The sequence below is a fragment of the Mytilus edulis genome, chromosome 2, assembly GCF_963676685.1.
Source record: "Mytilus edulis chromosome 2, xbMytEdul2.2, whole genome shotgun sequence".
NCBI lineage: Eukaryota > Metazoa > Mollusca > Bivalvia > Mytilida > Mytilidae > Mytilus > Mytilus edulis.
In genome coordinates, this window is record NC_092345.1 from 79,313,282 (window position 1) to 79,457,460 (window position 144,179).

The 144,179-nt window shown below is 32.6% G+C and overlaps 5 protein-coding genes across 31 annotated transcripts; 3 read left to right on the top strand and 2 right to left on the bottom strand.

Moving 5' to 3' along the window:
• Nucleotides 1–4,308: 4,308 nt before the first annotated feature.
• Nucleotides 4,309–41,238, top strand: LOC139513067 (serine-rich adhesin for platelets-like). 11 transcript variants are annotated; one of them, XM_071301188.1, is made up of 20 exons: nucleotides 4,309–4,515; nucleotides 9,802–9,868; nucleotides 10,219–11,112; nucleotides 13,490–13,558; nucleotides 13,860–13,910; nucleotides 15,545–15,679; nucleotides 16,148–16,246; nucleotides 17,066–17,095; nucleotides 18,650–18,703; nucleotides 23,012–23,452; nucleotides 23,907–23,978; nucleotides 24,672–24,725; nucleotides 28,872–28,922; nucleotides 30,079–30,354; nucleotides 30,805–30,820; nucleotides 31,717–31,754; nucleotides 32,818–32,934; nucleotides 36,552–37,073; nucleotides 39,708–39,743; nucleotides 40,712–41,238. In XM_071301188.1, the coding sequence occupies exons 1-19, from the start codon at nucleotides 4,492–4,494 to the stop codon at nucleotides 39,725–39,727; spliced, it is 3,030 nt and encodes a 1,009-aa protein (XP_071157289.1). In that variant the 5' UTR covers nucleotides 4,309–4,491; the 3' UTR covers nucleotides 39,728–39,743; nucleotides 40,712–41,238. The 11 variants fall into 11 exon arrangements, with proteins under 11 accessions (XP_071157289.1, XP_071157292.1, XP_071157288.1 ...); XM_071301187.1 differs by having other exon boundaries at nucleotides 4,311–4,515; nucleotides 28,869–28,922; XM_071301192.1 differs by having other exon boundaries at nucleotides 4,320–4,515; nucleotides 10,219–10,725; nucleotides 28,869–28,922.
• Nucleotides 41,239–51,871: 10,633 nt separating this feature from the next.
• On the top strand, nucleotides 51,872–53,782 carry LOC139511034 (uncharacterized). Its single transcript, XM_071297602.1, has one exon. The coding sequence runs from the start codon at nucleotides 51,872–51,874 to the stop codon at nucleotides 53,780–53,782; it is 1,911 nt and encodes a 636-aa protein (XP_071153703.1).
• Nucleotides 53,783–55,702: 1,920 nt separating this feature from the next.
• Nucleotides 55,703–63,993, top strand: LOC139513068 (uncharacterized). 3 transcript variants are annotated; one of them, XM_071301195.1, is made up of 4 exons: nucleotides 55,720–55,794; nucleotides 57,654–57,710; nucleotides 61,820–61,936; nucleotides 62,749–63,993. In XM_071301195.1, the coding sequence occupies exon 4, from the start codon at nucleotides 62,767–62,769 to the stop codon at nucleotides 63,883–63,885; it is 1,119 nt and encodes a 372-aa protein (XP_071157296.1). In that variant the 5' UTR covers nucleotides 55,720–55,794; nucleotides 57,654–57,710; nucleotides 61,820–61,936; nucleotides 62,749–62,766; the 3' UTR covers nucleotides 63,886–63,993. The 3 variants fall into 3 exon arrangements, with proteins under 3 accessions (XP_071157295.1, XP_071157296.1, XP_071157298.1); XM_071301194.1 differs by lacking the exon at nucleotides 57,654–57,710 and having other exon boundaries at nucleotides 55,703–55,794; XM_071301197.1 differs by lacking the exons at nucleotides 55,720–55,794; nucleotides 57,654–57,710 and adding an exon at nucleotides 59,914–60,059.
• Nucleotides 63,994–71,654: 7,661 nt separating this feature from the next.
• LOC139513069 (uncharacterized) lies at nucleotides 71,655–100,404 on the bottom strand. 12 transcript variants are annotated; one of them, XM_071301198.1, is made up of 10 exons: nucleotides 100,290–100,404; nucleotides 95,591–95,769; nucleotides 91,225–92,547; nucleotides 90,743–90,820; nucleotides 89,136–89,183; nucleotides 88,607–88,630; nucleotides 87,347–87,385; nucleotides 85,139–85,222; nucleotides 81,718–82,611; nucleotides 76,088–76,681 (listed from the first exon to the last, which is right to left on the bottom strand). In XM_071301198.1, the coding sequence occupies exons 2-10, from the start codon at nucleotides 95,652–95,654 to the stop codon at nucleotides 76,662–76,664; spliced, it is 2,574 nt and encodes an 857-aa protein (XP_071157299.1). In that variant the 5' UTR covers nucleotides 95,655–95,769; nucleotides 100,290–100,404; the 3' UTR covers nucleotides 76,088–76,661. The 12 variants fall into 12 exon arrangements, with proteins under 12 accessions (XP_071157306.1, XP_071157310.1, XP_071157311.1 ...); XM_071301202.1 differs by lacking the exon at nucleotides 100,290–100,404 and having other exon boundaries at nucleotides 81,859–82,611; nucleotides 95,591–95,908; XM_071301205.1 differs by lacking the exons at nucleotides 76,088–76,681; nucleotides 81,718–82,611; nucleotides 85,139–85,222; nucleotides 87,347–87,385; nucleotides 100,290–100,404 and adding exons at nucleotides 71,655–72,245; nucleotides 72,746–72,782; nucleotides 73,848–74,585 and having other exon boundaries at nucleotides 95,591–95,947.
• Nucleotides 100,405–118,369: 17,965 nt separating this feature from the next.
• LOC139513071 (collagen alpha-2(I) chain-like) lies at nucleotides 118,370–141,029 on the bottom strand. 4 transcript variants are annotated; one of them, XM_071301213.1, is made up of 5 exons: nucleotides 140,907–141,029; nucleotides 131,357–131,440; nucleotides 127,779–129,497; nucleotides 119,763–119,821; nucleotides 118,370–118,790 (listed from the first exon to the last, which is right to left on the bottom strand). In XM_071301213.1, exons 2-4 carry the CDS (start codon nucleotides 131,415–131,417, stop codon nucleotides 119,796–119,798), a joined length of 1,806 nt encoding a protein of 601 aa, XP_071157314.1. In that variant the 5' UTR covers nucleotides 131,418–131,440; nucleotides 140,907–141,029; the 3' UTR covers nucleotides 118,370–118,790; nucleotides 119,763–119,795. The 4 variants fall into 4 exon arrangements, with proteins under 4 accessions (XP_071157314.1, XP_071157313.1, XP_071157315.1 ...); XM_071301212.1 differs by lacking the exon at nucleotides 140,907–141,029 and adding an exon at nucleotides 131,539–131,615; XM_071301214.1 differs by lacking the exon at nucleotides 140,907–141,029 and having other exon boundaries at nucleotides 127,851–129,497; nucleotides 131,357–131,532.
• Nucleotides 141,030–144,179: the final 3,150 nt, after the last annotated feature.

Here is a 144,179-nt window from a genome sequence, read left to right on the forward strand (position 1 = left end):
AACAACAACAATTCTGTGGTATTTGTATGGTATGATTTAATTTCATTTTTAGAAACAATAGATTTTTTACATATAATAAACTTTTGTCTTCGAAGTAAATAATTTTGCCTACATAATATCTGATATGATATTTTGGTACTTGGTCAGGCAAGAGCAAGTAAAAGAAGTAAAATCAATCTTTCAAACGGGGCAAATTTGGGAAATAAATTGACTGTTTTTTATGAAATGTCGTGTATAGAAAACACAGTTTTTTTGGTCTCCAAATTTAACTTATTGTACACTTATCTTTTTTCCTTTTATTTGCTTTTATTTCACCGCCTACAATGATGGTCTACCTCAGAGTATCTAACCTGTCGAGAAAACAATAGTCGGTATGGTCTACCTCAGAGTATATAACCTGTCGAGAAAACAAAAGTCGGTAATATGAAAACAGCATATCATGTCATTATGATAAAAAAGAGTATGATTGCAGCCCCCCTGTCTCCCCCTTGAAACGTCTACCTCAGATGGTTTATACCATTTAGGTTTATTTAGATTAGATACTCACTAAAGTTTTTTTTATTTCATATTCAACTTCCAAACGTTTTGTCTAGATTGTGTATTATTCTAGGAACAGGTGAATTGATATTTTCATAATAAGTTTTAAACGTACATATATATTGGTATAATTCTTCAAGATGTCTTTAGCTTTGGTGATAAATACGTAAAAAAAATCGAAATAATAAATTGTATTAATGCGGATGAATATCGTCACGAGTAGTTAAATGCGAATATATTTTGTTTTTATGGTAAAATTCACCAATTTCAATTTTTACTTCTGTGTATCGCTAAAAACTATGTAAATCCTAGTCGATACTTTCACTGTTAACTCAGATATTGGTATAAACAATATGTGAATTATAAAAAAAAACTCTAAAGAGCTTCTTGATTATTTTTATTCTCGATCTTTTTTTTCTTAAATTAGTTCTATCAAAACCCTGTAACCATTGTGAAATTAAAAAAAGTATAAGAAATAATCCATGATGCTTTCAACATAAATATATACAGTCATATATACGCTAAATATCTATCACTTTGGGTTACCATACGGCATATTGTGTTCATAGTGAACAAAAAGATAAAACATGCTACACAGAGGAACAAGTGATCAGTATGCTGGAATTTTTTATTGATAACATATTTGTTGGATTTTGAGTTAACCTTTTTTAACAAATAGTCGGCATTCCTATGTAAACGAACTGTGCGCCTCTACTTGTCGATATCTTCTTCTTTTCATGTGAATAGCTCTTTCATATACTTGTCTTAGACAAGAAGATAAAAGAAGTTAGTTAATTTATTATCAAACGAGTGAATATGACAGTTGTTATCTATTCGTTTGATGTGTTTGAGCTTTTGAATTCGCCACTCGATTTTAATTTTGCCATTTGATTATGGACTTTCCGTTTTGTATTATTCTCTTTGGAGTTCATATAAAAAAGAAAATGTGGTATGATTGCCATTGGGACAACTGTCCACAAGAGACCAAAATGACGCAGACATTAACAACTATAGGTCACCGTACGGCCTTCAACAATGAGCAAAGCACATACCGCATAGTCAGCTATAAAAGGCCCGATATGACAATGTATAACAATTCAAACTAGAACACTAACGGTCTTATTTATATATATAAAAAAAAATGAATGAAAAACAAATATGTAACACACAAACAAACGACAGTATTTTTGTGATTTTTACTTTTTACAACAAAAAACAAAATTACACTACCGTTGATACCTGCATTTCAAACGGTCATTGATTTTGCGCTCTGCAAGAAATTAAGCTGTTTATATTATTCAATAAAATCATTCATCATGACTTTTCGGAATATAATATATATAATAGAATAATAAAAAAAAAAGATTTTTTATTGATAATTCAAAAAGTAGCTAGGTAAATAAACTCATCATAGATACCAGGATAAAAATTTCTTATTAACGCCAGACGCGCGTTTCGTCTACAAAAGACTCATCAGTGACGCTTGAATCAAAAAACGTTGAAAAGGCCAAATAAAGTACGAAACTTTATAATTATGAATGATGTTTCTGGTAATTTGTCCTAAATGAGTCCACTTAATAGTTAATAAAGTCGCTCGCACTCGCAAATTTGGGAGCAAAATTAGATTAGTTTAATGTGTAAACAGTAAAAAATGAAACGCTTTCTTAGGTCTAAATTAGTTTCAAGACAGTCAATATCCTGGTAAAGGATTTGAAGTGGACAAAGCCTCCCCCCGGACGCTCACGCGTTTTCACGAAGGAGATACCATTTAAATTTCTGTCCTTAAAACTCATTAATAACAACATACTTTACAATCTAATTTGTTTACTTTTTATATTTGATTTATTCATTGTTATGAAAATGAGGAGATGTGCTATAATTGCTAATGAGACAACTATTTTCTAGAGTTCTAATGAAGTAGTAAGCAGTTATATTTCACCACATGACCTTCGACAATGAGAAAAACCCATACCCTATATTCAGCTATAAGAGGCCTAGACATGAGAAATAAGTAACAAATTAAACGAGAAAACTAACGACTTGAATTATAACAAAACATTCGAAAAACAAATACGACAGTCATGAACCAACGATATACAATGATCAAAAGACTCATGACGAGGTACATTTACATAAAGAAAATGGCGGGGTTAACCATGTTTGTGAGCGCCTTAACCGTAGCCTAACCTTATACAGTGGTATAACAGTACAACATAAGAACAAACTGTAATAAGCAATTGCAATTAGCTTAAATTGAAAGAAGTACAAAGACCACTTACAAAAACAATAGGCACAACGCACCAAAGTCATAGATCATCTAGTTCAATTACAACTGGGAACAATGAATGTGTTGGTTATTCTGACGAGGTTCCTCTCTTGTGATCAGAAACAATTACTTGTTGGTTATTCTGACGAGGTTCCTCGCTTTGTAATTGGACACAATTAATCTGTTGGTTATTCTGACTAGGTTCCTCACTTGGGATTGGAAATAAATTATGTTATTCTGACGAGGTCCCTCATTTGGGATCAAAAATAATAGACACAACGCACAGAAATAAGAGATACTCGCAGTTACTAACACCTAGTTCAATTACAATTGGGAACAATGAATGTGTTGGTTATTATGACGAGGTTCCTTACTTGGGATTTGACACAATTAATTTGTTGGTCATTGTGACGAGGTTCCTCACTTGGGATTTGACACAATTAATCTGTTGGTTATTGTGACGAGGTTCCTCACTTAGGATTTGACACAATTAATCTGTTGGTTATTGTGACGAGGTTCCTCACTTAGGATTTGACACAATTAATTTGTTGGTTATTGTGACGAGGTTCCTCACTTGGGATTTGACACAATTAATCTGTTGGTTATTCTTACGAGTACCTCACTTGAGATTAACTCACACGAATGTACATTTAACATGTATTGATTGATAAATTGGTGCTTAACTCATACGAATGTATCATTTAACATGTATTGATTGATAAATTGATGCTAGCTAACATTCTGTTAATTTTTGCGAAAATAAAGTAGCAAGTATAAAACTATATGAGTTCAAAAAAGGTATGAGTCTACTGGGATAAAAGTTTGTAAATAGACTGAGGTTGTCTTTTTAGACTTTAAATGATTTTACCACATCACATACCCCGCATATAGTTATTGCAAGGTTGTTATTAACTTGCAGAGCATCAAATTATACACACAACAGCCACACTGACCTCCCTCTGTAGCAAAAGCTCAAGTGCCTGACGGAAGGTTCCAGCGATTACAATACCTTTACGCGAAGCAATGAATGTGTGTTTAATTTGATAGATGCTTTAGTGCTTTTTTGTAAAATTGTTTGTTTTAAAATTGTAACACATTGATGACTGCTGTACCAATATCTTGACTATTTTATTTATTATTTTTTGTTATGTTCACGCATCGTTGTAAATACAACGGAATTTGATGAGACTGTCGTACAAGTAAGAGGTTTAGCGCTATAAAACCAGGTTCAATCCACTATTTCTACATTTGAAAATGCCTGTACCAAGTCAGGAGTATGATAGTTGTTGTCCATTCGTTTGATGTGTTTTGTCATTTGATTTTGCCATGTGATTAGGGACTTTCCGATTGAATTTTCCTCGGAGTTCAGTATTTTTGTGATTTTACTTTGTACCAGTAAACCACTGTGATAATGTGAAAAGTGTGTGGAGGTCACTTGTTTGTTGTTTATTTGTATTTCAGGAAACAATCCACAAAAATGCTCCGGAAGTGTTGAGTAACAGCATTTTTCCCTTTATGGACTGTCGCATTTTATTATACGACGAAATTTGGTAACAACACCTTAATGACGAGAGAACAAAATGGTTTGATTACTTTACTTGGCAGATGAGTGATTGATTGGTACATGTAGAAAAAAAAACAATACCTCGTGCCTTGTCTTCTCATGGTGATTATAAGGTTTACACAATATGGAAGTTATCACTCACAAGAAGGTAAATGTATTATAATTGAGTTGTATTGGAAGTATTATAAAAACACTTTTATAAATTATTCTTTTATGGGTATATTTTTGAAATTTTGGAACCAAGAAATTCTGAATGTAATTATTTTCATGTAATTCAAGTATTTTATAAATAATTCAAAGCAAAACCTTTTAATTTCCCTCACCTTAAATACTCGATAAGTTTTTTATTTCTTTTTTGTGATGTTGATAAAACATTGCTTGCATATTCTGAAACTGTCAAGTTAATTTTTCAAAAACATGGTTCGAATAATTTCAATTATACTTTATTTACATTGTTATACTTTTTTGGGGGGATTTTGTCCAAACTACAGATTGTCGATATTACTTCTCTTTTTCCATAATATAATGATTAATATAACCTCTTGTCCAAGGCTGAAAGGCCAGTACTACTTATGTTTGGAAACTCTTGTAATTATTATCAAATTTCGTTCCAATGTGTTTCCTCTTTCGAAATTTCGATATCTACTAGACTTATTCGCTATCCACCACCCAACCCCAGCCCTTTGAGTTTCTTATTTTCTTTCAGAAAGTTTTACTTTAAGAGCAAGGCATTCGTTGAAGAAAACAACTTTTTGTCAATATCACAAAGTTTTTCATTTGTCTGTTTGCCAATGTCTTATTTGCTTACAATTTCTTCAAATTTGAATGTAGATTGTTCCAATTAACGCTTGAATGATTTCAATTGAACGCAAACAAGATTGGTTTTTTCTTAGGGAGATCTGGTTCTTTATTTTGATGTATATGATTGGGGTGCGTCACTTAAATAATGTCATTCGGTCATAAGGGTATTTCTACGTACATGTTTTTTCATAGATTGCTTTTGATTAGTTGTATATATTAATTTAACTGCCCATTCGTTTGAGCTTTTGATTTTGTCATTTGGTGAGTGACTTTCCGTTTTGATTTTCCTCGGAGGTCAGTATTTTTGTGGTTTTACTTTTGGTTTAGCTGGACATTTCGTTTTATATTATATTTGAATATTCCTTATTTATTGTAATAGTAAAATCACAGATCAATTCCTAATAAATCTTATGAATGAAGTCAATAAGGGTTCAAAGGTTTCTGTTCGGAATTTTAAAGTTAAGATTGTTAACATGTTCTCTGATCAATGATTTATTTGTTATTAAAATAATGTATCGAAAGTGTTTTCCTTTTACAGTTACCTTAAAACATTCTCGAAAATCTCTTTTTCGTTCTTTTTCTTCAAATATCTCAACATTCAATGATACTATTTATTGTGTTGTTATTATTATTATTAATTTGAGAGAAAGGGGTTAAAGCTAAGCACATAAAGGAAATCCCACAACTTGTTACATATAATAATAACAAATGGTCGTACAAACAAATTACATGTGTTTTCTTGTAATATCGTAAGTAGCATGATTGTAATACCGCAAGTCAATTTAGTTTACATACTCCCATAATCATGTATTAGATACAACACAAAGTTAACAAATACACACACGAAGTCTATATTTCTTCTTTCATACTCATTTATCAATCTTTTGAAAATTACTTTTTATTTCTTGTTCACAAAACCAGTTTTTAAGAACTCTAATAAAGAATCTGGTATTGTTATCAATTTCAAATAAGATTAAGTAACAAATAACGTGTGGTGAATATTTATCTAATTTATACTGTTGTCATTTGATTTGAATGTAACAATATATGTTACATTTTGATACTTTTGTTAAAGCGGGTAAAATTACCCTTTTTAATTGTGCACTTTGTTGCAATTCAAAATGCGGTGGACCAGGGATTACTCTAACAATTTAGGCAGTGTTTAGTATTATAGCACCATTACTCTAACAATTTAGGCAGTGTTTAGTATTATAGCACCATTACTCTAACAATTTAGGCAGTGTTTAGTATTATAGCACCATTACTCTAACAATTTAGGCAGTGTTTAGTATTATAGCACCAGTAAACTAAAGAGTGCTTATAGACACAATAAAAGAACGGTAAATTTTGTATTATGATGGCGTTTTATCACAAAACATATGAAGTTAACTTAGTAAAGTATTTTCTCGAAAAGGATTTTTTTGTTTAAATCGATGTCCACTATATTTTTTATATAAAGTTTTTATTGTTTCTTAGAAACACAGACGTTTTTTGTTCATATCGTTCATATCAATAGCCACTCTAATTTTAAGTTTTTGTTTGTTTCTTAAAAACTCATTAGTGTTTTTTGCTATTAAATTTGGGACCTTCATGCATTTAATAGTGTCATATAAAATTTAGAAAAATGTATTGTAACTAATACGCGTATTAAGAGATACCTCATTTTCTTACATAATTTTGCTGTGATTTCGTAACTCTAAGGTCATGACATGCTGTACATACTTGTATCAATATAAACGGTGTATGCTCTTTAACCTCTTGACTTCTTATTCTAAGCTACAAAATATGACACTGTGTGGACACTTTATGGCCTTGTTATGTTATAATGATTGCGCTAATGTGTTAACATTAGAATCAATCGCTTAACATAAATAGGCAATACACATGTATACAGTACCTGGAGAACATTGACGGAAATAAAGGTATATATATATATAATAACACATATAACTGGCCCTAAATTATAATTTTGCTAAACTCATTAATATAGACCTGAAACGTATAGTATTATTACTTCTTATTTAACAAAAATACAAACAGTTTGAATGCAACGATAAGGGCGCATAACATTTTGCGCGCATTTGGGAATACATTTTTTATGATGTCTGAAACAATTTGAATGTACCGACATTAGGACTACAAAAAAAAAGATACATGTATAATGTAGTTGATATAATACATAAGACCATAATTATAAATTGTCATCCTACATGTACCTTTTAACAGATTATTATTTGATGTAAGCGGTTTATGATGAATGTGTTAAACGATTATTTTACTTATAAACTTATTAATCACTTGTGTCGTGATCCATAAACCTCTTTATCACATTTTTTCTGTATTTGTCAAAATCAAACAAAATAAAATAGCTTTGTACGAGGTGGTTAAGTTCCTTGCGTTGAGACATGAGGTCTACCACGGGAAATATGTAATATTTAACAAAAACAAATTGATTTCTTCTGTCTTTTAATATTTTTCTGCTAGAATACAGAGGTGAATGAGATTTATTTTCTTTCTAGTTTATATGGACTTTCAAATATAAAAAGAGCGACATAAAATACGCAACGGAGACAACAGACTTAAAGAAAAAAAACCATACCTACTTCAAACGAAATCCAATAACTAAATAAAAAGTAAGAAAATTTGGAAATTTTATAAAATTATATAAATATAATTTGGTTATCAGTTCTGAAATGTGTATCACGACATTTTACAGCGATCAATGTGCATCACGACATTTTACATCGATAGAACCCCAAAAATGCGTATAAGTTTAATTGTCCATAGAGTGAAACAAATTACAATAGATATAAAAATACAAAAAGTCCCCTTAAAATTTGATTGAACTCCATTATTATGATCATGTTTACGTTAAATGTGTACACATATCCAATGACCACAGGGGAAACACCAAACAAATCATTACAATCAAGACATGTTTATTGAATTATCTTTTTTATTAGAAAACAATATGTTCATTTTATTGATGACATACAAAGGCTTTTACATTTCGCCCAAAATATGTACACAGTACTAGTATTTCTCGGTTTGATTGTAATGAAACTATTATCACGCAGGTTTAAACGGACATTTAAATTCATGTTCACCGATTTGACTCGAGATTCTCATATTTATAGCATAACAAAACGGAAACTAAACGCCATCTAACAAATAAACCATCGACATGACCTCTGAAGAATGCCGATGGTCTTTGACCCGATATCAATATACATAAATAAACAGACCAGCACTTGCAATCTGGGTCTGTTCAGTGGTTGTCGTATTTTTATGTGGTTCATCAGTGTTTCTAGTTTCTCGTTTTTATAAAGGTTAGACCGTTGTTTTTTCCCGTTTGCATGGTTTTTCACTAGTAAGTTTTGTGGCCCTTTATAGCTTACTGTTTGGTGTGAGCTAAGTCTCTGTGTTGAAGGCCGTACCTTGACAAATTATGTTTTACTTTTATAAATTGTTATTTTGATGGAGAGTTGTCTCATTGGCACTCATATCATATCTTACTATATCTGTTTGCTTTCATAATAATAATAAAAATAATAATTGTTTTTATCTGTATAATTTTTTGTTGGTCTTAGTGGGAAACGAAATGGTACTTTCCGGTGGTTTCTTTGATTCACTTTTCAATATTGTATAATTGAACATGCTTAGCACACGCATAACCAATCATTAGCTAGGGTTTATTTAAGATCCCATGAATACGGATTCAAATGAGATTAAATTGTTGACGTATATATAATACATAAGCGATATTTTTAAGCTTATTTGACAAAATTGAACCAAATTGACTGCTTATTGTGGAGAATAATTTTGAAATTTCATTTATATATATGTTTAAATCAAACAAATCGTTTCGAATGAATGCCCCTTTAAATATACAAGTAGGACAACTGTTTATTTGAACACCATTTAAAGTACATGTATAGATAATTGTCATGTAACCAACAACATAAGATGTCTTTTTAAATGTCATCTTTTTACAAAAACAATATAAAGGGCCTTCAAACAATTTGTCTTATGACATGCATAAATGTTTTCTAATTTTTTGAAAAATTGTCAAGAATATTATCTTCGATTTTTTCTGTTAGATTTTTTTCTGTCTCTTGCTTATTTTTTTGTAACTTTTATAGATTCTGGGCAATTTTAAAGAGCTTGCCATGTGTAATGTACAGACTTGAAGTCAGTGTGCTGTCCTTTGATTACTTCATCCTCTAGATTTCCCTAAATTGCTTTGTCCTCTAGTTGTCCATTGAATACTCTTTTGTTCTCTAGGTGTTCTTTCGATGCTTATTCCTTTAGATGTTCTTGCAATGCTTTGTCCTTTAGATGTCCTTTAATTACGTTGTCCTCTAGATACTTTGACCTATAGATGTTCTTTCAATATGCTTTGTACCTTAGATGTCATTTGAATACTTTGTCCTTAATTGAATACTTCCTTTAATTGCTTTGTCCTCTAAATGTTCTTTGATTGTTTGTTACCCTATGTGTTCTTCATCCTATAGATGTCATTTGATAACTTTGTCCCCTAGTTGCCTTCCATAACTCTTGAAGTTAAGTTGCTGACACGCCGACGTATACCTCATTTCATCTTTTAATCTTGATCCACTATTATTTTTTTTAGATCATGAAAGAATGGACATCATTAATTTATCTTTTCTGTATATGTGGATTGATATCATCAATTAACGGTAATACATACTTTTATTTTTCAATAAGCACAGAGAATATTCATCTGTATAACCATTATTTTGATAAAAAAAAAAGTTTCTATAGACTAATACCGTTTGTATATTTTTTCATTACAACAAATAGTTCAACAAATAGTAACTATTTGCAAAATTATATCAGTTCATTAAAACAAACATTTTAAAACATATTATGCAAATTCTATTTTCAACTTTTTTGTTAGTTTTTGTTAATTTTAATTTTTATTGTTTTTGGTTTTTCAATATTGTCCAAAGATTGAAATAAAAGTCCTGTCGATTTAACATCAGACTAGATTGCGTAGATCTAATATTTTTCAATTGTATATATACAGGGCAACAGTTCCCAGTTTTTGGTCAAGGCCAACAGGTACAAGGTCAAGGAAATCCAGCACAATTTCAGCAATTTCTACAAACAAGACAGGCAGCTCCTGGGGTTGGTGAAGGAACAGCAGCTGGTGGAACAGCTACTGGACTTACAAATTCCGTAAGGACAGTAACTGTTCCAATATTACCAGCTCCTCCTGGAACTGACCTGACACAAGGAGCGACCTTCACTCAGTTCCAGAGAGGAGCTACACAGACTGCTAGTTCCGATGGACCTATTCCACGATTCACCCAGGGTAGTGCTTTTCTTGGAAGACCATTTACCCAATTTGGTCCTAACATGAGGCCTTTTGCACAAGGACAGCAAATGAACGCTGCTTCAATGGCTGCTGCCCAACAGAGACAAGCACAAATGCAACAGAATGCACAGTTACAGGCGAGACAGCAAGCTGGCATGGCAGCACAGCAAGCTGGTATGGCAGCATCCAGAACACAATTTCCTGGTCTAGGTTTAGGTGAGAACGGTCAAATGCTTGTACTGACAAATCAAGCTGTAAATAATATAAGGGCTGGAAGAAATAATATTGGGAGAACAAATAATTTAAATGGTGTAAGGTCAACTAGACCTGCCTCTTCCCTGCTTAGTGTTTTTGCTTTGCAACCAGGGGTATTAAACGGAGCTGGAGTTCAAGGTAGATCGGTTCAAAGGAATGGTCAACAAGGTGAAAGAGCTGGTGTCCAGCAACAAACGAGGACTGTAGTTCAAAGAACAAATGGTGCTGGTAGAGGGTCCAGTATTGCTGTTCAAAGAACCAATGGTATGCCTCGTGGAACAAATGGGGTAAATCGACGTCAAGCAGTCACAGTTAGGAGAACAAGACTTGGACAAAATTCACAACAAGGTAGGTCTTAAAATCATTCACATTAAAACAAAACAAAAATTGATAGCGAATATTATGGTTAATCGAGTTTTCTAAATAATTCTTCAATGAAAAAGTTACGTAAATCAATATGCGCACGAAGAGTTAATTTTTGTAAATCGGAAAATGTAGTGTTGAAAGGAGGATCAAGATATAAAGGTGGCATTTGTCCAATTCTTTTCTCCAATCTTATTTTACTTCTTACACTACTTTAAGTGTTTAACATTTTCGTTTATTACTTCATTTTTTGGGGGATCACTTATTTCTACAAACAAGCCTTTAGAAAAACATGTGATTTTTTAATTTATTTTTGGTATATATTTTAGAGTTTGTGGCAGTGTACTAGACACATAACCCTGTTACGATGTTTGTTTGATATTGATCATAAAAAATATGACACTTTTTGCAATGTATACTTTCCTATTTCAGGCAAACTTGTTTCGTCCGTTGGTAAAGCTGATGCTTTGCGAAATCTTTCTTTCCCTCTTAGCTATGTGAATAGGTGCTGTCATTGCTTATTTCCTTTCCAAATACTATATGCTTTGCTCCTCTTGTTCGAAATATAATTAATTCACTACTTTGACTTGTTTCGAAGTTTTGAAGTCATGTCTTTGCTACTAAAAGAATATATTTTCCAATCTATTTTGTACGATCCAACTAAACTGATGAATTATCGCAATAAATAAATTCATCACCATTATATGAGTCAACACTTATCAAATGAACTGTTTATTACAGAAATATTACTTCAATATTCAAATGGGAGCTAGATAATTTTTGTGACTAATCTCTTTGAACTGACACGCTAGCCCGATATTTGCTTCGTGTGGGTAATAAAACAATGAGCCAGGTACCAGGTTGAAAGGGGAAAACATTATTTTTCCAATTAGTTCTTTTAAAATTCAGTTTATCAGAACCGAAGGTTAGATTTTTGATTCCCTATATCGACTGCCAAATTTTAATTACTTTCTCATACGTGTACCCCGTTTGTGGTTTCTTTTCTATTCACTTTCTTATTATCTTAAATGTAACATGAAACATTTACTCAAATAATCAACCACTACATACATTCATATTTGGACACCCCCCCCCCCTCCCCCCTAAATTTTTTTTAACGATCAATGCATTTAAATGGGGATATGGTTGGACACCCTCTTGTTATCCAGGGCTGTGAACCCCTTTTTAAACACGACTGGATCCGACTCTGATGTACTACAAACTAAATTTACTTCTCGCTACAATATAACATTTAAAAGATGTAATATTAGTTTGGGGACTTCATTCGTGGGCACTGGACTCGTATCCTTTAAGTGGGATCCTATTCCTATTAATGTGATGTTATCTTCTGTTGGCACTTCAGTTGGAAATTTTTTTATTATTAAACCAGTTTAGTTGGATGATACAATCTGACTTCAGAGTGTGTGTTTATTAATAGCGGGATGCTTATATCTATATCTTTATATATATTATTGGGTGATATATTTTACTCTTAACTATGTAATGTGATTGTTTTATTCATATTTCTACGTCTGCTCCCAAGGGTTACGGTATACTGCTGCCCATTGACTTTTTTGTTTACGTACGATACAGTGGGTTCTTTACACTACCGACAAGAAGCAAACACTACTCGTTTGTTTTTGAAATAGGGCGTTTCCGCATTTCGTGGATTAATTTTAATTCATTTGACCAATTATAATAATAAATATTGTTACGAGGAAAAGATATTATAAAATATTTTTAATTAAGTTATTGTTGTTCTAGAGTAACCAAACAAATTTCGTGAAAATCATTCTGTTGAAATAACGTGAATTTTCGGCTCATTTTAAAGTTTACCGTTTTGTCTGTTTTAGTTTTCGTCAGAATTGTGCGAAAAACAAACTTCTCTTATATTGTTAGTCTTTATCTTAAAATTGCTACCAATCCGTGTGATCTTTTAATATGACAGGATCAAAAAGAAACATACCCCATACCTCGTGATGGGGCACAACGTACAAATGTATCGCTTCCTTTGGAGCAGTTATTTCTTTAAAATATTTTAGCCAGAAGGTACATTTATTTAGTTGTCGAAAGGCAAATCTGTTGCAGCGAAATTGATGCCGTTTATATTCTAATAGAGAATTAGTATCTGAAATATAAAGTCTCTCTTGTTTCTTGGTGTGAAAAATATATATTTTAATGGATTCTTGTTTTTTCTATTTCTTTTTCTCTTATCATTTATTTCTTAATTACGAGCTATAAAAAAACTTTGATAATAAATAACTATAAAGAAATTTTACACAATAGAACGATTCGAATTATTCAATAAAGTTTGTTTATATTAAATAAACAATGCATATCTATAAAAGATTTATTTGCGCAGCTATGCAAAGAAGAATGGCACAGCAGCAATTTATGGCGCAACAACAAAACGGAAATGCCTTTATGACAGGTATATTTGCAATATAAATGATTTAGAAATGTCTTTAATTTGCATGTGTTCCCGGGTAGGATCACACTTAAAACTGATTTTTAATGCCAATGTATGTTAAATTATTGAAGCAAGATAACTTGCTTGCTTTTAATTACGAAATTGTTTTCTGAATATAAAATATTCAACTATTACGACTTCCAATATTCCCTCGTTCATATGTGTATGTTTCTAAGGAAACTATACACGAAAAACAAAGCATTGAGAACTGCTTTGCTTATTAATGCTATGAGAACTTTAAGTTACCGAACTATATTTTAAGGTTTGGCTCAAAGACAGCAGGCCGCTGGACAGAACCAACAGGGGCAACAAGGTATTTCTTTTACTTTGTTAATGAAAGTAACATGTATTTTACGAAGGAAACATCTTTTGATGCTCAACGGTAGTGCAGATATTTTGTTACCTAATAGAACATTAAATTATGTGCCTTTAGATTACTCGGCAGTTGACGTTTTGAAATAATGATACCGAAATGAATGGCAAATAAGACATGCATTTAACTTCTGATATTTTGAAGATAAAGATCCGAAATGAATGTTTCTAGTTGAATTTTATCGTTATGATAATCGAGAAGTATTTACAGAAAGTCATGAGCAAAACTTCGCATCAAACAGAATTATATGACTAAAATAGGAGAGTCAAAAACGTATATTGTAAACTTTCACCGTACCGTGAGATGTAGTGTATAAATAATAGTATTATTTGCATTATCATATTGCAAATTTGTAAGACGAAATGAATTGTTTTTAAGACCTCCTTAGAATAAGTACAGCAGGAACTCTTCCCTCGTTTGCCCTTATAGACCCACAATCAGGGAGACAACTCTCTGGGATATTCCCAAGTGGAAGTTCACCTATACAAGGTAAAAGTAGTAAGATGTATACCGTATTGTTCCCCGGAGGAAGGTCACATATTCAATGTAACTACAGTAGTAAGATATATAGTTCATTGTTCCCAGATGGAATTAACACATTCACGTTAATAGTTAGATTAATACTGCAATATTCCAACGTGTAAGTTCACCCTTGGCAATGTTAATAGTCGGATGGTTACCGTAACATTCCTTAGTAGAAGTTCGTCTTTGCAAATTAAAAAGTCACATTAGAACAACATTTTCCAATGATAAACCTTGTGGTTATTTTTTTGGTTCCTTAACATTTGCTGTACATTGGAATTTTATATTTAGTATACTAAACAAAGGTTGACTTCAAAGACAAAAAATTGTAAATTTTTTATGATCAACAGTAAAATAACTTTCATATTCGATATGGCTATTGCAAACGTCTGGTGATTCTAATGTTCAAAGCAGACAACTCTAGTGCTTCTCTTTTTTAGAATGTAACTATGTTTGTGTATAGTTAAGGAATCAATTGCAATACGAGTATTTAATGTGAATGCTTCCGAATCAAACTAATAATACAAAATTTTGATAGATTACGATCTACTTTAAAGTACTCTAAAGCTCAAATTTAAATCATAAAAAATGTTTTGTTTGAAGTGTTTACGGTGGTTTAAACATGTCTTTGAAAGGTTTTGTGCATGACACATTGTTTAAACATATTGCTACAATTTGATGAAAAAGTTATGTGTCAGATCAGAACTTATCCTGATTGGAAAAAAAGAGATAAACCAATTATACTCTTAACATTTAAAGCATTCAATTTAAATCTTATGTCCAAGGCCTTCAAGAAAAGAAGATGGACATATTTATAAGGTGCAATGTATATGACATAACTTAATTGAAAATGAATAAAATCACATAAACACAACGAATCAAGATTAATAAAAGACTATTTACCCTACAATCTGATAATTATAAATCGGTGTGCAGTTTTACACACAGTTGTTTAGCATGTGCTAACGTATTTTGTTTACATAAGATGTTTTTTTTTTACCGTCAGTCCAATGAACAATAGCTTGCATTTTCCCTATCATTTATTTTTTTAGGAGCAGGAACTCTTTGGAGACCAGATGTAAGAATGCCAGGTATGATGACTCCACCAGGAGGCGCTTTTCCTCCACGAAGATTTCCAGGAATGTTTCCACCTGGATTTGTTAACCGAAATATTGCAAGACAAAATGGTAAGACAACGATTAGTATATCATATCACTACATAAATTCAAAATATACTCCAGCAATGTCATGCTGAATATTTAAGATCTGAAACGATACATATTCTATTGACGAGTTGAAAAAGAATGGAACACTATATAGCTGTGTTTATTTACAAGTAGTATAGCTTACAGTAAGTTAAATGCTTTTTAAATGAAAGCACTTATGTTGATTCATTTGTACAATATTCTTCTTTCGGCATGCAGTCGTCGTTTACAAACAAACATAGCTGGTGTATACCAGTATCTGTTTACGTCATACTCAAGACAGGATCCAAAATATGTTGGTTTTTTTTTTAAATTTCAATATCATTAAATATTAAATACTCAAATATCTATGTTAACTTTGAATAGTATTGCAGCGCATCTCAGATTTTCTATTCTGTTATTGAGGCACCGTAGCTGATTTACATCATGGTATATTTATGTTGATTTCAGGAGCAGCCACTGGTATAACAGGTGCATCAAACGCGTTAAATGCTCCAAGAGCACAACAGACACAAAACAGACTAACTCCTCCTATTATGAACCCAAGAGGTCAGTTTATGTTTTATTGAAGTATTCGTTTAAAAAATGATTTTTTTATTTCTTATCTCTCTTTTTTATATTTTAATAATATTTTTTAACTAGTTACGGTGTTATTTCATATGAATGTTCTCCCCTGGAAAGTAGAAAAATAGATGTTTGATTATAAATACAATAAACAGGAGATACCCAAGGCCTTGTCCATAAAATAATTGCCCACAAATTGAGGACGTGCTCACATGTTAATATAGGTTCTAGATTTGATCTTCGTTATAACTTCATCTCGATACACGAAAACAAAACATAGAGGCTTTTAAATTGGTTTGGAAGACATATGACCTTGAAAGTTTCAACCGGAATTGACCTAAAGTAAGCCGGAACAAATTTTTAGTAAACATTGAATGTGAAAGTCTCAAGAATAGTACAGTCATGAATGATTGTCATTTGACATTTTTCAAAGTATCGACTTCTTTTTCTTCAGTCTGTAAGTATATAATGTACCATCAAAGCAGGCAGATGATTATTTCGTTTGTTTCAAGCACACAGATAGACAACCCATAGTTTTAAATCAGTGTAAACTAAGCTTTTCTTTAAAACCATAAATGACATTTTTTAACTGAAGTTGAGATACATCTACTGAAATATGTGCATTTGGGGTGGAAAAACCATCAATTGTTCTCTGTGCAATTTGTTTTTGATTTCTTTTTTTTCCTTAAAATTTTAACGCTTAACAGTTTTGAAGTATTATATGACGAACGTAAGTGGTTTATTTATATTTCAATTCTGTAGTTTGTGTTTTAACAATTTATGGTTCTATCTATTTATTTGAAGATCCACGTCTTGGATTGATGCCAGTTCAAGGTATGTTATATTGTGTTTCTTCATTTCAATAATAGATAATACCTATTTTTAGATTTGCATGTTACTTATATGTATTCATCAATTTCACTGTTTTGTGTTCCTAATATCAAAAGAAGAGATGTTGGGTAATCGTCATTAAAACTACATGTATTTTAATTTTCAGCGTAAGAATTTCAACAATGAGCAAAACCTATATTGTATATCAAGTGTTCTCCGACAGGAAAAAATGTAATACATTAAAAAAAAACTAACGTCCTAATTTCATACTAAAACACTTTACGAGGTAAAAACCTATGATAACCACTGAATAACAGGCTTTTGACTTAAATCTGGTACAAAAAGAATGAATAGGCTGAATACCATAATTGTGAGCGCTTTATTTCTTCCCAATTTGGAACAGTGTTGCTTAATATGTTTCTTCGCCAATAACAAGCTTATTTAGAGCTACTGTTGTTTACTTAAAAGAAATTTGATGCAGGAATGCAGATAACTAATGTGAATTTTCATTTAAAGAACAAATTTATAAGAATATATAAATATTACAAGTGTAGATTACTTTTGCTTGATTTTTGTAATGGTTTTAAATTGGCATTTTAAGGGGACGTAACTCTGAAATAGTGCATTTTCTGAAGGAATCTAGTACATGGAATGTTCCTATTTTGTATTTTAGCCGAGAAAAACGTACGGTGACCCTACCTTTTCTATTCTCAAAGCATTTTCAAATAGCTATCTTCTCTTATTGAATTTTACAATTCTATAATTTAGTTTAGATTCTAACCCCATAATGATAATTTTTACTGTGTAATCCATACAAAATGTGTCATTTTGTCACAACCTGGAGCTTGAGAAAATGCGTTGTGATCTATCATTTTTATTATATTTTTGAACATTAGGAATACTACGCTATGGCAAAGTATGAAGTTTTTCATATACACCTTGTTTTCATCTGGAGAAAACAGTTCTACACAAATTGGTATTTAAATTTCCCAATTTCTTCCTTCAAAAGTAAAATACAGTAAAACGTATTGAAAGGAAAAAATATCACCACATTTGTAGTATCTAAAAGGAATACTGTTAATTGTTTGCTTCCTTGTATCCCTTTGCTTAAGTTCAAAGCAATCCTTTAAAAACAGTTATGTTTCTACAATATACAATAATTACACGCCCAGAATAATTGTATATACTCGATCAAGCTGATGAAATATGTGTAATTTCTTAATATTTATGATTTTAACGGAGTTGAACTTTATTTACATGTATTTATATATATCGAAAATTCAATGAGAGATATTCAAAATGCAAATGTTATATGAAAAAAATTGAGATATGTTATAACTGCTGACAAATCGGTTCAGTAAAATGCTTTGAAGATGTCACAAACATGGTTAAATTTCCATTTAAAAATATGACAATTATCTATAGCCCTATCACTTTATCTTCTCGCAATAATCATTAGTAAAATTAGGTGTGTTGTTAGTACTTTTTCTATATTCTGGCAATAAAATATATATCTAAAATTATCAAATCTTGTATTCATTCCTTTTGTTAATATAGCTAACTTACAGATGTTTGGTAGTAGACAAAGACCTTTCCCAACACCGAATGTCGGTAAGTTAATATGTTTAAAATACCAAGCTCTATTTTGAAATGCTTGATATTTATGAGGTTTTTTTTTTGTAGAATTCAGTCGTTTGAAATGATAAAAATTGTAAAATAAATATACGAGAAATTCAGATTAAATTTTGAATTAATAGCTGCACTTTCTTTTAATAGACTATTTTTAAAACATAATTTATTGAAAACAAATTTGATTATTGATAACTGTAGAAATGAAGATGATTTTATGAAAACTAAGTTAATGAGACATGAACTAACGAAATATACTTGAAGTTTATGGCAGTGATTTGTTTACTAACGACATATACTTGAAGTTTATAGTAGTGATTTGTTTACTGACGACATACACTTGAAGTTTATAGCAGTGATTTGTTTACTAACGACATACACTTGAAGTTTATAGTAGTGATTTGTTGACTGACGACATATACTTGAAGTTTATAGTAGTGGTTTGTTGACTGACGACATACACTTGAAGTTTATAGCAGTGATTTGTTGACTAACGACATACACTTGAAGTTTATAGTAGTGGTTTGTTGACTGACGACATACACTTGAAGTTTATAGTAGTGGTTTGTTTACTAACGACATACACTTGAAGTTTATAGTAGTGGTTTGTTGACTGACGACATATACTTGAAGTTTATAGTTGTGATTTGTTTACTGACGAAATATACTTGAAGTTTATAGTAGTGGTTTGTTGACTGACGACATACACTTGAAGTTTATAGCAGTGATTTGTTGACTAACGACATACACTTGAAGTTTATAGTAGTGATTTGTTGACTGACGACATACACTTGAAGTTTATAGTAGTGGTTTGTTTACTGACGACATATACTTGAAGTTTATAGCAGTGATTTGTTGACTAACGACATACACTTGAAGTTTATAGTAGTGGTTTGTTGACTGACGACATACACTTGAAGTTTATAGTAGTGGTTTGTTGACTGACGACATATACTTGAAGTTTATAGTAGTGGTTTGTTGACTGACGACATATACTTGAAGTTTATAGTAGTGGTTTGTTTACTGACGACATACACTTGAAGTTTATAGCAGTGATTTGTTTACTAACGACATACACTTGAAGTTTATAGTAGTGGTTTGTTGACTAACGACATATACTTGAAGTTTATAGTAGTGATTTGTTTACTAACGGCATACACTTGAAGTTTATAGTAGTGATTTGTTTACTGACGACATATACTTGAAGTTTATAGTAGTGATTTGTTTACTGACATACACTTGAAGTTTATAGTAGTGGTTTGTTGACTGACGACATATACTTGAAGTTTATAGTAGTGGTTTGTTGACTGACGACATATACTTGAAGTTTATAGTAGTGATTTGTTTACTAACGACATATACTTGAAGTTTATAGTTGTGATTTGTTTACTGACGAAATATACTTGAAGTTTATAGTAGTGGTTTGTTGACTGACGACATACACTTGAAGTTTATAGCAGTGATTTGTTGACTAACGACATACACTTGAAGTTTATAGTAGTGGTTTGTTGACTGACGACATACACTTGAAGTTTATAGTAGTGGTTTGTTGACTGACGACATATACTTGAAGTTTATAGTAGTGGTTTGTTGACTGACGACATATACTTGAAGTTTATAGTAGTGGTTTGTTTACTGACGACATACACTTGAAGTTTATAGCAGTGATTTGTTTACTAACGACATACACTTGAAGTTTATAGTAGTGGTTTGTTGACTAACGACATATACTTGAAGTTTATAGTAGTGATTTGTTTACTAACGGCATACACTTGAAGTTTATAGTAGTGATTTGTTTACTGACGACATATACTTGAAGTTTATAGTAGTGATTTGTTTACTGACATACACTTGAAGTTTATAGTAGTGGTTTGTTGACTGACGACATATACTTGAAGTTTATAGTAGTGATTTGTTTACTAACGACATACACTTGAAGTTTATAGTAGTGGTTTGTTGACTGACGACATATACTTGAAGTTTATAGTAGTGGTTTGTTGACTGACGACATATACTTGAAGTTTATAGTAGTGGTTTGTTTACTGACGACATACACTTGAAGTTTATAGTAGTGATTTGTTTACTGACGACATATACTTGAAGTTTATAGTAGTGATTTGTTTACTGACATACACTTGAAGTTTATAGTAGTGGTTTGTTGACTGACGACATATACTTGAAGTTTATAGTAGTGATTTGTTTACTGACGACATATACTTGAAGTTTATAGCAGTGATTTGTTGACTAACGACATACACTTGAAGTTTATAGTAGTGGTTTGTTGACTGACGACATACACTTGAAGTTTATAGTAGTGGTTTGTTGACTGACGACATATACTTGAAGTTTATAGTAGTGGTTTGTTGACTGACGACATATACTTGAAGTTTATAGTAGTGGTTTGTTTACTGACGACATACACTTGAAGTTTATAGCAGTGATTTGTTTACTAACGACATACACTTGAAGTTTATAGTAGTGATTTGTTGACTGACGACATACACTTGAAGTTTATAGTAGTGGTTTGTTTACTGACGACATACACTTGAAGTTTATAGCAGTGATTTGTTTACTAACGACATACACTTGAAGTTTATAGTAGTGGTTTGTTGACTAACGACATATACTTGAAGTTTATAGTAGTGATTTGTTTACTAACGGCATACACTTGAAGTTTATAGTAGTGATTTGTTTACTGACGACATATACTTGAAGTTTATAGTAGTGATTTGTTTACTGACATACACTTGAAGTTTATAGTAGTGGTTTGTTGACTGACGACATACACTTGAAGTTTATAGTAGTGGTTTGTTGACTGACGACATATACTTGAAGTTTATAGTAGTGGTTTGTTGACTGACGACATACACTTGAAGTTTATAGTAGTGGTTTGTTGACTGACGACATACACTTGAAGTTTATAGTAGTGGTTTGTTGACTGACGACATATACTTGAAGTTTATAGTAGTGGTTTGTTGACTGACGACATATACTTGAAGTTTATAGTAGTGGTTTGTTTACTGACGACATACACTTGAAGTTTATAGCAGTGATTTGTTTACTAACGACATACACTTGAAGTTTATAGTAGTGGTTTGTTGACTGACGACATATACTTGAAGTTTATAGTAGTGATTTGTTTACTAACGGCATACACTTGAAGTTTATAGTAGTGATTTGTTTACTGACGACATATACTTGAAGTTTATAGTAGTGATTTGTTTACTGACATACACTTGAAGTTTATAGTAGTGGTTTGTTGACTGACGACATATACTTGAAGTTTATAGTAGTGATTTGTTTACTAACGACATACACTTGAAGTTTATAGTAGTGGTTTGTTGACTGACGACATATACTTGAAGTTTATAGTAGTGGTTTGTTGACTGACGACATACACTTGAAGTTTATAGTAGTGGTTTGTTGACTGACGACATACACTTGAAGTTTATAGTAGTGGTTTGTTGACTGACGACATATACTTGAAGTTTATAGTAGTGGTTTGTTGACTGACGACATATACTTGAAGTTTATAGTAGTGGTTTGTTTACTGACGACATACACTTGAAGTTTATAGCAGTGATTTGTTTACTAACGACATACACTTGAAGTTTATAGTAGTGGTTTGTTGACTGACGACATATACTTGAAGTTTATAGTAGTGATTTGTTTACTAACGGCATACACTTGAAGTTTATAGTAGTGATTTGTTTACTGACGACATATACTTGAAGTTTATAGTAGTGATTTGTTTACTGACATACACTTGAAGTTTATAGTAGTGGTTTGTTGACTGACGACATATACTTGAAGTTTATAGTAGTGATTTGTTTACTAACGACATACACTTGAAGTTTATAGTAGTGGTTTGTTGACTGACGACATATACTTGAAGTTTATAGTAGTGATTTGTTTACTGACGACATATACTTGAAGTTTATAGTAGTGATTTGTTTACTAACGACATATACTTGAAGTTTATGGCAGTGATTTGTTTACTAACGACATACACTTGAAGTTTATAGTAGTGGTTTGTTTACTAACGACATATACTTGAAGTTTATAGTTGTGATTTGTTTACTGACGACATATACTTGAAGTTTATAGCAGTGATTTGTTGACTGACGACATATACTTGAAGTTTATAGTAGTGATTTGTTGACTGACGACATATACTTGAAGTTTATAGTAGTGATTTGTTTACTGACGACATATACTTGAAGTTTATAGTAGTGATTTGTTTACTAACGACATATACTTGAAGTTTATAGTAGTGATTTGTTTTAGCAGCTGCCACCCAAACAGCAATGAACAGACAAAACAGAATGAATACAAATGCAATGGCTGCTGCTGCAACAAATAGAATTAACCCAAACTTTCCACCAGTAAACTCACAATTCCCAGGTGCAGTTGGTGGCAGAACTATGCCTGTCAATGTCGGAACACCTCAAGGCATGGCAAGGAGACCTATGCCTCCCAATTTCGGAGCTTTCCCAGGCAGTGGTGGAAGAGCTATGCCTTCCAGTGTTGGGGCATTTCCGGGAAGTGGTGGTGGAGTAGTACCTTCTAATGTCGGAGCCTTTCCAGGAGGACAAACTAACGCTGACATGAGTGCAAATCAGATTGTACCTTCAAATGTAGACATGTTTCCTGGAATAGGTTCCAGCAGTTCTTCTACAGATGGGTCCACTGTAACGAATGAACTTCCTGGCGAAATTAGTGCCTTCCCAGGTAATACACATACTTGTTATCAATATAATGACGCGAACTTATGAAAATGAAATAAACGAATTGTATTTATTTTCATTGATTTTATAAACATATTTATAAATAAATAAAATACCAATTTGAAAGAAAATATAAACAACAGCAAATTTGTGAAGTCGTTCAAACAAAATACTAGGTATGTCTCCATCTTCTCACACTGTAGATACATGTTGTCCTGTCATAATCTAATATGGAAAAAAAAACTAAGAAAGTCAAACTGTAGTAAAGAAAAACAGTCGACAAACACATTTCATGTATTTCAAGTCAAGCATAAATTAAAAAAAAATACCACTGGCTTTTGATGAATGTCACTACAATGTTTTGAATACCATTAAATAATTTGCGTTATATAACATTTAAACAAGTTTAAGCCGATTTAGTTTATATTATTAAGTTGAACAATTTGATTTCATTGAAGGTGCTGAAAGTTTGTCAGGATCCTCGGCAAGTGCGGCAACGGAATTTATTGGAGATATACCGGCTTTTCCAGGTATCTTTAGAGAAGACCCTATATGTGTTTATATATAAAAAAATATAATTTAAATCTCATGTATAAAAATTCTGCTTTATAAATTCAGTCTGAAACTGTCTCCGCTCTTACTTTTCAATTGTAGTCAAATGAGAGAGAAAAGATTTTAAGCCAAATTGTGAGCTGTCGTTAATATTTATAAATTTCTGAAGAGTTATATTATTTGATTTTTTTTCGTTTTCTTAGTTTCTTTTGTGGATACACTCAGGTTGTAGGAATCAAAATCGTCAATAAGAGAACATACATTGAATATACAGTGTTTAAATAGCAATAGCAGGGTATGATAAAAGCTGGATCATCGTTTAAAGTTGATCGACAATAAGTTCTTATCATACCCTGTTCTTTTTAAATAAAATTTTATGGATTGCTGTTCGAATAGATATATTAATATATACTTAAGAAATTTCATTGATTTATCAAAATTTGGAGAATTGATTCCATTTAATGAAAATGTATTTACACCATCTATACCATAAAAATAATTCAAACAGAACATTTTTTTTTCTTTTCTTATAAAAACAATCACGACATGGACTGCATAGAATATGAAAAACAAAATATATATGTCTTTCGAATGTTAGGTAATAGTATACCTCTAATGCCATTAGTCGTCTAACCAAACATACTTATGTTTTGATATTTTGAACATTTCAGGAGCTGAATCAATTGGAGACTCGAGTATGACACCTGACCTCCCCGTCTTTCCAGGTAGGAATGGTGTAAATTCTAACACAGTTACTATAAACGTTGAAAGCCCTATCACATCTGATTTCATGCCCCCACCTGTCGTACCACATCTTTCTTTGAGTACTTCAGAGAGTAATACTTTACTTTCTTCAAAAGATCTGACTTCTTCGATGACGGATGTTTCGCCTTCGTCAAAATTCAGTGCATCTTCTGATACAAGTATAACTGAAAAAGCGTTGTTGGAGAATTCACGTTCATCCTTGTCAAGAAATGTTGATTCATCTACCTCTTTCCAATCTGCCAGCGTAGATACTTTTCCAAGGCTTGATCTAGAAAAATCCGTTCCATTGTTTCAAGCGGCTGGTTTACGTGAACCGTTTGAAACAGGAACGTCCTCTCTATCTATAGAGGCAATTGATAATTCAATGAAGGATGTTTCTCTTTCATTTTCTGATGGTGACATCTCATCTTCTACAAGAATAGAGAAGGCACCAATAATGTCCAATAAATCTCGCATGATGACTGAAACCTCAAATTCTAATTCTTTGTTAAAAGACGTCCCAACGAATTCGTTTGTTGATGATGTTTCTACGTTTCGGAATGAGGAAATTGCAGTGCCATCCTTCAATACTCAAGATGCAACCTTTATGTCATCATCGAAGAAAACTTTGACATCCACTGTTAAAGATGAAATTTCTTTTAGCACTCAGAACACCGCATCTACTAACCATTCTCGTTCATCTTTTGACGGATCATCACAATTCGGACAATCAGGTTTGGTAATGTCAGATGTACATGTAAACTCGTCTTTTTCGTCAATGCAACTAAATAATTCATTGTTTGCTCTAGAAGAAAACATGAATGATTCTCTTGCAGAAAGTATTGGTTTTGAAAAACCAGTTTCGGTGAATGAAACATTTGCATCTTCTTTGAATGGAGGTCTATCGTCAACTATTACACTGGAAGATATTTCACAAGTTTCACCAGCAGCTGGAGATGTATTACTAGATTCAAATGGAACCACTGTATTTTCTGATGCAATATCTGAGTCTTCAACTTTCTCTGACTTATCTCCAATTATTTCTGGTGAATCACTTTGGATTGTAAATGAAACTAATAAATCAGTTCAGGGCGAAAATATCACCATGATATCCTCAATAAAAAACGTATCTAAATCTGCCAACAGTTCACTCGTGATCGAACAATTGGACTCTAAAGATGTCAGTTCACTTACTGGGACTACACCAGTTATCTTCGAATCGATTAGTAATAATATATCGTCAACTTCAATGACAGCTGAAACGGATTTCAAACAGATATCCTCAAATCTCAAACAAGAAGAACAAATTCCATCTGACGTAATCAACTCTGATGTAGACTTTAATAGCAAAATTGACACAACGAATAATTTTTCTTCCTTTGATTCTAATGTAGTCGCAGTAAATTCCGTTTCAACGGGAACTATTACTAAGAAGACTGATAGTACTATGGCTGCTGTAGTTGTTGATCTTGTGCCATCATCGATTTTGGAGAAAGGAAAAAATACAGTCCCTCCAGAATTTTCTTTTCCTATGGTGGAAACTACAACCGCCAATGATAGCAGTCCTTTGTTCTTTCCTGAACCACTTTCTTCTGATATTCTTTCTTTCGACAGATCTTCAGCAGTGTCCTCTAATTCGCATGATGTGTCTTCAAATACTCTTTTAAATGGTTCAAATGGTTCAACTGTGGTTACGGACTTATTGGTGGATTCTTCTGTTTCAAGCATGCCAAACGTTTCGTCAATAGACGAATTAGTTGCTACAAATACAATGTCAGATTCATCTATTTCAGCCATCCAAGGAGACGTCAATGCTGATTCAACGATGGCAGTGGACAGTTCAGGTATTACTAGAGGCACGAAAATATCAGAAATAACTGTATTTCCAGGTACTCTAAATAACTCTTTTTCGTCAACTTCTAGCGTTTCAGCAGTAGAAACACCATTGAATATATTTCCAGGTGAATTTGTTGCTGATTCAACAAGCAGCAACACATCAATTGAGCCAGTTTCTACAAACTCTTCTGTAATCACAAGAATTTCAGAGGCTTCAATGTTAGACTCATCCGTAAACATGTCAATGGACACTGCTGGTAATTCTAATGGCGATGCCTTCAATACTGACGCATCTGTAAGTTTTTTCCCGGATAATGCTGGTAATTCTAATGGCGATGCATTCAATACTGACGCATCTGTAAGTTTTTTCCCGGATAATGGCTTTGATTCACAAGGCACGTTCGGTTCAACTAGTTCATCTATTGTAGAAGACATAAGTACAACTACACCAGTCACTGAAAGTTCTACTACTTCTTCAAGTAGTGCCATTACTGACGGTACATCATTCACACAAGAAGGTTCCGGTAGTGATCTATCTGTTTTGTCTGTGAACCCCCCTGTAACAGATGAATTACAGTTTGGAGCTATTGACAACTTGTCGATACAGAAGTTTCCTACAACTGAAAATCAAGTTGTAACAGTTGTGACTGTTGAAACCCCAGTGAAATCTTCATTTTCTGAATCAAATAGTTTGAATGCTGAGTCTCTAAGAGGGGAAACAGTTCCAGCAGAGACCAGAATAACAAATATGAAATTTTCAGATACAACAGATCTCGACCCAATGACATTTGACCCAACATTTCCATCATTCCCAGAAATTGGAACAGACTTGACATCATTTGCTGAAAGTAGAACAGTCAATCAAATTATACCAAATGATTCATCGATGTCTGCTGTAGTAACCAGTGATGTTTCATCAACTACATCATCAGTAAATGGTAAATAAAAATGCATCCTTAGCGGATTGGTGAAAGATTAACGTTAATAATAATGTGAAATATTCGTGGGAGGTGGAGGTAATAATCACATGACAAAACATTAACCTCTCCTTTATTTCTATTTTTAACAATAATTTGCATTTTGTTTATGAACTCTTTGACTTAATATGTTTAACTTTGTATTAATTTTTTTTGTATTTATAATTATTCCTACTAATAAAAATGTTGGAAGTTGTGTTTGTTTTAAATTACCACCAATTAAACTAACGTTAAGAAAGCTAAAGATATTTTATTTGAATGTTTCCTATACGTTTGAATAGCGGTATAATATTAAAACATATTATTTAGGATTAACTGCTCTTCCTTTTCAGCATGAATAATTGATATTGGTGAAAGTAACAGATCTAACATGAATCGTACTGTATTTACATTGTATTAATCATATTCTCTGTCATTTAATTTAGGTCCGATCGTTTCTTTCCTTCGCAGTAATTTATATGTTTCCGAATCCATAATGAAATAACACTTTAATGAAAGTTCATTTCAATGCTTCTTAATCGTTTGATTAACAGTGTAGTTCTTGTGTATGAATACGATTGAAAGTAAAACCGAAGCAAATTATATGCTTATGAAATTATGTTAATGCCTATAGGTAGAATAACATCTATAAAATTGAGAAAGGAAATAGGGAATATGTCAAAGAGGCAATAACCTGACAACTCGTAGGAGTTAATCATGTTTAACTTTAATCCAAATATACATTGATTTTCTATCTTATACATAGGTATGTTTTATATACACGATACATTAAAAGAAATAGTTTTAGTCTGTTTATTTACTTTATAAGAATCCATAATGATTTTTCGCATTTTTGTTGAATATTTAAGAACATATGTGAGCATCTATAAGACAAAAACTCCAAAACAAAATAAACAAATCTCATATTTATTTTAAATAATGTAGCTACAAAGGAATTATAATCCATTATACACTAGGTAACTGAATAATAAGGGGTTGGAACTGAGAAAAATAAGAGAAATGCAATCAAACACAAATGTTTGACCATAATGAAGGTAGTGTATCTGCACCAATGAAATCAAGAAACCACAATGCAGAAAGATCAAGCACCTCAAACCCCGTATAATGGTTATCAAAAGTACCAGGATTATAAACCAGGAATTGATTCTTGAGCGGTTTAGATATCTGTTATTATAATATTGACAACCTCGTTAAAAAAAAATATAAAATGTATAGTGTTAAATTTTTATAGATCAGTGTTTTCTTTCATTTTCAATTCATCTCATTCATTGTGCGTATTATTATCAATCAACATTTAAAACATTATTGCAGCAGGAGATTCAAATATTGGTTTAGCCAATTCAGATGTCATATTTCCAAACGTTGGTACGATATACTGAGTCATAGAATGCTTGTAGATTCTAGTTGTAGTATTAGCTGTGTTGATTACATTGCAATTCGTATATAAACTTCCTTATACTCTGTTTACTGTTGTTGGCGTTTCTATCGTTAAGTCCTTAAGTGGAAGCTATAAATAATATATTAATGTCCCCCCATTCTGTTATATGTTTTACATGTATCAGTTGATATCAATGGTTATTCAAGATTTACAAGACATAGATAAAACCTGTCTAGCATCTTTTGGTAGATATTTTAAAAAATATATTAACAAAAATACCGATCCGCAAGGTAAATTTAAAAAGGGAAGTAATTAAAAACCAACAAAACTGTCATATTCCTGACTTGGTACAGGCATTTCAAAATGATGGGTTCAATCTGTATAAGGAAGTATTTATACGTATGAAATGTATGCACATAGGATAGATTCATTTTGTGTTGGTTGATCCATTTTGAAAAGCGGTAATTGTTACCATTTGGTGTTTTAATAGATAGCAAAATCATAATTTTAACCTATGTAATATGTATAGTTCTTTTTTTATATATATATATAATAGTACGAAGTTCCAAAATATATCAATTCGTAGTCCCTCTTTTGCTGGTAAATGTTAAATATCTTTTGCATAAAAGATACAGAAACATTCAAAATAGAGCAAATTTTATTTCTTTTTGATTCAATTTCTTTCGTGTTCAACAAACAAAAGATATGAAAAAAACCCGATTGATATAATTTCTGTACGCAAATTGTACATAGATGATAAAATGATATTAGAAAATGAATGATATTAACTGTCTATTGTTACATTTGTTTTACTCATGTAGATTAGTGCCATTATAATCTGTGTTTCATTTCATATATATATTATTTTAGGAAATAAATATCATGATTATATATGATTGTAAAATGCAGCAAACTGTTTTCTTTTCCTTTATTTTTATTGTAACTAAAATGCACCAGCTGAAAGGTTTAATATGTTTATTGTACATACTGTTTTACTTATTAGTGTGTTAATTATAATACATATGTTTAGAGACATTTTCGTAACAATGAATAGATGTTCCATTAATAAATGAATTATTGCAAACTAAACATTTAAATGTTCTTTCATTAATAATATTTTAATATGACTTTATGTGATTTAAGGAGAGGAACCCGGATTAACAGCAGGTGAAATACCCCCTCCACCCCCAGTATTCCCCGCTAAAGATATAAACAACATTCCAGCATCTGCCGATGCCGAGCTGTTTCCACCGTTTGACCTTGGAAGAGGTACGACAGGCTCGCCCTTTTCTGTAAACATTCCACCCGTTCCCGCAGGTGAGATGATGGGATCCCAACAAGATTTCGGGAGAGTGAATTCCGCATCAACATTAGGAGTTACAATGGTTGAACCTAATTCAAGAACCGGAATTAAACCTGGTAGGTTACATCGCCATTAAGTCAAAGTCAATACTCTGTTTGCATTCATTACAAAAAGACGGTAAATAGTAGAATAATTGACTCATATTAATATAATACCCAGTTATAACTTATCAATTTGATTTTTACCTTCATTTGAAAGTGTAGATACAACAAATGATCCAAAATTCAAGGCAAAAAATTTAGAAAGAATAATGCATATTTCAAATACACAATGAATATGAGTTATACCGTCAGTTATCATTTGGATTATGATTCGCCCATTTTTATGTTGTGTCATGTGTACTATTGTTTGTCTGTTTGTCTTTGTCATTTTAGCCCTGGCGTTGTCAATTTATTTTTGCTTTATGAGTTTGACTGTCCCTCTGGTATCTTTCGTCCCTCTTTTAAAGCGCATACAATATATTTCGCAAAAAAAAATAAACTGATTTATCTATTTTTCTATTTCAGCTGCTTCCTCGTTTCCTTTAAACTATTTTTGAATATTAGAATCTCCAAAATGTTTAAATATAAATTATGTCATTATGTGAATTAATGCCTTAATTAAGATTTCTGTACCATCTCGATACCATTGAAGTCGTCCGCCAACAACTTTTCGCATTTTATAAGTCTTTTAATGAAAAAACAATATATATATTTGTGAAACTAGTAGATTGAATTGTGTTCGCTTCACGCCCATTGTCAAACATCTCAAACTCATAAAAGGCGACGTGAACAAGAAGCCTTCAATAAAGTATGCATACAGAAGTGATTTATTTAATTATGTATATATGTACAGTTTTGTTGCTTTTTTGTGACCAAGGCAGATTGACTAGATCATAGCACTGACGTAGCTTTAAAAAAATTGTTATCTTTAAATCGAACTATAGAGTAAAATTCTAAGTACCCCAAGCTGCTTTTGTATCGACTTTTCTTTTTCTTTTAAACGTGTAGCATAAGTTAACATCTTCTGTACTTGTAAAACGCGTATGTGTCTCATATGAAATACCACAGGCATAGGCAACCGTATTTGTTGTTTTGAGTTTAGAAGATGAATATGATTGGACGCTGTAAGTACTAGAACACACATATTTTCCGTTAAGAATATGATTGTTATTCAAAAACCGCTATATGAAAGTAGTTATCAAGTAGGTACCTGGATTATAATTAAATACGCCAAACGCGCATTTCGTCTACATAAGACTCATCAGTGACTCTCAGATCAAAATAGTTGAAAAGCCAAACAAGTACAAAGTTTGAGGAGCATTGAGGACTCAAAATTCCAAAATGTGTGCCAAATACGGGTACGGTAATCTATGCTTGGGACAAGAAAATCCTTTTGAAATTGTCTATAAAATAAAATATACTTGATATCATAATTGTAGGTGTTAACTCAGCTGATGTTACACCACCAAAAACAGGTTAATATTTTTAAATATGAAAGAATTTCATCACATATTTTGCTTAACACATCCTGTAAAGCATTTTCTTTCCAAAATGAGAGCATTGTAATTAATATGTACTTTTAACAGTCACTTCTATCCTTTAATATCTCCATATCATTATTTTTCATGCAAACATATAATCAAACCAACTACTCATCTGATAACTGCAGGGTTTATGATAGCTTTGTGTTGCATTGATACTTTATACGGCGTAAGATATCTTAAATAACTTAAAATTGTTAATGAATAATTATGTGTTTCCTGAGGGGAGAATGTACAGTCTCGTGAATAGTAGTTTGGAAATTTGAATAAACGAAGTAACTTCATTCCTGTTCATGCCAGAAATGTGATGATTAAGATTCTTGAATTTTCGACTCGGAGCAGAAATATGACTAGAATTCGTCGTAGAATGCGTCGCAATTCTTTTCAAATCGTATCAAAAGTAGTTTCTTCGCGAAAAAGATGCCAGAATTACATAGCAATCGTGTTTCAGTTTCCTTTGAAATTAACATGCTTAAACTTACTTTTTATATATATATTCATTTAAAATGAATGTAAAATACACTTTCACATATTATTTGTATGTAATTTGAAATGGTAGTTAAGTTTCGAATTGAAATGTTACTACTAGAATGCAATAAAAATTTTACCATTTCAGCACTTTTAAAGAACATGATATTTTTCTAAAGGAATACAAGTTTTTTAATGTTCAAATTTTTCGACAATATTATAAATAAATCGAAAATTTCGCTCTTTTATTTCTCAGGTTTTTAAACGACAAATATACTATTGCTGGCTTGCCTTTGCTTTAATTTATAACATTGTTATCACAACCTTCCTTTGTAATCTGTAGAATATATAACTTTATTTTTAAACGCATGAGGTGTATAAAAAACTTTTATAACATATATATATATTGTAATAATCTGTTCTCACAAGCTCAGAATATGCCATGAGGCGCACTCCTGGTTTAATTGGTAAATGTATCCGTTTCACTAATTGTTGTCTTGCATTGCTTCTGCACACTATTGCTTTACAGGAATATATCAGCGCGGGAATGGACTTGTCATGGCAGTCCTTGATCTTACTAATGCTGACAAAAATAATCTTGGTGAAATGATGCAAATTCTCCAAAATCTTATTGATGAGCGAAATAGTAAGTCAGTCTTCAATATTTAACAACGATGTATAAAAACTGAGATTTTTTACCTTATTAAAATAATCAGTTTTCGTGGCGTTATTTCGCTTTTTTACTAGTCCATCCTGCACTAAACCAATTATTTTGAAATCTCAGCAGATGTATGCATGCTTAAAGGGGCACTAGCTGTCAAATTCATTGTAACCGATTTGACTCAAATTCTCATATTTGGTTTAGAACAATGTAAAACATTTATCCAAACTATCAAAAGTCTAAAATAAACAGTTTACAGAGCATGGGGTAGATAATATATAGGTTCGTTTCGTGTGTATTTTAGTCCAGACGCCATCTAATTAACTATCGATTTGACCTCAGATGACCATATAAGCGATGTAAACAAAAATAAAGATACGAATAGATTAAACCTACACGTGCAATTGCATTTCTATAGGTCTGTTTGATTTTATTTTATAGATTATAAATAGATGTTTCTCATTGTTTTTAACCATATAAGAATGATTTTATGTGCATCGAATTAGTAATCAAATGATTTACCGTAGTTTCACTTTCATTGTTGACATTCTTTTTCTTTAAATAACCAGTACACGTACAATGCATGCGTCGTCAATCTCTAGCTAGGGGTTAACTTGAAGTTCACATGAATATCGGTTAGAATGATGATGACGTTTTCACTTGCAAGTGAATCAGTCAAAAATTATGTTTAATCGCTTATTTCAACAAAATTAAAGGAAATTGATTGCTAAAAGCAAATTATTATTTCATTATTCCAATTTGATTAATGATTGATCTAAAAAAAAATCATACTTTATTTTTTTATATATATCGTAGCTAGTGCCCCTTTAAGTTTATTCCAGAGTCTATCATAAGTTTGAGGGTTTTACCAATCCACCACATAATAATGTGAAATATAATTTAATATGATACTAACAATAATAACTAATAGTTATAACCATTTCCCTTCTGGTATCTTTTAGATCGATAAAATTGAAGCCCCAAAAATACCAATTTCTATTGATAATTAAATTAAATATTTCTCGTCAAATAATTTTTTCCATAAATTCTATCAACTTTTTCTAAATTTTGAATCACTCAAATCTGATTGATATGTAAGGTGGCATATATGTTTACATTATATTTTAAATGTATGTTTACTAGTCTTTGATGAACATATTCAGCTTCTTTTATTTGTGTTTGTTTACATACCGGTATGAGGGTGGAATGAATTGACGTCAATCGATAAAATAATAGAAGCACCCTTAGTGCATCATTTTAGTTGCAATCTTTATGCATGTGTGATACAAGAAAAATATTTTTTTTTGAAAACAGCATGTTTTGAGAACAGTGACAACGAAAAGCCAATGTGGAAAAAGTATTGTTCGTGACATTGGAATCTCAAGGAAACAGTTATAATTTGATGTGAAAGTGCAAATCATATCATGGTCCTTTTTATTTCTAACCACTTGGTCGATGCCACTGCTGGTGGAGTTTTTATTCCCCGAGGGTTTCACCAGCCCAGTAGTCAACACTTCTCTGTTTGCATGAATTATCATTGAAATGGTTATGTTTATAAATTAACTGTTAACAAAACTTGGAAATGTTGAAATACTAAGGCTTTTCTACATCAGGAATACATTACCTTAGCTGTATTTGGCAAAACTTTTAGCAATTTTTGGTCCTCAATGCTCTTTAACTTCGTACTTTATTCAAATGTTTAAAGATGTAATCAATGAAGATATCCCCTCAAATTCCTGTACATGGAAAATTTGAATGTTTTGCTTAAAATCCAGAGAAAACAATTCATGCATTCAAAAGAATGTGTTAGTTAGAAAAACAATACCCCTTACAGATTATGCGTCAATATTTTGATATAAACCAGCGTATGTATTCTTAACAACCACACTCAGGTCTACTGATGATGGTCTTCATGTTTTAATTCGAAGACAATATAAAGAAACTTACAACAAATTCAAACAATACGACGCACATTTGGCCACTTATATCTTGAGAACAAATAAAACTTTATCCAATCTCAAGGAATACTATTTTAATGAACTTTTATCAAGAGCATTAAAAAATACGAAACATAAATTATTTTTATTAGATCAAATGAAATATTTTCCTTTTTCAGCAAATAGGTATTTTGATTGAGTTAAGTCTGCCAATTGATATTTTATCGTATGTTTTTCTTTGTTGTGATGTTATGCTATTGTTTCAGAAAAAGGGAGAAGGTTTGGATCCATTAAAACGTTTAATCCCGCTGCAAATGTTTGCACCTGTCCTAAGTCAGGAATCTGATGTACAGTAGTTGTCGTTTGTTTATGTAATATATACGTGTTTCTCGTTTCTCGTTTTGTTAATATAGATTAGACCGTTGGTTTTCCCGTTTGAATGGTTTTACACTAGTAATTTTGGGGCCCTTTATAGCTTGTTGTTCGGTGTGAGCTAAGGCTCCGTGTTGAAGGCCGTACTTTAACCTATGATGGTTTACTTTTTAAATTGTTATTTGTATGGAGAGTTGTCTCATTGGCACTCACACCACATCTTCCTATATCTAATTACCATAAACTATAAAAATTAATTCATCTTGTTTTTTTGTGCCAAAAAATATTGAGTGATTTTATAAGGAGTGCTAAAATATTACTGAAACTGTGTATTCAGACAGACAACGTGAATATGTGTATTCAGACAGACAACATGAATATGTGTATTCAGACAGACAACGTGAATATGTGTATTCAGACAGACAACGTGAATATGTGGTTTCGTAAAACTGCAACAAGTACCTATCAATATTCGTGCATTTTTTTATCAGGAGTACATTTCTTTTTTCTTTACTCTATGGTGTTTATTTTTAGATTAATGATTCATAATTGTTGAGCACTACTGAAAATCAACTTGTCTTGTTCTTTCATACATATAAAACTCGTACTATATGTATAAAATTTTATTTTTGAAATACTTTAGTATTTGAAAAAAATATGTTCCCTTTTTAATTTCCATTGTTGTATTAAATATTAATACAAATATAAATTCCAAATGATAAGCTATGTCCCTCTACGTTAAAATTCATTCTATAAAATGTTGACTATATCCTTGCTTACTCGTCAGTACCTTGTATAAATACTGCGTGTTATTTAGATACTTATAAAGCAATTCAAAAATGCAACTTCAATTTGTTTAAACGGGAATATTTATACTTTTAAGCACAAATATATATGCCTTCCTTGAAAAGACACTTTGTTATGTTCAAACCTCGCTAAGAATTAATAACAAATTTTATACATACTTAACATAATTCAGAGTAAAAAGTGTATCAATAAGATTAATTTTTGTGAAAATTTGGAAACAAGACAAGTTAACAAAAAAATACAGAACAATTTGTATGTTTGTAAAGAGAATTCACTTTTAAACTTGTAATATCGATTTTTTTTTACGTAGAACTTAGTATTGAAAACAACTGGTTTACTTCATATGTAACTTTTTTCAGCTTTTAAGTAAAGCCTTTTAAAAAAAATGAAACTTCAATAAGTGAGCTAGATTGTAATGTAAAAGACTAAATAGTTTTAGTGCTTGATTATTCAAGTTATATAATACCTAAACTGATCTTCCAATAGGAAACATGGCAGCTCCAGTAATGACCGAACCTACAGAAGCACCAACATTTTCAGAATTTCCTAGTGCAAATTTCGAGTCCAGTTTTCCTGGATCTGGTACGTCCAGCTTTGGTGGAGCAAGTTCCTCCAGTTTCCCTGGAGCAGGTTCAGACGTAGCATCAAGTTTCCCCGGAATGGGGAATGCTGTAGAATCTCAAAAATCGAGTGTCTCAATTTCTGGATTAGAAGTGCCATTTGTTTCATCCGGTTTTCCTGGAAGCGAGGCTAGGTCTCCAGTAAACAGTTTTCCAGGATCCGATTTTATATCTGCACGATCTGCTAATCAAGCAACTGAAACTCCATCTGGAATGGCTAGCTTTCCAGGATCTGGATCTAACATGTCAGGTTTCCCAGGAATGCGAACTGAAAAAACTTCAACATTTTCTCCATCCAAAGGGGTAGCGCCACCAGGAACAGTATCCGGGATAGAAGGTTTCGAAAGAACAGAATCAGATTTGTCATCCAGTATTGGTGGGGTGCCAAGTAAGTCGTAAAGGTATGCTTGCTTTTATTACTAGCTTTGCTTATGCAAATACACTATATACATGTATGATCTTTCAAACACTTTTTTGGCATAAAATGAAAATGGCAGAGCGGAAAGGTCGCTCTCAAAATACTGCAAACATATATATTTAATTTTATAAACGATTTAAAATTCAGAACTTTTCCGGTATTCATTTTCACAATAAAAAAATGTATATCTAAAATGATTCTAATCTTTGCTGAACTGACCGTGATTGTATCATTGATTGTATGCTTGGTAAACTATGAGGAATTGACCGTGGTGTACCATTAGTATTTTTGTTGGTATTAAGTGTTAAAATAGCCACAGAACATTCTTTCAAAAAAATTGTTCAATTGATTATAATTTGCAAGAGGGTTTAAAATGTAATTTAGATAAAGTCTCTTTTGCAATGGACATGAACTGATATGGTGTCTTAATTCATGACAAAAACATCCCTAACCACATTAGAAAAAAAGGAAAGGAACAACACTTTATTGTGAATTTTCATCTAAATAGTAAAAGTTTGACTCAACGTGGAGAGAGAGCTCATACTTAACTTCAAAATCAAAAAAGAGTCTATCATTGGTTTTAGTGAATTGGATTCATTAGAAAGTCAATATTGATATGAAAATCCGAGTGAAGGAAGCATTTAGTCTCCAACCACAAGTTCTTAATGTATAGCATTTCGTAATCAGAAATAAAAGTCTGATTTATGATTAAATCACTGGCTCAATTTCTGTCTTGAAATGACGTTAAGAAATTATCCTTTTTTTTCTTGATGCTTTATAAAGAGCAAGAAATTTTACAAAAAAGTTCATGACGATATCAACCTTGGTATGTATTTATTCTCGTGGGATTTTTTCTGTTGCTTGGTCCGTTTCTGTGTGTGTTACATTGTAGTGTTGTTTCGTTGTTCTCCTCTGATATTTAATGCGTTTCCCTCAGTTTTAGTTTGTTACCCCGATTTTGTTTTTTTGTCCATGGATTTATGAGTTTGAACAGCGCTATACTACTGTTGCCTTTATTTAAATAACAATCAGAGTTGGATTTTAAAATATACAACCTGTAGTAGACAAGGTTACAATAAAAGAAGATATTTGTGTTTGTGTCATGCTGTGTCCGGTTTGTTTTGGTTTTTTTTTTTTGCTTAATTAGTTTTGATGGTTTATTGGTATCCACCTCGTTTTCACTTCTCCCAAAAACATAGTCCTTAGTATGTAGTAAACCAAAGAAAAACAGTCGACAGGAAAAATCATCACTACACCCAAACATGTTATTTACAATGCATTTCATAACCAACCAAAGGTATTTTTAAAGACTGCAAGAAAAAAAATATGTTACTGTTTATGCTTTTTTTAAAAGAATGAGATTGCTTGCATATCAGGTAAAAAAAGAAGAGTTTTATTACATATATACACTACGCATGCCAAAGCGAACAGGTAAATGATCTGTTTACTCCTGTACCTGCCAGTGTATTTCAGTGAAGCTTTTGGAAAACTTTCGCTGACTGACGGTAATAGATTAATTTCTTTAATCATTCTTTCAGATTTTGATGTTTCTGTTGCATATCTTGGGCTTTTCATGTATTTTCATATTGGGCAAGTGCCTTGTATCAACATTTAGATAATATCTTTGAATTTAAAATGAAATGCATTGATGCAAACGAATTGAATGCTTTAATGCAGATGCTTTCCTTTCCTGCTGCTTAATTGTATTCATTCATACTCCCAATTCAAAATAATTGTGGAACATAAGAATTAATAACTTAAATTTGAAAACCTTGCTTCAAGAAGGGCTTTTTGACATGCGGATTATTATTATAGCGTTTTCTATAATGGATATTATTAAAAATTAATTTACTCTCTTTTCATTTGAAAGTTATTTCTATTTGTTTGCTTCTATCGTTTAGTTTAATTACTTCGTCTATTCAGTTACAATAACAAATCAATATGATATTTTGGATACTGGCAAATTAAATATTGAATTGATCAGTAATCAAATCATCTTCGCTAGCTAAGGGCTACGATGCAGTTCCCTTCTCTTCACCTTTGGCGGATTATAATAGAATTTCAAATTAACAAGGTAATGCTGTTGATTGATCGCAGTTGTAGGTGACTGCATCCAATCAAAAACCCACTTAAGATGATCACGTGTAAATGTAGAAAATGTAAATAAACAATTGCTGATTGTGCAACAAGTTTTTAAACCCCACCCCTAAACATATGACGATATTTAGTGACAATCAATTTTAAAGTTCCTAACCAACCAACTGGCGTTCCTGAGTATGTTTCTAACGAAAATGTTGAAATGTCAACGTATATTTTTGAATTTTGCTTCCAGAAATTTGTAAACACTATAAACAGTAATTTTTACATATCGACACTGAGGAGAGTGAAAGTGCTGCCATTGGTCAATAATGATGAAGTCGGAATGGGCATGACTTTTATCGACCGGTAGGTGGTGCAGCATTGTAATTCCAAATTCTGGCTTAATTTGCCAAGGGTGTATAGGAGGGGACTGGATCGTAACCAATGGTTAGCACAAATATTATCAGACATACTAATTTTTGTTTGATTGTGACATTTTTACAACGTTTCATTTTAACATTTCAGTTGAACTATGGCAACGATAGGTCTTTGAACTATTAGGTAAGTAGCGTTTACCTGAATAATTGTTATGTCATTTACTCAAACGTTATTGTACCCGATTCATAAACTAGTCCCAATTATACAAAGCAAAAAAAATGTATGCACATGAAGTATGTATCTGCCAATTGATTTAAAACTCGAAATTTCTGTCATAAACAGGAAAACATACATTTCCACCATACTACTCTACGTTTAATACTTTAAAAGCACAATGCAGTACAAATATAGCCAACGAATTGTACCAATACAATATATATGTATATATATAAAAAAAATTAAAGATACAATAATCAAACTCTTGTAATTTTTCGGTGTAAGAATCAGGTACCCATTTACCAAATTTGCTTTAAATGGTGTTTTTTTTTGTAAAGCAAATTAGATGAAACTGTAGATAAAACATGGAATATCAAAATCTAAATGTAAGTTTAACATCATTTGTTTGGACTAACAGCTTAAAAGGCGTTCATGTTATATAAATAATGTATAATGATTATCAAGAGCTGTTTTATAATAATTATATATGCTTGCTTTTATATGTGACTTACGTCAATAAGTCTTTGAATGCAATCGGGTTTAGTCTGGAATTATCAACCTCCGTTTAATTGATTAGTAAGTTTCTTGGAATTGCTTAGTCAATTAGGGTGTATTACTGTTATGTATGTATGCACAGTAGTGGCTGCTAGATACAAACTATTGTCTTATTGAGTAATTAAGAGAGGTAACCTTTCTATAAAAACCATTTCTAACCCACCATTTTCATCGAAATGCCTGTACCAAGTTAGGAATATGGCATTTTTTTCTCCCCTTGTTCCGTTGATTTGGTATGGTTTTATTTTGTTACTTTTTGTGAACTTCCCATTTTGCGTTGGATTTCAGTATTGTTTTTTTCAGAATCAAGCGTATTTTAAAACATGCATTAAAATACGGATTAATATATTGTTTACATCATGATATCTCATTTATTGTAGTTAGAGAAGATACAAGGGAAGTCGACTACTATACTTACAGAAATCTGTCTCCATTTTCTATCAACAGAACTAATGTGTGTTGATGAAAGACATTAAATATATATGAAATACATATGAAAAGCTACAAAAATATATCTCAATAAATAAGTTACACAGTGATCGATAGTTTGTTTACAAAAGAACCAATGTACATTTCAATAAGATGTTAAAAGTTAAAAACTATGATTAGTATAATTAATATAATTATTTTTTTGTGTATATTCATGTGTTGCAATTGTAGACTGGTCTTACATATTTCAGCGTCACCAGTAAATGCATAGTGGTAATGTGCTTATTTTTTATTAACTATAAGGTTTATGTGCATCCTTACGTAAATTGTCGGCTGGAGTCGTTAAAATATGTAGAAAGTTTTGTTATTTATTTCGCATACCTTTTCTGAAGAGTTTAAGCGTGATATATGTCACACTGTTGGTTACATTGTTAATCGTTAATGTATATTTGTAAAATAAAATATTTTTATGAAAACACGGCTGATTTATGTCAAAATGTGTTAGAGTTACTGACAAAAATAAACGTTATCAAAACAATTACTAAATGTGGAGTAGGATCTGCTTACCCTTCCGGATCACCTGAGATAACCCCTAATTTTCAGTGGGATTCGCTTTGCTTAGTCTAGTTTTGTATGTCGTACAGCCCGTAACAGAGAAGTGATCGAATTGATGTTTCTTTACCGTCAAAATTAGCTACGTTATCGACAAACTTAATTCAGTAGTGACCGAACTATTGGTACTTTAACGTTAAAAAGATTGACAATGCTGACAAACTTTCATGTGTCGATAATCAAGTTTAATACCGATAATATTGAAAATAATTCTAATAATATGAAACAAAATATGTCCATGCACCATTTCGATTGGGCGAAAAGTAGTCATTTCTTCAAAGTCAGAACAGAAAAAAAAGATTTATGGAAGGACGTCTTGATAGTATTATTTCCTTTCATTTTACCCAAAACTAAAAGAAATATACTGGTAAACAATTAAAAAGGTGTTTGATAGGAATGAAGTCCTCTATTTTTTCGGACTACAATGTGTACCGTATGTGTGATGGATTTGAATTCAATCAATAACTTTGAAATGTTTTCTCATATGTTTTCACAAAAGGGAGGACTGGTATTTGTACTTCGGTTAGAATATGTCTTCGTCCGTTTCACATGCCAAACTTTTTTCTAGTACAGTTTAAACGGGAAAATGTTGTTGAGAATTTTTTTAATATGACAAAATAAGGAGCAAAACTATTTCTTGCAATGGCACACATAGAGAATATTTTTTTTACTTCACGCGCAGTTGAGTATAAGAGTCCTCGTAGTGAACGCACCCGACTATGAGTGCAGTAAAAAGTGTACTCTTACGTCGGATACCGGGCAGTTTCTTTGTTATATATGTACTTTATCAAATACATGTACATGTTAATATTTACTTAATATTAAATAGGTAAAAATTATTGCTGAAAGCCTGTTCAGGATTTCTTTCTTGTGTATGATTATATAATTTTTCACATGCCTGAACTCATTGACGATAATGTAAGGTGCTCTATTAGAAAAAAATGGATTTCTAGTTCGGGTTTGAAAAAGAAATTTCGCCTTTTCTTGAGCCTGTTTTGTACATTTAGTTTAACAGATATGGTTCAATGGAAATTTTCACATGGAACCTTCGGTAAATAGGAAAATGAAAAGATATGGGGTAATTTACTGAGAGACCACACTCCATCCATGAGAAAAACGGAGGGAATTTAAAAATCTAGAGGTCTCCACAAGGCTTTCAACAAGGATGGGATCTCACTCCTTCTGAAAAGCTCTAAATCGCCCCAACGTGTACATACGTTTGGTCATCAAGAGATTCTGGTTTCTCTTTTTGTGTGTCAAAAACATTCAACTCGGATTGGAATTTAATTTACCGAAACATTTCCGTACATTAAATCTTAGGACGGTCAGAATATTTTAAGGACGGAACAGATCGAAGTACAATTTTAAGTTGTACATATATGTGCAATAATTCAGCTTCCTGTACATGTTCATGAAGTTCTAAATTTTGAATGTTGATTTCTTTAAAAAACACCATTTTTTTACAATAAAAAATCTCAAAATGTCCGTTAACAATGAAAAAGTTTGACCATGAAAAATCACATATCTAAGAAAAGCAGTCGTTTAATTGATTATAAGAAAGTTTCAGTATATCATGTCCAATTTCTTTAATTTGAGAGTTTTCCTTTATTTACAAATGTAGCTCCATGTCTGATGGTGAAATAAAAATGAATGTCTCAGAAAGTGGTGAATTACTTTCCATAAATGACTGTTACAGATGAATCGGGCCAAGCTTAGTAACTTACAGTAAACAGACTACTGTAACATTGACGCACTCGTCGAACTGTTTAAAAGATTTGTGTTTATGACCAAAAATTTATATACAACTTCATTTATTAATTAATCTGAACTTCATAGCGCGTCGTCACAATAATGAAAGTTATGAAAAAAAATCTATAACCAGCAGATCTATACTTCTATAAAGAAAGTATGCTTGCACAAAAGGGTATTTATTATAAAATGGTCCTAACTATAGAATAGATAATTTACCACAGAAATCTTAAACGGAAGTTTCGACAATTTTAAACAGAAGAGATTTGAAAATAAATTTAACTTTAAATAAACACTGAAATAATTTTAATACCTCGAAGGTGTAAAGAATAAACCAACAATCTCAATCTTAAAAAGTTTCTTAATTGCACTTACCGACGAGTTCATGTTTACAGTAGAAACAGTGGATGTGACTCCAATAAATTCATTATCATTGTCGTCATGAATATTTATCGCTTATATTAAATTGATAAAGATTTTATCGAGGTCGCACCAACTGTTTCTACAGCTAAGATCAGTTACATGTAACATGATCTCGTCGATTCGCACGACGAAGCCATGAAGTTTATGACAGAACACACATTCTAGATTATGTATTTTTGTTTCCGTCAGTTCGAAAGTATTTGATCATTTCAACTCCTTTGTATTTCATAATATGTGTCATGAACAAAGACATATGTTCGATTGAATAATGATTTCCTCGTAACAAATGATAGAAATTTCAGAGATCCCGTATTTGATCCTTTACCGTTAAAATGAAAATGCCAATGACAGAGGTTGATTATAAAAAATGTTTTACTGTGTTAAAAAAACTTCGACTTAAATAATGAAAACTTACACGTTGGACATGAAATATTTTGTCGATGAAGAAAATTAAATTATGTCACTTCTGAAATAAGTTTGTCGATTACGTAACTTATTCTGACGGTAAAGAAACGCGAATTCGGTCACTACTCTGTTACGGGCTGTATCTTGTGTACTTTTACTTGTCTGTTTGTCTTTTTCTTTTTCAGTCGTGACGTTGTCAGTTTATTTTTCGTTCTATGAGCTTGAATGTCCCTCTGGTATCTTTCGCACTTCTTTTACATTATATAGATAAAAAGTAAAATCACAAAAATACTGAACTCAGAGGAAAATCAAATCGGAAAGTATTCCTGACTTGGTATAGGCATTTTCAAATGTAGAAAATGGTGGATTAAACCATCAACAAGACGACATGGATCATATATCCTCACTAACTAACGACACAACATTTTCTGTGTTAAACATACCAGATTTACGTGCATACAAACCTCCCCTTTTCTATCTAGACCATTTACTATCAAAAGCTACACGAAAAATAGACATCAATATAGTTAGAACTATTTTGAAGTAAAGATCAAACGCTGTCAAAATGAAAGATAAACCGGATATACTAGTAAACAAATAATCAAAGAAACAGAACGTTAATTGTTGTTTATTATCTACACTGGAAATGGATAAGGAGGGAAAAGATACCAAGGTGACAATAAAAAATATCACAAGTCAAACAAAAAAGACCGCAACATCAAATAAAAAGTAAAAACGACGGAAAGACAGACAACGTTAATAATCTAAACCTAAAACTAAACATTGGTAATCACGAACCCAGTCAAAATCATTTGGAAAATTTAAGCATATAAAATATCATCATAGCGACGCGTTTGTACTTGAACATTAAAAATAAATTGCAATATGCTAAAATGTCTCTAAGAACTTATTTAACATATTTCCTAATGAAAGTCGAGCCTGGTTTGCTACATTGTAAAACGTCTAAGAGAATAAAACATTCAAAGACCGAAACAGAACAACTAAACCCGTCTGATATCAACTTTTATCCTGAGCGGTTACTTTTTCTGATTTAGTGCATAGTTCATATTCACGAACAATTATTAATTGCCAGACAAAATGTATCATATATATAGTATATAGTACTGTATATTTTAGTAGTTGTTCTCTTGTAACACCCTTCATTCTGTAGTAAACTTCACTATATATATAATACTCGTCTCATGTACGTCACCCCTTGATAATGTATGCCTTAGAAAAACCTTTACTGTGAAAGTATAAAGAATACAAAACTCATAAATAAAGTGCAAAGCTACACGACAACGCCGCTGCTATGTTTATTAAATATGTTACACATGAACATTCATAAACACTAAGTATATATATATTATACACATATACACAACTATATACTCCACACAATACAATACCAAAAAGAAAAAACAACCCTCCAGTCCTATCAATCCTATATATCTTATAAATAATTAAAAAAGGGGGGGACTTATTGAATAAATTAAAATTTACCAAGTATTTAGAAGAGGACCGATCGCTTTGGCGCTGTCGTGCTGAATGACCGAAACCCCCGTTTCGGCGGGAAACTGACTACACGATAGGTGTGACACCTATATACATCATGAAAAGACAAGAGAAAATAATTTCACTCTAATTCACTACGTTCAACCGTATGAAATTATGTTTCTCTTGTAACACCCTTCATTCTGTAGTAAACTTCACTATATATATAATACTCGTCTCATGTACGTCACCCCTTGATAATGTATGCCTTAGAAAAACATTTACTGTGAAAGTATAAAGAATAAAAAACTCATAAATAAAGTGCAAAGCTACACGACAACGCCGCTGCTATGTTTATTAAATATGTTACACATGAACATTCATAAACACTAAGTATATATATATTATACACATATACACAACTACACAACTATATACTCCACAAAATACAATACCAAAAAGAAAAAACAACCCTCCAGTCCTATCAATCCTATATATCTTATAAATAATTAAAAAAGGGGGGGACTTATTGAATAAATTAAAATTTACCAAGTATTTAGAAGAGGACCGATCGCTTTGGCGCTGTCGTGCTGAATGACCGAAACCCCCGTTTCGGCGGGAAACTGACCACACGATAGGTGCGACACCTATATACATCATGAAAAGACAAGAGAAAATAATTTCACTCTAATTCACTACGTTCAACCGTATGAAATTATATTTCTCTTGTAACACCCTTCATTCTGTAGTAAACTTCACTATATATATAATACTCGTCTCATGTACGTCACCCCTTGATAATGTATGCCTTAGAAAAACCTTTACTGTGAAAGTATAATTCTAATATGACGTGCTTCTTTAGCTTTGTAAACAACACTGTGATAAAATTCTCGATAAAATATACCTAGCGCAGACTCAGAGATATACATAATAATGGCTGTTACAATATACTTCCCACGTAAATCTACATGTATTGGAACCTATTTGCAGACCCTCTGCCGATTTTATTGTTTTAAAAAGGGCAATTAAAAAAGACAAAATAACTTTTTTTCTTATTCGTATGCATAATAAAAAGAAGTAATGCACAAGAGCTCGGAAAAATCAACAAAATAAAAATTAAATAAAATTACGCGAAAGTTTTTTAATCTTTTTGGCGCATTTAAGTCATTTCAAAACATGACGTCATACAAATGAAACTGCTAAAGTTGAAAGTTTTCTGTTGCATGAACCATCGGAATTCGTATGATATTGTATTAAAACTGATTTTTGAGGTAGGTTTTGTTTTATTTTCTATTCTATTGCATTATTCGCATATTTACTCGTTTCAGCAAGTCAACATGGCGGCTCCTTAGTTACAAAATGTCAACTTTGAATTTAAAGGAAGGTTACGAGAAAAACATGTAAATTTAAAATGGCAAATGTTGGGTTTGAGAATTTAAAGAATTAAAAAGTTTTTTTTCTAGCAGTTATTCACAAACTAACCTACGCAAGCTACATATTTATAAAGATATATTTGAGCTTTATCTAGCAGGGAGTAAAAAAGAATAGCCACACACACAGCATACCCACCCTCGCCTCAGTTTTTTAATGACCGTATTTGTCCTATTAGAATCGAAATAATTCATGAAAGCCATATATTGTTGGAAATTTACACATGGCCTGGGCCGTGATATTCGTTAATTTTATCCCTCGCTAACGCTCAGGATAAAATTCGAATATCACGGCCCAGGCCATGTGTAAATTTCCAACAATATATGGCTTCCATGAATTATTTCTTAAAGAATACAAAACTCATAAATAAAGTGCAAAGCTACACGACAACGCCGCTGCTGTGCTAAAGAACGGGAAAAAACGTATGAAAAAATAGAGATTTATTCAAAAATATATCTATAGACCCAAATTTAGTGAAACCAACATTTTGTCGGAAAAAGAGTCCTTCACATAACCATCTTTCGCAGTCTCCGATTTCCATCGTCCATGCCTTTTAAACAGTCTATCCGAAATTCCAAAATTACAAGCTGCAGATGCCCCACCTGCTCTCAAACTATGGAGACCAAATGATTTTATGTTCGGCACAAACGGAGTAAAAACTTCAATAAAAAGCTCGCTCATTTTTGTATATGAAAGAGGTTTGTTGTCTTTACGGAATGTAAAGCTATCCTTGGATTTCGTCAAATTCCGAAATAAATATAAATCACAATCCGTTTGATTATTACTCCATTCCAAATACTTCTCTAAATTCTTTACGGGGCACAATTTATTCCCGGTTCTAGCGATTTTCCTCGCTGATTACCACTCGTGCTGGCTTGACTGGCTTGACCATGGTACAAGGCTTGCCCGTTGTACCATGACTGGGGGTCACGAAAGGGCTGATTTTTTGCTGGAAAAGTAGCATTAAATTGAGAAGGAGCACTCGATTCATAATTAAAGTTAGGCTTAGCAGCCGCCTTTTTCCCTTTTGAATTGCGTTTACGTAACGCCTTGTTTTCTGCTTTATTTATTTTGCTCTCATCGTCAGAGTCACTTGCTACTGGGTTAGTTTCATACTGACGAACAGTCTCCCATCCCCCTTCGCTGCTATCGGCGATTTTGATAAGTTTATTTCGTCTTTTGATCTTATCAATTACTTCTTTGATAGTATCTCGTGCATAATCAACTTTTGAGTTATCAATTGCCCAAATGGATTGTGTGAGATCTTCTAAAAATTCAGTGTTAAGAAGGAATAGAACTTTATTCCCCTCGTATTTCCAATTATACTGGGATTCAGTTTTTAACTTTTTAACTTGGGAAGCAACAGAAACAGTAGCCCCGTGAACTTCTTGTCTTAAATCGGAAATGTCTTTCCTTAAACTAGCGTTAAATTCACCTTGCGTTTTAACAGCTTGCATCACATCACTAAGTGAAACCTCACGGTCATGCACATCTAACTTCTCATTTTCAGCCATTACCAACAATTTAATTTACCAATTATTTAGAAGCGGACCGATCGCTTTGGCGCTGTCGTGCTGAATGACCGAAACCCCCGTTTCGGCGGGAAACTGACCACACGATAGGTGCGACACCTATATACATCATGAAAAGACAAGAGAAAATAATTTCACTCTAATTCACTACGTTCAACCGTATGAAATTATATTTATTAAAATAAAATCCAGGCAAACACTCGGACATTGGTGGTTTAATATATGCTGAATTGAACTCAGAGGATTATATTACTAAATACATTGTTCCTAACTTTTGGGCTACCAGGGTTTCCTGGTCATATTCCGGAATGGCACTTTTTAGGCTAATATGACGTGCTTCTTTCGCTTTATGAATAAACCCATTCTCTAAATCCAATATTTATTATAACACATGTGTATATTGACTATTGCATAATAATGAATTTTATCAAATTGTCATGTATTTAATATATTTCATTAACTTAAAACGCTTCCAAACTTTTATATGATGCACATGTTTTATTATGACTGTAATGTGTTGCATTCCGAAATTGACATATTTGACCTGGATACGACAACCGTTCATGCTGGCTGTTCAAAAACTCCTCCCTCTGAAAAATCACAGTGCCAACTGTTTGCTTCTTTACAAACAAAAAGGGAGGTTCGTTGAAGAGTCTACACAATCGCTTTACCTTAATACACATCGGACATAGAAATTACGTTAATTGTCCTAATCAGAATCGAAATAATTGATGCAAGCTATACTTTATTGTAGTTTTAACATGGGTAGACATTACATTCGTGTTATTTTAGCCCTCACTATCGCTCGGGCAAAAATAATCACAAATATAATGCCTACCCATGTTAAAACTACAATAAAGTATAGCTCACTTTATTGTAGTTTTAACATGGGTAGGCATTACAAATCACGAATATAATGCCTACCCATGTTAAAACTACAATTAAAGTATAGCTTGCATCAATTATTTCTTAATCTTTTTTAATATCATTTAGATAGCAAAACACAGTTAGGCAAATATGTAAAAATTTACTCTCCTGAATTTTATTATCCCATTTTTCTTGTTTTCTTACAAATTAAGCTTATTGTTTGAGTCATATATGTGCATTTGCTTGTGATCAATTATATCTTCCATAGATTTGATATAGAGTAGCTGAAATGGTAAAATATCATTTCTTTTTGCTGTATCCATGGCAACAATCTGCAATTATTTACTATAAAATAATGCAACTAGAGGCTCTCAAGAGCCTGTTTCGTTCACCTTGGTCTATGTGCATATTAAACAATGGACACAGATAAATTCATGACAAAATTGTGTTTTGGTGATCATGATGTGTTTGTAGATCTCACTTTACTGGACATTCTGCTTGCTACAATTATCTCTATCTATAATGAACTTGGCCCAGTAATTGCAGTGAAAAATATATTCTAAAAATTTACAAAAATTTATGAAAATTGTTAAAAAATGACTATAAAGGGCAATAACTCCCTTTTTAACGGGGTAAACTGACAATTTTGGTCATGATGACTTATTTGTAGATCTTACTTTGCTGGACATTATTGCTGTTTACAGTTTATCTCATCTATTATAATATTCAAGATAATAACCAAAAACTGCAAAATTTCCTTAAAATTACTAATTCTGGGGCAGCAACCCAACAACAGGTTTTCTGTTTTGTCTGAAAATTTCAGGGCAGATAGATCTTGAAATGATAAACAATCTATTCCCGTTAGATTTGCTCTAAATGATTTGGTTTCAGAGATATAAGCCAACATCTACATTTCGCGCCTATTTACTATTTTTAGCCATGGCGGCCATCTTGGTTGGTTGGCAGGGTCACGCCACATATTTTTAAAACTAGATCCCCAAATGATGATTGTGGTCAAGTTTGGTTAAATTTGGCCCTGTAGTTTCAGGGGAGAAGATTTTTTAAAAGAATACTAAAATTTTAGAAAAATGGTTAGAAATTGACTATAAAGGACAATAACTCCTTAATGGGTCAACAGACAATTTTGGTCATGTCGACTTATTTGTAGATCTTACTTTGCTGAACATTATTGCTGTTTACAGCTTATCTCTATCTATAATATGTATAAAATGTATGCATCTGTGGGAAAGTTTGCAAGAACCAACGAGGTCTGAAGATACATATGGGAAAGATGAAATGCAAGCCAAATCAGAGCATAACACAACGCACAGGGCAACCTGGTGAGACGGAGGAGGAGGTGGTTCAGGATACAAACCACAGCGACCACAGCCTCCATGTGTTATACAATGAAGAGGACAGCATGGAAGAGAGGAATCAACAGGAAAAGGAGGGCTTAGACAACAACAGACAGCCACAAGAGCCAAAAAGAACACCAGACACAAGTGAGAACATAAGAAGAAAGAAAGTAAAATGGCCCAACAATAAAAGTAAAAGTGAATGGCAACAGTTTGATGAGGATGTGGATGCAATTTTGAACACAACATTGGCAGGTAACATAGACAGGAAGATAGAATCAATGACATCATGTATTTACAACATAGGTATGGACAGATTTGGTGCAGATGAGAAAGAGGTGGTGAGGCGAGAGGGTCAAAAGAACAGAAGAGAATCCAAAATAGCAAAGATGAGGAAAGACCTAAGGCAACTTAAGAAAAGATATAATCAGGCATCAGAGGATGAAAAACCAGCATTATCTGAGCTGAGGGACACCATCAGGAAGAAACTCAAGATCACAAGGAGAGCAGAGAGAACTAGGAAAAGGAGGAAAAAGAGAGAGAAAGCAAGAGCTCAATTTACATCAGATCCTTTCCAATTTATATCAAGATTGTTGGGGAAGAAAGGATCAGGACAACTAAAAGCTAGTAAAGAGGAAGTAGAAGAATATTTAAGAGAAATGCACAGTGATCCAAAAAGGGAAGACGAACTCCCAGATATAGAACAACTTATACGCCCGGAGGATCCAGAGCAGGTTTTTGATGAATCACCACCAAAGTTGAAAGAGGTAGTAGATGTTATCAAGAAAGGAAGGGCAGCATCAGCACCAGGTCCAAATGGAGTACCATATAAGGTATACAAGAACTGTCAGAGAATTACAAGACGTCTATGGAAGTTAATAAGAGTCATCTGGAGAAGAGGTCGACTAGCAGAGAGTTGGCACAAGGCAGAAGGGTGCTTTATACCAAAGGAAGAGAAGTCAGAGACATTAAAACAGTTTAGAACAATCTTACTGTTAAATGTAGAAGGAAAGATATTTCTTGCTATTCTTGCTAAAAGGATGACAAACTACATGCTGAGCAACGAGTACATTGACATTGCAGTACAGAAAGGAGGGGTACCCGGTGTATCAGGCTGCATTGAACACACAAGGTATTATCACAGATAATCCGAGAAGCGAAAGATTCAAAGGGAGAGCTCGCAGTTGTCTGGCTGGATTTAGCGAATGCATATGGGACAGTACCACACAAGTTAGTTGAGTTGATGCTGGAGAGATACCATGTACCTGACGGTGTAAGAGAGCTGATAAGAGAGTACTTCAACCATCTGCAGCTGAGATTTACCGTTGGGTATTTTACAACATCATGGCAACGTTTAGAAGTGGGAATAGTGACAGGATGCACGATATCTGTCATCCTTTTCTCCGCAGCAATGAATATGATTGTGAAGTCAGTAGAGAAGAAGAGCAGAGGTCCATGGATGAAGTCAGGAGTACGGCAACCACCAGGAAGAGCATTCATGGATGATATGACAATAAGCACAAAGACAGTTATCGAAGCCAGGTGGACACTACAAGAGCTTGATAAGATGATCACCTGGGCAAGAATGAGAGTGAAGCCTAGCAAATCCAGAAGTTTGGTAGTGAAGAATGGTAAAGTCAAGGAGGAAAGGTTTAAAATAGGAGACGAAATAATACCAACAGTCTCAGAGAAGCCAGTTAAGTGTCTCGGAAAATGGTTCAACAACACCTTGTCAGATAAGTTGAATGTGGAAGATACATATAAGCAGTTGGACGACTGGTTAAAGGCAGTAGATAAGAGTGGACTACCAGGAAAGTACAAGGCATGGATTTACCAGCATGGGATATTGCCTCGGCTGCTGTGGCCACTTCTTGTGTATGATGTACCAATGACAACGGTAGAGGGAATGGAAAGAATATCAAACAGTTACTTACGTAGATGGCTTGGAGTACCACGCAGTTTCAGCAGTGTGGGCCTATACAGTTTAGGAACCAAGTTACACCTACCACTCAAGTCAATCACTGAGGAATTCAAGGTGACCAAGGTTAGACAACATCTGACGTTAAAAAACAGCAGGGATGAGAAAGTACGATCAGCAAAAGTAGAAATAAGAACTGGAAGGAAGTGGTCAACAAAGAAGACGATAGAAGATGCTGAGTCACGATTAAAACACAGTGAGATAGTGGGCAGAGTTGCAGTTGGAAGACAGGGGCTGGATGTTACACCTACAGCAAAATGGAGAACAGCAACAGTGGAAGAAAAAAGACATCTGGTACAGAAAGAGGTACGATCAATGGAAGAAGAAAGTATAATGGTAAAGGCAGTGAGTATGAAGAAGCAGGGAAGCTGGTTAAACTGGGAGGGAGCAAGACAGCAGAAGTTAGGATGGAATGAGATCTGGAAGATGGAGCCACATAGGTTGCAATTTAAGCTGAAGTCAGTATATGATGTATTGCCAAGCCCAACAAATCTAGCAACATGGGGATTGATAGACGACCCAAAGTGTGTTCTTTGTGGTAAGCCAGCAAACTTGGAGCACATATTATCATCATGCTCGAGTGCTTTGAAAGACGGGAGGTATACATGGCGACACGACAAGGTATTAGGGACACTAGCAGACACCCTAGAGAGAAACATCAGGAAGCCAAGGAAAAACAAGGAAGGACTTACTTTTGTCAATTTTGTTAAGGAAGGAGAGAAAGGTCAGAAGAAGAAGGTGGAAGGAAGTGGTTTATTAGTAACAGCAACTGATTGGCAAATGTTGGTAGATCTTAAACAGAAGTTACAATTCCCTCCACAGATTGCAGTAACAAACCAGAGACCTGACATCGTCATTTGGTCCGCCTCAACAAAACAGGCAATCCTGCTGGAACTAACTGTACCATGGGAAGAAAGAATAGAAGATGCCTACGAAAGAAAGAGACTGAAGTTCCAAGATCTACTTGCAGAATGTAGAGACAATGGATGGCGGGGTTGGTTATTTCCAGTGGAAGTGGGAAGCAGAGGGTTTGTTGGACAGTCTATGTGGCGAGCATTGAGAGCACTTGGTATTGTTGGAGGGGAAAGAAGTAAACTGATAGGGAACTTGTGTAAAGAGGCAGAGACAGCATCAATGTGGTTATGGAGGAAAATGTCAGAACAGTGGAAGCAGTAAAGTGTAGAGGCAGGGATGGATAGCCAAGTGGTTTCGGGCTGGGACTTGATCACCCCAGTCGGCGCACCTCTGGAGGTTGTAGTGGACAGCGCCGAAACAGCCGAGGAAGGAGGATTCACCTGAAGACGGAACCACGCATCTTTCCAACAGGATGTATTAAGGTAATAATATTCAGGTTAATAAGCAAAAACTGAAAAATTTCCTTAAAATTACTAATTCAACCCAACAACGGGTTGTCCGATTTGTCTGAAAATTTCAGGGCAGATAGATCTTGACCTAAAAGTTTATTTTACCCCCATGTCAGATTTGCTCTAAACGCTTTGGTTTTAGAGTTATAAGCCAAAATCTACATTTCACCCCTATTTTCTATTTTTAGCCATGGCGGCCATCTTGGTTGGTTGGCAGGTTCACGCCACACATTTTTTAAACTTCGGGCCAGGTGAGCTAAAAAAGGGGGAGCAGATGTCACATATTTCCAAAATCTTTGGCCACAAGTAGAATTTCAATCCTTTCTGGTGAAACCTTTACTGAAATCGTTTTCATATATTTATCAAGAAATAAAAAAAAATGTCTTTCGTCTCATTTTTTGGTAAAATTGCGTCAAACAAATTGGGTAGAAAAAGTGGTTGTAAACACTTATATGTCTACATAAATTTCTAGCGCCATGACCGGTCTATCTATGAAAATGCAGACAGTCAAACAGAAAATAGCCAATAAAACATGTAAAAAAATACTCTTGATGTTCTCATGAACTATCTTTGAAGGCTAAATTACTACTCAGCTGTCTAAAATTTTATTTCATTACACAATATATATATAGCTTTCATATTAGGAAAATCCATATATGTTATCTTGTTTGTTACACGGGTATTACATTAGACTAAGTCTGTATTGTTGAATACACACATACGTTACACTAGAATATCGTGATTGAAACACGCATATTCCACTAGTATATCTTGTTGTTAAACGGATATTACACTAGTCCAACTTGTTTATTTCACGTATATCATGTTTTCCATGATCTCGTTTGTTACACAGATATTCACTCAAAGCCTATCTTGCTTGCTGAACGAATTTTTCACTAGTACATTGTGTTTGTTACACGCATATTGCACTAGTATATCTTGGGGTTTTTTTAAACGGTAATTGCACTAGTATATCTTGTTTATTACACGTATGTCAAATTTGTCCATCTTGTTTGTTACACAGGTATTACTCCAGCCAATCTTGCTTGCTGAACGAATTTATCACTAGTACATCGTGTATGTTACAATTTAATGAATCTTGATTTTATTCTGATATTACACTAGTCTATCTTGTTTATTACAGCAGTTGATCTTCTCTATACACGGATATTGCACCATCTATCTGTTTTGTTACAGGGATGTTACACTAGTCTATCTTGTTTATTACACTAGTCTATCTTGTTCTTCATACACGGATATTGCACCATCTATCTGTTTTGTTACAGGGATATTACACTAGTCTATCTTGTTTGTTACATGAATATATAATGAACTTGTCATTAGTGTTGGTTTCACGAATATATCAGAATAGTCCATTTCTTAGTTTTGTATATTTTTTTCAAATTCGGACTATGTTAGACATTGAAGGTAGTTCAGGGGTATAAAAATGACAGAATTTTCGTACACTTTGTGAAATTGAATTTTGTTGCATGGTAGTTGAAACAATGCACAACAAATGTAATCCAAGGCTGAACGTGTAAGGACTTTATAGTCATTCAATGTATTTAATGTCAGACCAAACTCGGATTTATCTACTCACCTAATGACCTATGCCACTAGATAGGATAATATCGATTCATAATCGGCAAGATTTTTTAAAAGCTTAAACTTGTTAAAAACAAACATTTCGATCGATTTATTGTGGTTTACTTCCCTTTCATGAAATGCATTCATGCATTACAATACCTGTATTTTAACACTATTTTAACAGTATAACTTGTTACAGGTCTGGATAATTGTTATATAAAATTTTAGTTTAACCAGGTACGTTTTTAAATCTTTTTTTTTCATAACATAACCATATATATTGAACCATTAATGTATACATTATAACTGAGACTACCATAACACACTGTGTTATAGTAGTCTCAGATTATAACCAAGGTGTGTTATAGTAGTCTCAGATTATAACCAAGGATTCGAAAATCTTAGAAGTTTTTATTTCAACAAAGCATAACTCAATATTAAAACGCTCTCGTAATACGTTAATACGATCATATAAAAAAAGAAGATGTGGTATGATTGCCAATGAGACAACTATCCACAAAAGATCAAAATGACACAGACATTAACAACTATAGGTCACCGTACGGCCTTTGTACATTCTCTTCTTCTTTTACTATTAGTTTCTGGCGATCCTTCAAATATTGAAGATTATACCCAAAAATAAACTACTAACTATTTTCAACGGTATTGTGAGATCAAATTTGTACAATTTATCGCTTTTGTTTCGACAGAATGTACATATCATATATGGACCTATCAATCTAAAATAAATACAGTTCCGAGGGACCAGTCCCATAAAGAAATACAAATGTATCCATAAAAGTAGTTGACCAAAACGTTTGCCTTTCATCTTAAAATTCTATCTGTGCTTTGAAATATTTTTCCTGTTTTTCACTCCAAAATTCATACTATATTTTTATACACAGTTCTCATATTTCAATTGGGTAAGTGGTCGTGAACCGTTTCGAATTTAGATGTTATCTTTAAATAGAAAAAAAACTAACACTGGAAAAATGAATCGTCATTAGGAAACTTTTTTAGGTTTAGGATTTTAGCAGGTTGTATTTAACCTGTAAAATTAGAACGTCATTAATTTTGTTCTTGTTTGTTCAGAATTACAGTGTATAACTAACAATGTCATTAATTTTGGTTATATATTTAGCCTGAGGTTTTTAAATTATATACATGTATTTATAATCTTCCTCATCGACTCTACCATTAAAACTAGCTATAGTTGTCGATCAATGTGAAAGAATTGTGGTCAATTCCCCTTGGCCTTTTATTTGTTAAATACAATGTCAACACCAGCTACTTAAAAAGCTACTGGATTGTGAAAATAAAGGAATACATTTTAAAAATCAATTAAATTTTTCAATATTGAATATAAATGCAATACTACGCAATATTTAGCTTTTAAAGGTTGGTTTAATTCATATTTGGAAAATAATATCAGAACGTTTGCAATGTTTTAAGGTATGGGCAGGTCATGGCGGCTATGATGTCGTCCTTTCCCTTCCCTTCTCTCCTGTTTACTGTACTAAATGACGCGAACAATTGACAAGTTAGTCCCACCTTCTAATTCACAATTTCCTTTATTTCATATCCCTGCAAAGTCAAAAAGATGATACATATAAAATAATCCTTAGGAAGGGCCCAAGGTGTAATCATCATAAAAATGGGGAAATTAACAATGGGGAAAGGAATTCGTCTCGATTGTCGTAAATTCTTGTATATGTATTTATTTAAAGGAAAAGAATGTAAAATATTTATAAGTGAAACGAGACAGCTTATCACTCTGGTTCAAACTTACATTTGAGATTCTAATAGACGCGATAAATAATATAATAATTCAGCATGGAATACTTTTATTACGAATGGACTATTCAGTGTAAAGTCTGATTTACTATACCAATGTTACAAACAAGTGTAAGAGAATGATATGTGCCCAAAGCTCACAGATCTCTTGATTTGTTTTAATCGATAATTCGTTTCATTGTCACTTCAATGTTTATAATTAATTAATGACATCCCTTTGGCATTTCATTAAGGGATTAGTCTAAGTGATGTAAAGACTTGTCTAACTTGAAATTTAAAAATTTAAATACATTGTGTTTTAGACATTTGGTGACACAACGGTGCAACATAATGGACGAACTTTTATAAGTTTATTAATTGTGAGTATGAATTTAAATTGTGTAATGTTTGAGGGAGAAATTATATTCTTCTTTAGTAATAGTTCAATTAATATATACATTAATATTATGAGTTACTAACTTGTATAGCACTCTTGATGTCAAACACAATGACTGTTCTTTTAATAAACTAAAATTTAAATGATAAAATAAAAAATTTTGATATGAATTTCCAAGAGTTTATATGATTTCCTTGGAAACGACTATTCTTACTAACTACAGATACAGTAATCTTAGTTTTGGTAAGCGTTTTAGCTTAAAATTATGGTTATATCTATTTTTTAAAGGTTGTTTTTTTTTTTGCATTGCTTTGACATTGCTTTTTTATACTTTTGAAGTTCTTCTTATTCCCATACCATGGACGGCACAAATTTTACTGCATCAGTAAACTTAAAACTTAATAAATAAACCGTTCAAGCTGTCATTATGAATGTGCTTCGTGACAGTTTTAATTCATATATAGAAATTCTTTGTTTCGAATTGTATATAGACCTAAACAATATGATAATCCCTAACTAAAACAGGATTAACATTCATTCTTCACTATTACAGAAACACAAAATCCTGCAATTTCGCGCGCGGATTTCATTGATCGAAATCTCTATTTTCTAAGAAAATAGTTATAAATTTTCTATGTCACTAATTAGATAATTAGTTACGGATCGAAACATGTCACTCAATGTCTAAACTGATAATTTCAAAATAACACATCAAAACATGATAATTAAAATGCATTGATATGAAATGTAAATAAAAGTCAAAAAATAAACCAAAATCATAGTCAATGTTTTGAATTTTAAGGAAGAGTCAAAATTAACATGAGAATATTCACACAAACACAACCAAGGTAAGACAATCTCTGCTTTATAACATATTTTAACTATTCCTTATAAATAAAGTTTTGTGTTTCCTGTTTATTTGAGAAACCATAATCTTGAGATATTTTTTGCACACACAAAGTCCATTTTATCTGCTTATTATGGCGAGCTTTCATTTGACGAGAAAGTTGATATAATATGTAGGATATTTTAACAATATCCTATTATATTGTCATTTATGCCAGAAGCTTTTGTATATTGTAATTCAATTCAATGTTTTATTAAAGTTTCATCTCTCAGCAAGTACAATCAATCTTTATATATTGTAAAATAACACTAGATAAAATGAGAGCCATTCTATACAGAATTATAAGAGACTATTAAAAAGGTATAAATATAATCCAATAAACAATAAGAAATAAAATACTATTTACAATATATGTAATTTCTACGCCTTTTTAAAATCAAATGACAGGTTTTGGCAAAACCAGGTATCATATTCATATCTGAGAATAAAAACACTAACTTTTGGTTATCATCTAAAATATTAAAAGTTTCATTAAAAGTTTCAGCAACATAATATAAATGGTTTCTAAAATCGTCATAAAGAGGACATCTTAATAAAACATGCGCTTCATCTTCAATAAAAACGTCACATGTATATGGCACAGTCTGGTTTTTTTCCTCCATATCTCCCTGTTTCTATCCTTAGGGGAACAATACCACATCTAAATTTGGCGAGAGCACTTCTGTGACTGAATGGTGATCAATGGTAGATCTATTTTGCAGTATTCCTCTGGTTCAATTATTTTTTATTTTAAAACAATCTGTACGTTCGTAGCTTATTGCCACCTCTACCCGATATAGATTTATCAGAATGTAAAACAGCATGCCAATAATCGACATGTTTTTCGTGTAATTTTGACATAAACAGTTTTACAACAAAGTTAGTGTCCATATTTTCAGGACACGATAAATGACTTAAATTTAGTTCACAGAAGATTTTCCTTTCTAAAATATTCCAGTTTTTAACACACTTATGCTTAATACTCATACTACCAGCCCACTTGTGAACGTTTGCATTTAACCGATTTGAGCTCGTGTAATTAAATCTACACCACAAACGAATAATACTTTTCCACTGCTTATGAAAATGTATTATAATCCATTATCTAAAACTTAATCATAGTGTTTAGAAAAATCGCAAAAAAACAAAACAAAGCAACCTCTCTCCTTTTCCAGCATTGTAAATTTCTATTAATTGATGAAAAACTGAGCATCGATTGATTCTCATATTTAAATTTCTTTTAGAGTTACGTTCAATGAACCTTTATACTGACTTGTGTTCGATATTGATTTATTATTGGAAGGTGGTACATCCATGATCTCCATGTTTGATTTGCAATATACATTTGTACTAGCTTTAGTCTCTGGGCATGGATACTGGCACTGTTGCAGTATGTCATTGAAGACTATTTTGTGGAACTGCAATATTTTCGGGACAAACGAGAAGGTATGATCAAAAACCATTTGTTGGTCTCTGATATTGCAAAAGTAGTAAAATAACTCTCAAGTCTTTTAAGAAAAATTATGTTAATTTTATTGATAATTGAACAGGTATAAAATAATGTCTAATAATAACCGTCCGACTTACAGTCAGGATTCTACTTCGTCAAAGTTATCTCCCCATTACGCCAGTTCATTTTCACAATCGTAGAAATGGAAGCCATTGTAGTGATGACGCGCTGCCAATTTCGCTCTCGGAAACCGATAAATTTATCCACATTGCACCATTACGATCCTTACATGTCAGTTATATTTTAAAAGACAAATGCATCAACTAGCTAATGAGCATCAGTTAATGATTTTGTCTGCATTGATTCAACTTAAAACTATTGTCTGATCGGTTGTCAGGTGGAATTTTCGAAAATTCAAAAACATCTAAAAAACATTCTTATTAAATATTTCGTGGAAGGGCAGACTAGATTTATTTAGTGGTTGAAGACTATAAACCCTACTTATCACACACAAAAAATTATAATTTTTCGAAGATATGCATTTTCATCATCCAACTTGAAAGCTGTCGTCAAGTACTTTCAGTAAAAAAAATATTCAAACACACCTACTCTGTTTTTGTGATTCATTAGATAGGCATTTCACTTGACCCATATATTTCATCTTTTAGTACTGTGATTTTTTAATGTTATAAAGTCAACCTGTAGCTTTGATATATAAAAATGATAGAATCTGAAGCGAGACGATGTGTGAAATATTCTTGCTTTGTACGATATCAAGACAAAATATTCAACTCAAACACGCCATAACATAAAAAGGTGCACTCGATTCTCTCTCTTCGATACAATTTTTGCCCATTTTTTTTGAAATTTTTTCTTGAGTCAAATAATGGAAGGGCAGACACGAAAATTACTGAACTAATAGGTTGATATGTTTTCCGTCCGTGGCAAAAAAATAAATAAAAATCGGAGGTTATGCATTTTCTACATCAAACTTGAAAGATACCCATGTCGTCGACTTGATATCTAATTGTTCTGCTTAACTATGTACTAGATAAAAATAAAACACTTCGTAATTGAGAAGAAAATTGTAATTTTGTTTGTTTCTATTAACTTTTAAAATTTTTGTCACTATAGTAAACATTACAGTAAGCATTTATCGCCTTCTCTCACAAAGAGCTTCGATTCTTTTGTTCTATTTCAACCGGGTTTCCGACTGCTTAGATCATCAAAACGTAGGAGGTTTAACACCCACATAGCTTAAAATCGAAACACATTAGCACAGAATAGTCATTTGGGATATACATATGTTAAATTTAACATATTTGGCACGTTAATAATTTGGATGAAATAGATACGAACCAACGCCTTTAGTTATACAAAAACAGACATTGGGCACACGTTATCATTTTTGTGAAATATATCTTGTAGCCAATCATATTTTTAGATAAAGCATTGGCAGCATATAATGATATTTTGATGACAAAAGCCCAACATAAAACTGTTTAGCTATTTTGTAGCTATTCCTCCTGTCATCTTGAGTGCGCCGTCCGTTCGATTGCTTTCCACGAAAATCATCTCTGGTCATACCGAACAACCCTCTTTATTCAATGACTTCAATGTTTGCCCTCCTCATCCCGGTAGACTAACCTTACAGAATCCATCGAAAAGATTTGTTTACGTGACCCGGATATCCGGAAAGTTGTTTACCTCATTATTTATTCGGCATCACTGATAAATCTGTTTATTTTAATTTCAGAAATGACAAAAAAATCAAGTCAGCTAATGATGTAAAAGTGTCCTGGCGAAGGTGATGCCAAGTATAGAACATCGAAATTTGCAGGGTGATAATTTCTTAACCAAGATTTACTATTAAGTAAGTATGCACTGTACATTCTATAGTAGTAACAGTTTTAATATATAATTATTATTTTTTAAATGCACTTAAAATCACAACAGAAGAAACAAATAACAGAACAAAAATGTATAGCAAATAATAATAATTAGACTTAAATATTCGAATTCTAGTAAATTTAAGCAACGTGCTAATTTTGTCCCTGATTTGACACTGAAGTTGTTTGAAGTTGTTTGAAGTAATTTAATATTAAATATAAACATTTGAATGGGTTTTTTCTTCAAAATTCCATATAGACAAGACATATTTATGCGATTAGTCTTTATGAAAAGTAAAAAAAAATATTCTCCATTTTATAGACCTTTTTTATCATCAATTGTAGTGAATGCTGTATGTTTAATAAGTTTTATAACAGAAAGAAAATATTGTGACAGGAAATAAGTCCAAATAAGCTGTAATAAATATTCTAAGTGAGAAAGTAAAAGACAATGGAACTTTAAACCCTATAGGAAGCAATTTCCGGCACGTTTTAGAACACTCAGAAAATGCTATACGGAGTGTTTTGTAAAAGCATACCGTCTCCTGATTTAAAGTATTTTTTAGTAAATACGGCTAAGAAAGATATCCCCTCCTATAGTAGCTAGCCACGGACTCGAGTGTTCCCTTGCGCATCTATACCTTGTTTTCAGAAAACTTGTAAAGAATGAGTTTTTAAAAGATAATACACTGAAAGATAACATCACATGTTTCTATAGTTTATAAATTAGTAGAGACATGAACATTTTACCAAAATGCATATTTATGCCAATTGATAATTATCTAATATTTTTCAGGAATAAACTTCGAAGAAAATGAATTTGAAATATAGGAATTTCTTACTTTTATTTGGCTTGGCTATCATGATAATTACAATATATCGAGTATATACTTCAAAAAATAGCAGTGAAAATGTACAGTATGTTGATGGTCAAGGAAATATAGTGCTCAATAAAAATCAAATTAAGGCGAGATCATCGGAAACATTAAAAACTCAGATTGGTAATACACAAAAGGCTGCTACTACATTACCCCCTCAACCAAATCAACCTCTTGACTATCATGTATCTATTCCGGTTATTCTCAGAGATTGTGGACAGCTATGTAACACTTCCCGACATGGATTACCAGGACCATATTTTGATCATATAAAAGCTCCAATTGATTGTACAGCTTTATTTAAAAACGATTATATTGATAGAGGACACGGCCTTAAAGTAGCACCGAGAAAAATTCCGAAGGAGTTATTGAATGATTATACAATGAATGGTCGAATAAGGGTTTCCAATTATTACTTTAATCAACAGTATTTAGGGAAAAAGGCAGAGACATCATTGTGGTCTAAAGAAATGATTGACCTATGGGTAGCAAGAGCAAAGAATGCAACATTGCAGGGAACTTATTATGCTGGTGAAACAAATGCTTTACGAGATGGATTACGACACGCATCATCAATCAAAGATGGCCGAGTTCTAGTCATTGGATCGGAAAACCCTTGGGTCGAAGCGTGTGCATTAGAAGCAGGTGCACGAGAAGTAGTAACTTTAGAATATGGGCGTATTACATCAACACACCCCCAGGTTAAAACATTGGTGCCGTACGAGTTTCGTATGATGTATTTAAATGGCACCCTTGGAACATTTGATGCTATAGTTACCTTTAGTTCAGTAGAACATTCTGGACTTGGTAGGTATGGAGACGGATTAAATCCTTGGGGCGACATCATTGCAATTGCAAGAGCCTGGTGTGTGACAAAGCCTAAAGGTTCACTAACGATAGGTGTAATGTATAACTTTAATAACGACATGTTACAATTCAACGCTCACCGATATTACGGGAAGATCAGGTATCCTTACCTCACTACTAACTGGAAACAAGTTTACAAAGGTAGAGGAGTACAAAAAGTTCATGTGTTTGAGAAAGATGACATATAAATTTAACCTATGCATTCATAAATTTAATTGTATTTTGATATTATTTTTACAAATTTGTTTTTTCAAAATTGTTCATTAAAGTAGTTACATGTTTTACGCATGAACAACACTTTGCCTTCAGTGTTCTTGTAGATGGATTTCACTTATAGCAAATTAGAAAACATTTTAGGGGTTCAAACTAATCGCTAAGACATTGAAAATGTACGTGACGCGTATTTGTGAGCCAAAATTTGTTCCTGTGAAAAAAGTTCCAGTGGAACTAATTTCACAGGAAATATGTTCTGGGAGAACTTTTTTCACAGACAATTTCTATATAATTTGTTCCATCTCTATGAAATAAGTTCCACACTTTACTTGGTGAAATAAGTTCTGGGTTGGTGAAATTTGTTCCTTACCTAGTGAAATAAGTTCCATGTTTGTGAGATTTGTTCCTTACCTGGTGAAATAAGTTCTGGATTTGTAAAATTTGTTCCTTACCTGGTGAAATAAGTTCCTTGTCTGTGAAATATGTTCCACTGGTTAAACAAGTTATCTTATATACTGAGCACTTGTCATCAGTGAGTTTAAAGTCATTATAAAAAAAACATTAAAAAAACATGTATTATATTGATAATGTAATAAATAAAAAGTGTAAACATCCAATTGGATCATGTGGAGTAAAGCAAAATTTTAATAACATGCTCAATTAATAATACTAAAAATGGACCTTATGAGCCAGGAAAGAGTAGAATAAGAAATAATAATAAAAGTCACTCCGAAAAAAAGTATTATAGTTAAAGATGAACATTTGTACTTTCTGAAAAGGACAAAGTGACTGATCAATTATATTAAAAGACATAAAGAAACAAAAGACACATTCTTTTAAAAATGTGCAATTATCATAGCTAAGTACATGTATGATTAGAACACCCATGACAGATCATTAGGAAACAAGGAGGTTGAATACCACATAAACCATAAAACACAGATACATTATCATCGCATCATTTTCTTATCTTCATCCTACAGTCATTCCTTCAATTGCAAATGTACCCCATGCAAGCACAGAACTTATTTTCTGTGAAATAAGTTTCGAGCAGAACATTTTCATTGATTCCTATAAAATACCTTCGTTTAAACATGTTAAAACTAATATCAAAAGAACTTATTTCACTTTTAAATTTTAATATTGGAACAAAACTCATGGTGCTGTGATTTTTGTTCCGGAACTTATTTCACACTTGGTTAAAAAATTAGTTCCGGAACAAATTTTACAGTGCTGGAACATATTTTCTGTGACATAAGTTCCAGTGGAACATATTTCCTATGAAATTTGTTCCGGTGGAACAAATGTCACGCCGGAACAAATTTTTTGTTACATATTCACCCCAATGCATAAGCTTGTTTTGATGCCCAGTCTACGACTATGCATCCCGATCTGTGCCTTTCCTTTTCGCATCATCCAAGTTCAATCCGGTTTTTCGTTGAGTTTAGTTTTTATGTAGTATTTTGTGGAATTCCTACTCATCATTTTGTCTCGCCTGTAAAAAAAAAGGTCCAGAACGCTAAACAAAGCGATTCTCAATTATATTGCTTGTTTTCCTAAGCAAGAGATTCCTCTTGATACTTTTCCGCGTTTTTTTTTTATATTGTATGAAACTGTTTTCTTTTGTCTTGACAAGCTTTACAGAGGTGATTATGTTTAATTGTCCTAATTCGATTATTATTATTTTTAAACACTTTCAAAATCATTCTGTCGCCTTTGACGGTAAATTAAATTGTACCCTTTAAGGTATTATAGAGGAACATTAGCCCTCGCAGTAAATTATATTTCAAGGGTTTCACTGATATTGAGGAATAATGTTCAGATTGTCCCTCGTATTGTATCACGCTGAACGATCTTGCGAAGTTAAGCAATTTTATACTGCGAGTGACAATATTCCTTAAAGTTAATGTATGAACCCTGTTTTCTGCAGTAAGGATACGATGTCCATTCCAACCATCTCGCATTTATTTGCTCCCAAATGTTGTTTTAAAATGAAACCTCTCTAGTGCTTGATGACCATACTCTGAGGTAAACATGTGGAGTGCAATAGCAGTCAAGATGAACTATTTTTAACGGATTTGAAATTATCTTTCTTTTTTATGTTAAACTTGATTTATAAAGAAAAGCCAGTAAAAAAAATGGCAAGTAATGCATTATTGTGAAAATTACGTATTCCGAGAAAAATTAAAAACGAAACGTCACTCATCAAATGGTAAAATCAAGAACTCGGTCACATCAAACGAATAGATAACAACTGTCATATTCCAGACTTGATACATGCATTTTTTTATGTAACACATTGTTGATTAAAACCTCTCACTTGTAACAAACAAAGATAAACGAAAAAAGCATATAGACAAGCACATAAGCAAAAACAAGACAAAAATACAAAAATTTACCACAATGCAATACCACAATGACGGGATGCATAAGAACAGAGCCACGTCAAATGGATATCACCCAAAATAGACTCGATAGTAAAAGGAATATTCAAAAAGACAAATAAAATATTCTATAACATGTTATTAAGATGATAAACAACGTCAGTACCCAGAATCTGTACTCCAAGATCTTAGTACCTTCCGATGAGCTTTTTTAAGACAAAAGGACGAGACCTTCTTTGACATATCACTGGTTCACAACTTTCTGCTTAGACACTTGTGACGTTTAACAAAATCTGAGATACACCTTTAACCTCTAGAATACCGAAAGATGTGGGAATATGCTGTTGAATTGGTATGTTACCTACTGCGGTGGTGAAATTGATAATTTCAAAATTAAAATCGTCTCCTTTGTCATGCATTCTGGTATTGAGATGAAAAGGACACGAAAACAATCTGGTACTGAGACGAAAAAGACATACAATATTTGATAATACATTATAAAATCATTTATTAAGTAATGAATGATTTTGTCTCATCCATAAATCATCAATCATATTTTCGGGTTTTTTTCTTCACATTTTTAATTAAGTGCCTGCTATATACAGTTATATAATCACATGGTGCATACATGGAGCTGGATACGGTTCCACAATCTTATTGTATACGGGCTAGTGAAACAGTAGTTCAACTACTTAAATTACCCTTTTGCCGAGCCCCTCTTGAAAAACAAACATTTTGTAGATTATTACATACTATTCTTTTATATAAATAAGACCGTTAGTTTTCTCGTTTGAATTGTTTTACATTGTCTTATCGGGGCCTCTTATAGCTGACTATGTGGTATGGGCTTTGCTCATTGTTGAAGGCCGTACGGTGACCTATAGTTGTTAATTTCTGTGTCATTTTGGTCTCTTGTGGACAGTTGTTTCATTTGCAATCATACCACATCTTTTTTTTTATATTTGTACTCGTTTGGCTTTATAACTATTTTGTTCTGAGCGTCACTGATGAGTCTTAGGTAGACGAAACGCGCGTCTAGCGTATTTTAAAAATTATAATCCTGGTACCTTTGATAACTATTTACACCACTAAGTCGATGCTACTGCTGGTTGACGTTTCGTCCCCGAGGGTATCACAAGCCCAGTAGTCAGCTCTTCGGTGTTGACATGAATATAAATTATATGGTCATTTTTATAAAGGAGTAGGTTCAGTAAGACCTCTTTTTGGCCCCAAAATATAGCAGTTTTAGAAAATTGCGAAAATGTAATTTTTAAGCTATATTTTGGAAAGTAAAATGCTTCTGCTACATAAATATGAGCTGTTTTTGACAATACAATGCACAAATATCGCGTTCTGTCATCATTAAGTCATGCTAAATTACTGAAATCTTCAAAATTTTAGCATTTTGGTTTATTTTTAGACGGTTTCCGTCTGAAATGCAAGTGGCCGCATTCGTGTTCATTCATAATACTGAAATGTAAGTTGTATTTGATGATAATACAAAACATATATAAAGGTTGATGATGAACATGGATGTGGCCACTTTCATTTTTGACAAAACCATCCGAAAAGTGACGTTTTTTGGCATATTTGATAGATTTTTCATATTTAAGCTTGAATCAGAGCGTTTTTCATGACTAAATCAGTTAAAATCTTTCACATACACTAATCGAATTAATTGAAAAAGACACGTAAGTGTTTAAAAAGTGTCCAAAAACTTTTGTTAGATGAACCTGAAATTTGAGGCCAATATCGGCCCTTACCTTTCCTGTTACAAAGGATTTTATTATCCCAGGAATAGATTACCGAAGCCGTATTTGGCACAACTTTTTGGAATTTTGGGTCCTCAATGCTCTTCAACTTTGTACTTGTTTGGCTTTATAACTATTTTGATCTGAGCGTCACAGATGAGACTTACGTAGACGAAGCGCGCGTCTGGCGTATTAAGTTATAATCCTGGTACCTTTGATAACTATTTTGTCATAATTCGTTTTTTTTTCGTTTTTTTTTTTAAATGTATCACATTTTTTCATGTTAGGAACTATTATAGTGGACTATACAGTATTGGTTTTTGGTCTCTTTAAAGACCGTACAGTGACTTGTAGTTGCTTAAATTCGCTTTATTTGTTAAATAGTTGTCTTATTGGCAATCGAACCACAGGTTTCTTTTTATCATTCTCTTTTCTCAGTTGTCATTTAAATTTTGAATCACACACAATTGCTATCATTTAAAATCATCCGTTATCTAACACACTCAGAAATAAGTGAGGATTTCAAACAACTAACATCTTCTTTAAAACGAACCAAATTTTAAAAAAGTAAACAAAAAACATATTTAAACGTCGAGACAATGATTTTAACTTCAAATAAATCAGAGAAAAAAATAAACATCGCGTAGATATTTTTATCTTTTGATGGTGTTTAAAAAATCATCTACGTTTCTTTGATGATATTGTGTATGATGGTGTTTGTCTGTAAAACTGTTCACAGAAATCGTGAGAAATGTTGTTTAAATATGTTCTTTGATGATATTGTGTATGATGGTGTTTGTCTGTAAAACTGTTCACAGAAATCGTGAGAAATGTTATTTAAATATGTTCTTTGATGATATTGTGTATGATGGTGTTTGTCTGTAAAACTGTTCACAGAAATCGTGAGAAATGTTGTTTAAATATGTCCTTTAATGATATTGTGTATGATGGTGTTTGTCTGTAAAACTGTTCACAGAAATCGTGAGAAATGTTGTTTAAATATGTCTTTGATGATATTGTGTATGATGGTGTTTGTCTGTAAAACTGTTCATAGAAATCGTGAGAAAAGTTGTTTAAATATGTTCTTTGATGATATTGTGTATGATGGTGTTTGTCTGTAAAACTGTTCACAGAAATCGTGAGAAATGTTATTTAAATATGTTCTTTGATGATATTGTGTATGATGGTGTTTGTCTGTAAAACTGTTCACAGAAATCGTGAGAAATGTTGTTTAAATATGTTCTTTGATGATATTGTGTATGATGGTGTTTGTCTGTAAAACTGTTCACAGAAATCGTGAGAAATGTTATTTAAATATGTTCTTTGATGATATTGTGTATGATGGTGTTTGTCTGTAAAACTGTTCACAGAAATCGTGAGAAATGTTGTTTAAATAGTCCTTTAATGATATTGTGTATGATGGTGTTTGTCTGTAAAACTGTTCACAGAAATCGTGAGAAATGTTGTTTAAATATGTCTTTGATGATATTGTGTATGATGGTGTTTGTCTGTAAAACTGTTCATAGAAATCGTGAGAAAAGTTGTTTAAATATGTTGAAATTCTTTGATGATATTGTGTATGATGGTGTTTGTCTGTAAAACTGTTCACAGAAATCGTGAGAAATATTGTTTAAATATGTTCTTTGATGATATTGTGTATGATGGTGTTTGTCTGTAAAACTGTTCACAGAAATCGTGAGAAATATTGTTTAAATATGTTCTTTGATGATATTGTGTATGATGGTGTTTGTCTGTAAAACTGTTCAAAGAAATAGTGAGAAATGTTGTTTAAATATGTTCTTTGATGATATTGTGTATGATGGTGTTTGTCTGTAAAACTGTTCACAGAAATAGTGAGAAATGTTGTTTAAATCTGTTCTTTGATGATATTGTGTATGATGGTGTTTGTCTGTAAAACTGTTCACAGAAATAGTGAGAAATGTTGTTTAAATCTGTTCTTTGATGATATTGTGTACGATGGTGTTTGTCTGTAAAACTGTTCACAGAAATCGTGAGAAATGTTGTTTAAATATGTTCTTTGATGATATTGTGTACGATGGTGTTTGTCTGTAAAACCGTTCAAAGAAATAGTGAGAAATGTTGTTTAAATATGTTCTTTGATGATATTGTGTATGATGGTGTTTGTCTGTAAAACTGTTCACAGAAATAGTGAGAAATGTTGTTTAAATATGTTCTTTGATGATATTGTGTATGATGGTGTTTGTCTGTAAAACTGTTCACAGAAATAGTGAGAAATGTTGTTTAAATATGTTCTTTGATGATATTGTGTATGATGGTGTTTGTCTGTAAAACTGTTCAAAGAAATCGTGAGAAATGTTGTTTAAATATGTCCTTTGATGATTTTTTTTAATACAAAAAACATGTAAAATTTATATTTGTCTTCAACAGCTATATGTGTCTAGCTGATTAACATTTTGACTTCATGAAAATAAGTTGTTCAGAAAATATTTCATAAAGAGGCAGAATATACCAAAGGAACACTCAATAATTAAATCCCAAAACAAAACAGAAAATACTGGACAGTATATACAACTGACAACATCAACCGCCATCACCTACGAGGTCGATGATAAACATAACAAAATCAATAAAAGATAAACAGTAGTATATAACAACCAAATCTTCAATTGATCGAAAAGGTAAACAGACCCTGCTCCAAAAGTAACACCCGTCGTGTTGATCATAACAAGTGCATATCATTTAGCGTTAGATGATGTCTCACTTGAGGACAAAAGGACGGTATTGTGGCTACGGCACTTTGAATGTATTCTATGGTCAAATATGACGCAGATAGTTCAATACAGTGAGCACATTCATGATAGCGCTCATAATTTTTCTAAGGATGCCTTAAACTTTTCCAATAAAGACCTTTGGTTCATATCTTCTTTGTTAATTTTATCCTTTTTGTGAAATTGAAAGTTTACATTTGGGAAGCTTCAATCAACTTTTGTCAAAAAGTTCAGTTCTGATCAGTTAAGATGCATTGTGTATGAGGCAGACTTAACTCTATCTGTGGTATTTTTTTTGTTTCAATAGTCGGGTCAACACAGAAGATGTTACTCAAAATATTTAAACGGCATAGTGAATGGAAAATTTTACTTTTCCTCATAAAAATAAGGGAATGTAGTATGCTTGCCGTACCTAAGTCTGTTTTGCAAAAATTGGCATGTTAATATTACAATAAAGGCAACAGTAGTATACCGGTGTTCAAATTTAGTAAGTGTATATTGTTACAGATACATTTAAATTGAGAGTAAAGAATCAGACTAGCATGGAAACGTTAAACTCATTTCTTCACACATCTTTAAAATTTGATCAGTAGTTGTATCTGTTGCTCCTTTTTTAATTGAAAAGAACAACACTTTTTGTTTCTGAATACTATTTTCTGTCGAATTGCAATGTATTGCGGTCAATATGTCCTTACAAATGACAGAAACTTTCACACAGTACGTTTTCTAAAAGGCTTATTTATTTATAAAATAAGTTTTTAGAAGGCGCCAGTTTTCAAATGTCATTGTGGTGACTTGAAGTGGTTTGGTTCAGAGAAATAATTCGATTTTGAAAAAACAATTGCTTTGTACAAAAAAGAATTGTCACTGTTTTTTTTTATTCTGACTCCGCCTTTTTATTAAAAAATGAAAAGTTGACATGAGGTGAAAGGTCCAAATACATCATACACAATTAATTATGAATTTTAAACATATCAGAGCTTGAACGAGTGGCATTTTTAACCTACACTGACCAAGCAAATAGCAAATACATGTTAAACATTATAAACTATAAACAAACGGTTGTACAAAAACATATCTATCCGGGTATATCAACTCCCGGATGTGAAATTCCCTCTCTCTACAAAACATATACATATCATACAATTATACAATAACGTAATTATATACTATACAACAAAACATTTCAACAGTATTGTTTCTTCAGTTCTCCACGATTCTGCCTAATGTGTATCCTTCAAATATTACAGAAATGTTCAATGGTATATAAATCGTATTTCTATTGTTTGTCTAGCATTGCACTTTGAATAACTTCTGGGATCGATACCAATCTTCATCAAATGTATGTCGAATCACTTGTATACACATTTAAGTCTTTTCTTTTTACACAATATGACATTGTGATATACTATGTCGATGTAGACAAATTTGATTTCTACAGCTTTGTTATCTGAAAGATTATAAAAAATGGTTGAAAAATTTAAATTGCAGATATATTCGAATTAATGTTTTACAAAATGTGAACTTATTTGGGTAAGATTCCTTAATTTCCATAATTTCAACAACTTTATCCCTCTTTGAAGTATTTTTTTTCCTTTGGATTATTTATAAGCGAATATGAATTTTCAAATGCTTGTCGACAAATAACAGCGAAACAGCATTCCAAACCAACCATTTACGAAACAACGAAATGTAGAGCTACCTTTTCTCTGTTCACTGTGTAAATATTAGTAACGTATTCCAAAAGGAACAAACTATCACACTTTCAAAACACATTTCTTTATTCATTACTTACATATATTAAACATTAATTGCAAAATGTATCATGTTGATACATCGAACCTTTATGCTTATTCTCTTTTTATATTATTTTTTTGTTAGAGCAAGTATGTTTCCATTACCATTTGTATTTTTGTATATAAAGTACCCTTTTTCCTATGAAATATTTACCTTCTGTAAAATTTCTATCTTGCTTGTTGTAAAACAGCTGTAAATAGAAGGAAAAACATAATTTCTATTCAACATCCTTAGTGCATAGAATTTAAACATATAAAATTATCTATAATTATCATTGTACTGCATTGTTTGTTAAGCTAAATCATGATTGTTTCTTTGTCATTGCTCCCTGAGGGATCTTAGTTGGAAAGAACATATATTGTATTGTATTGTATCGGCAGAGTGCATACTTCGCCACTACGAAATGATATTAAGAATCTTATTTCTGAAAAATTGATTGACCATTTGATTGTTTGTATCAATCAACAGCTATTATTCATTATTCAGCTTCATTTCACTCATTTTGGACTTAAATTTACCTATGGAAATGGTTTGGAAATGGGATGTTGTTTCGTTAAAATTTGTTATTTCCTGTTTTGAAATTAATTGTATTGTGTTTTATTACATTATTTTATTAGTATTGTTACCTTGTACGAACATTTGAGTGGTTATAACAATTGACCACGGCTGGATTTTCTTTAACATTATTTTTCAGTTACAGAATGCCTCACACATATGCTATCATTTCATTTAACAAAACTTTTCAGTAAAGAACGTATCTTGTTCAGTATCATTTTGTTTGATGGCACCATCATCATGTCTTGATTTAATCATAATGTATATTTGATAGCACAAATCTTTCTGTTGTAAATAAACTCATCATAGATACCAGGACTACATTTTGTATATACGCCAGACGCGCGTTTCGTCTACAAAAGACTCATCAGTGACACTCGAATCCAAAAAAGTTTAAAAGGCCAAATAAGGTACGAAGTTGAAGAGCATTAAGGACCAGCATTCCGAAAAGTTATTCCAAATACAGCTAAGGTAATCTATGCCTGAGTTAGAAAAGCCTTAGTTTTTCAAAAATTCAAAATTTTGTAAACAGTTAATTTATAAATATAACCATATCAATGATAATTCATGTAAATAAAGGCAACAGTAGTATACCGCTGTTCAAAACTCATAAATCCATGGACAAAAAACAAAATCGTTTCTGATATCAAAATTATTTTGCGTGCAAATATCATCGTAATAATTTAGAAATACAACTTACATCTTGGAATAGTTCTGGCAAAATTGACAAAATCTGCTGGCTGAGCATTGTTATCTATCGGGACTATTGCTAAAACTGGCCTCCTGTTGGTTGAGGTCCTTCCTCCGGTTTGTTCAACATTCATAGGAACTATGGCAAAATTGGAATTTGATCTACCACCAGCTACTGTTTGTCTTTGTTCTGGTAATGTTGCTGCTGTTTGTCTTTGCTCTGGTAATGTTGCAGCTGTTTCGTCTATACCAGATGTCTGTGTTCTAATTGTTCTAGCACTCTCTGCTCTAGTATTCCTGATGTCATTATTTCTATTTCTCCTTGTATCCTGTGTACGAAATGTATCCACAGCTTGTACTTCGGTTTGTGTTCTACCACCAATATTCATTTCAGTGTCTCGAAACTCGCCTCTAGTTCTTCTAGTATTCTGTGTCCGAGATGTACCCACAGCTTGTAATTCGGTTTGTGTTCCACCACCAATATTCATTTCAGTGTCTCGAAACTCGCCTCTAGCTCTTCTAGTATTCTGTGTCCGAGATGTACTCACAGCTTGTAATTCGGTTGGTGTTCTACTACCAACAGTCATTTCAGTGTCACGAAACTCGCCTCTAGTTCTTCTAGTATTAGTTGTAATGGGCATTCTGGCTGCTCTACTGATTTGTGCTCTTGCTGGAAGTGCTCGGCCTTGTTGTGTCCTTATTCTTTGTATATCTTCCCTTGTTGGCATGCGTCTGATTTGACCCCTCACTGATAGTGGAAATTTTAAAACAATGAAATTTGAAATTTATTTTAGTTCTGCAAGTTAGAGGTTATTGTTTTGTTTTTATTTGTCAGTTGGTTTTTTATTCAAATTCTATTTTTATTTGTTTGTCTGTTTGTTTCGATATTTTTTGCATTTATTTTTAGTAATAACAATCAGATAGACCGATTTTGAACGACAAATTAACAGAAATTATCATTACAATATCTTATCCACAAGAGTCCTAAGAGTCTATAATTCGAAATTGGAAATTCAGAACCAAAATTGTTTCACACACAGGATAACTCAGAATGTTTTGCATGAATTTAGATGAAACAATATTAGAATGCAGACACACAATGAAATAGTTGTACATTTTTGAAAATTTGGGTTAATTAAGGGATATTCTTTTAGCAGAAAGTCTATGTACACCTGTTTCAGAGTAAAACTACGCCATAAACATGATATAGTATAATATATAAAACATATTAAACTTGTTTGTTAAATATATGGTAATACGACATTGATTAAGAAACATATAGGTCAATTGGCAATTATAACTAATAAGAACATCGAATTAAGAAATTTAAATGTTGAATCTGGAGTAATCCGTTTGAACACAAAACCAGAAGGAAAAACTTATATGCCGACTCCACATCCCCCTTACACTGTTTGGCAATACAAACATATATATTCGAATATTTCTCTGTAAAGCACTTTTAATATGTTAATTTAGTTCTCGTTTACCATATATTGTGTTGATCATTATTGGTATCGTAGCGATTTGGTACAATTAAACCTGATGACGATTTCGTCACCCTTTCCTTTTCATAGTGTTTACTTTGCAAAAATACTAGTAAGGTCTACGTGTTGTAAATATAAAATGTATTCTCCTGTAACCATCAGACTAGAAGAAAAAACGAGATTCGTCGGGAATTCCTCAAGTTGCGCAGCTAGAACAAATAAAGTATGATATTCACGCTTACAATTCAAAACAAGTATGACGCCAATTTGATAATTATAGTTTTCCGTATCTTTAACAGAATAGCCGCATACATGTACTTGAATACCAACATTTCTCAAGTTAAATAGCTTAAAACAGGATACATATTCAACACAGTATCTTTTTGTAACGACCTTATATCTTTTTACATACAACTGATAAAACAAAAATAAGAACATTTTGTATACATGCTTTTAACAAAAATATGTGGTCATCTCTCGATGCTGCACCTTTGAGAACATGCAATGCCTTAGATAATGTTAACATATAGGTTCATCAATGTCATCTTTTTTCGAGCTTCAGAAAAAAATTACTCGAAGACAAAAATATCAATGTTAATATAGTAGTCAAGTGTTCCATATTTCAGACCTACAACGTTTACGACCTTAAAAAATCTTTATGGTTTCGCACGGTTTATTTTGGCAATATTTATACATCTGAGAACACAGATATATCTTTGTCGTCTGCATAATACTGATTCTTGAGACAAACAAAGTCAAATACAAATGTATCTATAAAATTTTTATTACCCTTTCGTATACAATACACAACAACTAATAATAATATGCTAAACGTGTAAAGTCTACTCTAAATTTTCTCATTGTTAATAATTGTTTCATTTTACATGAATAATATTTCCAAAAGCACCTGACAAATAAACAGTTATTGGTTTAATACTATAAGTATCTCTTATATTAAAGGTGTCATACATGTTATTTTTCTCTAGATCTATTTCTTTAATATTCCTTAAATAAGAAGATCTATTTATTTCGGTTTTCCTTTTTCAAAGCATACCAAGACATCTTTGTTCGACAATTTTCCACTTTCAAGCATGACAAACAAGCATTCAATCTAACCATTTGGATTAAATGCAAGTTAGCATGTATAGTATGGATTTAAATCACATTATTGTATAGATATAAATATCATATCCCACATAGTATAATTGTCACTTATTGATTTTATTTTCTTATATATAATGAGCATTAAAAATGCAAGTTCATATTGTATATCAGATCAATGATGTTAAGATTCCGTCTCTATTAATGTTTCCCACAACAACCAAATACGTCACTTCCATCTAACCTTGATTGGTGCCTCCTATAATTAAAAATTATCAAATATTAAAAGGTGAACTCCCTACTCTAACAAAACCACAACTTTTAATTCTTAAGGATGTAGCTAGGTGAGATTTATAAAAAAGAGCGTTACTAAAGGAACAAAATTAGATAAAAAATATTGATCGGATATGGAACTCCTCTTTTGCGATTTTTTTTAATGGTGGGAAAAGACTGATTCGGACTTTTGTCATATATTTAGCATTTGCAATATTTGGGTCTCAAATTGATGGTCTTCTATAAACGGAAAAGTGGGTGATACGAGCAAGTGTCGTATGAAAAAAACATAAGAAGTCCGAACATACGACAAAAAACTCCTAAACCTGACCTAAGTACATCCTTAAACTTATATTATGACATTCTCAATAATTATATGAACGTGAGTAATATACTATGATAGTTACAGACCTTAAGTGTATAAACATTACAAAAGGACAAACTTTTTTTCTTTTATTTGTTCAATTGCGACAGTCTACACATTCAAACATATTTTTTTTAAATTCTATTGTGAAATGTCTCGTACGTATAATAAACAGATTGCCTTGAAAAAGTAGTAAAAAATATTGCACAACGAGACCTTATCAACAGAATCCAAACAAACAGTTAAACACGTCACTGGAAAAGAGAAGAACTCTTACCGGATGTTCCAAGCGATGGCATTGTGAACTGTGGATCTAGTCCAAGAAAACTTATCAGTTCATTTTCTAGACTAGGTGCACCTAGAAAGCAAGCCAAAGAAGATATTAAAAGCAACTAGAACTGGTTAAAAAGCATGTTTATTCAATGGAAATCTTTTTTGTATTAACCTGTTTCCTATACATTATCAACTTAGAGAAAAGAAAACAAATTATTTGTAGTCAAATTAAAATTTAAGTACAAAAGTAGAAAAGTCTGATATGTATATGCCAAAGTTATTTTAAACAAAATAAGTTATCCGTCCAAATTTTTACTTTCTGTAATTTCATTTCTTGATTGGAATATATTTTTCGTTTCTTTACAAATTCTGTATTATAGTTTGTTTATCTGTTGCTATAGCAGTCAAGTTTAATTCAAAAAATTCTTCAAAAAAAAAACGTAATAAGTCTCGTTCAGTCTGTGTCTTTTTAGTTAACATTTTTTTCATTCAATTTCAAAATATACATTTGTATAACGATAATCACATTTTTTTGCAATGACCGAAACAAAGTCAAACGTTACGGTTATAGTGTCCTTTTTTAAGTGAATATGTAAAAAATCAAAACGACATTTTTGCAGTCACTTTTTATGTATCCAAAATCACACGTAAAACCTTTAGTTACACACGTAATTTTTGCAAATTGTTTTTACTTTTTTGCCATAATTGAATTCAAATTGTTTAGTTCATATTTTTTGACTTCATTAATATTTCAACAGACAATTTTTTTACGTTACAACCTAGCAATACGGAAAATATTTACAAACATTGAGAAATATAGGCGATTTAAGTTAGTTTATGAGCCTTCGAACATGTTAATCCTAGTGCTACGTTGAATGTAATCAGAAAGATTCCATGTATATATAAACATAACTTAATAATGACAAAGGATAAGGAAAAAACAGTCTACACGTGAATTTAATACCAAAACTTGGTGGTAAAACTCACCGTCAATCTACACGTGAATGGTAAATTAAGACATGTTATATAGCATTAGGTAGGGGTGGTAAAATCGCTGGTCAAATTGACCGTTAATCTACATGTGAATGTTAAATTAAGACGTGTTACATAGGTGATGGTTAAAATCACTGGCCAATTTGACCGTCAATCTACACGTGATTGTTAAATTAAGTCTTGTTATATATAATTACATAGGTGGTGGTAAAAATCGTTGGTCAAATTGACCGCCTATCTACACGTGAATGGTAAATTAAGATGTGTTACATAGGTTGTGGTAAAAAAAATACTGGACAAATTGACAGCCAATCTCAACGTGAATGTTAAATTAAGACTTGTTATATATATATATATTTACATAGGGGGTAAATATTACTGGTCAAATTGACCGCCAATCTACACGTAAATATAAGTGATACAGGGAATTATAAACTGTCAGTATCTTATTTGTCATATGGTGATTATTTGGATCACTGGTCAGATGACTGCTTCAAACCCTACCCTTCCCCTAAAAAATCATTCACAAATACGCATCTGTTATCGTTATAAACAATATTTTCTGTTTATTGCCAGATGATACAACTTAAGGTAGCACAATACAAAGATTTGTTCACTCCCAGTCAGACAACTTTAAATTGATGTAATTCATTTAATCCTTCTTTATATATTATAAATGAGGTACCAAAAGAATGAAGAAAGATTCATCTTTCAAATTGTGATAATTTCATTATGACATAATTATTACATAATTAATTATTATGTAATAAGTTGCTATATTGTGATGTCCATACTTGAATGAATTTAGCGTCTTTGTTCTTCATAGCATCCAAAACATTTAATAGATTCTGGTACAAAACAGCTTGACCTCCAAAACTGTGTCTCAGATTTCCAAAAACATCAATAGAACAAATTTTATACCCAATTGAATTTAGTGGTCTCTTATGAATTATTGTTGCAAATTTCATTGTAGATTTATGAGAGAATGAAATACAATAGGAAAAATCTGAGACACAGTTTTGGAGGTCAAACTGTTGCAAGAATCTATAAAATATTTTGGGATGCTATGAATAACAAAGAAGCTAAATTCATTCAAGTATGGACATCACAATATGGCAACTAATTACATAACAATTAATTATGTAATAATTATGTCATAATGAAATTATCACAATTTGGAAGATTAATCCTTCTTCTTTCTTTTGGTACCTCATTTATAAAATTTAAAGAAAGATGAGTGGAATTACATCAGTTTAAAGATGTCTGGTTGGGGATGGAAAATCTTTGTATTGTGCTACCTTAAGTATTCCCTTTTAAAGTTCGTTATTATACTTTTCCAAACCACAAAATACATGTCCTAATTTGTAACAATCATTCCTAACTATTGTGTTAACTTTTATAATAAAAAATATGTACAGTGTCCCTCATATATTCAACATGTTTAACTATCATTTAAAATATATTAAGTGCAAAAGTGCATGAAAAGGTAACAGTTTTAATTAGGAATAAGATGAACAATGGACTCTAATCGCAAAACTGCTTCTCAAGGCAATTTTCAACTATAGTTACTGAACCTATTTAGACAATTGGTGGATTTTTATTAGCTAATTGAAGTCAATTGAGATGCAAACAAAATATTCTAGAAAACAGTTTTGAACAATTAAAGTAAATAACAGCTTTGATTTTTTAAATACATCATCCTATAAGCATTGCCCCCCCCCCCCCCACTCATAGCTTTAAACTATAAGAAAATGCAATGCTCCCATTATCATAACCATACTGAAAATGTGTTCATTCTGATATAAAATAGAACTAACTGATAGAAAACTTAACAGGTTTCAAACAAGACCCACTGTTGTTGTTATAGACGGCATAGAAACTGTTTGCTTCAATGAATGGATTCGTATGGATTCGTATTGATAATGAAAATAAGCATAAACAAATATTTGCTAACAATTACGTCATTTGGTCTATGGGCGATGGTTGTCTCATTGGAAATCATACCACATCTCCTTATTTTATATAAGTATTATTTTTTTGTAAATATGAAAAACCTAACTTACTGACAGATCGTAGATAATGGTAACTATGATTGATCGTTATCACATGTTAACTAGTTAATATTTTTTCATGTCAGATTTAAGTATCCCTAAGATCAATTGCTTTATTTTGTTAACCACTCCCATGATCAATTTAAGCTGATCCAATAAAATCATTCATAGTAAACATATTGCAATGAGGAGACGAGTTATGCAATGAAGGTTTTGAGACGAGCTAAGCAGAGTAATACAAACAAAGAAATGGAGCTACTCTAGACCCAAAATTATCGTTTTAAAAACACACTCAAAATCCTGAAAACTCGTCGAGTAATAGTTTTGTATATTAAAAAATACTCGGGTTATAGTAAGATATTCGGGTTATAGTAAAATATGAAGGATGGGGTCAGTTATATAGAAACAAATATACTTACTTGGACAAGGTAGAAATAGGATATATTAGACAATGCCGTCCATGGCAGTAAGTATTTAAAGACAAAGCTTATCACAATGTTTGTACGTTTCCATATATGAAGATAGTATTATAGAAAGATCAGAAATACAGCACACAACCAAATGCCATATATAGCCAACGGTTATAAAAGTTAAAGAAAACACAGTACAGCAGACAGGTTTTAAGTAAAAGACAAGAAAAAGGTTGCACAAAATATAAATAAAGGTTGGCAATGTTACGGAAAGGCAGAATATATAATAAAACGCAGTTGGTCACCAATGAAAGAAAATAGTAACTCAGAACAAAAACATTTCTAAACAGAGGATATTTTTTAACATCGATTTAATCTGTCGTAGAGGATATACAAAAATTGTGATTTGTTGGTACAACAAAAAATCACTTTTCTATTTAGGTGTTGAAATTTAATATAAGAACTTTTCTAGCAATTTGTAAGCAAGCACGCCTTCTGTAAGAATGAAATAGCTTTCTTCTATATCTACTTAATAATTTACTAACTAACCCCAACCTAGTGTTGGTATACCTTTCATATGTTCCTCAATGTTAATAGTACTTTTATTAACTACTAAATATTTGTTAAGATTTGTGATACGAGATAACAGATGTATCAATTGTTGTACAATAATGTGTTGAAGGAAAACGTCTACTTTTTGTTATTTAATAATCAAAATGTATCTTCTTTCTCTTTACAATACCGATACATCTATATCAACGAACATTTTTCTACATTCGAACCAGTTAACTAATATGTTTCTAAATCTCTCACTTAATTAAGAAATACTCCTGTCGAAAAAAAAATCCACTTGATGGATACTTCAAATTGTTCCAAAGATACATTTAAAACTGGTTAGAACATAGTTTGTGTTAGTATTATAATAAATTACCAAACATATTAGCCATTCCCGCCCTACCACCAAAATTAGACATCACCGGTAGACTTCCGGCATTTGAGCTAGCTGAAGGCTGGTTGCTTCCTGAAGCGCCAGGAAACTGATTCATCGCTGCAAATGCGCTTGTACCCATACCGTTTCCTGTGGTCTGTGCTGTTGAAGCTGCGCCATTTGTTCCCGTTGTAGAACCAGCGCCCTGTGTACCGAATTGCATTCCTTGTGAACCAAATGGGTTTGCTCCCTGTGAACCGAATGGATTTCCTCCCTGTGAACCGAATGGATTTGCTCCCTGTGAACCGAATGGATCTCCTCCCTGTGAACCAAATGACATTCCTGCAGCGCCTGGATTTGATCCCATTCCCTGCATCATTGGAGAAAACATTCCATCGAGACCCCCTAAACCAGGCATCATTCCACCGGAACCAGCAGTAGCTCCATTGGTTCTTGATGAGGTTGAACTTGCTCCAGTCGTTCCTGTTGTCGAACCAGTTGTTGAAGCTCCATTTCCAGACATTCCTTGTTGTCCCATACCAAAGCTATTCATTCCAGGTGGCATCCCTCCAAAACCTCCGGGCATCATTCCACCCATACCGCCCATACCTCCTGGTGGCATACCGCCCATTCCACCAAGCGGCATTCCTCTCATACCACCCATTCCTCCAGGTGGCATTCCACCCATACCTCCAGACATCATTGGAGGTAAAAACATTCCATTCATTGGGTTGTTACCTCCGAAACCATTTGGTGACATACCGGCCGCACCACCTTGTGTCGCTCCAGACAGACCATTCATGCCTGAAGTCATTCCAGACTGGCCTGTCGTACCTTGTGTCATTCCAAACGAGCTTATATCTGGCATTCCAGACCAAAGAGTATTTGAACTCGGTGCTGAAAATATGTTAATTTAACCTTTTTTAGTTTTTTTAGTAATACCGTCAAGTCATGCAAAGGTATGAAACAATAACTTCGATACCAGAAGAAAGCCGTGTAGAATCGAAAGCTTTTCGAGAGGTATGCTCGCTTTATTTTATAAATGCATCACAAGACTAATAAGATATGCATATGTCTGTGACCATAATATTTCTTTGAATGTTAATCAAGTTAGAATATAGAGATTTTGTTAATTCCCTCAACCCACTAAAACGGAAACATAAACAGAAGATGTGGTATGATTGCAAATGAAAAAAACTTTTCACAATAAACCAAATGACATATAAATTAATAACTATGGTCACCGGAAAGTATTGCTGCACACACCTTCTTCCTCTTTTATTGTTTAACGGTAAGTTATTGTTATATATCAATATCGCACTAGAATCACGTTCATTGTTCGCAATTTTGTAATTTATCTGGCAATCCATCTTATTTGATTCGAGTGCCACTGACGAGTCTTACAAAGACGAAACATTTGCTTTGCTTATATAAAGAGTCAGGTACCGTTGATGTATATTCCATTATATATCACTTTCCATATCATAATTAAAGAACGCAGTTATATATTTTATCGTGATTCTTGGAATTTAGAATTGACGACATACGTCATGGGTCTTGAATTTGGTATTACTATGTATTTTCTATGTACTTCTTAAACACTGGGGATGTTCATGAATAATTGTTATAACCACCATTTTTAGTTTTAATGCTGTATAAAAAAAAACATTTTTGTAACATTCTTGTACATATTCCAAGAGCTTCATGGCTTTAACCACAAACAGATCAAAATGTATGAAGAATCAACTAACAAGAGGAAGACTTGACACTGTCTTATCAGACAAGACTGATGAATTACTTATTTTCTTTGGAATAACAAAGCTATTTTTTTAATTCAGCATCTTTTCAAACTATTTATCCATATACAAATCTCAGTTGATAAAAAGACACCAAATTGTAAAATTTACGGCATATATACAAACACAAATGACGTCATAGTCAACATTACAAAAAAAGAATGCAATCAAATACTTTAAGGGCAAATAGAATAATATTTCATTAATTTTTTTGAATGCTACGTTGTGTTGTATGAAACTAACAGTTCTGCTTATCTTATTTCCCCAGTTTAAAAAAAGTGTTCTAGACGCATACGAAGTAATACAAATGATTGTTTTGCTCTACTTAATTGTGTTGATTATATTTTTTTCGGAAAGCCATGATTAATCAGTCAAAGGTTCATAAAATGTTTAATATAAGATATTATTAACTTAAATTTAAACAAGTAGTATGTTGGGGTGGTGGAGGGGTCCAATTAATGGCGACATGAGTTGGATGGGGGCAGTCAAAAAAATAATATTGCTAAAAATGTACACTAATGGTCAGGACCGGTTCACTGAACTTAAGTTGGTTGACTTTGCAATACTAACACTACAGTTAATATACATCATTTTGTTCACGGTCATGTCAATAATGTCACCCCATATGGAATTTTCTGACCCCATACATATCGTATTAGGTTACTAGCACAGTATGCAACTAAAAATATATGTATAATTTTTAAACGTATTTCAAACGTTTTACGCATTTTAATCGCTTTTGCTAAATTTAGAAGTGGATGGCTTTTATTGGGCTGAAACTGGGACGTATGGAACTATGTTACTGGAAGAGAAACGGAACAACTCTCCACAAGAGACCAAATATTAACTAAAGGTCATCGTACGGCGTTCAACATTGAGTAAAATATACCGCCTAGTCAGCTATAAAAGGCATCAAAATGTCAAATGTAAAATAATTCAAACAAGAAAACTAGCTGTCCTATTTATAATGATCTTAGATAGATTGTATTAAATCTCTTAAAATTGTTGAACATTTTAATTTTTTTAGAGGCATTCAGGAGATGGTATTTTTATTACCGAATATTTTGTAATTACGTGCCTAAAAGCTGTTATTTTAGTCTGAGAAGACGACGGAAAGTTTTATCTTGTAAATAATATCTTAATTATGATGTATATGTTTATACTTTATATTTAATTTTAATGCATATATACATGTTGTTTAGGTAGTTATCGTCTCACATAAATCTGCTCAGATAGGAATAAGTACCGCATAAAAAAGTGTGTCTCTTGTGTGATTGTTTTTATATATTTGAATATTTGAATGCATAAGGTGAAAATAAAATACTGAATTGATTAATCATATTCACAGGTAAGAATGAGTCGTCAGTAAGGACCACTAATTCTTACCAGATATTGGTTATACTAACGCGTATGGGCTATAGTTTTTGAAATAGATTTAAAATAAAAGTTCAAGATATAATATAAGATTGCCTAGAATATCTTTAAAAAAAATCGATTTTTTTTAAATTGAGTCTTTAAAAAAAGAAAGAGAAAGTATGCTATAAAGTTTTGTATAATGATTTTTCAAGGAACAGAATTTATCACTCTATATACATCATATTATAAATTTGATCTAAAAGCTAAATTACCATTAGTTCCAGCAGTGTTCGATGTTCCGAGAGTTTGTGATGGTAATTGAGTTCCAGTTGACGATGAGGAACCGGTGCTACTCCCTAATATGAATATGTCATTTAAAATATATAAATAAATGTGCCCTGGTTTTCGAACAAAATTGGAAAGTAGCTTTTAAAAAGTCAATTAAAATCATGCAAAATCATGATTAAGATTCAAAACTTTATCTTTAAACAGTTAATGTTTTTAATTTAAATAAAATTTCTGAAATTATTTTCCTATGAATTCTGACAAATTATAAATGAAAGTTTTTGAATTAACAGATAGAGGCACACTGTATTTGATACAGTTAGGAATCGAAACTGATGCAGACATTTCAAACAGCAAAAAGCAACCATTTCCCGGTTTGCACCCATAAGCACTGCACATGTTGCTAGTTTAAGACGCAACGTATCAAATTTGCGTTTAAGCACAATATATATTGTATTATCAATCTCATAAGTTGTATAAGCAAAGCGTTATAAATATACGCAAAATTCCCTGTTATGTTAAATACAATGATTTTCAAAAGAAAAGCTTATAAATATTTGTTGTTTCAACGCAGTAGCTAATTCAAAAAGTCTAATACATATTATATCCATAATGTATATGCATCTACAAGTCTTATAACTATGAATGATCACGCTGAACTATATTCATCATTTTTCCTTGTGTCATTCTGTCCTATGCTAGATTTGTAAGCGTCACAGTCCATTCTGTTTCAAAACAAATTATTCACTTGAGAATATCAAATTTATATAGATTTTTTATCGTTATTTTCTATAGATAAAATATGAAAAACTTTGACTTTAATGGACTTTGAAAGATATAGAAAAGTTCTTAAAAAATAATGAACTGATTATTCTTATTAAGAAATGAAAAATAGAAGAAAAAATACTTTAGATTGAATTTGACTGTCTGTCATCACTTTTGTGTGCGCTACATGCCCGTCCTAAAATACTCTACACTCTATTCTACGAATTCAATAAAGACATACACTCTGCATCTTCTTGTGGATTGTTGGATATTCGACTCCATTCAGTAAATGTCCTACTGGACATATTTAAATTATTTCTCTCTGCCATAAAAAAAAAAAATGCTGTCGGTTTACCTCTTTCTTATAAATATCAAAATCAAATAGAAAATATTCCATTTTTGGCGAAATATTAAACAATCAACTTTAGAAAAGAATTTGCATTTCGATTCTTAATTGTTCTTTATTGAAGTTTTGTTAATGGAATAGTGTAAAAAAATGAATAATGATTCTTATCTGTTCTTAATTTTAAGGAATAGTAACCTAAAACAATCAAATGTAAAATTTCAAAAACTACATTTGAAGAACAACTTAATCCTAACCTGGTGTCATCATCTGTGTAAACGTTCCCAAGGCATTACTTGGTCCAAATCCATCGGAATTTGTATTCGATAACATACCAGTAGGTTCTCTTTGAACTATTCCAGCATCTTGACCCAAAGCATTTTCTTGGTGTCTTCCTATTCCGAAATTCGAAGGATCAAACGAATCGCCTTGTGCACTTACGCTATTTGCAGGGAAAAAAGATGTCGTGTCTGAATTGGAAGAAAGTCCACTATTTTCTGGCAAACCAAACTCTGAAAGCCCCATTATGTTTTGAAGTCCTGTAGGTGCAGTATTATCTCCTTGCATCGCAATTCCCGCTGGAAAGATCTCAGGTTGGCCAAAGTTAGCAAAATTTGCAAGGTCAACTTCAATGGAAGCATATGCATTATGAATTCAAAAGAGAAAGTAAAGAAAAGCAAAGAAGAGCCTTAGAGTTAAAAAGCAGACAATAATGCATATCGGCTATACAAGCAAAAGAAGCTGGAAATATAATAATCCAAGGACAAGAACATGAGTTCCAGGATATAGATATATAGATAAATAGATAAAGGAAAAGCAAGGTAATGCAGAATAATGTATGTATTCAATCTTCATTTAAAAAGTTTATACTATACTTCATTTAAAGCTCTCTGAGTTAAATAGAACTGATCAGGAAATATCAAATATATTGAATTTATTTCTTCTCTTACTTGCTTTAATGTTTTAATTTCTTCGCTGAAATGATGTATTCAATAATTTCTTTGCCAACTTGCTATATTGATTAAGTTGCAGTTCTAATTTTATGTTCTAGAAAGCAAGTTCTAGTCAACTACATAATAAGTCTAACCTGTACTCATTGAAAGTGAGTTTGTTGGGAATAGAAATCCTGTAATTATATATAATTATGAATAAAAGGAAATGCTGTATATGTGCCAATCAGACAGCAACTACACGACACAATTATTCAAGAGAAATATTGGAATCAACGCAGAGTTAGCGACAAAACCATGGCAAACTCTAAATCTGTTTGCTTAGGGATTTTCCGTTAAGAATTTCCTTGGAGTTCGGTATTTTTTGGTATTCCAATTTACCCCGAATGTGTAAATCATTTGAGAATGAATTGATCAAATCTATCAAAAACACCAAGTTCACCAAATAACAAACTAAAAAGGCTTTGTTCGACAATGTTTTATTTTAGAATAATTTTGTAAAAAAAAAAAGTCGTCTTATGGCCAGGGATTTGTGATAAACAATGATGTTTGGATAACGAACACACAACATCCATAAGGCATTTCTTAACTTTGGTATCATGAACAATGGCTTCATTGTATGACTAATTTATATTTGAATTATGAACAATGTCTCCATGACTGGTATCACCAACCATAGGTTCATTTTATTTGGTTCACATTGTCATCAAAAACAATGCGTTATGTATCACACTGTTGTTTATTATATCTGTTTTTGGGGTTTTATTTGGCCATCATAGAATACGAATTCCAATTCTGGTAAATGCATGTAATTAATATCCGCACTTGCTGTATATTGCTTGAAATGGAATGCCATTTTATCAACATTCCTGGGCAATAGGAATCATTGTCATTATTGACATTATATTGAATATGAAATTTAACATCGACGCCAGAATAAATTGATTGTACGCCATTATTGTTTAAAAAAAATGTAAACAAAACAATCAGTAAACTTTTTAAAACATATTTCGTTTCATATCATAGTTGTTTGGACTATGTTATTTTATAAGTATATCGTTTTTTGGGGAAACTAAATATTTTATTAAATTTGTTCCATATAGATCCCCCCCCCCCCCCACAATTTTAAATTCTCCTAATTCAGATGACCAGTGATGAACCTATATGAGGTAGGCATTAATACAAAGGTTTGCAGGGTGTGTTATAATTCCAGAAACCTAGCAACTGTAGCCTCAAAAAATTATCTTTAAAAGATGATATATTGACAGAAAAATCTATTTCATCTCTTATTTTTTTACATAAAGCTTTAGTTTCTGGAATCATAGTAAAATGTTATTCGGGGGTATTTGAGATGTTAGTAAGTGCATGCTATGAAATTAAATGATAAGTTCACTGACCTGCTCCGGTGCCAGCGCCTGTTCCTGAAAGATAAAATATATACATATATATGAGAGTTGTATATTGGAACCTGCAAGACTAAACAATTAAAAGAAATGCATGGTGCATTATGATTGCAGTAGTTTTTATTTAGATTGATCGAATTCGTATACAGTTAAACCTGATATAAAGGTCACATAAATTAACTTGTCCGTTGTCCTTAATACATGTACTTATGCATTTAGGACCACAATCGAAATGTCATCTGTATCATAATGTCAGTTTTCTTTGAACACAATGGTGACCTTTATATTCTGGTTTTACTGTATTTTGGAATTGTATTTTTTCTCATGCAAACAAAGAATGCTAATGATATATTGCACATATTACATAAAGCATTGCTGATATCAAAGGGCAGGATTAAGAAGAGTAATTACGGTACTTAAATATCAGTTCATTTGCAGAAAGCAGAGATCGTTTTATTGAGTGTCATTCTACAAGATAGTTTACAGCTGATGTTACAATTGAAGCAGCAGTTTATATTCTTACGTGTTCTTAAAGCATTCCGCCGCCGTGTGGCTAAAACTCGTCTTCTATCTAGAAAATAAATGTGGCTATAAGCAACAAGCAAAGCAATGAATATATTTAGCAAAACAGTTAGGCGAGTAAATGGAGAACTGCAAAAAATAGGAAGGTACGCATGCGGGAAAAAATGATGACTAGTATCATACTATGCTTGATAATTAATAAGCCACTATGCGAAGAAGCTACTCATGCATTAAAATATATTTTTTTATTTTATTTATCCACATAAATTCTACGTTTAAGATGTCAGTTTAAAGTTTTATCTTTGAGCAGATCCTTCATAATTTCTTAACCATATTAACCTAACTTTACTTGAACATATTGTCGTAGAAAAATAATTATTTCAAACTTTTAATTAGACTTTTTACAAAGGTTTCTATTGGTCTTATAACAACGAACATTCATCTTTTGGATTTTGTTTCATACGAATGGTTTGAATTAGATTTTTACAAAGGTTTCTATAGGTCTTTTAACAACGACCATTCATCTTTTGGGTTTTGTTTCATATGAATGGTTTGATTCTAAATGTTTCGAGAAAAAAATAGGGAATACAAAAAGGATATAGGTTGGGAAATAAATACGACAAAGCGTTTTGAAAAATAATATTTTCGTTCCTGTATGCCACTTACAAAAATAGTGTTTGTCCAGATAAGAAGCTATCCCTACCAAAAATTGAATGGTCGTTGTGTAATAAAGCCAGAGATTTAGTATTTGCTAACAAGAAACGGCAAAGGTCATGTTTATTCAATGTTGTAAAGGAAATAGTTTCACCGGTGTACGCATATTGTTTTAATAAAATTGCTAATAAACAGAAATTCTTCTTCATGCTTGCAAACAAAATTCTTATTTCAAAATATCCGAATAAGCACAAAAATAATAATCAAAATTTGAAAAGGTTAGATCATTACATTGATTAAAAAAATATAGCAAACAAAATTAGGTAACTTTCAGTTGTAGACGGAAATACCATCAGAAGTGCATAACATTTAACATGTGATTCTTACAAAAACTAAAGATAAGCAAAATTGCACATTTTAAATATCAATATCTTTATTCAAATGTATTTTGTTACCAACAAGCACTTGGAGCATTTACCACCTATTTTCTTTGGCGTTTATTTTTTTTTTTTTAAATCTTAAATTCTTTAATTTTGCAATTCATTCTCACTTATTTTATTTGTTCTTTCTCTTATCCATAAGATCTAACAATAATAATAATGATAATAACAGCAGATTATAAAAAAAAAACTGTCAAATTTTAAGCTACTGAGGTTTGAACATTTAAAATTGCTGACATTATTTGAGTTGATACTTTCTACATGTTTTAAATTCTATGATTTATGGATGAATAGTGCTTAAAATGTGCCAGACCAAAGCCGACTAATGGCAGTATGTATAAACAATTGTTATTATAAGATTTATGAATACTATTAAGAGAAAGAACATATCAAATTAGAAAACATAATTTTAAATATCAATTACTGAAAAAAAACCATTAAGCACCAAAAAAGGGGAAGACGTGCTCTAGGCGGTTGTAATGTAACCAGGCATTTACCACCACCAATAGCCTACTTGTAAATTGCCTTGGGAATACTCTTGTTCTCTGCACTGTAACACCCTGCCTTGGATCTCTACCGCCTCGCCTGAGTGCTATAAATATAGTCTAATTATGTAAAGCTACGCAACATAAAGCTAACACATAAGCTATGATGATACATACATGCAACTAAAGGTGGAATACATAAATACAATGCGTATTAGTAGCTACGATATAAAAAAAAAACATAAAGCAATTTTGAATATAGTTTGCAGCATTAATTGCATTATAATGCTAAACGTGTTAGAGTTGAGTTGACAAAAGCTTTACAAAATATTTGAATGTATGAGATAATAAAATATATTTTTTCCAGCTTAAATATGTAACAAAGCCTAAAGCTATATTTTTCAATATTCTTAATATTTCTAATTCAAAAGTAAGTATATCTCTTTAATCCTTTCTTCAAGTCTTAGCCATTTTACAACTATCATCTTAGATGTAATTACTGACGACAAACCTGTTTGCCCTCTTCGTGTTGCAATAGCATTATTGGCTACATCATTTGTCAGGGGTCGTACTCTGTTACCCGTTACTGGGTCAATTAACGTGGAACCTTGACCTAATTCTGTAAACAGACCTGTTGATGGTAAAGTTCCCACATTAAGGCCATTTCCAAATCCAAGCCCTGCCCCAGCTCCGCCAGTATTTCCTAGTGCATTTCCAGCTCCGAATTGCCCTGTGGTTGACCCACCTCCAAACTGTCCTGTGGGTGTCGCACCTCCAAATTGTCCAAGACCTGCCCCACCTCCAAACTGTCCTGTAGGTGTTGCACCTCCAAATTGTCCAAGACCTGCCCCACCTCCAAACTGTCCTGTAGGTGTTGCACCTCCAAATTGTCCAAGACCTGCCCCGCCTCCAAACTGTCCTGCACCTGCACCTGCTCCGCCTCCAAACTGTCCTGTTGGTGCCCCTCCACCAAATGGATTCATACCAGCGCCGGCACCACCAAATGGATTCATACCAGCGCCAGCACCACCAAATGGATTCATACCAGCGCCGCCACCACCAAATGGATTCATACCAGCGCCACCACCACCAAATGGATTCATACCAGGACCACCAAATTGTCCAAATGGCGGTGGGGGTCCATTCATTCCACCGAACGGCGGAAGTCCAAATTGTTGTCCACCAAAAGGTGACCCTCCGGGGAAACCACCTTGTCCAGCACCACCACCTTGTTGTCCAAACCCGGTCAATGTATTGGCTCCACCTGTAGCGCCTGTTTGAGTGCTTGGTTGAGTGCCTGTTTGAGTGCCTGTTTGAGTGTTTGTTCCTGTTGTTCCTGGTGTTCCAGTTCCAAATGCTGTGCCAACTAATGAGTTTCCAGCTCCTCCATCTCCACCAAACGCTCCTAGTGTACCAGCTCCATTTCCAAATTGTCCTCCTTGTCCACCCGGTGCACCCCCAAATGGATTAAACTGGCCACCTGGTCTGCCGCCTGGTCTGCCGCCTGGACCTCCAAAGCCTCCGAACTGTCCACCTGGTCTACCACCAAATCCGGGTGGAGGGGCTCCAAAACCTGGAGGTCCACCAAATCCAAATGGGGAACCCGGAGGACCACCCGGTCGACCACCCGGAAATCCAAAAGGTCCACCTGGACCGCCACCAAATTGTGCACCTGGTGGTCCAAAACCCCCGAATGGTCCAGCACCAGCTCCTGCAAAACCTCTTTGTGTTCCACCACCAGCACCTGCACCACCAGCACCACCGAAGGTAGTTGTACCGCCGCCTGGTCTTCCTCCGCCAAAACCTGTCGTTTGTCTTTGATTTTGTTGTTGGGCTGTAAAAAGGATATACATGTAATAAGATTATTTCAATCATATTTTTTCCATTTAACATACTTTTCATTAATTTTTTTTTATTCCCTGTATTTGCTTTAATTATTCTTTCTATTCGCATTGATTATTTTTGTATTTCTTTTTATTATTGACCTTGACTTATTTGTAGCTCTTAGGATTGACTTATTTGTAGCTCTTATGATTGACTTATTTGTAGCTCTAATGATTAACATATTTGTAGCTCTTATGACTGCCTTATTTGTAGCTCTTATGGTTGACTTATTTGTAGCTCTTATGGTTGACTTATTTGTAGCTCTTATGGTTGACTTATTTGTAGCTCTTATGACTTATTTACAGATCTAATTTTTAGCTCACCTGGCCCGAAGGGCCACGTGAGCGTTTCTCATCACTTGGCGTCCGTCGTCCGTCGTCGTCGTTAACTTTTTTACATTTTGAACTTCTTCTAGAGAACCACTGAATGGAATGAAACCAAACATGGCATGAATGTTCCTTATGAGGTGCTGACCAAGTGTTGTTACTTTGTAGCCGATCCATCATCCAAGATGGCCGCCAGCGGGGGACTTAGTTTAACATAGGACCCTATGGAAGATACATACAAATTTCGTCTTTTAGAGAACCACTGAATTGAATGAAACCAAACATGTTTGTTCCTTTCCTTTTGAGGTGCTGACCAAGTGTTGTTACTTTGTAGCCAAATTTTATCTTTTTTTATATAATTACAAAAACCCAAGAAAAGTCAGGTGAGCGATACAGGCTCTTGAGAGCCTCTAGTTAACTTATATTGTTGATAACTTATTTTGCCTGACGGTTCACACTACTATACTCCATTAGCATAGGTCTTATTTTTCTGATTGTTATTTTAATTTGATTTTTTAACTTCCCTTGTATTTCTATTTACTTTTGGGTCCATGTAGAGGTTAACCCATAAAACATTTGAATTCTATAAATAAATTTATAAAAAATGTATTGAACTCTAATCTTTGTCATTTTAAGGTGGTTTGCGGATGCTATATCAAGTCAATAACCAATCGTATTTGCGAGTATGGTCTTGACAAACGATGATAGTCCGTCGGAAGGGAACGATAAATGGCTGACCCGTGTTATGAGAGAGCCATAGCTGTTGCATGTAAAAGACACCCTTGTTAATTTCGAAAAAGAAAAGACTAATGCCGCTACAAGGCAGCGTGATTCGCACCAGCAAAATGGAAAGGGATTAATATAAGTTTCAATAATTTGTTTGCAAATCCACTATAAATAAATATGCTTAAATTAAATAAACCAATCGGAAATTGCAATCTAACTTTGATACATGGTCATACATTATCAGAGGAAGATCTTTACTGGTTTCGAGGTCACCATGTCAAACGTCAATTTCGTAGTTATCATATAATAGACAAACATTTGTGCAAAAAGAAGTTTCAGGGTACTAAATTAAATACAAAATGTGTGAAAGTAACCTTAATTTGATAAATTGTTACATAGATTGATGAGAATATCCCTATTGATGTTGAGCTCAATATATTTACGGCCAAGGTCAACGATACTTAACCGACAGAAATGTTTGCAGAAAAGATGTTTCCAGACGCTAAATCAGATGTTTCCAGATGCTTAATCAAATATTGTACATGGGGTTGTAAAGAGGATGAGATATATGATCATATAACGAGATAATGAAGAGGGAGGCTCTTTTGATTTGAAGTCTAAGGTTAGGGTCAAACTTACTATACAATACAAGAATACATTTAAATATATATATATATATATATATGTAGGACTCTAAAGTGCGATGGGGACGCTAATGTACGATGTTCACGCTAAAGTGAGATGGTCTATGCTAAAGTACGATGCTTCCATACGCTAAAGTGCGATGGTACGGGGAAAATATAGAGGTAAAAACGTACTATGTATTATGACGTGATCAGTCGTTAATACAAACAAAAAATTTAACACACCGGAAGATAAATTACAAATAATGTATTAACACCTTTAAAACCAAATGTCAATGACTGAATTTAAACCTGACCGTGCTTTGTCGGCTGAGGACAAAATAGTATTCCCATGGATATCAATCATGTATGCTCTCTCTCTCTCTCTCACTTTAGCGTGAGACACCATCGTACTTTAGCGTAGACCATCGCACTTTAGCCTGACCATTGCACTTTAGAGAACCATCGCACTTTAGAGTCCTACATATATACATTTATAGTATGATGGAAAATGGTAATGGATACGGGCACGACGTGTAAGGGAGCTTGTTGATTAAATATTTGCAAAATTTAAGCAAACCTGATAAGAGTTGAAAATGGAAAAGGTAGGAAAGGAATTTCACCAGTGAACGTGAAGTTGGAATTATACTGCAAAGTCGTCATCATTCAGCTTTGTCTTATAGTGGTTGTATGGATTGGGGTATATGAAATATGGATTGAAATATTTCATCAACATGAAGTTAATGGAGAGCACCCTTAGCTACAATTAGTTCCACAGATTTAGATGAAGTGCCATTCAGGTAATGCAATTTTTGACTGGTTAGCGCGAAGATGTTTGTTCGCATACCTTTGCGCAACACGTATCGGTGTGTTCGAATATTAACCTGGCTGGAAAACATTTCATAACAGCCAACTTCTAAAATCAGTTTTTTTCAAATTCTTTCATTTAGAAACATAATAGTATTTTTCCTATATGTATAATCTTTATTAAAAACGGAAAATTGTAGATTACGGAACTTAAAGCTATTGCGTAAACCTTTTATATACTAGTATAACTTTTTTAAGTATATTTTTTCAATATTTAAAATAATTATAACATTTCGACCGAGTATACTAACACTTCATCATTATTTATCATTCATTAATACTCCAATATAACTTTTAGAAAATGGCGACTACGGTTTATACAGATAGAGATATTTATGCATAACAATATCTTGAAAAGAGCTAAAAATATAATCAACTGTACTAATACTAAACAACAGTGCTAATACTAAGCAACTGTACTTATAGTTGATTGACTATTGTTAATACATACCTGCTGTAGAAACGATAAAACAGAGTAAAATTATAAATTTCATTTTCTTCAGTTGTTGTACCATATGTTGTCAAATTCTTGTCTTCTGATTGTCTTTCTTGTTGCCACTTTCGGAATTAAAAATCCTGAACACTTTCTTGGTTTTAAAGTGGACAGCGGAACTTGTTATCTGTAAAGTGCTGAAAGGAAAAGGTATTCAATCAAAGATTTAACAACGCACGAATCCCCTGTAATGTTCTGCCATTTAACGAATCGGTAGGTTTTGTAAAGTGTAAAATTAGTAATTCATCAAGTTTTTATCTAACTTAAATTTAGTTTTTCCTTTGTTCAAGTAATGCATCATGTATCACGAGACTTTGAAATACACGTCATCACCGTCTGCTGTCGATTTTACCGCAAATGAAGGTATAATTGGGGACCTGTAGGTTTATAAATACCGAATTGAATTTTTAATAATTTAATATATTCCAAGTCACTCAAAGGACATTTTTTTAAATTTTAGTTATAATGGTCTATGATGGTTGAAATTTGTAGACAACATGTACAAACGAATTACATTTACGATGTACTTCGGTCATCATGTTCAGGAGAAAATTTGCGAGTTATTTGGATTTCAAATAAAATATTTATAATAAGGTTTTTATGTGTATCTTGTCGAAATAGAACTAAAAATACCAATAACATATCATAAATCAATGAATTTTTTTTCTAACTTGGTATATGACAGTTCTTGTCCATTCGTTTTTGATGCGTTTTGTTATTTGATTTTGCCATGTGATAATGGACTTTCCGAATTGATTTTCCTCTAAGTTCAGTATTTTTGTAATTTTACTTTTTTTCTGGTTGGAAAAATATATTGCTTTAAAAAAATTGATACTAAGAAAACCTTTCACGCTAGACAAGAATTCTTTAAACGTTAAATATGATTCAATCACCTGTAATTTCAGTTTAAAAACTAATATTACACGTTAATATCATTCGTATATTTTGCTTTAGAAAGTTAAACTCTGAAAATCTTAGGGTTTCGTAAATTCTCTCAATTCTTTGTTTATATAGATATAGGAAGATGTGGTGTGAGTGCCAATGAGACAACTCTCCATACAAATAACAATTTAAAAAGTAAACCATTATAGGTTAAAGTACGGCCTTCAACACGGAGCCTTAGCTCACACCGAACAACAAGCTATAAAGGGCCCCAAAATTACTAGTGTAAAACCATTCAAACGGGAAAACCAACGGTCTAATCTATATAAACAAAACGAGAAACGAGAAACACGTATATATTACATAAACAAACGACAACTACTGTACATCAGATTCCTGACTTAGGACAGGTGCAAACATTTGCAGCGGGATTAAACGTTTTAATGGATCCAAACCTTCTCCCTTTTTCTGAAACAATAGCATAACATCACAACAAAGAAAAACATACGATAAAATATCAATTGGCAGACTTAACTCAATCAAAAAACGTATGATTAAACAATGAACGAATAAATTTGATCTGCGATATCTGAATACAAATGCACAGTTAATTAAATATTAGAGACAAACATTAATGACCAAAAAGCTAACAAACAAATTCAAAAACAGGACATGACTGAGAAATATTTAACCAATCAATGTTCACTTTAGAAAAAAACCGGTTTTTTTATAATCTTGAAGTTTATACAAATGTTGTAAGAATAAGTGAAGATATTACAAATAATCAAAGCTGGTGTACAGACAAGATCCGTATAAATAAAAAATGACAAAAAAGCATTATAAACAGTATCAACAGGTCGAATTAACAAGAAAATATCCCCATTTCCACTACTTTTTTGTTTTTTGTTTTTTCTCTATACCAACTCATTTGTGTTTCCGAAAGTTTAGATTCGATATACCTTCATAGTATAATCGATATACCTTCATAGTATAATCGATATACCTTCATAGTATAATCGATATACCTTCATAGTATAATCAGAAGTTGGAGTTGATATCCAATTTGCCATTTACATGCCACCGTATCAGTTATTGATATTGTTAATTTACAGAATCACTTTAAAAAAAATATGTTCATCGGTTGATCTCATGTAATCATAATTTGAAATATTAATTATCTTAAACTTCTAAAATGATAACGAAAAATAACCTTACCGATTGAACTGAAAAACTTTCGTTGAAAATTATTTCATGTAAGTTTATATTTCTATTTATTTTCTTTCAACTGAAATGCTGGTAATTTCCCTTACGTGGAGTCGGTTGGTGCGGTTATATTCCGATAAGTAATTTCTAACAATCATATGACTATGTATATTTACAGAAGACAGATTGTTTCATTCACGTAAAAACAACAAGACATAAATAAACAACTGTCATTCATGTCAATTTATATAAAATAAGTATAAATCATCTATTTGTATATTTACAAAGCTTGTTAAATAAATGCTTTATAGTAAAGTTTAAAGACTATAAAAAAAAAGGAAACCAATACCAGAGAAGGTACAAGAAGGTCTTTTGTTTTGGTTAACAGCGTTTCACAGACTGTGTAACAACAATATGTATGTCATCTAGAAAAATATATGATTTATCTTTGTGGCAAAATCAAAATGTAACAATAGTTAAAACATCGTATGTATTCATATAATTTGATTTTTTCTGTTTCAGAAGAGAACAATTAGTAAAGACTCCCAAAATGTCTTCTAATAATACTATGATTCTTTTATAAAGGTAGATCGGGTATCTTCAGAGGTGTATCTTTTATAAAGGTAGATCGGGTATCTTCAGAGGTGTATCTTTTATAAAGATAGATCGGGTATCTTCAGAGGTGCATCTTTTTCTGAGCATCCCTTTTGGTTATGTTATATTGCAAAAATATTTTTTTGTTTAAAATTATTTTACCAGTATCATTCAATATAAAACTGAAACTTCTAAACATTGAAATTTGAAACTTTCAAAAAACTAAGTGGCGTTAAGTTTATCTGAAAGATTTAGAAAATCCCATTAATAAGGAATTTGATAGGAAAATTTCGGATTTTTCAAGAAAATAATGCCCGTGACCCCTATTTTTCATTATTTAATAATAATAATAATAAAAAGCAATGCTGTACGAAATTGATACACGTAAATACTAACATGATTTTCTTGAAAATGATTTTCGCTTTCATGGCAGTTGTCTAAACAAGGTTCTGAATGGAAAAGCTGAAGACGTATCTTAAAAATTTAAGGACTTTACATGTAGTATGATTTGGCTGACCATAATGGAATATATGTGTCACAGATGACCGCGAATATATTCCATTCGTGAGGTCATTATTTGGTTTTCCTTTCCTCGATATTTATATTTGTCACCGGATTTTGTTTGCCATTATAAACACGTTTTGTGCTATGGATATAATTGTAATTCTCATTTGGTTAATTTACTCAGACGTCACTAGTCTAAATATGTAACACCAAAACGTCACATCAAACTAAGCCTTCTTTATTCCTATATTTACTTCACTATATATCAATGTTATCAAAAAATGATAGGCTTATTGTCACTAAGTAATGTAAAAGTGTTAAAAAGTCTAACACTTTTTATTATTAAACTTAAGAACATTTTGTAAAATTATTTGGTTAAAAATGTATTTTGTATGTGTTTTCCTTTGTTACACCCACCATTGTTTTGTATTGTTTGTAAATATGTAAATATTGTATTCCTCTTGTTACACGTATGTATTGTGTCTGAGTGATCAAATAAAAGTTGAAGTTTAGTAAATCAATAAGTTTTTTTGAGTGCAATTATGTTAAAAATATGTTTGGTGAATTATATTTCTTTTTGTATATATATTTATACTTTTCGCGCGAAATAAAGATTTTGAATATCAATAAAAAGCTATAGTAATTTTAAATCATTGATACTTCAACAAATATCACGTGATTTCAAGATGGAGAGTCCAGTGAATTTGCGACATGACCGAATTACTTTTAAATCACCAGTACTTATTACGAGATAAACAGATGTGTCCATATTGACTAAGTTTAGCTTTCTTAAAGCCTGTTACTTTTGCCGTGAACTCGAAAATGAATGTTAAAGTCGTTACATAGAATTCAGTTTCGGGTCTTTTCAATTTGAAAGATTAAATTGCTTCATTATAATTATACAGACATAACACTGAAAATTAAACCTAATAGTGTTTGAATTATATTTACATATCTAAAACATACCATAAAGCAATTTTAACGTAAACTAAAACACATCGCTTCTACTTTGTCACTTTTAGAGTAATTAGACAGGGTTGCCAAATGTTACATCTTATATTCGTATATTACAAGCACTTGTACATCTTGACACAAACAAAACTGATTTTTTATTTAAATGAAGTGCTTTAAATATGCTGAATTAACTGATATAGTTATATGACTATATATTTTAAAACTCGTTGTGTAAAACACATGATTTCATTTTATCATTTAGCATTCTTACTGTTTAAAACCGACAATGGTCATATTTATCTTTATGGATCCAGCTTCCGAAAAAAGCAATTATAAAAATACTATTTCAAAATTATTCAATTATTATTAAAAAAATTAAAGGTAATTCAATAAAAAAAAATGTAAAATTTTCAGTGAATAAAAAAAATCAATAAATAAACAAACTGAAAAATCGGAATTATCAATAAAAAATTAAAAATTATACAAATATCAATAAATAAATATAGAATTAGAATCTTACTGTTTCGCACGAACTTCTTTGAGGACACCAGGGACACTTCTGTTTCAATAAGAGCTAGGAGGCATTATTGACAAAGTGCTATAAACACGACATATTGATTGGGCGAAGAATGCACATGTCAATATCATGTATCAAATGTAATTTACTTCTCCTTTTTATGTTGTAATGTCTTATCTGACACTATTTATCAAGTTCATGTAAGGACATTTAAATTGCTGTTCTTGATAGTAAATGCCATTTGTGTATATGATATCTTGATTTTTTACTTTCTAAACAATAACCTTATTGCTCTCTCAAAGCTTTTCAGATTTTAAAAGTAAATCTTAATTGCGTTTATATGAGTAGATTCCAAAATGAAATCAAAAGCTGAACACAAGGTGTATAACAGATTATTGTACCAGCTTTCATGATGTGTATTCTCCTTATCTAGAATGTGGTCGGCATGCAAACATCGTTTTGAAAGATAAAAAAACACCTCAGTGACATAAAATTTCCATCATAATAATCTTTAGAAAAACGAGGGTTGACAGGATTATACACATATTTTCATATAAAAACTGGAAGATGTGGTTTAATTACAAATAAGACTACTCTCAATCAGAGACCAAATGATATAGAAGCCAACAACTATAGGTCATTGCACGGCCTTCATCAATGAGCAAAACCCGTACCGCGTAATCAGCTATAAAATGCCCCGAAATGACCATTGTAAAACCATTGAACGAGAAATATAACGACCTGATGTATGTAAAATATAATGAACGAAATACGAATATAATATATAACCCAACAAACGAGGACGTCTGAATTACGGACTCCTGACTTCAAACAAGCACATACTAAATGTGGCAGGGGCAACCATGTTAGCGGGCGCCTAACCCTCCTTTGACCTTGAACAGTGGTGTAACAGAACATCATCTCCTGCGACATTAAAACCCTTACTTAAGTAAGATGTCCGTTTGATTAGGAGGTTGTATATATATACACATTAGGTGGCCTGTTGCTGTTGATCTTTTATATCATTTAATTTAGAATCATATATTTAGTAAAATATCGAAATTTCTATATACCTTATGAGATTTCAAGTTTCTTGAATACATGTACATTATTATTTCACGAGCGAGTTGTGTATTTGGTTCTCTCACGAAGACATATAAATATGTCACGAGTTACAGAATTTTATGATATGATTAACATAAAGAATGGTGTGGTCAATGACACTTTCATGGCTATACATGGTCATTGCTAACAACACTGTACAGTTTGATTATTGCCAATAAATATGTTGGGGGAACCAGAGCCTTCTTTTATCTTATAATGGACATTTTTGTGATAGGACGTACACTTAATTACAATAGACCATTTAAGCGCTATCATTTGTACTTTCTCCTCTCTTTTCAGTAACAGTTATTGAAAACTGTTTAAACTAAACATGGGATAAAAGTAGTACACAAAGGTAAAGAAAGATTTCAATTGACAATGGTTGCTCACTCATACTCTTTATAGGTAAACTACGAAAGAACATTGTAAAGTTTGTTCTACCTGTCGCAGGGATGTACAATTTTATAGTAATGCCCATAGTCTAAGTTAGGCCCCTGTAATGTGTGTTATAGCTTAGCTATCTCACTATTCATCAATATTTGTATTTTCACGCCGGTAATAGGATTTGACGGAAAATTAGAGTATTTTATAAAAATCCTCGATCTAAACATTACTTTCAAGTAACCCAGTTGTTTGGGATAAGAATGTCCAATATTTCGAACTGTTGACTCAATTACTATTACCCGTTTGTTTATTTTCTTTAATTATTCTTATTTACAGTTTAATTGCTTTCTACTTAATAAGGGTGGTTTAATTCACTATAATCATTTTCCTGCTGTATCTAAATTTAAATTTATATCGTTGCGTTCCGAAATTATAGTTCCCATTCAAGAAATTGTGTAAAGCAAATCGATCATGTTTGAAAAAGTGTCATATACAATTTGAAATAATAAAGCAACAACATAACTTAAATAGGAACATACACAAACAATTGTATTAGTTGAGATCAAATGACGTATAATTGTTTACAGCTAAATTTTAAATTTCGCGAAAATACTAAATATTACAGCAGAAGGTCTGGTAGTAAATGGAAAAGCATCGTGGGATAAACTTAAAATTTAAAAGAACTTAAGGTATTCTCATAGATATCTTATTCATCAAAAGTTATGAAACCATCCAAGTAATTTATCATTGTCAAAATTGCAAATACTTACAAAATATCAAAATTTAATATCCATTAATTGAAAAATGATTCCTATGGCACAGTGAAGAACAGGGACAAAACACTACTATCCTCCCCCTGGACATAGAGTACGTGTCTCTGTCGTTATTATTTATGTGATCCTAAACCTTAGATATTAAATAGAATTATGATGACAGACAGGGCTATTATATTGACGTCGAGTGTTTGAACAAACACACATTACAGTCTTTTAACGACAACAGTGCTACATATTACATCAGCTATTTATTATTTAGACAACTATATAAAGAAATATGTGTGTACATCTAGTTGTTATATAATCATATTGTTTTATAAAACAACTTGGATAATGATTTTCACACTCACTTCTATCTCACAAAATCGGCCAATTTACTTTTTGAAAATCACAAAATCACAGTAAATATTTTTTTGTTAGCTTTTGTTCCACAAGACCAATGCATGCAACTTCTCAACACAGAATTGCCTTATTCTCAAATAAATGTTATCAATATTACTAATTGCGTCTTTGTTCTATCGTTAACCGGTTAAGATCACATGGCTGCAATACAAGAGAGCGAGGCATACAGCAAATCAGATATAAAAGGTACCTTCAAACGATGCTACTTTCCTTTCTGAAAATTCGTGTTTCGTTAAAACATGTTTAGTTGTTATGTCTTGAATTCTTTTAGACTTTGTTTCGGGTATCATATGGTCCAGTTTGAGTTTCTTTGGTTTTTTTTATTGTTTCTCTCAGTTGTTAAAATTTTATGGCTTAAATGTATATTGTTTGAAATCACTGTATTGAAAATAAATGTTTGTAATACTGAGATGCATATTTATGTAAATAGTGTGCACCTTCTCAATACATTTTTATGTATGTATATGCAATGAGTGAAGATAATGTAATAACGTACAAAGTTTAAAATAATTCAATTCATTTCTAAAGCTTGGTTTGCATTTACCTACATAATGCTAGTTACAAAATTGATAAGTATTTTAGGACTTTTTTAACATGAAATAATAGTTTATGGGAAAATAACACCATTCGTATAATTGTGTGAAAACAATTGCTATATATGTATTAAAGGATGGCGTTCTCATTTATTATTCAAGCAATAAAATAATCCGTCAGTGACTTTTTATTGATAGAAGTAATTCACCTTATTTCTCACAAACACAAAAACAATACTTTGTCGAACGGCTAATTGATACGCCTGTCACTTCATTTTCGGGGTAAGAATGGGGAAAAGGGAAAGAGTATGCCGCGAATTTTTCAGCGAGCAGTAAGAACAATTTGGTACTTCTTTTGAGGAATGCAAACGACAAAAGTGCAGAGATAATATTACGGGATTTTTATAACTGACTGATGGCAAAGTTGTACCTTTATTTAAAATTCATAAATTCAATTAGATCAAGAAATCAAAACGACGGGGATTTAGATTAAATCGACAAATCGTGAAAAAAATTAAGAGAAACCGTTTCCTTTTTTGACGACATAACTTGACCATTTTATTAACAGACTAAAACGTTACACCCACGCAAGTACGTGTTCAAAAGAATTGGACAAACCAATTTTTTGAATAACAGAATGCAGTTATCGTAAAAGCCAACAATTAGAAAATTTCCTTTTTTTTTCATTTTTACCTAAAATCATTAACCTACTAGACATAAATGGTGGTAAATGTTTACTATGCATTGCATAGCGTTTTTCTTCTCTGTGTAAAAGAAGATGTGATGTTCAGAAGACAGCAAATCGACGACAAAAATGTCAAAAGACATCTACACATGCAGTCTTAAGCCATTGAAGGCCGTACTTTAACCTATAATGGTTTACTTTTTAAATTGTTATTTGTATGGAGAGTTGTCTCATTGGCACTCACACCACATCTTCCTATATCTATTGACAGGAACCAAGCTCTTAAACGTTCCGTATCAAAACTAGTAAATGAATTTAACAGTAACAATCATCAGTCATTAAAACTCAAATTCTCCGAATAATTAAAAAGAAAATGCAGACAGAAAGAGCTGCGGACGATGTTCTTGTCTTGTGCCAGGCACATGAAAAACATGGCGCGATTAAACTACATATGTGATTTCTTATTCCTCTTCTATTCATTTCATCTCTTATGATAGGCCAAATCATTTATTAGGCACGCCAAAGCAAAGCAAACATTTATTTTTTCTTTTGAATTGCAACCTTTTTCTACAATTTGTATAATATTCCTTAAGTATATCCTGTCTTGGGGAAAATGTGTTTTGGTATAAGCTTTTACCTAGCCTGGTAAAGTTATATAGGCGACTTACATTAATAAGTTATTAGTTGTAATTGGCTTGTGACTAGCTTTCAGTGACTGTACATCCTCTTAGATTGATACTTTGTGTCCTTTATATTGGTAAAGCCTTACGGTTATACCTATATTAGCTTGCATCATAAACATTTGGTCTCTGGTTGATAATTGTCTTATTGAGAAGAACAACTCATCTTTTTTTTTAGTTTTATCTAAATATCAACATATCGTTCAAATAAATTGAACTTGACTTAACGACAACAATTAACATACCATCTGTGAAACATATACTAGTATACCATAACGGCTAACGTCCGTCAAAATGCAAATACTTATTTTGTTTTTTGTATATGCATTGGTTTTTTTACAGAACAGTCCTGCAGGCGTGGATCCAGAAAGGGGGGGGGGGGGTCCGGGGGTTGGAACCTCCCTTTTTTTTGGACGATCAATGCATTTGAATGGGGACATGTAATTGGAACCCCCCCCTTTTTGTCCTGGGTTAGGACCCCCCCCCCTTTTTTTAATGGTTGGATCCGCCCCTGTCCTGATGCAGTAAACACAGTTCCTGAAAAATATAGGCAAAGCAGAGGATAGTTTAGGGAAATTTACCAAACTTTCTGCAGAGTTCTTTGTCTTTTTAACAGCATTAGGTATTGATAAATTATGTTTTAAGCAAAAGCGCGACAACTCCGTTTAAAATATAAAATACACGTTCCTAACTAGAGGCAGCCAAAAGAAATTAATTCTAGCATATGTATAGTGACCACACATACACTCATACTGTGGTTGCAATGACCGACATATTTAGTTCATTTGTCACTTTAATAGATATACTATGTATCAGCAGTTGTAGTATTTCAAGATGCCGGGGAGGCGCAAGACGCTTAAACTTGACTTTCATTGAATGGTCATTTATATTTGAAATAGCTAATTATGGCAATGCTATCGGAAAATTAAGTATTAGAACGAAGTTGGTTTTGTATGGTGATAAGAAAGAACTAGAACAAGGGCTATAATACGCGAAACTGCAAAATTTTGATGACATTTTGATTGTTTTGTTTAGAAATTATACAGATGCCTACTTTGTCAAAGGCAAACTATTCCATAATTATTCCGACAAGAATTAATTTCCATATTGAAGGTCGTAATTATGATACATCAAATTTAACAACAACAAGTATGATTATATACTTGAATAAGTACGTTGTACTTTATTAGACACCAGTAATTAGAAATTCGATGTTCGAAAACAAATCCAAGATGGAAGAAAAATGAATGTAAACTAACGTGGAAGAGATCTATCCAGACAGCAAACTTATAATCATCAATAATAACTGAAACAACTGAAACATCTTAACCCACACAGTGCTGTAGGACCAGGCAACATCAAACCAATGATACAGACAGCAATTGACAGTGGAATTTCTCCGCTACTAATCATTATTAGCATTAGGCCAATATCCCTAAAATTTATCTGCTTCAAACATGCATAACATAGTGACCTGTATCAGTATCAAACATGCTGTGGTGTATAACATCTTTATCTACAACATGATCACGCGAAGCACAACTTCTTGAATTGATTGACGATATCACGAAAAAAACTCTGAAAATAAACCGAAAACAACCCGATCTGTTTTACGGGAATTTTAAATTTCGAACGCTTTTGGCAAGGTGTCCCACATTTTATTTCTTCGTGAAATACATCATTATAGCATAAAAAATAAGAAAATACATGTATAACGAGATTTCTAACTAACACACCACAATTTGTAGTGTTTGAAGGCAATACGTCAGACAAAGTGAAAATAGAATCTGGAGTACATATAAGCGACCTTCTAAAAGGGCTTCACTCAATGGTAAGGTTTTTTTTTGGACGATATTGTTGTCAGTTTGACCATTTCAACAGAAAACTACTGACATACACTGACAAAGATCCTAGACTTACATGATCTAACAGGCAATATTGGAACAACTTTAGAAAATAGAGTTCCACCCTGGAGCATCCTCGGAGTCACAAAAAAAAAAATAAGTGGCACTACAAGCTTCACGGCCATACTCTTAATCATATAACATCAACTAAATACTTGAGCTGCACCATCGTAAAAAGGAGAACACTTAAAAACAACACCAGTAAAGCCAGCCGAAGCCTGTGTTTCTTACATCAAAACATTCATATTAGCTCCATATAAAATCATTAAAGAGCATGCTTATGAAATATTAGTAAGACCGCATATGGAAAACGCCACGACAGCATGGGACCCGTACCAGCAAAATCACATGCATAAAAACAAACAGGTACATATTTTTCTCGTCCTGAACATGCATACCATAATTGCTAGTGATATTGATACACGTGTATATTTTTGAATTCTACATAAATTCGTTTATATCCATATGTAACAATTTTCAGGGACAGTAAAATGAGATATTTTCGTGGATACTTAATTTATTTCGTAGTTTGTCAAAGTCTAGATTCAAATCTATAAAAAGGTGTAGTTCGCGTCTTTCCTTTCCTAAGAAATTCACGATAATTAGTGGACCACGAATGATAATGATAATAGATTATATCCATTCAATCAACAATGTGTTCAGAACGTTGTACATTGCTGGTGTAAATAAAGATTTGTCACACATTTTTATGTTTTTTATTAATTTGAAATCACTATTATACTATGTAAATATACAGTTAGATGTTATAAAAACTCGTATAAAGGACCAGTACTTACAAACTTGGTATGCATCAATAAATGATTGTGAAAAACTGGGTATTTATAAACACCTCAAAACAGACTTTGTAATAGAGAATTATTTAGATTTTTTTATTGATAGTAACTTACTTACAAAACTGAGAAGTGGTACTTTGAAACTGAATTTGGAATTAGGGCGATATAAAAATATTCCTAGACATATGCGTCTATGTGAATGCTGTAATATGGCTTGTATTGAAAATGAATACCACTTCATACTTGTTTGTCCAGCCTACAGAACTGTGAGACAAGAACATTTGCCAAAATATTATTGTTCTTGGCCAAATAATTTTAAACTTTTTCATTTACTTCAAGCACATTTAAAATTGTACCTTTATTATATTATGTATTGTTCTCTGCTATCTGTTATTTTGTCACATTGTATATACTTGTTTATGTATTGCCATAGCATATTATTTATGCTTTCGCAAATAAAATATTCATTCATTCATTCATTCATTTATATTAACCGACGCGAGTTGATATACATGTATATCTGAAAGACAGAGCATTGCTTCACACACGGTAGAAGTGTGGTTGTGGTTAAGTAAATTTTCCCTTGTTGTACATTAATGGGATAAACACCCCAAAAATTTCCATGATCCATCAAATTTTCTCTTTTAAGACATCTATTGGCACTTATAGCTTCATTGTATGGTAAGAAATACGTCATCATGTTATTAGAATCATATAAACAATACAAAAATGTGATATAAAAAAGAAGATGTGGTATGATTGCCAATGGGACAACTCTCCTCAAGAGACCAAAGTGACACAGAAATTTACAACTATAGGTCACCGTAGTCCAGAGTGGAAGACATTTTTAAAATGTGTGAAATAAGTTCTGAGGAAATCAGATTAAGTTTGGTTGTCTTCAAGAAGTCCTTGTTATTCGTATTAAAAATATTTAAAAAAAAAAAATACTCACAGAAAATAGAAGAAAATCTGTCAATTCGATACCTTGATAATTGTTTACTGTGGTATATAAATACATTTTAATAGTTTTATCTTAATATCTTAAATTGTATGGTTATTTTCAAGTACACGTGTTGTCTTACACGTTTCAGAAACTGATATTTTAGTTTGACTTTGATTATTATATAATAATGGTACGTGGTCTTGTACATACACCAGGTATGCAAATAGAAAAGTGTATGCTAATTTTCATCGATGTCGATTTTTGGTGTAAAATTTATAGACTTTTACGATTGGTCGCAATCAATTCTTAATTTTATATATTACAGCTTTTTGTATAAATATATGTTGCGAGAATTAAGGCAAAGAACATTTTCAAAGATTGTGTAATTTTACCAGTTGAAAATATAAAAAGTAGTCAATGAAGTAAGCGTAACTAACTTTGTTACCTCAATGAAACAATTGAAACATGAACAAGTTTGCACCTGTAGAACATTTATTTCCATCGGAATAGCACATCCTAATTTTTACGGTGATCTCGTTCACCGGGCAGAAAATTTTAAATACAATCTGTTCTTCAAGAGGGAGAGACATTCAAACTCATAGATCGAAAATAAACTGACAACGCCATGGCTTAAAATGAAAAAGACAAACAGACAAACAACAGTACACATGATATAACATAGAAAACTGAAGAATAAACAACACGAACCCCACTTAAAACTAGGGGTGATCTGAGGTGCTCCGGAACGGTAAGCAGATCCTGCTCCACATGTGGCACCCGTCGTGTTTCTTATGTGATTACAAATCCAGTAACTGATGACAGTCTAATTCGGTAGGTCACATTCATGAAACAGTCAACCAACTCGTGATGGCGTCCGTAAAATTTACGAAGTGATGATTTAAAATTCACCATTTGGAACTCTTGGTTTAATAGCTTCCTTGTGAGCAGCAACCCTCTATCAAGGAAATCATGATAGGAAATGCAAGCACGGGAATATCGTATCAATTGGGTGATATATTCACCGTATGCAGGTGCTGCTGAAATGTTGCTACTTAGAAATGGAAAGTTCACAATTGGAAAGCTGAAATCATCTCTTTTGTCGTAAAGTTTTGTTTTCAACCGACCCTCATTGTCAATTTCTAGGTGTAAGTCAAGATATGAGGCCGACTTAACTGTATCTGTAGTATCCTTTATCTCTAGTTCGATGGGATAGATGCGTTCAACATAGTCACCAAATTTTGAATTATTTAGTGAAAGAACATCATCTATATAGCGGAAAGTAGAATTAAAGGATATTTTTAACTTCTTATCTTTCTTCCTAAGAAGTTGGCCATTCTTTTTTATGAAACAAAGCAATACCAACTCTTTCAATTTGTCTTTTAGTTTGGAATGTGGAATACTTGTGTAAAGTGTAGAAAAGTCAAATGTTTTAATATTATTACAAGATGAAAGAGAGTTAGATTGTATGTACTCTAAAAGATCTTTGAATTTTTTAAGTATCCACATCTGATTCACGCTACCTCTAGAATAGGCAATTTCACAATAACTTTGAAGCCCGTCTTTGGTTGCTGATAAAATAGATGTTATTAATTTAGAAATAGGTTTCGTGGAGCACTTGGAAGACCCAGCATTATACCGTTGTTTGTATGGACACTTGTGTAGTTTAGGTATCCAATACAGTGATGGAAGATCCAGTTCTTCATCTTTGGTTGAAATCCCAAAGGAACATAGAACAGACCTATGATTATCCAAGATTTCCTCTTTGGTGAGTGTCGTGAGAGTTTATGTTGAGTTTCCAAGTGATTTGTCAATACCTAATTCGTTTATCAAGCAGTTAATGTACTGAGTTTTTCACACAAAAACATGTTGTTTGGGGCTTTATCTGCGGCGGCAACAACATATTTGTCATGAATGTAGGATACGTGTTTTGCAACATTTAGGTTTTTAAAGATTGACGTAGCATGGGCATTGATAGACCCATTCAGTTTCTTAATTCTCATTTGTATCAACGACCTCACTGCCTTAATCCATTCGGAAAGAGTGTCTACGTCTTACATGTTTGTAGTTTTCCTCCATTTTTCGTACATATTAAAAACAGTTAACAAAATTTTACGAATAGGGCAAGCTTATTATGCAACACCTCGATAAGGATTAAGGTAAATAAATGTGTACCTGCAACGAAATTCGGGTAATTTTGAAATATGTACAACAGTTGTTTCGAAAGTTTAACTAGTGTAATGCTTAGTAAACAATAATAAATGTTAAATAAAAGTCGCAGACTAATACCATAACATTTTATGTAAGACGATATACCTATAATGTACTGTTTAACAATTGAATATAAAAATAACAGTTTTCATGTTTTTGAATCTTCACAAACAAAGGTCACAAACAACATGAACAGAGGTCACAGATCATCTTCCTTGTTTTAGATCGTGAATCATATTTCAAACAACTTTCATTTTGGTAATTATAGTAAACCGTCATGTCATGTACTGTACGCATGATTTGTTTTCTGTCCATTTATTTTAGATTTTTCTCAATAAAATAAAATTTATTTGAACATACAAAGTTTATAATGGATGTTACATTTTCATGCACGCTTACCTCCATTTGTAACATTTACCTAGATTAGTCACTTCCCTCTCTGTACATTATATCGTTAATTTTCAAATATAATTAATCACATCTCACTTGGTTTTAAAACTTATATTTTTTTTACTGAGAATACACTAACCTGTGTTCGCTTGTTACTGTGTTACATATTTGTTTTCATTCATTATTTTGTATATAGATTAGGGTTGTTTTTTTAATTGTTTTACATTTGTTAACATGGTCAATGCGGGGCCTTTTATAGCTGATTACGCAGTATGGACATTGTTCGTTGTTATAGGCCGTACAGGGACCCATAGTTGTTAATTTCTGTGTTATCCGGTCTATTGTGGAGAGTTTTTTCAATGGCAATCGACATTTTCTTTATATATATAATCTGTTTCAAGTGAGCCGCTACAAGGCAGCACTCGCAACCGCAAAGTTGAAAGAGATAAATATAAGATCATATAAGTTACAATGTACAGTAACTTATTTCCCAATCCACTTTAAATAAATATATTCAAACTAAGTGAGCCTGTGTCTATATTTATTTACCCACTGCAGTTCTTTTCCATTCTATAGGAATCAAACATTGAGTTAAACCTTATATTTACCATTCTTGCTACATTGTGTTCAAATTGGCTTGTTTGTTTAAGAAAATGCAAACTGTCAAACAACGGGCAAATGGACGGCCAATATAAAGGAAATAAGACATTCCACAACTAGAATTCTCAATCCTTTAATCTTGTCTTCTGGAAACCTCTAAATTCACTTATTTACAATAAGTCGATGGTCACACTGATGAAGAAAAGACTTTCAAATCATCCATGTTGCAAAATTTTTATTGGTATCAATATTGATTTTGTTATCAGTAAAATAAAAGCAAACCAAATATTATTGTTATTAGATATAGGAAGATGTGGTATAAGTGCCAATGTGACAAATCTCCATCCAAGTAATAATTAATAAAAGTAAACCATTATAGGTCAAGGTACGGCCTTCAACACGGAGCCTTGGATCACACCGAACAGCAAGTTATAATTGCCCTTAACATTACTAGTGTAAACCCATTCAAACGTGAAAACCAACGGTCTAATCTATATATATAAACGAGAAACGAGAAACACGTATGAACTGCATAAACAGACGACAACTACTGTACATCAGATTCCTGACTTAGGACAGGCGCAATCCTTTGCAGTGGGATTAAACGTTTTAATGGTACCAAACATATACCCATTCATGGATCTACAATCTGTCGATACTTGTATCTTAGCATTGCACAAGGTCATATTTTTTTCTGTCTGTTTATGACGTCTTTACACTAAATCCATTGGATATTGGATGTGTACTGATAGAACATTTAGTTTTAGATGCATGCTTTTTTATTAGTTATTAGTAACTTTGAACTACATTGTAGCTGCTATTAACTGCGAGTACACTCAGATCTGTACTTAGTGTCTTTTTGTTGTTGGGATGTACAAGTACCCCGCCACGTCCACTTGTAATTGTAATATTTGAATTTTATCCATCTGATGAGTTTAGCTTTTTTCAACTGATTTTTATAGTTTGCTTTTTATGTTGTACTGTTACACCACTTTCCCAGGTTAGGGGAGGGTTGGGATCCCGCTAACATGTTTAACCCCTCCACATTCTCTATGTATGTGCCTGTCCCAAGTCAGAAGCCTGTAATTCAGTAGTTTTCGTTTGTTTATACGTTACATATTTGTTTTTCGGTCATTTTTTGTACACACATTAGGCCGTTAGTTGTCTTGTTTGAATTGTTTCACATTTGTCATATCGGGATCTTTTATAGCTGACTATGCGGTATGGGCTTTGCTTATTGTTGAAGGCCGTACGGTGACCTATAGTAGTTAATTTCTGTGTCATGTTGGTCTCTTGTGGAGAGTTGTCTCATTGGCAATCATACCACATCTTCTTTTTTATATGTATATAAATAAGAAAATGTGGTATGATTGACAATGAGTCGACTATCCACCGGATACGAAAAACACATAGATGCAATCAACTATAATTCACTATAGGCCTACAACAATTAACAAAACCAATACCGCTATGGTAAGCTTTTATAATTAAAAGGCCCTTAATGACAAGAAAAATCACTTGGTATGAAAACACAGCTTCATACGACTACCACTGAAATCAAAGCTCCTGACCTGTGGCAGGTACATATAGAATGTTGCGGGGTGGAACATAATTACGAGCGCTCCTCCTATGCCCTAACCCAGGACAGTGATGTAACAGCACAACATAAGAACAAAGTGTAAAAATAAGTTGGAAAAGGCTAGACTCAGCAGATCGACAAAGAGCCCCAAAATAAATAACAAAGAGACACAATGTATTTATCTAAGACAACTCGCAGCTGCAGAAAGCTAGTTCAAAAACCAAGTAATATGAATTACAACTTATAATAGATATAAGAAGGTGTCGTATGAGTTTCAATGAGACAACTCTCCATCCGATCAAAAATTGTAAAAGTAAACCATTATAGGTCAAAGTTTGGTCTTCGACGCGGAGCTTTGGCTCACATCGAACACGTGCACCAAGCAATAAAGGGCTCCAAAAACTAGTTTAAAACCATTCAAATACGAAAAACCAACGGTCTTATATATTAAAATAAATCTAGAAATATTTATGAACCACATCAACAAGCAACAACCACTGAACATCAGGTTAGTGACTTAGGACAGGTGCATACAAATGCAGCTGTTTCTTAAAACCTTATTACTGTATAGACAAAACATAGTTGGTAAACTCCAGGTGCGCGAATGTCTCGCTACATTGAAGACCTGTTAGTGACTTTCTGCTGTTGTTTTTTCTATGGTCGGGTTGTTGTCTCTTTGACACATTCCCCATTTCCATTCTCTATTTTATAAATTATTCTTTAGATAAAAAACTAAACCAAATAATATTTAAAGCTCTAATTACAGCGTTAAATTGATAACATTTTAGAATAAAGTTGTTTAAATGATCGAAATTTACATGGGTCGTATCTTAGTTTATTAAAGGCCTCAATACACAACACGACAGCAAAATTATGATGCGGTATGCTGTTTATTAAGTCTGCATCTATTAAAGAATTTAGTATAAGTGTTAAGTAATGTGTGTTTACGAAATCATTGACTTAGTAATTTACTTCAAGATATCTTAAGACATCTTGATCTATGTTACCAGATGAGGTCCAATGTTTTTTAGAGTTATAATTCCAGAGTTATGAAGATTAAGTAAAAAAGACATTTTTATTAAAGATTTAAGCATTACAAGCACGAGCCATAGTAACTCAAATTTTAATAAAATGTTACCCATTACGAAATTATTTCACAACGCATGGAGTCATAAAACAGACTCTTTTTTTCTATAAAATTCCAACAAAATGCAGGGAAACTTCGCAAAAAAATTAAAAATTGATATTATGTCCATTCTGTATTAAAATTCTCAAATTAAAGTTTTATTCTGCTAGATAAGAGATATCCATCGATTTTAAATTGAGAGTGTCAATTCCCTGCGTGCCGCCATTTTATCATCTCCTCCGTTTAGAGACCATGATATGTCTAAGGACCCTGAAAACAATAGTAACTTGATGTAGTCGTAATTGCGTGTCAATATCTTGTCAATCGTACGGTTGTTTTATCCGACTAACTAACTTGATACGGAAAATTTTATTATTCTTTAAATAACCATGGTCTGTCATTTTTAAACTGTTTATATTGGAATTAGTTAAAAGTCAAAGTTCATCATAAATAAGTGTATCGTGAAAATCGTTTTCCGAAAATCTATTTTGTTCATTATGACATTCTTTTATGTGATTTAAATAAATTCGGACCTTTCCTCATCTGATAACCAGCATGACTAAAGGTATAACCCCCAAAGGTATTGTGAGGTGACACGTCCAGGTATTCAAACGATTTCCTGTCGGACTTGCAAGTTCATGCATCGTTTCACTTCTGGGGGTATTGAGGAGTGTACACGGCCGATAATTTGTAACTTTCCATTTTTAACTATTAGGTGTTTAATAAGAATGTAGGACAGAAAGTCACAAGACAAAAAGTCACAGACAAAAAGTCACGGACAAAAAGTCACAGGACAAAAAGTCACAATTCATTTTTTCTGACTATTTTCTTTGAATATAAAACTCTTCTTTCCACAAAAATATTTTTGTATTTCTCTTGAACTATTGTATAAAAATCTAACTTTGTAAACAAAATTTATCAAAAAAAATATCAAAGTAAATCAAATAATTGTTAAAAGAACAAAATGTCAAAGTGGCTTGGCACTTAAATGGCTTCATGGTGCCAAGAAATCTTTCATTTGCATGATTAAAATTAAATAAATCGTCATTTTTCAAGTATAATGACACATTTCCTAAACTTTAATATGAATATATGTATTAAAAAGTAAATATTTCAAGATATTTCTCTTATATATTCAAACAATTGTCAACATATTATTTGTGACTTTTTGTCCTGTGACTTTTTGTCCTACCAAATTTGAGACTTTATGCCCTGTGACTTTTTGTCCTGTGACTTTCTGTCCGTTTACCGTTTAATATACATCTCTGTCTTGCGTGTCCGAAAGTGATATACTAGTCATTACTAAACTCATACGCTTGTTTATAAATAACATTTCTGGTGTAAAGAATATTATTTATAAAAATCACGACCCATAGCAACTAAAATTTTAATAAAATGTCACCCGTTATGAAATTGTTTCACAACGCATGGAGTCATAAAACAGACTCTTTTTTTTTCTATAAAATTTTAACAAAATGCAAAAACCGTTTTCGATTCATAATTTATTAAAAGTTTTCTTTTTCTAATTCGATCAAGAAACGCCACTATAATTGCATACTCCCACTAAGTTTCTGATGTCAAGCTGGTTGTATGTTACTGATACAGAACTATGTTCAGTCACCTTATAAAGCCGACGCATATTTGTATTAAAATTAGCATAAACAATATTCAGTAAACAAATTCAGATACGCGTATAGCAGTATAATGCAAGTACAGTCAAATATGCCTTACCAGTCACCTCGTTGCAGCGGTCACCTGACTGAAACGACCACTGACCCTCATAAAACGTTTTCTATATATAATTTAACTCATTTCAGAGACAACCTGTCTTACGCGGTCAGCTTACACCTTATTTATGTACGAAACCTTTATTTCATGACAAAGTCTAAAATGGTAGGATTTGACAAACAAGGCGTCATGGATTCGATGATACCGGTATGGGTCAATTTAGAATGAAGTGTTCAGAGGATTTTTATATATTGGTCTCTGCTGTTTATGATTTGTCACCTAGCATCAAATTCAACCTATCTATTGTATTTATTATTTATTTGATCTTGCCCTGAACATTAAAGAACCAGATGTTTCTGTTTGTTTGTAACATGCATTTACAAGGTTTTCCGACACATCTGAAATCTTTAAGACAACTAGAAATGTACTCTCGGCACGGATTCGGGCATGGTATAGCGGCATCTGATTCAGTTTTCTATCTTCAAAATAATAATTTGGAATTGAATATTTTCCCTTTATAAAGACTGTACTTGTTGCTGTTTTGTTGTTGGGATGTATAAGTACCTGGTCACGTCTACGTGTTTTTGTTAGATGTTTTTCTAATTGTATCCATCTGATGAGTTAAGACTTTTTCAAACTGATTTTAATATAGTTCGTTCTTATGTTGTTATTTTACACCACTATCCCAGGTTAGGGGAGAATTTTAATACCGCTAACATGTTTAACCTCACCACATTCTGTATGTATGTGCCTGTCCCAAGCCAGGAGCCTGTAATTAATTCTGGGGTTGTCGTTTGCTGCTGTGTTACATATTTTTTCCGTTCCTTTTTTTGTACATAAATTAGGTCGTTAGTTTTCTCGATTGATTTGTTTTACATTTGTCTTTTTGGAGCCTTTTTATAGCTGACTATGCGGTATGGGCATTGTTCATTGTTAAAGGCCATACGGTGCATGGCCTATATTAACTGTTGTCATTTTTTTGTGTCATTTAGTCTCTTGTGAAAAGTTGTCTCATTAGAAATCACACCACATCTTTTTTATTTGAGGGGTGTAACAGAAACGACTTTGTTCTTCTATTGCAGGGATGTTACTCCAAAGCCGAACTTTAATTTGGTGAAAAAAATTCAAATAATAAGTAGTTCGACAAGGAACTGAAAGTGAATTATTACCGGTGTACTGATAAATAAGAATATCCGCTATATGACATGGAGTCTTTCAATTAATCAAATTATGAAAAAAGTAGAAGCTTATCTTTTTGTTGATGAAGAGTTTACGGAAATAAACGCACTATGTAGTTTGCACTATGTAGTTTCCATCTGCTGTTAAGTTAGGGACTAGTGTAACGGGCAACTGATTTTTAGTTAATCTTATGTTGAGCTGTTACTCCACTGTCCCATGTTAGAGGAGGGTGCTTAACCCCGTTAGATTTATGTGCAAGTCAGAAGTCTCTAGTTCAGTAGCTGTCGTTGCAATTTATTCTGATCTGTCATATTTTATTTTCGTAAATTGATTTGTTTCAATTTTTTTTTCTATCGTGGCAATTGATGGTCGACTATAGTCTCAGAGTTTTTTTTCTAATTATTGAAGGCCATCAGTTGCATCTAACTGCTTAGACACACTCCATGTACAATGTATGCTCTGGTGGATGGTGGTTTCGTTGGTAATCATACCACATCTCATTTATTGTTATAATGCGTTCTCTGTAATAGATGAGGTCAAATGTTGTTGGATCCATTGGTACATGGTATTAATTTATGTGACTCTCTCGACGACATACGCTTTATGGGTGTGAAATCATCAATAGCAATCCTATTACTTTCAGTATCTTCCTAGCAACATGTCTAATGAAGAACCTTATAATTACTAGCTTTCTGCAACTCTTGAATGTTTCGAAATGGAAACTGACCAGTTTGAGACCTTTCAAACCATAGGTGTTAAATAACTCTTCAAATTTGGAAAATTACTGAGTGATTCAGACAACTGTGCCTTCCACTACCGGTGCTTACTTTTCTATTTAATTTATCTGAATTAACAGAACATATATATTTCACTCTCTTTGGATGCAATAACATATACATACAAAGGCTTCTTCATATTTCTTTGTTTCTTAAATACATTCAATAATGTTAATATTCTAAGATACTCAATTACGAGGCTAAATGTGCTGTAGTAAACAAATGTGTTGTTCTTGTGTTAAATTGTGAAAATTTGAGGAAAAAGGCGGAAGTACAGTTTTACAAAATCATAACCATAATCACATGCATGTTTTATTGAACTGCTATTTACAAAGTATAAAGTTACAACAACAAAAACATTTCAATTTTCAATATAAAGTGTTCAGCTACCGATTAGATAATCAGTTTTAAAATAAATTACTTTTTAAAAATTCTATAACGACCATTTAACGACATAATAAGGAAACATAGAGACATTATTACATGACTTGTAGTTTACTTTTTGGTGTATTAACTTGTATATACAATGTCAGATCATACAAGCTATCTCTTTAATTGATTTATGAGAAGTAACTGCAAAGTCAGATCACCTAAACTATAAAAACCTAAACTTCTATTAAACAAAATATAACGAAGCTGGCTCTGTGTTTTGTAATTAGATTACTTTTTAATGGTTGACACATGAAAGCCCCTCTCATTTCAGTTTCGTCTTGCTGCAAAAAAAAAAAAAAAAGAAAAATAGGTAGAAAATAACATTTTCCTAACATGTTAATTTTTTGTATCAATTGCATAATTTTCGTACTATGATGCACATGCACTAACTATTAACATAAAAAGTTTTATCGTTTGATAGAATAAAAGTGTAGTAAACAAGGAAATAACAATACATTTACGACACAGTTATGTTTTTAACATCGATAAGTTATGTTTTATACATCCGTTACATCTCTAATCATGCCCTTTTATCATAACACTATTCCATTTGAGCAGTGTATTCATAAAGAATTTGACCATTTTAGTTCAACTGCTTGTTTAACAGTGATACTACGATAACATCTTATGCTTGTGTTTTTTGCGGAAGACTCTTATTGACTTGGGAAAAAGTTAAAGTTAGAGAAAAACGTTCAACTCAAACACATTTATACAAAAGTTAACAAATAAAAAAAAAAACTTTGTCTAGTTGTCTTTATACCATAAAATTCGAACATTGATATAAAAAAAATATGCTTACAAATTATTCTCTAAAATGTTTTCAAAATACTCGAGTAACAAATAATTCTATGTACGACACTTTCATTGTTTGAGAGTAGTCTGAGGGATAACAGTCAAACGAAATCGTAGTCAATCAGATAAAATATAACTGTGAAAGAATATATGTTTTGTAGAATTATCTAAATGTGCACAATAAATTTAAGAATGTATTCAACGTAATGAGAATTTCGTTAACATTTTGTTTTATCTCTTTTTTAATCATTTTGGAAATAGCCAAATTGAGTTAAATATTGATGTAAATAACAGAAGGAATTGGGTATCCCTGTTTGACTGCGTCGTTAACTTTGTATGCTGATACTATCAGTGTTTAGTCGTTTGTTTCCTGCTTGTATCAAAATGAACATTTATGGACAACACAAAATGTTCTTATATCTCTTAATTTCTGAAGAAGTGTTTAAATTTGTGATACTTACGACGCAAAATTTAGTCTGTATACAGAAGTACTATCAACGAGTTCTTCTGGCTGGTGCTACTGTTAAATAGAATAAAGAGTTTTAGATATGACAAGATTGGTTTACTTATTTTAAGCACTATAATTATATTTCTGATAAATACTCATTTAGGATTGTTTACTCTCTTTTTCGTTTGATATGGTGAAGGATGCTTGAATAGAAAGAGTTTCTCGAATGAGCAAACAGCCTGAAAAATCAAAATGTCAATATCAATATATAATCAAACGTTTTAAACATTATATGCATGAGTATTTCTATATCCATTGAACTATGTGTTAATATTTGTAAAACATCACCAAAAATTTACAGCATGCAACAAGCAATATGTACTTTTTGAGTTATTTCATTTTTTTTTATGGTGGGAAAAGGCTGACCCGGACATTTACCTTATATTTAGCAATGGCATTATTTGGGTCTCAAATCATGAGACAAAAAAAAAATCTCCTTATATTTTGGTATTGACCTTTTTATAAGCAATTAAAGTCTTCTATGAAAAGAAAAGTGGGTGTGGCAAAATATGTTATTATGTATCGTAGGGAAAAAAACCAAGAGCCCGAACATCTGACAAAAATTCCTAAACCTAACTGGACTACATTTTGAAATAAAATCCAAACAAGAAATGAGTTCAACTGGTGTTTTTAACTTCCTATATAACTCCATACGAGTATGTCAATATGACAGAATCTAAAAGCATTAAAAATATAAGTAATAAACGCATGTCACACATAAAGCACAAGTGTGCATGAATTTACCATTTGGTTGTGAACTGACAACTACAAATAGTATTTCATTGATGATTAATTTGATGCAAGTTTAAACACAAACGTGTATTTAAAAAAAGTTCTTGTGGTGGTTGGGTCGGGCTAATGGTTTAGTATGATATAATAACCATGACATATATCTCGATATGACAGACATCTCAGATTTCTTTGAGTAAAAAATATAATTTATTAAAATAGTCGCTTAAACTAGATATTTATTGTCTGAGAAACACATGAAGACTTGGATAATCCTGTTTACTATATAGTGCAATACTTCAAGCCATTTAAAGAGTAGGACAAGTGAGGGTTCTTTTTCAAATCGCTCTCTATTAATATCCACGTCAAAAATGCAATATAATCTTTGTTAAAATGTTCAAAAGATAACCAACAGAATGAAGAGGAAAATTTGCGTATATTTTCTCTTAATTTCATCACATTAATTGTGACATTTTATTTGTTTGTATTAATCATTTAATCATATATTTTGATATAAATCATTTTACTTCAGAATAGATATGTACATGTTAGCTATCAAATTCTTGACAAAACAAATGGCCATTATATAATACAATGTGTTATTCAAAATTGACATGATATAATGTCTTATTGACGACAACACCATTAGTCTTAATCATTGTATGTCTAGATTTACCTAAGTTGTAATATTTGACGCATGCTCAATCTACCCGGGATTAATTAATTCCTTATACAAAGAATGGATACATGACAACATATTTTGTTACGTACATGTTTCGTTTGTCAGACGACATGTGAATGAAGACATTATATATTAGGTATAATGTTTTACAGGTGCCACTGTTTACACCAATTCATTTAATTTATTGTATGCTATTAACAGGTTATTGTTTGACCATGTGTTATACATAAAAGTACGGGCTTAATTGGCTTGTGTTGGTCATCATTTTTCTCAGAAAAATGTTAGGCTCTTATTTTTTTGGGTCAATAAATTTGACTAGAAGTTTGGGTTTACAAGGTTATGAAAACTTGAAATAGATTCTGAGTGATGCTTTATCACATACTAGTATTCCCTTTTCAAGTTCAAATATTAAATATGTACAAGATTGTTTTACGGAGATCCCCCGTGTGAGAAAAAAAGACAGAAGGTACCAAGGGAAAATTAAAAACTCACAAGTCGAAGAAAAACATCTAGACAAATATGGCAAAACCAGAATAATACGAACCAGTCCAAAAACACTACCACAAACCACGTCAAAAACCGGAGGAGTGGGCTCAGTCTAAATCGTTTTAAAATTGGTCAAAAGATTATCATTGTTTTGTGTTTGATTTTCAGTGGCAAATATTTTATACATATATTCAGTACAGAAAGAAATCAATAATATTTCTGGTAAGTAGTTTCTGCAAAGTGGAATAAATGTGGGAAATTTAGACTAACATTGAATAGGGACAGAAAAATAGCCGTACAAATCAGACCACCTACGGATTCGTCAAAGAGTTTTTGCAGCCGATTCATCCGTGCAAAGAGGAATCGGATGAAAGTGCTGTATTGCTTTCAAAAATTAAATCAAATAGCACTATAATCTGATAACTGTAATTTGAAAGAAGAAACAGAACTGAATTAACGATCTTGTTTTGTCAGCTGCTTCGCATTTAAGAGTTACTTTTCTATTGTCCTAAATTCATTAATTTTCCCATTGCATATTTTCAGGAAGGAAAATATATAAAAATGTACTATTATGTAGGCTAACTAATACATGGATTTTCTATATGCAGTAGTTAATTACACTGAATTGATTTGAGATAAAGACAATTACTCGGAAAAAAGAAAGTATAAATGTACAAGGAATGCCTGTACAGAAATCTAAAAAAATCTGATCACATTAATTCAGAACAATAGGTACACTAATGTAAAAAAAAAAAGTCTAAGACACCTAGCACAGGTAATAACATGTATAATTCCAGTGCAAACTATCCTAGCACAGGTAATAACATGTATAATTCCAGTGCAAACTATCCTAGCACAGGTAATAACATGTATAATTCCAGTGCAAACTATCCTAGCACAGGTAATAACATGTATAATTCCAGTGAAAACTATCCTAGCATAGTTAATAACAAGAATGATTCCAGTGAAAACTATCCTAGCATAGGTAATAACATGTATAATTCCAGTGCAAACTATCCTAGCACAGGAAATAACATGTATAATTCCAGTGAAAACTATCCTAGCATAGGTAATAACAAGAATGATTCAAGTGCAAACTATCCTAGCATTGATAATAACAAGAATAATTCCAGTGCAAACTATCTTAGCACAGGTAATAACAAGAATGATTCAAGTGCAAACTATCTTAGCATAGGTAATAACAAGAATGATTCAAGTGCAAACTATCTTAGCACAGGTAATAACAAGAATGATTCAAGTGCAAACTATCTTAGCACAGGTAATAACAAGAATGATTCAAGTGCAAACTATCCTAGCATAGGTAATAACAAGAATAATTCCAGTGCAAACTATCTTAGCATAGGTAATAACAAGAATGGTTCTAGTGAAAACTATCCTAGCACAGGTAATAACATGTAGGATTCCAGTGAAAACTATCCTAGCATAGATAATAAAAAATATGATTCCAGAGCAAACTATCCTAGCACAGGTAGTAACAAGAATGATTCCAGTGAAAACTATCCTAGCACAGATAATAATATACAATTACTGTCTTTTGATGAGGTAAATGTGTGGTTTTATTGACTTTTGAAAAAACTGATATTCACTGAGGCCAACGAATTCCATGGTAAATTCGAAAAGAGGAAATTAATAAAAAAAAAATCATGAAATACTAGATGATATGACAAGAGATAACACACTCATGAAATGATACAGGATGTGACATTGGAAAACACACTCATGAAATAATGCAGGATGTGACATGATATAACACACTCATGAAATGATCCAGGATATGGTATTAGATAACACACTCATGAAATGATCCAGGATGTAACATGAGATAACACACTCATGAAATGATCCAGGATGTAACATGAGATAACACACTCATGAAATGATCCAGGATTTGACATGAGATAACACACTCATGAAATAATCCAGGATGTGACATGAGAAAAAAAAAACTCATGAAATAATCCAGGATAAGACAGGAGATAATCCACTCATGAAATGATCCAGGATGTAACATGAGATAACATTACTCATGAAATAATCCTGGATGTAACATAATATAACAAGGCCAGGAAATGCTCGAAGATTTGATATGAGATAGCAAACCCAAGAAATGCTCAACGAAGTAGCATGAGAAAACAAACTTATGAAATGTTCTAAGATGTAACATAAGATAACAAACTTATGAAATATTCTAAGATATGGCATGAAAAAACAAACGCAGGAAATGATTCAGGAAGTGGCATGAGACAACAAACACATGAAATGATCCTGGATGTACAAAATGTAATATGAGATAACAAACTTATAAAATGTTTTAGGATGTGACTTCAGATAACAAACTCATGAAATGATCTGCATACTACTGACATGTCCTAGGATGTGACATCAAATAACAATGTAGAATATGTTCTAGAATGTGACATGAGATAACAAACTTATAAAATGTTCTAGGATGTAACATGAGATAACAAACTTATGGTGTGTTTTATGAAGCGGTATGAGATAACAAACGCACAAAACGATCCAGGAATTGTCTGTCATGAGATAGCAAACACATGAAATGTTCTAGGATGTGACATGAGATATCACACACATGGAATGATCTACACCCTTAATACATGTCCTAGGGTGTGACATGAGCTAACAAACCCAGGAAATGATCTTGTATCTGACATGAGATAACAAACTCAGGAAATGCCAGAGGATTTAACAAGTCTTAGAGTAAAATAATTCATGAAATGCTGAAGAATATGATATGAGATAATCAACTCATTAAATGCTCGACGAGATGACATGAGATAACAAACTCTTAAAATGACCCAGGATTAGACATAAGCTAAAAAAAATTAATGAAACGTTCTGAGATGTGACATGAGATAGCAAACTTATGAAATTATCTAGGATGTGACATGAAATAACAAACTTATGAAATGATCCAAGATGTGAAAGCTTTCTTGTAACCGTAACACAAAGAAACAACAATTTATAAGCAGAATGTACGAAATATGTATTATTGTTGAATGAATGAATGATTATTATATTTGCAAGAGCACTGATATAGGACATACCATGGCAACACATAGTATATAGTATACACAATGTGAAACAAGACTGATAGCAGAGAACAATACAATGATGATATAACTAACCAATACTATCAGATCTAGCTTTGCATGCATTTATCAAATAGTTACAGAGCTTAATTGTACGCGATCTAGAATAAGCTTTCAACAAATAAGATGGTTAAAAAAATATATAAGACCATGAACAATAATAACCTGGCAAATTTACTCGCTCTACCTAAATGTCAGTGTGCTATCTCATGTCAAACCTGGAGCATTTCATGAGTTTGTTATCTCATGTTATTTCCTCGAATATTTCAGAAGTTTCACTGAGAAAATGGCATTTGCAAACATCTTTAGAAAAAAAGTAACGAATAGCGTAGGGCAAATCATTTCGATGACCACCAAAAAGTTGATTTGCTTTGCATATAGTAAAGAAATAACTTTAAATTAAATTAAACGTCTGAACCTCATTCGGGAAATGCCTTCCTATATGTTAACTTTTGATAAATGCATCCCAAACAAGGCTTTTGTTCAATGATGTAAGGAGTACTTAAGAAATGGATATTTCGAACAAAAATGTCATGAAATCATGAATAACACAAAGGTATATATGAAATTATGATATATTATGCAAAAACTGTTAATACATTAGAATAAGTGATACATACAGACACATAAATGAGACAATAAACATGGATAACATTGCAGGCTTTAGTGGTGATTAAACAGGTATAATAAACGTCGTCGACATATAACTTGGAATTATTTAAATTTTTTCGTAATTATTTCAAGTTTCTCCTTCAACATTACAAAATAGAGAGAGAAGAGTATAAAGTAGACAATGATTTATAAATGTAAGAGTATCAATCCCATAAAAGATAGTGAAATTGTTCACGTGTAATAAATAATTCTTGAAGATACAACTTCGAAATGTAATTCTACAAATGAAAACCTTAAAAATTCAACAGTTTACTGATTTAAAAAAAAAACCACCTTATATTGAGATAAACAATACTAACGCCTTTTTATAAAAGGTGTATGTAAGTTTATTTTACTGCAGACCTTTCGATTTATACATGTTTTGTTGTTTATCATTGGACAGACTGTAACTGTTTCTAAATCTTTAATTTTACTCCTAATTATAGCAAATACATTAATTTGCAAACGTTTGAATTTCCTTTCAACTTATAACAATACGGCTATCTTTAGATATCAAAACGGCATCAATATGTTTTATTGTAAAATAGAAAAACACATTCCATTGTCGGTGATTTTTTGAAAATTATATAAGTATAACCCTTTTACACAGCCAAATTGACAGCATTTACACTAGCATAGAAATATATGTTAATAAATGATAGATTAAAAATGATAAGAGAGGGACATTTTAACCATTTTGAAACGGGGTCGTTCCTAGAAAGGTCCTATAAAATCTAGACAAAAAGACATTAAACCAACTCAAAAGATAGCACAAATTCTAAGTATTATTCTATGTTATATTAGACATGCTGACATCTCAAATAACTAGACTTTTCTACAACTGACTTGCATTGATGTTTTAATAAGATAGAAGGGGTGTATAAACGATAGAATTTTTGCTATACTTTGTAGCTTTGGACGTTTTATTCAAAATGATTCAATACAAAGTGTCACCGCTTTTCTCAGAAGAAAATTTGAACATGTTTCAGGGAAAGATATTATTTTGCAATTGAATGTCTTTATTTGACTAAAAAGTGTTATAAATAATAAATGATTTATTTTCATATTTTATATGGTCCAATCATATACTACATGTAATTTGACATTCAAAATGACGAAATACTCCCATACTACCTCATCATGATAACAAGTTAAAGTATACGATATGGTGCCAAATTTTGAATGCATTTAGAAGTCTTTTAACTGCATCTAAATATGGAATTGATGATGGGAGTTTTTAACGACCTTGACTGACTATACAGCCCTCGCACGGTCGGAGTTGAATATGTAAAAAAACATATGTTTAGCTTTGATACTAACAGAGATACAGTCATTTAAACATTTGTTAATCTATTGTTAGAAACAATTCCGTATAAAAATTATATCATGATTATAAAAAAAATATCTAAGGACGGAATTTTGTGAGAAACAAGTTAAAAGTGAGAAAAAAACATAACCCAGTTACGATTATTTTGCCCATTATACGTAAAATGGGCTGTAGTTTTTATTTTTTTTATAAAATTTCCATTACACCACAACTCGTGGTGTTGCTCCTAATTAAGGAGGCTTATACTGAGCATATATGTTTGCATTGAGAACTCGTTAATTATTCCGTCCACTGAATGTTATTTAAAAATAATATGTTATTGCCAGAGGCGGATTTAGGGGGGGGGGAGGCCAGGGGGCCCGGGCCCCCCTTTTTGGGAAAAAAATTGGTTGCTTATATATAGGGAATCACTGAACCGTGACTGGAGCGGGCCCCCTCTTAGGTCAGTCAGTGGGCCCCCACTTATGAACATTTCTGGATCCGCCACTGATTGCTATGAACGTTTTCATTTTAATGATATGAAATATCTCTCGAACTGTCTCAGTGGCAATCACAACTTCGTTGCAAAATCGTAGTTTTTTTAACGATTTTCCATACACAGCCCAAACCTAAATGATTAAGTCAGTAAAAACAAATCTGGTTTACTCCCTTATATTTTCACATCTTACATATCATTTTTTTTTAATTTTGTGGACGGAATTTCGACTTGATCTTTTAAAAGATATTCGGAACAAAATAAAGAAATGAAAAATAGCCTTTAAGTAAAAATATGCGAATGAAGGGTTCCTGGGAGTAATTATTTGAAGTTCATCAGAAACAAAATGCTTTAAAATGTTTTTGATGCAGTATATTTGCCGTATGTTATTTATAATGAATTTTTAGGATTGAGAAAAATGCACATGCAGTCTACACTATTTCTGTTATCATCTACTTTTCTACAATCTACAAGTTATCTACACTAACCCTTGTTAATAGGAGGGTCTATCAAATTCAATACAGTCCTACTATCACCGACTACCTGCACCTGTCCCTGACCTGGAAAACGTAATCCTTGTGAAGGCTGTCCCCATGAAGAAAATCCTTGACCAGTAAATCCACTGGATGGAGGCTGTTGTGGAGGTTGTGATCCAGATGTTTGTTGTCCTCCTGTCATTTGACTTTGACCTGTTGATCCAGACGGTGGAACAACTGAGTCGAGCTGACCTTGAGCTTCTAACTCACGACCTTTATTGGCCTGTGCTGCAGCTTGTTCATTAGTCATATTATTAACTAATTGTTGTGTAATTTTTTCTATATCTGTATCGGATAAATCAACGCCTCTGTATAATATATTTCCATTTATATCAGATATTGTGATTATTTCCGAAACAGCTGTAGGAGGACCACCATTAGAACCACTCTGCATCACTGCAGCATCGGCTGGACTAATTGGTGGTGCTATTTCAACTTCGCCTGGTAAAAGTGAAGGCGCACCTGGAGGAATAAATACTCCAGACGATGGTCTACCAACCCCCAGAGGTCGTGTTATTGTTTGTGAAGGAAATGCTACGGGTTGAACTCCTGCCGGTTGTGCACCTGTATTACCAATATTAGCTGGTTGTGGTGCAAATGGCTGCTGACTTCCCATAGATTGTGCTGGTCTAAAGGTTTGTGGTGCTCCGAAAGTTTGAGGCGTTCCGAAATTTGTTGGTGTTCCAAAATTTTGTGGTGTTCCGACGTTTTGTGGTGTTCCGAAATTTTGAGGCGCTCCAATATTTTGTTGTGCTCCGAAATTTTGTGGTGTTCCAAAATTTTGTTGGTTACCAGATCCAAACATTTGTGGCGGTCTGAATGCTTGTTGTGTTCCAATTGTCTGTTGTGACTGTCTGTCTGGGGTTTGACCTTGCTGAGGATTAAAGGCTGTTGGAAATTGATTTGCTGCTGGTTGTGCGCGAGCTGTTTGAGAAGGGAATGTCATAGTTTGTTGGATCCCATTAACAAGGTTTTGCCCTGGCTGTATACTGCTCATGTCAATACTACCAATATTTTGTGGCATTACAGCCTGAGGTTGATTTCTAGGTCCTCTTTGTTGTTGACCTGGAGTACCCCTTTGTTGTTGACCTGGAATACCTCCTGGTAAACGTTGTCCGAAAGGCATACCACCTGGTCTCTGAAAATTAAAATTTGGGGGTTGTCCTTGTGCTCGGTTAAAACCGGGGAACGGGGGCATTCCAAATTGAGCTCTGTTTAAGCCTTGGGGTGTTGCACCTCCTGCAGTTGCAGCACCATTGGTCTGTGCACCTGCCCCAGCAAACCCCCCTGATGCAGGTGCAGGAGAAAGTTGTCTCGTCAATTCGTCTCCTGTTGCTCCCCCAAATCTGCCTGTAAAACCTTGCCTTCCTCCAGCTAACACATTATTAACACCAGCAACTACGGGAGCATTAAATGGAGTTCTCGGTAGCGCATTCCGAAGTTGCTGAGGTAACATATTTGACAACTGTCTAGTCAGTGGTTGAAAGCCTGGAGGAGATGGAATGCCTCCATTTAGTCCAAATTGCATTCCTGGAAAACCAGATCTCTGACCATTTAAAAATCGTTGCATGCCTTGCATTCCTTGCATTCCTTGCATTCCTGGCATTCCTTGCATCCCAAATATATTACGTTGACCAAGCAGATTTTGTCCAATAGCGGAGGGACGTTGACCTGCATAGTGAATAAAAGTGTATTAAAGTCATATGAAACTTCAAATTGAAAAAAAAAAATGAAGGATACGGGTTTTTTTTTATAACTAAATGGGCTGGTTGTTATTGAATGAATGTACATATACTTTTTCTCAAGAAAATTCTATAATTTGTCCAAATTTTAAAAGAAATAGTTTTTTTTTATTGTTTGCTTCCAGTAATCACTTCCCCGATATGTTTTTCGTATGCAGTGAACTCAGTGTGACCTTTCTCGTAAAAATCCGGTGTTTGCAATACGCATTGATTTGTATACAAATATATCATGCTTACAAGGGGTATTTGCCAAAAATACCGGTTGAGAGGTACAAATTTCCAGAGCCGTTAGGCGAGGGAAATTTGATTACCTCGAAACCGGTATTTTTGGCAAATACCCCTTGTAAGCATGATATAATTGTTTAATTCCACCGAATGTTCCACCTCAGAGAGTTTATTATAATCAAGTATCATATGAAATTTCGACTTGAATGTATAATTTTTGTATACACTGCAGCTGAGCTATTGTATTGTGGATTCCAGTTTTATGTGACCGGTTGACAATTCGTTGAGTTTTATTTATGACGTCATTCCCGGAATTTTTACGTCATTCGGTCAAAATTCAATAATGATGCTTTTTATCCTAAATATTTCATCTGGAACCATATATTTAGAATGACCATGAATTTGTCATATTAGAACAGAAATAATTCATTGAGTTATTTTTAGACATGGTATTCCCCATCTGCCATGGTATTTGCTAGGGTATTTCCCATCTGCCATGGAATTTGCTAGCAAATACCCCGGCATATGGAATTCCCTAATGGCAAATACCCCGGCAGAGAAAAGAAAATCTCAATATATAGAAATTGGTGAAAAATACCATGGTTCTCATCCAATCAAAATACAGCATTATTACATAAGGTGGAATTATTATTGAAATAAACTGTTATCTTATTGGACATGTAATACACGTAATCAATATCCATGCTTCTTTGTTGATTGTTTAAAGGTGACAATCGGTAAACTACGGCTTTAAAACACGACAATTAACTAGGTGCCATATTTTCACATCATACAAGACCAAGAAAAAAAAAATTACGTAAAAAATGATAAAACTCGTGCACAGAAGACTAAGTTTATGATAAAGACATAAGACATTATTTTATTTTACCAATTATGGGCCCTTGTCGTACAAGATACATGAACATCATAATACAATGATTATTATAGAGCAAATTTTTAGATGTATTGGTCAAGAATTGGATAAACATTATTTTTCATCATTCACTCGTTTCGTATGACTTAAAAGCGTAAGCTGTCTACTTGTTTTGAAAATAAATTGTAAATAATACCTGTTTATGTGTAAGCATTGAATGATACCGATCACTATCGACTTTCTCTGTTAAAGTGCAATTGTACTCTGTGTGAATAACATTTTCTACTCTAATACTGTAATTTGCTTTAATTTGTCAACTTTTCATTATAATTTTGAATTAGTATAATTTTTTTTTGCAGTTATGTAAAAGATAAAATAATACTTGTATATAAATGTACAAAATATTGGGGCTTAAACCCAGAATAGGAAGCATTATTTTATGTTTGTGTGTTTGTACTGGGACACATATTTTGTACAAGTCTGTATGTTTGTGCAATATTGTTTTTTGACTATTTATTGAAAATTTACATTTTTCAATGCATTACATAAATAAACTTGTTTTAAAAAGACATCTATAATACCGATAACACCCGAAGCAGCTCCATATTGTGTTATAAAATCAAATAAACAAGATAGGCGCTTGTTTATATACTAGTAATCATAAATAGATATATACATAAAAAACTTACCATTAGTAAATATTATGTTTAACAGTAATACTGTAATTCCAAATATATGTGAGAAAGCCATCTTTAACAGTTAATTGTAAAAATCTGCAAGAAACAAAAAAGTGTAAGTCGATCAGTAACTTCAATCATTTGACAACATGTTTGAATGGTTACGTTTGATTAGTATAAAGGCCTATAATCACCCGTCGTTTGTCAAACTAACTTGTACAATACTAAGACACGTCCCTTTAGGCAATACGCTTCTCTCATACATTTATATCAACCACTAAACTTTTCATGCAATTCATCTTATTTTTAAATTGATGATTTTTTTATTTTCAAATTCGTGTTTATTTCTTTTAGTCTGACATTTAACGTGATGCCATAAATCCTAAGGTTAAAATTAATCAATGTTTTAATTCAACTCTGTACAGGAAACAAATACAAAATGTTTATAATCAATTTCTCCTTTCAAATAATCTCTAATTAATTTGTTCAATATATCAAATTTAGAAATATATGAAAACAACCATAGTTTATATCGACTACGATTTGAGCTACTGGCCGATACCCAGTATGACTGGTACGTCCTTTAAAATAAATCGCCTGTACGACTAGAATCGGTATATATATATATATATCACATACATTTGTTATTAAATACTTTTGTTATGTTATATTTAATTATTTTCAACATTTTTATTTCACCACTCTATAAAAAATTTATTCATTTGATTTTAATTTCAATCATCAAAGTAAAAATAGATATTGTATGTGCATGCACCGAGGTGTATCTGATCACATATTATGAAAAAAAAACTTGCGCCTTTTAAAAATCGTTTTGAAATGAATTAGATTAAATGAAAAAGTCACATTGACCAATAGTACAATACATGTAGAGCCAAACAATACCACTCAGGCTGGATTTAGAAGCTCCGATCTTAACTTTTTAAAAGTCATTCCGTTTACCATAGATGTAGATTGTTGTACATGTATTACTATAGTATATGGTAATCACCAAAAAAAAATGTCGAAGAAAAACATATCCAACTGTATGTAGCAATTCATACACTTATTTATCATTGATACACTATATATGAAGAGTAAAAAATGTTCGCAGTCATCGTCTACCTACTTGGTTTTGTGATAGCGTGCTTATTCTGTTCTTAAACTGTATGGTCAAGCCAAAGATGTAAAACTGGCAGAAGTGCGTTATTTAATAAACATGGGCCGGGGAAAAGAAGTAAAAACAACGACCGGTCGCCTCAAAGTAGAATCACATGTTTTTCTACATATCGTTCACTCCTTGTGTTGGTCTTGTACAAAACAAGTCAGATTCATACATTTTAAAACACTTTATAACGGTTAATCTTGAATATTATCCATGTAAAATTTGTCTTGAGAGGCTAACCATCCAACATTCAATTGATCATCCAATATAAGCAATCATTTAGAACGTATATTTCATTTGTCTAATGTAACATCAGGCTAAATAATGTAATGGAAGGCAAGCACACATTATGAAATGATAGTTACAATGAGTTAATTGATAATGGGGAATTGGACACACAGTTGACAAAAAAAACCAAGTTATACTTTTAGGGAATTTTTTCGAACATTGTAAAAAGCGGAATGTAAACTTATATTTCGCTATTAGTAGCCGGTTTAATCAATTGTGTCTCAAAAACATCGATGATGTAAAATTGGCTTGCAAGTCAATATGCAAACCCTTTGAATCCGTATTCAGTAACAATGAATTAAAAAAAATGCCAGCATTGAAAAAGTAAACAAGGTAGTAATCGGAATTAAAGATCCCTTTATTTGACTGAGTCTGTCTGAGTACTTATATTTATAGTTATGTTAAAACTTTCTGAATTCTTCGAAGACCATCACGATTGTTAATTAGATGGCTCCTATTTAAAAATATACACGAACTGTTGATAGATGCACTTTAGAAATTAGTCCATGCATTGTAATTTGTTTCTTTTTGGACTTTTTGTAAATTTGAAATAAGTGATGAGATTTTGAGTCGAATCAGAGAACATGAATTTGACAGCTAATGCCTCTTTCAACTATGACTTTATAGATGATCTATATATGTTTTACGATTGAATTTAACATCACGTTAAAAGTTAAACAAATGTGTTAACGTGATTTCAAAACGGAAATAAAGAATAAAGAAGATAATTCTTATTTTAAAATGACCACATAAAGTCTTGTCACATGGACAATGGACTGCAGGCGAAATATTTTCATTTTTGATGTTACATTAATCATCCATTTCATAATTCTAAAACAAGCAGAATTACCTTTAATTGCTTACATCCACTTCATTTGAACTTTGACGGATATTTGTCTTTTTGAAAATTATACCACATCCCCTTATTTTATTTAGAAGCTAACCTTAAGTATTCTTTTAAAGTCATTCTTATAAGGCTTCAGTAGGTCATATATTGAAGCAGTAAAGGTTTGACATTATAACTATTTGCCTTTTAACGTTACTCTTTAGTTTTGTGCATACTAAATTGAGTATTCGTGGTCTGAAAAAACGAAACAACTAACTGCTAGCCCACATAACTCGGAATTAATTGTTTCACAAGTATATAAAATAGAAATCATCCAGTTCTCACACAAAACCATTGTAAAAATTTTGATAAAGATGTGATTCAACGTTTTAGCGTATGTCCAATTAATAACAAAAGTATTATAAAGAATTTGACAAAATTCCGTTTATGACTAATTTGCGTCATGAATTAAAAATGATTCGATTTTTTTGTTATTTTCAATCTTTCAACTTTGTATGTTATGTATGTATGATCGGTCAACGAGAGATAATCAGAGAAAAAATACCTTAATGCCGAATAAAAGAAGATAATGTATTATGTTTGACATACGCTAACGAGACAGAAACCCAACGACACAAATAATCCTATGACATGTCAAGGTCTACATAGATGTTTATTTCACCTATGAAACTAAGCAGCAGTTTGATTACACTTTAAATGGAAAACATGTGATTTAAAATCAATGGAGGTGTACTGATTGATATTTTAGACAGGGAAAACACGATTTATACTTTAGCTGGGCTCTGAACTACATGTAGCTTACAGTAACTACTAGTTGTGTTAGTGCTGAGTATCGAACGGATAAGGCCAGCACTTACCAACTGTTGGTTTTACAGTTCGTTTACTGTTGTTACATTACACCTCTCTTGAGTTAAGGAAGGTGGTTGAGCGTTCACAAGAATGTGTTAACACCGCCATATTCTTTATGTAATTGACCTAAGTCAGGGGCGTGTTATCTAATGGTTGCTAAGCCAGGAGCGTGTTATCTACTAGTTGCTAAGTCTGGAGCGTGTTATCTAATGGTTGCCTGTCATATTGGTTCAGAAGCGTTTTGTCTAATGGTTTCCTGTCCTATTGGTCCAAGAGCGTGCTATCTAATGGTTGCCTGTCATATTGGTTCCGGAGCGTGTTATCTAATGGTTGCCTGTCATATTGGTTCATGGTCGTGTTATCTAATGGTTGCCTGTCATATTGGTTCAGGAGCGTGTTATCTAATGGTTGCTAAGTCTGGAGCGTGTTATCTAATGGTTGCCTGTCATATTGGTCCAAGAGCGTGTTATATAATGGTTGCCTGTCATATTGGTTCAGTAGCGTGTTATCTAAAGGGTTGCCTGTCAAAATGGTTCAGGAGCGTGTTATCTAATGGTTGCCTGTCATTATGGTTCAGAAGCGTGTTATCTAATGGTTGCTTGTCATATTGGTTCAGGAGCGTGTTATCTAATGGTTGCCTGTCATATTGGTTCAGGAGCGTGTTATCTAATGATTGCCTGTCATATTGGTTCAGGAGCGTGTTATCTAATGGTTGCCTGTCATATTGTTTCAGGAGCGTGTTATATAATGGTTGCCTGTCATATTGGTTCAGGAGCGTGTTATATAATGGTTGCCTGTCATATTGGTTCCGGAGCGTGTTATCTAATGGTTGCCTGTCATATTGGTTCCGGAGCGTGTTATCTAATGGTTGCCTGTCAAAATGGTTCACGAGCGTGTTATCTAATGGTTGCCTGTCATAATGGTTCAGGAGCGTGTTATCTAATGGTTGTCTGTCATATTGGTTCATGGGCGTGTTATCTAATGATTGCCTGTCATATTGGTTCAGGAGCGTTTTATCTAATGGTTGCTAAGTCTGGAGCGTATTATCTAATGTTTGCCTGTCATATTGGTCCAAGAGCGTGTTATCTAATAGTTGCCTGTCATATTGGTTCAGGAGCGTTTTATCTAATGCTTTCCTGTCATATTGGTCCAAGAGCGTGTTATCTAATGGTTGCCTGTCATACTGGTTCCGGAGCGTGTTATCTAATGGTTGCCTGTCATATTGGTTCATGGTCGTGTTATCTAATGGTTGCCTGTCATATTGGTTCAGGAGCGTGTTATATAATGGTTGCCTGTCATATTGGTTCCGGAGCGTGTTATCTAATGGTTGCCTGTCATATTGGTCCAAGAGCGTGTTATATAATGGTTGCCTGTCATATTGGTTCAGTAGCGTGTTATCTAAAGGGTTGCCTGTCAAAATGGTTCAGGAGCGTGTTATCTAATGGTTGCCTGTCATTATGGTTCAGAAGCGTGTTATCTAATGGTTGCCTGTCATTATGGTTCAGAAGCGTGTTATCTAATGGTTGCTTGTCATATTGGTTCAGGAGCGTGTTATCTAATGGTTGCCTGTCATATTGGTTCAGGAGCGTGTTATCTAATGATTGCCTGTCATATTGGTTCAGGAGCGTGTTATCTAATGGTTGCCTGTCATATTGGTTCAGGAGCGTGTTATATAATGGTTGCCTGTCATATTGGTTCAGGAGCGTGTTATATAATGGTTGCCTGTCATATTGGTTCCGGAGCGTGTTATCTAATGGTTGCCTGTCATATTGGTTCCGGAGCGTGTTATCTAATGGTTGCCTGTCAAAATGGTTCACGAGCGTGTTATCTAATGGTTGCCTGTCATAATGGTTCAGGAGCGTGTTATCTAATGGTTGTCTGTCATATTGGTTCATGGGCGTGTTATCTAATGATTGCCTGTCATATTGGTTCAGGAGCGTTTTATCTAATGGTTGCTAAGTCTGGAGCGTATTATCTAATGTTTGCCTGTCATATTGGTCCAAGAGCGTGTTATCTAATAGTTGCCTGTCATATTGGTTCAGGAGCGTTTTATCTAATGCTTTCCTGTCATATTGGTCCAAGAGCGTGTTATCTAATGGTTGCCTGTCATACTGGTTCCGGAGCGTGTTATCTAATGGTTGCCTGTCATATTGGTTCATGGTCGTGTTATCTAATGGTTGCCTGTCATATTGGTTCAGGAGCGTGTTATATAATGGTTGCCTGTCATATTGGTTCCGGAGCGTGTTATCTAATGGTTGCCTGTCATATTGGTTCCGGAGCGTGTTATCTAATAGTTGCCTGTCAAAATGGTTCACGAGCGTGTTATCTAATGGTTGCCTGTCATAATGGTTCAGGAGCGTGTTATCTAATGGTTGTCTGTCATATTGGTTCATGGGCGTGTTATCTAATGATTGCCTGTCATATTGGTTCAGGAGCGTGTTATCTAATGGTTGCTAAGTCTGGAGCGTATTATCTAATGGTTGCCTGTCATATTGGTCCAAGAGCGTGTTATCTAATAGTTGCCTGTCATATTGGTTCAGGAGCGTTTTATCTACTGGTTTCCTGTCATATTGGTCCAAGAGCGTGTTATCTAATGGTTGCCTGTCATACTAGTTCAGGAGCGTGTTATCTAATGGTTGCCTGTCATATTGGTTCATGGTCGTGTTATCTAATGGTTGCCTGTCATATTGGTTCAGGAGCGTGTTATCTACTGGTTGCTAAGTCTGGAGCGTGTTAACTAATGGTTGCCTGTCATATTTGTCAAGGAGCGTGTTCTCTAATGGGTGCCTGTCATAAAGGTTCATTAAGCTATTAGTTTTCTCGTGATTTATATTCTTCATTATTTTTCACGACGCGACCTTTTTTAGTGTAATATATGGCATAGGGTTTCTCATTGTTGAGGGTCGCACGGTAAACAGTAGATGTTTACTTCATTCTTTTTTTGTCTTTGATTTTTGATGGATATTTGCCTCGTTTGGAATCAGAACATATGAGCATATATATAGTTTTATACTTATATTTTCTCATAATGACAAGGCTTGATATTAATTGTTTTAGTGCATTACCGCCAAATTGTTGACTTATTATGATACATATATACTTGTATACATATACATCACAGATGTCATTCTAATTTTAGTTGAGATACATATTAGATTATTTTCCTGAAAGTACAATAAAGTTCGTGTTACTTTTGGTCTAATCTATCGTTCTCGATCGCATGGGTTAGCCAAATGTTTAGCTTTTGTATTTTAACTTGAGGGTTGCAGTCGCCTTACTTGTTGTGACCCAAACTTGCACACATAAATGTTGACCCTATCATCAACATAGTGGTAATCTGATACAGATTTTCCCATCCTTCGTTACAAACTATTTTTTAATTGATACTCTGGATTCGGATTCCTCCGCGTATTTCGGATCGGGATACCCGGTGTGAGAAAGGTGCAATAAAATATTTCATCGATACAGCAAAATAACATAACAAAAAACAACAGAAACCTCAAGAAAAAAAATACGATCTTTAACAATTGACAAGTGTCTATACCACATCTAGTTGGTTGTAATTTCACAGAGAATACAAAAAGTCTGTCATTATCACACGTTATTTGTTTTTACAAAAATCCACTAAGATTTTATAACCGAAGACAACGACTCAACTGTACTTCGACAAAAACATGTGGTTGGATTACACGATATATTTTTTTTTAAATCTAACCATTGTTTTATGTTATCGCGATCATTTTATACAATACCTTATCAAAGATTTCAACCATGTTGAAAGCTAGCTCTAAATAGATATCCTCCGTCCTACATCCAAGTAGATTTCATACATCAACTTCATGAAGAGTCAAGAAAACCCTGATCTTTTGCAATGCTTGAAGTAAATACATATAACTACTACAAGTGATGAACAGAATTTCAAAATAGAAAACAAAATAAAAAATGTTAAATTTCGATAATGTTGAACCTATTAATCAATGACTTTTCGCAAAATTCAAAAGAATAATAATACTAAAATAACGCTTTATAAATTTAAAGCATCCAAAGCGCTGTTCTTGATTTACCATTTACCAGGATGCTGAAATCCTTACACGATTGTAAAAATACGTAAACATCAATATGACCAAAATGTACCTTAAAGGAAAGTCAAATTCATATTGAGTCATATTTGTCAGATGATTGGAACCTTAGTTTCTTTATACTGATTGTTTTAATGTCATTTGCAATCTTTCTCTTTAATCAATTTGAGACACTTTCATTTAAACTTAAATACAGAAATTGACAAAGATGGTCTGACTCGGTTTAGAACAAAATTTACAACCACAGTGATGATTTCAGTTTTCCATTTGTAAACTTCACACTTCTACATGTAGCAAAATTTCAACTTCGCCTGCATATCAACGATATATCTTCCAGTTGATAAGATATTCCAGAATAGGATTTGCTATTCTGATTTCTAATAGAGGGTTATGGCTTAAAAGGAAGCAATGGAATCGTTAGCTTCAATTGGTGAAGTTGGAGTCGTCCTTTCGGAAATTTAACGGACGGCAGCAAAACGTGACTAGCTTTCATAGATATATGACGACGTATATGTTCCATTTGTCGTAACCAAAATACCGTCATCTTTTCCTGGGACTTATCACAAGGTTTGTATGTTCATATTACATGTGGAGCAGGATCTGCTTACCAATTGTGCAATTGGATATTTTTCTTCTTTTTGAATTAATGCATATGCTAGATTTCTGTCGAAAATCATCAAACGCTCGATTCACAAAAAACCCAACAACAACACAATGTTTATCTATAACATTTATGTTAGGAAGGAGACGTCGAAATTCAACAGTCCACTGTCATGATAAAAAACATTAGACTGTCTTTATCATCTAACATCCTTGTGAACAAATGAAATAAGTAACTAAATACTTAAGCTTTTTCGTTATGAACTGTTTATGATTATAAAAGCTTAAAAAGAAATGTTAATCAAAGTATTTGCAAGACGGCTCCTACTAAAAGAGGGACGAACGATACCAGAGGGACAGTCAAACTTTTTAATCGAAAATATACTGACAACGCCATGGTTAAACATGAAAAAGACAAACAGACAAACAATAGTACACATGACACAACATAGAAAATAAAGAATAAGCAACACGAACCCCACCAAAAACTATGGGTGATTTCAGGTGCTCCGGAACGGTAAGCAGATCCTGCTCCACATGTGGCACCCGCCGTGTTGCTTATGTGATAACAAATCCGTTAAATAGTCTAATTCGGTAGGTCACATTCATGAAAGAGAGGGGATTGTAGTTACGACGCAAGAAACATATCCGATATCATTTGTGAAACGGTTATTCCATAACGGTCAACCAACTCGTGATGGCGTCCGTAAAATTTACGAAGGGATGATTTCAACTTCACCATTTGGAACTCTTGGTTTAATAGCGTATAGCCATTTAAAGGCATCTGCAATGATATTTTGAGAAAACCAGTAACAATGCGCGACTAGTACGCGACATATGTCATGAATGTTGTGATCATTATATAAAAATATACGTTTGTCTATTTAATATCATAATTCTATTCCCAACAACTGTTATTTTTACATTTAAAAACAATACACTGAACATTTGATTTCATTTTTTTCCACCTATAGTAATGTTTAAACATCTCTGTGATGATTGTATTTCAGTAACTGCTGTTTAATACCACAAAATACGAGACATACAAATCCATCAACACCTAAAGTACATGTTACACCTATACTATACAGATAGGCAACAACACAAAATATCGTTATACATCACGTGGCACTCGAAATCTACTAGTAATTTTCAGAGTGCAAATCATGCTGCTTATATTACAATTATGAATAAAAAGAAAATAACCCTAAAATATACTACCTTCTTATAATTGTACTATGATGAAAAACACCCTCTTTTCTCTGACATCGTTAAATTGTTGGTATAATTGTGATGTGTTTTTTTTTACTACTATTCTGAGACTACTACGTATATACTGACTGCATGTCAATATCCTAACTATAACACATAGTTTATAGTAGTCTCAATTTCAGCGTTCATATATAATATCATGTTTATTTAAAAAAAAAAAAAAAAAAAAAAAAAAAAAATTCAAACCGAAGTTCCTTTAACCCATACTAGTGAAATCCTAGAATGCGCGAGAAAATTAAAGAGAATGAACCTGGAAAGTAATTGAAACACATCGAATACCGTATGATATAGTTCGATAGAAATTTTGCCATTAAATGGATGTGGATTATTGGTATTATTTAATCAAAACATACATATATTTGAATTACTTTAAGGAATATTTAGGAATAAAAGTCGTATTCAACACCCTTCCTGTTGCTTGTTTTTTGTGTGTGTGAAATGTTTATAAATAGTTATTAAACTTACTGTAAAAATGGAACACATTAGTTTCTTGACCTGTTTTATATATCCATTTTTCTGAAAGGAAAAAAATTACGTAAATTGTTCCATGATATCCCTACGTATACCTACTCACTCAACTTCCGAATGCAAACACAGGTTATTGGGGGTTTGATTAAGGATAATTCTGGAACCTTAGCATGCTGATGCTGACATTTACACCACTTTTCATTGCTTAAAATTAATTATCAATGCAGGACTGCAAGGTACAGGATTTTATGTGAATTGTTGAAAAAAAAAAAAAAATATTTTTAAACTTATAAAAAACGGAATTTTAATAAATATTGTACACCGAAATCATCAAGAATATTTTTGATTTAATGCATAAACATTCTTCGTTACTGCCCTACCCGCCAATGGCGTACAAGGGCAGTAAGTAAGTAAGTAAGTAAGTAATGCATAAACAAGGAAGAAAATGTCCCATTGATGTTAATAATCCTTATAAAGACAAAAGGTATCTTAACTATACAATAAATGAACATATCTACATATTTATGTAATCATTATTTACAAGTCCCCAAATATGTGCCTTCATATAATGATAAAAAAAACATGTATGATAACTGATAGATCATAATAAATATTTATTGTTCTTATATGTTTTCGGATGGCCCTTGACCTTTATACATATGTATATAACACCGATGATACAATCAGTGTTATGTAGTATATACTGGTCATTCGTTGAGAAATATTTTGTCCGTTTAGACAATTTACGATGGAAATAAAACAGGTAATATCCAATTCATTTTACAGAACATTTAAGGCATATAAATTGAAACTACATTTTGTATTTTCAAAACTACTCGGAATTAGAACATATTCTAGGAAGTAATCAAAGTTTTTGTGGTTTAAAGTTATCGGTCTTTAAAAGTAGGTTATTTTCATGGTTTCCCACAATTGCCGTCATTTCCAAATAAATTTCGAGGTAAACAACTTAATAACTTAATTTTATTGCTAAATCATGCAAAAGCCATTGGCACATGTAATACAATATATTCCCCTAATACATTGTACTGTGACAAATTGAGATTTATTTATAACAAGTCATTATGACAATTATCATGCTTACATTTTTATTATACATGTTACCATATTCCAACAACAGTTTTTCTATATCTAAGAGCTTACGGATAGAGGGTTGTTGCTTAGTTACGAAGAAGCTAGGGTTCCTAGTGGTTTAGCTGAACACATTCCTTCACAAGCGTTTCATACGCCATCAGGATGTGGTTGTTCGTTTTGGAATATCTGTGTCGCAGTGACCCCTGTTATGTTCCAACTGTCGTAACTTACCCATCATCTTCTTCGACACTCCAAATGTTCCATTTGTATAATTTAAAAGTGATTTTGCTGATATCAGCCGTTCAAGAGATATGAACAAAATTAAAATACGACTACAAGAAATGGTTGTGCAAAGGTGCAACTGCTTATAATGCAATGTTCAATAAAAAACTTTAAAGATCTTAAGACTCCTGTAAAAATAATTATTACTAGAACACACCCGTGATATCACGGGTCCGTGACTGAAATAAAGTATATAACTATGCGCAAGCCTTATTTTAGTATTAGTATTGTCATCTGATAAAGTCATGCCGATTATAAGATACACAGTTTTTCCCTGCTTGCAAGTCTTTCCGTTTGAACCCGTCGAACTGAAACAATAATATTAATTATTTGGAAAACAAAAGGTCCTGGAATGGAGTATTTTTTAATCAACAGCATTGACCTATATAAGTTATAAATAAATTTGAATTCTTTGCATCGTTGTTTTACGTCAGCACACTAACAAATTGAAAACTGTACCTATACGCCTTATTTTTAGTCCAGATTTTTAGTATTCGTATTGTTATCATAGAAAGTCTTACTGATTAAAATACTACAATAGGTAACAATTTGACAATTTAGTAGTGTCAACCCTGTGGTTATGACCCGTGTATATAGCATATTAATCCTGAATACAACGTTTGGTGGTGCGCCTGTCAGATGCGGAACGTACAGATAAGGTAATAGGTAACAGGTGAATATACTATTGGTATCGGTAACGGACCCGACCCGGAACTTCTTAATTATTGGCAATATTAATTACGTGGAAAACAAAAGGGCCTGGAGTGGTGTAATTTTTAATCTACACCTTTGTACTATTATAGTTATATATAAAGTTGAATTCTTTGATTCGTCGTTTTTACGTGATGACGGCTACCAAATTGGACCTCGTAATTTTAGTATTATAGATAGATCAGCACGGATTGAAATATAATTTTATACAATCTGCCAAGCATTGAACACCTGAGAGTGCTCATAAAACCAGACAGCGTCGCGTCGGAGTGACCTTGTCCCGAAAATTTAGATGTTTGATTTTAACGGTTGACCAATGAACCATCAATATGAGGTCAGGCAGACGTGTTCACCGAATAATATTATAAAGTCCAGCTATATTTGTCTCATTACGTACATCAACGGAAAAAATCCCAATTCCTCTATCTGACATTTATCTTTGCAATTATTCTAGAGGACAAATCATATTACTTCTCATAAAACTTACTGAAAAAATCATAGATGTATTATATTGACAAAACCTTTTTTTCAGTCATTACGCAAAAGACAATAGATAATTATGTCCTAGTTTGGACCTGCAGAATGATTGTCTCATCTTTAAAATCAAATCTTTCAATTGGTCCTCGCTCGTGTCCAACACAGCAAAATGAAAGATCTGATTTTAATGAAATTGCACCTTTACCGACATCTGTCAAAAGCATGACGAAACCGTACAACGGCATGAAATCGAGATTGATGGAAGCAAATTCAATTGCACATTAAAAAAGATCAAGCACTTTCATTTACTGATTACCATTAGTTCTGGTGTTAAAATGACAATTGTTAATGGGAAAATGCAGCTTGAACATTGTATATGTTGTGTGATTAAAATAATAACACAACGTTGACTGCTGTTGACAATTTTACCTATTATGTCTAATTATTTTGTTTACGAAATCGTTGTCAATATAATGAAATTGTATGTGACTGTCATACAAGTAAGAGGTTTAGCTAGCTATAAAACCAGGTTTTACATGTCTGTACCAAGTCAGAAATATGACAGTTGATGTCCATTCGTTTGATGTGTTTGAGCTTTTGATATTGCCAGTTGATTAGGGACTTTCAGATTTGAATTTTCATGGAGTTCACTATTTTTTTTATTTTACCTTTTACAGAAAAAAAAAACATAAACTAATACAATATTCA

Coding starts and splice junctions, on each gene's coding strand:
- LOC139513067 (XM_071301182.1), top strand. CDS start 24,791: ATGCCCCCACCTGTCGTACCACATCTTTCTTTGAGTACTTCAGAGAGT. Junction 28,923..30,078: donor TGTCATATTTCCAAACGTTG/GTACGATATACT, acceptor ATGTGATTTAAG/GAGAGGAACCCGGATTAACA. Junction 37,074..39,707: donor CAGTATTGGTGGGGTGCCAA/GTAAGTCGTAAA, acceptor TTAACATTTCAG/TTGAACTATGGCAACGATAG.
- LOC139511034 (XM_071297602.1), top strand. CDS start 51,872: ATGCTGGAGAGATACCATGTACCTGACGGTGTAAGAGAGCTGATAAGA.
- LOC139513071 (XM_071301213.1), bottom strand. CDS start 131,417: ATGGCTTTCTCACATATATTTGGAATTACAGTATTACTGTTAAACATA. Junction 129,498..131,356: donor AAACATAATATTTACTAATG/GTAAGTTTTTTA, acceptor TTCACTATGCAG/GTCAACGTCCCTCCGCTATT. Junction 119,822..127,778: donor AGACCCTCCTATTAACAAGG/GTTAGTGTAGAT, acceptor TCTATTTAACAG/TAGCACCAGCCAGAAGAACT.
- LOC139513069 (XM_071301198.1), bottom strand. CDS start 95,654: ATGGTACAACAACTGAAGAAAATGAAATTTATAATTTTACTCTGTTTT. Junction 88,631..89,135: donor GCGGAATGCTTTAAGAACAC/GTAAGAATATAA, acceptor TTTATCTTTCAG/GAACAGGCGCTGGCACCGGA. Junction 85,223..87,346: donor CTCACTTTCAATGAGTACAG/GTTAGACTTATT, acceptor TATTCATATTAG/GGAGTAGCACCGGTTCCTCA.
- LOC139513068 (XM_071301194.1), top strand. CDS start 62,767: ATGAATTTGAAATATAGGAATTTCTTACTTTTATTTGGCTTGGCTATC.